The sequence below is a fragment of the Syngnathus scovelli genome, chromosome 11 (assembly GCF_024217435.2).
Source record: "Syngnathus scovelli strain Florida chromosome 11, RoL_Ssco_1.2, whole genome shotgun sequence".
In the NCBI taxonomy this organism is placed as follows: Eukaryota; Metazoa; Chordata; class Actinopteri; order Syngnathiformes; family Syngnathidae; genus Syngnathus; species Syngnathus scovelli.
Genome location: NC_090857.1, coordinates 13,424,632 through 13,553,917, shown reverse-complemented (window position 1 = coordinate 13,553,917; position 129,286 = coordinate 13,424,632). Strand labels below are relative to the sequence as shown.

General features: G+C 46.7%; 5 protein-coding genes and 1 long non-coding RNA gene across 10 annotated transcripts; 4 read left to right on the top strand and 2 right to left on the bottom strand.

Annotated features, from left to right (window-relative positions):
• Positions 1-19,713: 19,713 nt before the first annotated feature.
• Positions 19,714-23,492, top strand: oser1 (oxidative stress responsive serine-rich 1). 3 transcript variants are annotated; one of them, XM_049734364.2, is made up of 5 exons: positions 19,714-20,044; positions 21,416-21,572; positions 22,118-22,222; positions 22,308-22,394; positions 22,758-23,492. In XM_049734364.2, exons 3-5 carry the CDS (start codon positions 22,146-22,148, stop codon positions 23,410-23,412), a joined length of 819 nt encoding a protein of 272 aa, XP_049590321.1. In that variant the 5' UTR covers positions 19,714-20,044; positions 21,416-21,572; positions 22,118-22,145; the 3' UTR covers positions 23,413-23,492. The 3 variants fall into 3 exon arrangements, with proteins under 3 accessions (XP_049590321.1, XP_049590320.1, XP_049590319.1); XM_049734363.2 differs by lacking the exon at positions 21,416-21,572 and having other exon boundaries at positions 19,714-20,054; XM_049734362.2 differs by lacking the exon at positions 21,416-21,572 and having other exon boundaries at positions 19,715-20,044.
• An 866-nt stretch (positions 23,493-24,358) lies between these two features.
• sdc4 (syndecan 4) lies at positions 24,359-31,050 on the bottom strand. 2 transcript variants are annotated; one of them, XM_049734377.2, is made up of 5 exons: positions 30,709-31,050; positions 27,357-27,570; positions 27,251-27,288; positions 26,435-26,630; positions 24,359-26,027 (listed from the first exon to the last, which is right to left on the bottom strand). In XM_049734377.2, exons 1-5 carry the CDS (start codon positions 30,796-30,798, stop codon positions 25,876-25,878), a joined length of 690 nt encoding a protein of 229 aa, XP_049590334.1. In that variant the 5' UTR covers positions 30,799-31,050; the 3' UTR covers positions 24,359-25,875. The 2 variants fall into 2 exon arrangements, with proteins under 2 accessions (XP_049590334.1, XP_049590335.1); XM_049734378.2 differs by having other exon boundaries at positions 27,357-27,567; positions 30,709-31,045.
• A 14,962-nt stretch (positions 31,051-46,012) lies between these two features.
• Positions 46,013-86,963, top strand: LOC137840744 (uncharacterized). The gene is made up of 2 exons (XR_011087728.1): positions 46,013-50,177; positions 84,046-86,963. It is a non-coding gene; the product is annotated as an uncharacterized lncRNA (long non-coding RNA).
• On the top strand, positions 79,027-82,889 carry uqcc1 (ubiquinol-cytochrome c reductase complex assembly factor 1). Of its 2 annotated transcripts, XM_049734356.2 has the most exons (9): positions 79,028-79,248; positions 80,374-80,448; positions 80,845-80,952; positions 81,032-81,104; positions 81,170-81,227; positions 81,372-81,480; positions 81,873-81,950; positions 82,023-82,136; positions 82,618-82,889. In XM_049734356.2, the coding sequence occupies exons 1-9, from the start codon at positions 79,168-79,170 to the stop codon at positions 82,750-82,752; spliced, it is 831 nt and encodes a 276-aa protein (XP_049590313.1). In that variant the 5' UTR covers positions 79,028-79,167; the 3' UTR covers positions 82,753-82,889. The 2 variants fall into 2 exon arrangements, with proteins under 2 accessions (XP_049590314.1, XP_049590313.1); XM_049734357.2 differs by lacking the exon at positions 80,374-80,448 and having other exon boundaries at positions 79,027-79,248.
• A 35,826-nt stretch (positions 86,964-122,789) lies between the features above and the next one.
• Positions 122,790-125,675, top strand: LOC125977613 (dynein light chain roadblock-type 1). Its single transcript, XM_049734387.2, has 4 exons — positions 122,790-123,005; positions 125,072-125,147; positions 125,275-125,442; positions 125,507-125,675. The coding sequence occupies exons 1-4, from the start codon at positions 123,003-123,005 to the stop codon at positions 125,548-125,550; spliced, it is 291 nt and encodes a 96-aa protein (XP_049590344.1). The 5' UTR covers positions 122,790-123,002; the 3' UTR covers positions 125,551-125,675.
• Positions 125,676-126,156: 481 nt separating this feature from the next.
• eif6 (eukaryotic translation initiation factor 6) lies at positions 126,157-128,207 on the bottom strand. Its single transcript, XM_049734375.2, has 7 exons — positions 128,050-128,207; positions 127,619-127,744; positions 127,441-127,526; positions 127,188-127,363; positions 126,944-127,120; positions 126,694-126,878; positions 126,157-126,558 (listed from the first exon to the last, which is right to left on the bottom strand). The coding sequence occupies exons 2-7, from the start codon at positions 127,723-127,725 to the stop codon at positions 126,549-126,551; spliced, it is 741 nt and encodes a 246-aa protein (XP_049590332.1). The 5' UTR covers positions 127,726-127,744; positions 128,050-128,207; the 3' UTR covers positions 126,157-126,548.
• Positions 128,208-129,286: the final 1,079 nt, after the last annotated feature.

Here is a 129,286-nt window from a genome sequence, read left to right as displayed (position 1 = left end):
ATTCTTAGTTTAATCATGCTGCCAACCGTATCTTTTCTTTGTTAGGCAAACTATTTCCCTATGTGCAGAGCGTTCAGTAGTAATCAAAAACTGGCGTCTAGCATTAGTCAAAACATAAGATACAATCAAGTACTGAACGGTCAAGACGACTCTGGCTGTGTCCATGATTCAGAGAAAAAACATCAGGCATGCATTACACAGTTCCTTAAGGGTCATTAAGCTATTTAGGCAATATGTCAAAAGTCATTTGTTATTTCAAAGTGCTCAGAAACATATCAGATCATAAAGTTATAAAAACCTTTCTCATCACCACTTATCAAAAATGTCTAGTTATGTCTTCTTTATTGATTTGGTGTGTAGGTATAATTATATGCTTAAAATGTTTCTTTTATTTATTTAATATGTGAATATACTTGTCTGCTTATGTACTTTATTCAATGAGGTTTGAGCATATCTGTTTTTGTAGCGAGGCAGGACTTTTTGTATTTCGACCTCATTCCTTCACTTGCTATGTCCCAATCCACACACTGGCGCACCTAACAATTTTGCGAGTTCGTTCTGTCAAAGAGAAGACCAGTAGATCAATCAGACCAAATGTACCAATTGTTTATTCCTGACAAAGCACACTAATACAGGCCTGGGTCCCGGCCGGGTCCCTCACACTAAAACTCGTGCGTTTTTGTGACCACCAAAAGACGACACATTCTTGCCCAGTTTTGAAGAAACACAATATGAATATTAACGCATGCAAAACATTGTGAGATGATTGGTCGATGGCCATCTCCTCCCCGTGTCGGTGTTATCGCTGAGGTCAGGCGGTTGAGTTTTCCCCGCGAAGCCTGACCACCTGGACGTGATGTTGTTCTCATTTCTCACTGACCTTGAGGTGTTCTCGTCCGGTACTCCCTGTCTGGGCCTATTCTACAACACTTCAAAGAAAACAAGTTCATACAGTTTGCCTCCACATTCTTCGCCACCCACCAATCCACACGAGCACTCCAATACTAGATATTATATTAATATGATTATAAGTTTAACACAACCTTAAAAATATGTTTGCAAACTGCCCAAAGCACATTTCCCTTTAGTGGTCATTTATTTGCTTACTCTATCACCACTACAAATATAGCCGAACTTAGAACTGGTCCATTATCCAAATTACTGTAAGCAACTGTCAAAAACAAAAAGGTGTTACAAACAGAATACAAAACATGTAGACAAAAATGAATTCTCTGTATCTAAGACATGTAATACAACTTAAACAAATTAACAAAACGTGTGTGTGCACGTGGGCGTGTGTGTGTGTGCGCGCGTGTGCGTGTGGATGGGGGTATATACAAAGGATAAAAAAGTCCAATAGATAGAGTATCCCCCTTATTCCTGATGGCTCTCATGGGACAACAAATAGGTTCAAAATTTCTGGTAAAATGCTCGCAATACAATACAAATGTGTTTAGCATGTGTGGTGAATTCTCTTCGATGTTCTGCTGGTCTCCAAGATCAAACGGTGGATAGGTGGCTGGCTCAGGGAAGGAAAACTTCAGTGACACACAGCCGATTGGGGAAAATTTTATTCAACCGATGTCAGAATTAAAGTGTCTCTCTCTAGCCAAAAAAGAAGTCCCCCTGTCTTCTCCCGCCTTGAATATGTATATTTTCCTCATGTAGTATGCAATACCTGCATCTCACTGGTGTTCTCAACACTAGAACAGCGGCTGTTTCGATCTACCTCTCACAGCGGGGTGCGTCAATTGACGCTCCATCGATGCGACACGTTACCGTCGAACATCGCATGTTGCGCAAGTCATGTTATCGCGATCGTCTTGTTCGAGCGCACGCCCCGATAACGTAATTGTGTGAGGATATTGTAGCGGAGTGACGAGTGTGATTGTATCATAATATAGAGATGAAGAGAACAAAATCCAAGTCGCATCAGCCTTCAAAAGAAAGCAAGCAGGCTGAAGCGTCAGACGACCCGTGTACATTTTAGCATGGGCGATAATTAGAGGTATCAATGTTTTTTATTTATGTCATCGCTATCACACACGGGGCGATTATTAGATTATGGGCGATAATTAGAATAAATACAGTATATAGCAATGGCACAACCACGTAAGACAGTATTTGCCAATCTTGTCAAGCTGGCGTTTGGCGAAGATGACGTTTTGCTCCTAAAATACCCTCATATAACATTGGGAGCAGGTATCTGAAGTTGACATAAATTGAGATTGTTAGAATAGGTCTCAGTGCACTGGTTCGCACGTCCACCTCACAGTTAGAAGGGTGCGGATTTGATTCTACATCCGACCCTCCCTGTCTGGAGTTTGGATGTTCTCCCTGTGCCTGCACAGGTTCTCCTCAGGCACTCCGGTTTCCTCCCACATCCCAAAAACATGTATAGTAGGCTGATTGAGCACTCCAAATTGCCCGTAGATCTGAGTGCGAGTGCGGATGGTTGTTCATCTCTGTGTGCCCTGCGATTGGCTGGCAACCGGTTCAGGGTGTCCCCCGCCTACTGCTGGGATAGGCTCCAGCACGCCCACGACCCCCATGGGGACAAGTGGTACAGAAAATGGATGGATAGAATAGACCTCCTTAGCACATGTGATTAGCTAGGTAGCTTGAGCTATGCCGTTATATCACCGCGACCTTTCTCTTGCTTTTACTGGCTTTCCCTTCTCTATGACACAGAGAAGGGAAAGCCAGTAAAGCCAGTGGTCCCCAACCTTTTTTGCGCCACGGACCGGTTACGTGTCAGAAATATTTTCGCGGACCGGCCTTTATATAAATAATAATAAATAAATAATAAATAATACATTTATATAAATAAAAGATACATTTATAATAAGTATATAAATACAATGAAATAAAATGATATGACTGGCATAAAAACAATTATAAACGACATAAAAATAAAACTCACAATTATGTTGAATTAGTGGGAGCACTGAGCTTGTTTCTCAGAAATGAGCCGGTCCCATCTCATAATCGGAGACAATGACACCCGAAGTGGTTAAAGTTTGTCTTTTAATACAGGATGCTTGGTCTCCATGTGCCGAAGCAGTTTTGAAGGCTTCATTGCCTCGTTATCTAGCCTGTTGCCACATATTATGCAGATTGGGCTTGGCGCGTCAGAGTCACCTGTGGCGATAAATCCATATTTTAAGTAGGATTCCAGAAATTTTCTTTTAAATGCAGCTTTCCTTTTCTCGTAGTTGTAGCCTCTTCTTCTTCCGTCTCCTCATTGGGCTTTTTTCCCTTTCCGAAGAAGCAACTGCTCCACTATGTGTCTGTTGTCTTGGTTTCTGTCTGTGTGCTCGCCCCTCCCCTCCTGTGTGCCCATGATCAGTGTGATTATTCCCACCTGCCTCTCGTTACCTGTCATGTATAATAGTCCTGTCTGCCCCTCACTCCCTGTCGGATCATTGGTTGCTGTCGTGTCGTCTTCATGTCCTTTTGGTTCCTGTCGGTTTTAAGTATGTTTTGGTTGGGAAGTCATGTTGTTTTGTTAAGTCATGTCAGTTTACCGAGTCTGTATTTTGAGTTCCGCCAATAAACCTTGGTCCAAGCTGCACTTTGTCGTCCTGCTCCATGCTCCACCCGATCCTGACAGAATGATCCGACCACCAAAACGACCAGCGCTTGGACCCCCCTCCACCACCAGCTCCCGCTGCGACGCACGATCCACGTCTGAGCAGGTTCCAGCGCCATGGGCTCCACAGCTGCCGTCTATCTTGCTCCTGCGACACCGGAACCGCGGCCGCCACCAGACTTCACTCCAGCGACGCCGGACCCGCGGCCGCCATGAGACTCGCGGCCACCATCGGGCCTCACCCCGGCGTCACTGGACCCACGGCCGTCGTCGGACTTCTTGCCAGCAACGCCAGACCCGTGGTCGTCGCCGGACTTTGAGCCAGCTGCACCTTGCTCCACGCCCATTGCTGCGGCGCGTGATGGCTCCTGCCGTTACGCACAGCCACGCCTTCTGAAATGCCGCCGATCACGGTACGGACTTTCAGAGTTGCCGCCGATCGCGGTACAGACTTCCGGAGTCACCGCCAATTGCCGTACGGACTTCCAGAGTTGCCGCCGATCGCGGCACAGACTTCCAGAGTCGCCGCCAATTGCTGTACGGACTTCCAGAGTCGCCATCCGAGTACATTTTATGTTTGGGTTGACGCCCGAGTGCGGTTCATGTTTGTGTTGCCGCAGATTGCGGTTCATGTTAGGATTGCCGCCCGAGAGCGGTTCATGTTAGGGTTGCCGCCAGAATGCGGTTCATGTTAGGGTTGACGCCCGAGTGCGGTTCATGTTAGAGTACCCGCCAGAGTGCGGCTCGGTTCCCCAAGTCGCCGTCCGAGAGCGGTTCGGTTCCCCAAGTCGCCGCCCGAGCGCGGTTCGGTTCCCCAAGTCGCCGCCCGAGTGCGGTTCGGTTACCCAAGTCGCCGCCCGTGCGCGGTTCGGTTCCCCAAGTTGCCGCCCGAGCGGGGTTCTGTCTCCCAAGTCGCCGCCCGAGCGCGGTTCTGTCTCCCGAGTCGCCGCCCGAGTGCGGTTCTGTCTCCTGAGTCGCCGCCCGAGTGCGGTTCTGTTCCCCAGGTCGCCGCCCGTGTGCGGTTCGGTTTCCCAAGTCGCCGCCCGTGTGCGGTTCGGTTCTCCAAGTCGCCGCCCGAGTGCGGTTCGGTTCCCCAAGTCGCCGCCAGAGTGCGGTTCTGTCCCCCAAGTCGCTGCCAGAGTGCGGTTCTGTCCCCTAAGTCTCCGCCAGAGTGCGGTTCTGTCCCCTAAGTCGCCGCCCGAGCGCGGTTCTGTTTCCCGAAGTCGCCGCCCGAGTGCGGTTCTGTCCCCCAAGTCGCCGCCCGAGTGCGGTTCTGTCCCCCAAGTCGCCGCCCGAGTGCGGTTCTGTCCCCCAAGTCGCCGCCCGAGTGCGGTTCTGTTCCCCAAGTCGCCGCCCGAGTGCGGTTCGGTTCCCCAAGTCGCCGCCCGAGTGCGGTTCTGTCTCCTGAGTCGCCGCCCGAGTGCGGTTCTGTTCCCCAAGTCGCCGCCCGTGTGCGGTTCGGTTCCCCAAGTCGCCACCCGAGTGCGGTCCGGTTCCCCTAGTCGCCGCCCGAGTGCGGTTCGGTTCCCCTAGTTTTTTTTTTGGGACGTCGGGAGCCGTCCCTTGTGGGGGGGGTTCTGTCACGTCTCGTCCCCAACTGCTCCACTATGTGTCTGTTGTCTTGGTTTCTGTCTGTGTGCTCGCCCCTCCCCTCCTGTGTGCCCATGATCAGTGTGATTATTCCCACCTGCCTCTCGTTACCTGTCATGTATAAAAGTCCTGTCTGCCCCTCACTCCCTGTCGGATCATTGGTTGCTGTCGTGTCGTCTTCATGTCCTTTTGGTTCCTGTCGGTTTCAAGTATGTTTTGGTTGGGAAGTCATGTTGTTTTGTTAAGTCATGTCAGTTTACCGAGTCTGTATTTTGAGTTCCGCCAATAAACCTTGGTCCAAGCTGCACTTGGTCGTCCTGCTCCATGCTCCACCCGACCGTGACACTCTGTTTCTTGTTCATATTTGCTTGCTTCGTGGGCTTGACTGAGGTGGCATGTCACGTGACCGAGACGAGCGTCTTGACCTGAACCGACGGATGTAATTGGGAGAGAATTACAAATGGTTTTATATTTTTCAAAATAAATTTTTACTCATTTTTGCTAGCTTTGCGAGCTCGACTGGGGAAACATGTCACATGACCAGGACGAGCGTCTTGACCTAAATTAATTGATCATTAATTGGCGGCCCGGTACCAAGTGACCCACGGACCGGGGGTTGGGGACCCCTCCTCTATGACACTCTTTGCACATACGTAGGCGTTGAGCTCAGTTAAGACTACAAGGTCACACATTATCACACAGGCTAGGCAGAGTTGCCCCCTTGTAGGAGGGCAGGCAAGAGTAGTAAGAGACCGTCCCTTCTGCAATCTGGCAGAGAAGGCTTCACAGCAGTGTATCGATCTTTCTGGCATACATTAAATAGTTAAACTGGGAAAGCAGCCTTCTGGTAATTACTATTAGCATAGCAAGATTAAAGATAAAGAATTTGGACAAGATCTAACAAGATGTTCACGTGAACGTTGACGAATGATTGCAGTGACAGAAGTGTGGAACATGTCTTTATTCCATGACTGTCTGCCAACAAATGTAGCTAGATACAAGTCATCAAAGCAACAACTACAGCATGACATCACAAAGGACAAACACCCCACCCCACCCCTAACTGTCGGCCTGCTGGGTGAGAGGCCTGGTCCTGAGGTCCACCACAGCAGTTGTATGACATAGAGCGACATGAGGCGTGTTTACACAAAGCCTCAAAAATTCAAGCCAGGCACGTTGTTGCCGGCTCCTCCATCTATCACATCAGCTCACATTTACGAACGTGCGTGCGTACTATAGCCATAAAACGTGGATAAGCTCGCCATCCTTAGGCGTCTTGTGGAATCTCCGGTAGCCAAACAAACAACATGCAGACGTCCCACTGCAGAAACAGCTTTTATGCATGGGCGTAGATTTATATGGTGATGGTAGGTACATATCGCATCCAATGCAGTTGTTTTTATGAGAGGTTAAGAGATTTATTTGGAGCTATGACGATGACGACAGATGCCGCTATTTCATTGGCTGCAACAGAGTAATTTAGTCACATTTAGTAGTGCCGGTCAGGTACCCTCATGCAGAGGTTCATGTTGGTGCTCACAGTTGCAATGCATCTGAACTCATTTGTGGCCAAACGTAACCGGTCTTTGCCCTTTAGAAGTTGCTCCAACACTTGTACAGCAGTGAGCAGGATGAACTGGCATCAACTTTCGCCCTGCCCTGCCGCTGCAACGATAAAGCACTTTGAGGTAACGAAAGAAACACGAAGAATGCACAAACCGAACATCCATCCATCCACCCATCTTCTTTCGCTTATCCGGGGTCGGGTTGCGGGGCAGCAGCTTTAGGAGGGACCCCCAGACTTCCCTCTCCCCAGCCGCTTCATCCAGCTCATCCCGGGGGATCCCAAGGCGTTCCCAGGCCAGCTGAGAGACATAGTCTCTCCAGCGCGCCCCGGGTCGTCCCCGGGGTCTCCTACTGGTGGGACATGCCCGGAACACCTCCCCAGGGAGGCGTCCAGGAGGCATCCTGATGAGATGCCCGAGCCACCTCATCTGGCTCCTCTCAACGTGGTGGAGTAGCGACTCTATTCCGAGTCTCTCCCGGATGACCGAGCTTCTCACCCTATCTCTAAGGGAGAGCCCGGACATCCTCATTTCGGCCGCTTGTATCCGGGATCTCGTTCTTTCGGTCATGACCCATAGCTCGTGACCATAGGTGAGGGTAGGAGCGTAAATCGACTGGTAAATTGAGAGCTTTGCCTTTTGGCTCAGCTCTCTCTTTACCACGACGGACCGGTACAGAGTCTGCATTACTGCCGACGCTGCACCGATCCGCCTGTCAATGTCGCGCTCCATCCTCCCCTCACTCGTGAACAAGACCCCAAGATACTTGAACTCCTCCACTTGGGCCAGGATCTCATCCCCGATCCGGAGAGGGCATTCCACCCTTTTCCGACCGAGGACCATGGACTCGGATTTGGGGGTGCTGACCCTCATCCCGACCGCGTCACACTTGGTTGCGAACCGCTCCAGTGAGAGCTGGAGATCACAGTTTGAAGAAGCCAACAACACCACGTCGTCTGGAAAAAGCAGAGACGTGATGCTGAGGTCCCCAAACCGGACCCCCTCAACGCCTCGGCTGCACCTAGAAGTTCTGTCCATAAAAATTATGAACAGAATCGGTGACAAAAGGCAGCCTTGGCGGAGTCCAACCCTCACTGGGAACGAATCCGACTTACTGCCGGAAATGCGGACCAAACTCTGGCATTGGTGATACAGGGACCGTACCGCCCTTATCAGTTGGCTCGGCACCCTGTACTCCTGAAGCACCCTCCACAGAACCTCCCGAGGGACACGGTTGAACGCCTTCTCCAAGTCCACAAAACACATGTGGACTGGTTGGGCGAACTCCCATGCACCCTCGAGGATCCTGCTGAGGGTGTAGACCTGGTCCACTGTTCCACGGCCAGGACGAAAGCCACACTGCTCCTCCTGAATCCGAGGTTCGACCTCCCGACGGACCCTCCTCTCCAGCACCCCTGATTAGACCTTACCAGGGAGGCTGAGAGGTGTGATTCCCCTGTAATTAGAACACACCCTCCGGTCAGCCTTCTTAAAGAGGGGAACCACCACCACAGTCTGCCAATCCAGAGGCACTGTCCCCGATGTACACGCAATGTTGTAGAGGCGTGTCAGCCATGACAGCCCCGCAACATCCAGAGCCCTTAAGAACTCCGGGTGGATCTCATCCACCCCCAGGGCCTTGCCACCGAGGAGTTTTTTAACTACCTCAGTGACTTCGACCCCAGAGATTGGAGAGTCCGCCTCAGAGTCCCCAGGCCCTGCTTCCACAATGGAAGCCGTGTAGTTGGAATTGAGGAGGTCTTCGAAGTATTCTCCCCACCGACTCACGACGTCCCGAGTCGAGGTCAGCAGCACGCCATCCCCACAATAAACAGTGTTGACATTGCCCTGCTTCCCCCTCCGGAGTCGCCAGATGGTGGACCAGAATTTCCTCGAAGCCGTCCGAAAGTCATTCTCCATGGCCTCGCCAAATTCCTCCCACGCCCGGGTGTTTGCCTCAGCAACCGCTGAAGCCGTGTTCCGCTTGGCCATCTGGTACCTGTCAGCTGCCTCCGGAGTTCCGCAAGCTAGAACGGCCCCATAGGACTCCTTTTTCAGCTTGACAGTATCCCTTACCGCCGGTGTCCACCAGCGGGTTCGGGGATTGTCGCCACGACAGGCACCAACGACCTTACGGCCACAGCTCCGGTCGGCCGCCTCAACAACGGAGTCGCGGAACATGGTCCACTCGAACTCAATGTACCCCGCCTCCCCCGGGACGTGGGAAAAGCTCTGCCGGAGGTGGGAGTTGAAGCTCTTCCTGACAGGGGATTCTGCCAGACGTTCCCAGCAGACCCTCACAGAGCGTTTGGGTCTGCCAGGTCGGACCGGCATCTTCCCCCACCATCGGAGCCAACCCACCACCAGGTGGTCATCAGTTCCCTCTCTTCACCCGAGCAGCCGCAAATCCGATGACACGACTACAAAGTCGATCATCGAACTGCGGCCTAGGGTGTCCTGGTGCCAAGTGCACACATGGACACCCTTATGTTTGAACATGGTGTTCATTATAGAAAATCCGTGTCGAACACAGAAGTCCAATAATAGAACACCGCTCGGGTTCAGATTGGGGGGGCCGTTCCTCCCAATCACGCCCTTCCAGGTCTCACTGTCATTGCCCACGTGAGCATTGAAGTCACCCAGTAGAACAATGGAGTCCCCAGAAGGAACGCTCTCCAGCACTTCCTCCCGGGACCCTAAGAAGGGTGGGTACTCTGAGCTGCTGTTTGGTGCGTAGAAACAAACAACAGTCAGGACCCGTCCCCCCACCCGAAGGCGGAGGGAGGCTACCCTCTCGTTCACCGGGGTGAACCCCAATGTGCAGGCGCCCAGCTGGGGGGCAATAAGTATACCCACACCTGCTCGACGCCTCTCATCGTGGGCAACTCCAGAGTGGAAGAGAGTCCAGCCCCTCTCGAGAGGGCTAGTACCGGAACCTAAACTGTGTGTGGAGGCAAGTCCGACTATATCTAGTTGGAACTTTTCTGCCTCGCACACCAGTTTGGGCTCCTTTCCAGCCAGAGAGGTGACATTCCATGTCCCAAGAGCCAGCTTCTGCAGCCGGGGATCGGATCGCCAAGGTCCCTGCCTTTGGCCGCCGCCCAGCTCACAATGCACCCGACCCCTTTGGCCCCTCCCACAGGTGGTGAGCCCATGGAAAGGGAGACCCACGTTTCCTTTTCGGGCTGTGCCCGGCCGGGCCCCATGGGCGAAGGCCCGGCCACCAGACGCTCGCCTTCGAGCCCCACCTACAGGCCTGGCTCCAGAGGGGGGCCCCGGTGACCCGCGTCCGGGCGAGGGAAATCTGAGTCCATATATGTTTTTCTTCATAAGAGGCTTTTTGAGCCGTGCTTTGTCTGGCCCCTCACCAGGCATGAAGCCCCAGACAACATGGCTCCTAGGATCATTGGGACACGCAAACCACTCCACCACGGTAAAGTGACGACTCATGGAGGGGACAAACCGAACACTTACCATAAAAATGAAGTGTACATTTGTCACAGGATAAGTTATAAAAGGAAAGCTAAAGCCTTTGTTTTCTCAAAACCAGCTCAGTGGCCTAGTAGTAGAGTGTCCGCCCTGAGACTGGAAGGTTGTGGGTTCAAACCACAGCCGGGTCATACCAAAGACTATAAAAATGGGACCCATTGCCTCCCTGCTTGGCACTCAGCATTAAGGGTTGGAATTGGGGGGTTAGATCACCAAATGATTCCCGAGCGCGGCACCGCTGCTGCTCACTGCTCCCCTCTCCCCCAGGGGATGGATCAAAATCACATGGGGATGGGTTAAATACAGAGGACAAATTTCACCACACCCAGATGTGTGTGTGACGACGATCATTGGGACTTTAACTTTAAAATGAAGCAAGCATGCAACAAACACAGCAATAATAGAGACTTATTTTTTATGTAGTGCAAGATATTTTTTTATTTTTCATTATTTATTTATTTATTTATTTTGATCTTACCTGGAATGTTTTTCTCTTCACTGCATAAGAGGACAAAATGCAAAAATGTATACTGAATTTGGAAAAGTAATAATTAAAATGTTCTTAAATTCTTCTGTGGCGTATGAATGTGTCTGGTTGTGTATACACGTTATGTATAAAGTCAAAGTCCCAATGAGCGTCATCACACACACACATCTGGGTGTGGTGAAATTTGTCCTCTGCATTTAACCCATCCCCGTGTGATTTTGATCTATCGTGTTAGGGTTTTCCAGGTTATCTTTATCGTAGGATTATGTTGGAATGTAGACTATAATGATTAACCAATCTTGTCTTGCTCTCACAATGCAGTAAAATGAAGTGGTTGCTTCCTCTGCTTGAGTGACCAGCTGCAGAGGAAGCAATCAAAGTTGTTCTGTTTCCCACAACATCGTAAAACACCCCCTGCTCTGATCTTACCAGAGGCCGGGGGTTCACCAAACCTGTCAGCTCTCAACCCCCACTCTGTTTCTCTTAATAAATATGCCCTTGCAGGGTGGAGAGTTCAGACCTCCATTCGATCATCGCTGCACACACAGCGACGAATGGACTCTCCACCTGCAGGTGTCTAAAAGGACTTGCTTGTCTCCCGTGTGGTTCTTGCAAAATAAGTTGGAGTGAGCAAATCTCTAACATTTTGGTGCCGAAACCCGGGATCCCTCATACCCGCTATCTGGCTGACGAAGGAGGACGTGCTGCATTGTCGACAAGCCAGCGTCCATTAGGAGGACCTGGAGAAGAAAGTCCTGGGAAGAGAATTCTTCGCTGGGCCAGCATCTTAGGTCTGCCTTCGTCTGACAGAGGTGGATTGACGGGACCCGGCAGTGCAACGAACCAGGGGACAAGTAAGTTAAAGGCCTGAAGTTGTGTTGTGTTGTTAAACGCGTAACACGTAGAGGTGCACGGGAGCCAGCTTGGGTTCAAGTCCCAGTGGAATGAACAGGCTAAGAAAAGCAGAGCTTCTTTTTTGTTCATCGAAGAGGTGCGTAGACTCTTCTTTGTCTATTCTTCTGAGCTGAGGGATCTGGCTTGGGTTAGAGTCCCAGTGGAAGGAATGTGCTAAGAAACACGGAGCTTCTTTTTTGTTAATCAAAGAAGGGCGTAGATTTTTCTTTGTATGTTTTTCCAAGCCAAAGAATTGCTTGGGTTCAAGTCCCAGTGGAAGAAACGGGCTAAGAAAAACAGAGCTTCTTTTTCTTAATTGAAGAAGGGCGTAGATTTTTTCTTTTGTCCATTTTTCCAAAGCTGTTTGGGAGGGTTTTACACCCATCCCTGGATAGGCCTGAAAAAAAAAGCGCTGGAGTTTGTGTGATTGAGAGTGTGACTGGTAGGACAAATTGACTAAATAGCAGTTCTAGCGTTGATCCACGGCAATAAAACAGGCTAGTAATTTGTTGAAAGGTCAATTTAAACCTGCATTGAGGATCCTCAAAGAAATAAATAGTAATAATAATAATAATAATATTTTTGAGACAAAGAGATTGTAAAACCTAAAACTACTAGAATTAAGATGGGAAATAAAAACGGTAAATCTCTACCTCTTGACGGACATGAGAAGTACATGGCGAGTAGATTTCTTAATTGTATGCAATATATGCCGAAGTGGAAGAAAAAGTATGGAGTAGAAGGGAAGTTGAGAGTTGAAGTGTGGAAGATAGTAGTTGATGTTTTAGAAGAGAGTGTGGATAGAAAGAAAAATGGACTGAAAAAGAAAAGAAGAGAGAGAGAATTGGATTGTGCTAAAATGTGGTTGAAAGCTTCACAAGAAAGAAGAGAACAAATCCAAAAGACAAAAGATAGAACGTTGAAAAGTGATGAGGCATCTCATTCAATTGAGATTTGAAAATGAAAAAGAATTCTGGGTGCATAGTGTCATCCCATTCAATGATGCAGATGAGAGTGCTTATCAGCAACATCTTAAAATTGCGCTCCTCACTGGTTTCCCCCCTGACTTAGGCAATTGGGCGAGGAAACACTTGGTGGAAGCGGACACTGTTTGGTTTACAAAAAACATGCAGTGGCCCAGAGACGCTGACAAAGGGATTGAGAAAGGCAAAAGTTCTGATGTATTTCATCTAGATGATGATAATGATCTAAATGAAGATACAATGATCTTCTACCAAAGTTCCCAAAGGGGCAGAGGAAGAGTTAGATACCAACAACGTCGCAAGCCACCATTCAAATCAAAACCCCCATCAGATTCAGACAACTGTTGGAACTGTGGGAGACGAGGACACTTTGCACGAGAGTGTCGTTTTGCAAAACAATACCAATCAAAGGGCGGAGGAAGGAGCAGAGGAAAAGCCAAATTTTTAGCATGACAAGCTTCCTCCTCTTTGACTGCTTATGCTCATACAGAGAAAGAAAGAATAGATGCCCATATACGTTCAATTTTTGACATTCACACAATCATGCATAGGAGTCACAAGGCGACAGTTAACAAGACAATGACTGCAATAGGGGCCACCTACGACTGCACCGACATGAAAAAGTAGAAGTGAGAGAGCAGAGTATGGGATTATATGCTAAAACGTCTGTTGTCGTTCGTCTGAACTTTGTATGCCGTTTTGTGCATGTGTGCGTGCGGGTGTGTGTGTGTGTGTGTGTGTGTGTGTGTGTGTGTGTGTGTGTGTGTGTGCACACCCTGTGTGGGTGCGAGCGTGTGAGGAGAAAGAAGGCATGGGTAAGACAATCTCTTTTACACCAGGAGGCAATAAATGGGAACGCCCCTGTCATAAATAGTCTTTGGTCAAAGGGAATCATTAGGAAGTGTTCAAACTCTTCCCGCAAACACTCCTATTTGCCAGTTAAATGGGCACTACAATTGACTACGAGAGTTGCAAGCAACAGATGAAGAGCAGTCCTTGGCAGATTATATGATCAGGACGCTCAAACTGTGTCAAAGACAAATTTACTGCCGCCTGATCATTCCTCCTCACAGGTCGACAACCCCATCAATCCAGGAGACTGGGTCTACATCGAGGTCATCAAAAGAAGGAACTGGACCAGGCACGACGGGAGGGACCATTCCAAGTCTTGCTGACTACACATGTTGCATCCAAGGTAGCAGGACCCACAAATGCATTAACGACGACTGCTCTCCAGGAGGAAACTGGATGGGAGCTTTGGACATCACCGCTGTGTGCCAGGATGAGAGAGCCATTTTCAAGGTGTAAGGGCTCTACTACCGACATGGCTGCACCATCGGACGGGACCAACTTCATCCAGAAGTTCAGAAGCACTGCCTCACCTGCATCCTATGAGTGCACGTGCCTGTTCAGAACGGATCGTGGTTTTGTGGTCACCAGAATTGTCCGATGCTGCCTGTCAACTGGACACGAGTGTGTGCGCCAGTGTGTGTGACAGAACAAATATGCTTCGCAAGTGATGGATACAATGATGTACTGTTTCTGTGTTTTTCTTTTTGTTTTTCATTGATAGCATTCTGGCCGCCTAAGGCAGAGGGGCCGTGTAAGAATTTTCCTGCTAATAACATTTGGCCAGCGGGTTTTTCGCTCACACAATAAGTTTGATCTGGGGTGTTAAGGTGATGCCTCATCTTCACTGGAAAGTGTTGCTATCATTGTTTGTTGTCTTTATTTTTACTATTCTTCTTTCTTCATTATATATATATATATATATATATATATATATACACACTACCGTTCAAAAGTTTGGGGTCACCCAAACAATTTTGTGTTTTCCATGAAAAGTCACACTTATTCACCACCAAACGTTGTGAAATGAATAGAAAATAGAGTCAAGACATTGACAAGGTTGGAAATAATGATTTGTATTTGAAATAAGATTTTTTTTACATCAAACTTTGCTTTCGTCAAAGAATCCTCCATTTGCAGCAATTACGGCATTGCAGACCTTTGGCATTCTATCTGTTAATTATTTGAGGTAATCTGGAGAAATTGCACCCCACGCTTCCAGAAGCAGCTCCCACAAGTTGGATTGGTTGGATGGGCACTTCTTGCGTACCATACGGTCAAGCTGCTCCCACAACAGCTCAATGGGGTTCAGATCTGGAGCGTCACATTTGTGGGGTCAATTAAACGCTCAAAATGGCCAGAAAAAGAGAACTTTCATCTGAAACTCGACAGTCTATTCTTGTTCTTAGAAATGAAGGCCGTTCCATGCGAGAAATTGCTAAGAAATTGAAGATTTCCTACAACGGTGTGTACTACTCCCTTCAGAGGACAGCACAAACAGGCTCTAACCAAAGTCGAAAAAGAAGTGGGAGGCCGCGTTGCACAACTGAGCAAGAAGATAAGTACATTAGAGTCTCTAGTTTGAGAAACAGACGCCTCATAGGTCCCCAACTGGCATCTTCATTAACTAGTACCCGCAAAACACCAGTGTCAACATCTACAGTGAAGAGGCGGCTGCGGGATTCTGGGCTTCAGGGCAGAGTGGCAAAGAAAAAGCCATATCTGAGACTGGCCAACAAAAGAAAAAGATTAAGATGGGCAAAAGAACACAGACATTGGACAGAGGAAGACTGGAAAAAAGTGTTGTGGACGGATGAATCCAAGTTTGAGGTGTTTGGATCACAAAGAAGAACGTTTGTGAAACGCAGAACAAATGAAAAGATGCTGGAAAAATGCCTGACGCCATCTGTTAAGCATGGAGGAGGTAATGTGATGGTCTGGGGTTGCTTTGGTGCTGGTAAGGTGGGAGATTTGTACAGGGTAAAAGAGATTCTGAATCAGGAAGGCTATCACTCCATTTTGCAACGCCATGCCATAGCCAGTGGACAGCGTTTGATTGGAGCCAATTTCATCCTACAACAGGACAATGACCCCAAACACACCTCCAAATTGTGCGAGAACTATTTAGAGCAGAAGCAGGCAGCTGGTATTCTATTGGTAATGGAGTGGCCAGCGCAGTCACCAGATCTGAACCCCATTGAGCTGTTGTGGGAGCAGCTTGACCGTATGGTACGCAAGAAGTGCCCATCCAACCAATCCAACTTGTGGGAGCTGCTTCTGGAAGCGTGGGATGCAATTTCTCCAGATTACCTCAACAAATTAACAGCTAGAATGCCAAAGGTCTGCAATGCCGTAATTGCTGCAAATGGAGGATTCTTTGACAAAAGCAAAATTTGATGTAAAAAAAATCTTATTTCAAATACAAATCATTATTTCTAACCTTGTCAATGTCTTGACTCTATTTTCTATTCATTTCACAACGTTTGGTGGTGAATAAGTGTGACTTTTCATGGAAAACACAAAATTGTTTGGGTGACCCCAAACTTTTGAACGGTAGTGTATATATATATGTTTTTTCTTACTTGTCTTTGTGGTTTGGGGTGACAATCATATGATAAAACAGGAGGGAGATGTTAGGGTTTTCCAGGTTATCTTTATCGTAGGATTATGTTGGAATGTAGACTATAATGATTAACCAATCTTGTCTTGCTCTCACAATGCAGTAAAATGAAGTGGTTGCTTCCTCTGCTTGAGTGACCAGCTGCAGAGGAAGCAATCAAAGTTGTTCTGTTTCCCACAACATCGTAAAACACCCCCTGCTCTGATCTTACCAGAGGCCGGGGGTTCACCAAACCTGTCAGCTCTCAACCCCCACTCTGTTTCTCTTAATAAATATGCCCTTGCAGGGTGGAGAGTTCAGACCTCCATTCGATCATCGCTGCACACACAGCGACGAATGGACTCGCCACCTGCAGGTGTCTTAAAGGACTTGCTTGTCTCCCGTGTGGTTCTTGCAAAATAAGTTGGAGTGAGCAAATCTCTAACACATCGCCTGGGGGAGAGGGGAGCAGTGAGCAGCAGCGGTGCCGCGCTTGGGAATCATTTTGTGATCTAACCCCGCAATTCCAACCCTTAAAGGGCTAGAGACATCCCTTTTTTTTTTCAATTAGAACGGAATTTGATAGAATGTATAAAGTGAACACATTTGCCGCATTGGAAATTAAAAATGGACACCGATTACTAGGAATAAAGCTGAAATGAAATGCCAGTTTATCGATCGGGTCCTGCACGAAGCCAAACTGGTGGCGCCATTACTGTGACGTCACAAGTTGTACATCTGGATGTCAACAAACCCAAACAACATGGCAGATGATAGCGACAGCTCCGTTTCTAGCGGCAATATTAGCATCATTTTATCAGATTCAGAAACCTCTTTTGACGCAGAATATGATGAATCTAGCAGTTCACTTGGGCTGAGCTGAGCACATTTTCTGAATTGTGCCCCTCCCGTCACTCTGGTTAGGTTGGCATAGTAAAAAGTGCTCTTGGGGGCTTTAGAGTGCCGAGTTGATCTCAACACATAAAGGCATGACCACCTGCAACGTTTGGTTTAGGTTTTATAAGCATTTTTAATTTTATTGCTTAAATCGCATTTTCTCAACGAGCTGAGCACGTTTTCTGAATTGTGCCTCTCCCGTCACTGTGGTTAGGTTGGCATAGTAAAAAGAGTAGAGTGCCGAGTTGACCACTGCGCATGGAGAAATGAACATCTGCAGCGTTTGGTTTAGGTTTTAGGCGCATTTTTAATTTTATTTCTTAAATCGCATTTTTTCGACGAGCTGAGCACGTTTTCTGAATTGTGCCCCTCCCGTCACGCTTCGACATACTTTTCAAAGTCAAAGTCTCAAAGTCTCCTTTATTGTCAATTCCTCCGCATGTCAAGACACACAAAGAGATCAAAATTACGTTTCTCACTATCCCAGGGTGACAAGACAGAGTTCACAACGCACATACAAGTAAACAACACATGAAAATTAAAAGAAGATGATGAACAATAAGAGTGATAGCACGCTAGCCGCTCCCGATGCACAGCAGAGTCCGGAAAGATGACAGTCAACCAGGCCACTGTGAACACGAGCACACAGCAGGCACGCACTGTCCGGTTCGTGGATCCTATCAGGCGGGCACGCACTGTCCGGTTCGTGGATCCTATCAGGCGAACTCAACCCATCTTGTCGTCCCGCGAACGAACGTACGCCAGGATAATGGAAGGCACGGCTAGGCGAGCTGGGTTGGCCGCAAACCTGGCCCGACGTCTCCGCGCTGGCCCCTCTTCTCTTTTTGTTTACATTCACTGAAGCTAAACGCGTACAACTTGAGACGTCATGAGACGTCACTTCCAGCTGGCGGCTCGGTGCAGTCAAACTCGTCTGTGCGGCAAATTTAAATTATATTTTTCAGAGCAACAGCTTCCTTTTCGTTGTTTCGAGCGTCAATTTATATTTATAAGCCCATAAGCTAACTAAAACCGATTTATACATATACCGGTGTCTCTAGCCCTTTAATGTCGAGTGCCAAGCAGGGAGGCAATGGTTCCCATTTTTATAGTCTTTGGTATGAGCCGGCCGGTGTTTGAATCCACAACCTTCCAGTCTCAGGGCGGACACTACCACTAGCCCACTGAGCTGTATGATCAAGTTATGGGTTAGTAATTTGTAACCTACGCCCTTGCTTTTATGGCACGCGCATAGTCGTTCCCCCAGCTCATCTCGACTTAAAGTTCTCTTTGCTCTTGTCCGTGAAGAACCACGCCGACACTGCTGGGTACAAGTACGCACGCACCACAACCACAGGCAAGTTCCCGAAATCTTTGCCCGCTTTCTAATAACTTTCTTCTTCCGCTTTGTAACAACTTTCTTCGTTAACGTAATGACAACAATTACACACCTTTAATAAATCTCTTCATAGTAATGAAGGAATGAGGTCGAAATACAAAAAGTCCTGCCTCGCTACAAAAACAGATATGCTCAAACCTCATTGAATAAAGTACATAAGCAGACAAGTATATTCACATATTAAATAAATAAAAGAAACATTTTAAGCATATAATTATACCTACACACCAAATCAATAAAGAAGACATAACTAGACATTTTTGATAAGTGGTGATGAGAAAGGTTTTTATAACTTCATGATCTGATATATTTCTGAGGACTTTGAAATAACAAATGACTTTTGATATATTGTCTAAATAGCTTAATGACCCTTAAGGAACTGTGGAATGCATGCCTGATGTTTTTTCTCTGAATCATGGACACGGCCAGAGTCGTCTTGACCGTTCAGTACTTGATTGTATCTTATGTTTTGACTAATGCTAGATGCCAGTTTTTGATTACTACTGAACGCTCTGCACAGAGGGAAATAGTTTGCCTAACAAAGAAAAGATACGGTTGAATGAGGTACGACAGTGTATGTCCAAGATTGGAGAAGAATGCTCACAGGAAGGTCACGTGGAGATAAAACCAGCAGGTGCCAGAAGGAGCCACCTGAGAACTCGGCCAAAGATGATCGCCAAGGCCGAAAGACGGGAGGGAAGACAACAGCCCCCACCCGAGAACTCGGCCAAAGATGATCGCCAAGGCCGAGAGACGGGATGGAAGACAACAGCCCCCTCCACACACACACACACACCAACAGCCCCCCACCTACACACCGAATCGCCCATAACCAGCACCACTCCCATGGAAGCAGACTCTCCTTCGAACTTGCCCCACCCCGAAGACTCATCGCCCATCAATCCTGGCCCACAATGTGCTACTGAATATAAAACTGATCTAACAACCTTGGACTTTGCCTTTTCTGAATGGAGACTTTCCGCTCTTGAAGGGCCCAGCGCTGTATTGTACTTTCCTGAAAACAGAGCTTTTTGAACAAGAATTGTGATTGAACTCAACCAATCTGTCTAAGTCTAATTTCTGCTTCAGTGTCTTTGCATTTTCCTAAATCTGAAGAAATCAAACGAGCACGCAGTGAGTAAATTGGATAACAGGTGATTGGCAAAGGCTTTTGCCGTGAGGCGCAGATAACGCGCTCCCTAAATTGTGGACAGAATCCAACAGTAACATGGGACAAAGAAGAAGGATTATCATTTTGTTGTCACATTTCAGTAATGGCGAGCGTAACGCGTTGTAACTGCGTATGTGACAAAGATCGTGAAGCTTGAATTATGTCACGTGGTCGCTCGCGGCTGGTGACGTCAGCGTTCAGTTAGTTATGTGTGACATCAGCGGCACTGTTGCCTTGTACGAGCGCAGTCACGACAGGCGACACGGCTAGGGCCTACTTTTTGATCCTTTTTCTAATTATTGTTTTCTTCTTCGTTTTCTGCAGTTTTTTTTTTGTCGCATTCAATTGACGTCAGTGGACAAGCGACGCACTTTAGTGTCTTCACCGTGGAAGCACGGCACGAAGCGGCGTCGTTCGCCTCGCTAGCCGCGTCATCAGCCGAGCGTGAGTGACCGGGCGGCCGCCGTCCTCGGCGGCCTCTATGTGCGCTCTTCAGCCGCCCGGCACCGCGTGGACTTTGTGAAGAGGCGTAAGTCAGGGTTTGTTTTCTTCCTTGTCGCTCTTTCTGTAACCGATTAGCGGCTAACGTTAGCCAAGGCCAGGGGTCGGGAACCTTTTTGGCGGACAGAGCCATAAATGCCCATTAAAAAAAAAAAAAAAAAAATCCCGTGAGAGCCATACCATTTAAAAAATGATAGGCTAAATGCATGCGTTTTGATTAAGACCAACGATTTTTTGAGTGTACTAAGTGTACTGTATTATTTTTAATAACGTTTTTATATTGAAGCCTAGAAAAAAACCCTCACCATTAATGAGACTTCTGGGGCTGCATCGTTTTGCTGATGGCGTTGTAGTCCGGTTGATATGTGGTGAGGTTGAGGTTCATGCAGGCGTTGAGGTTCTCATCAGTCATAATGAACGATTCTTGCTGACAGAGGCATGTCTTTAATCCGTTTGAGTATATTTTCTTTATCCGTGAAGTCGTCAAAAAGTTCATTAGCCACATCAAGCATAAATGTTGAAATACTCGACAATTGCTAATGCGCCATCAAAACTAGCTGAATTAAAGTCACCTTGTCTGGTCCATACACGGAGTTGCTGCTGACTAGCTTGGACCTTCCTCTGGAGCTCTTAACACGCTTTCTTAATGCTGTCCCCAGCTGGGTATTTGGTTGCAAATGTAGCATGTCGTGTCTCAAAGTGGCGCTTGATATTGGAGCGTTTCATGGATGCAATTTTGTCATTGCATTTGTGGCACGTAACAGAGCCTCCTCTCTCCACAAATGCAAATTCTTCGGTCCACTCACTCTGAAATGTTCGGTAATCGTCTTTTTTTTTTTTCTCCACCATCTTTTTTGCTTGCCTGGCACACACCAGCTAGCTAGCTGAAATTTTAAATAAAGCGGATGGAATTTTACCTCTCACGACCCCGTAGGCATCGTATTGTCCAATGAAAATCGCGCGTTCTTTTGTCCGACCCGGCATCACCCTTCTATACACCAGAGGGCAGCTAGGATTGGTTGATATGAGGCAACCGTGAATTTCAGCGGTAGAAAACAAATGGAATGTATTGCTAACGTGATCATATTTTATGTTTCGAAAGCTAATTTACCATTCTGATTTCAGTAGGTCTATTTTTTACTTTGATAATAGAACAAAATTATTTATGACTTCAATTGTGTAAACAAATGTCAGATTTGTCCACGAGCCAGACACAGTCACCAAAAGAGCCATATCTGGCTCGCGAGCCATAGGTTCCCGACCCCTGGCCAAAGCGGTGGAAGTAGGCGGCAATTAGCAGGCATTTTGTTGTGCTTTTGTCGCTGTCTCCTTGTCCAAGACAAAACGAGTTGCATTTTTCAAGGTTGGCCACACAATCCAACGGCTGTCTTTCATGCAGAGCAGAGCTTTTGCAACCTTGCTCGTCGTCACAGAACCACGTGACGTCAGTGGCTCGTCAGTGCCAGTCCAGTGTACACAAGTGCCTTCGCTTCTGAAGCTGGGGCCACAGTCGTCCCAGTTGGACCTCAACCGAGCACCATATTGATCCAAAAGTGGCAAGTTAAAGCGGTGCATGAAAAAAGCCACCAGCAAAAGCGACCTTACCTCTTTTTAACTCAAACGCTTGACATCCATTTTGACGTATTCTTTTGCCATGTCTCTTGAAACGGTTTGGCAGAGATGACGGTTTCCCCACATGGACAGTGCAGCCTGTTCCGTGAGGTCGGTGTCTTTTGCTAATAAAACCTGGCAACATTTCGCCTTTTTAAGTGCCTCATGATGACACATCAAATCCTGCAAAGCAGCCAATTTCACAAATGGTGTCAACCGGTGGACAAAATTGGCGCGGAGCGTTGTTGGTATGGGAAATTGTAATAGTGTGCTCTGTCCACATCAGAAGTGGCAAAGCCAGGTCTGGAATGTCAGAAGCCCGCCACAGTTTGGCTTGATCCTCAGCAGGTGCTTCTTTTCACTGTCGGGCAACCGCGGCAGCGTTTTCACTTTCTGGGCCACCTCCGCTCGGTCCACACAGGGCTTTTTTCTATCCATGGAGGAGCGTGAGTCGAGTCCAAAAGAGGAGAGCTGTGTGTTTGTGTTTCAGCCAAGGGGGGGGCGCAGAGACCCTCGACATGGCTGCAGGTGGTCCGGAGCACAAGGAAGAAACCCTGCAGACGGCCTTTAAGAAGCTGCGAGTGGATGCCAACAAGTATGACGATTGAGCGCACACTGACCCGGTGTCTGGCCCTTTCTTACTTGTGTGTGTGTTTGTGTGTGTGTGTGTGCGCGCGCAGGGCGCTCGTGGCAGCCGGCGTGCCCGAATCTCCTCGAGTGGTGTCCGTGGCCAAACATGGTGGTGCGTCCAAGGACAACTGGCATGGGTGAGTGGAAGGCATTTGCAGTCACTTGCCACTGCGGAGGCTTTTTCATCCTGTGGACATCAAATCACCGCCTTGAATTGACACCACAAATTGGCCGCTCATTATACACCCGTATAGTGTGGGTCGTTTGAGCCCAATGGCCAGGTTCAGCAGGAACAAATTCTGATCAAATTAATTGTAGGATTAATCAAAAAAAAAAAAAAAATATATATATATATATATGTATATATTGATTGAACACAACTGATTATTTTTTAGGGCTTCTAACAAGGATGAGTGACAGCCAGAGCCTTTGATCGCTGATTGCGATTGGGACTTTGCCAAAGTGTTTTGGGTTGGCTGACGCACTTTTTGTCTCGTCAGCTGTGCAAGGAAAGCATCGCGGGGAGCCAGTAGGACGCCGCGGCGGCGGCGCTCCGAGTCACCCATTCTGCACCCCCCGAGATTCACCTACTCTGTCACAACGCCTGCGGGAGGCCTCAAACAACACACCAAGCTCGGCCCCACTTCCCCCGTCGGCTTCAGCGGGGCCGCCTCTCGACCCCCCAGTGCACCCATTCTCCCTTCTGAGCTTGCGGAGAAGGACCGGCACGGCTCAGGAAGTGCCCAGGAAAAGGACGACACCCATGCGTCCGACTTTGGACTTTTGTCCAAGCGGCGCGTCGACGGTGGCCTGTGCGCTTGCTTGCCTGCAGGCGACGGCCTGAAGGCTCGGAAGGAAGTGAGCGACGGCACCGCCCCGTGTCGCTGCACATCCGAAGCGGGTGCTTGGGCTGCTGTGCGTGCATACTCCTTCACGGGACTGCGTGACGTCATCTCGGATTGCGAGCGGCGCGGCGGAGCCCCGGCCCTCCGGAGCACCGACCCCACCCTCTCCCCGGCCTCCCCTCGCACGTGTTCTTCGCAGGCGCTGGTCTCGGTTGATGACGTCACCATGGAGGACCTGGCCGGTTATGTGGAGTTCTACCTCTACATCCCCAGGAAGATGTCGCACATGGCCGAGATGATGTACACATGAGTGTGAACCCGCGTGCCGACGTGACCTGTCTGATGATGTATGCACACTCATCCTGCTTCAATAAAGTTCAGCGTTTGGAAGTTGTTCTTTTTGAATAGGAAAATGACACCAAGAAACATTGACTTTGCCAGATGGCTCCTTAGAGACAAGCAATGCAGTGGTTGACAGTTAATCACATACATAGTCGTATGCAAAGGTTTGGGCACCTCTGATCATTTTCAAGATTTTCTTTTATAAATCATTGGTTGTTCGGATCAGCAATTTCAGTTAAATATATCATATAGCAGACAAAAAGTGATATTTGAAAAGTGAAATGAATATATGATTTACAGAAAGAGTGCAATCATTACCTAAACAAAAGTAGGCAGGTGTATAAATTTGGGCACCGCAACAGTAAAATGACATCAATATTTAGTAGATCCTCCTTTTGAAGAAATAACAGCCTCCAAACACTTGCTATAGCTTCCAATGAAAGTCTGGATTCTGATTGAAGGTATTTTTGACCATTCTTCTTGACAAAATATCTCCAGTTCAGTCAGGTTTGATGGTTTCTGAGCATGGACAGCCCGGTTTAAATCACACCACAGATTTTCAATAATATTCAGGTCTGGGGACTGAGATGGCCATTCCAAAATGTTGTACAGAGACCTCTTTGTTAACCACGAAAAGAATGGGCGCGCACACAAACTGCAACCCTTTCCCTCCAAGGTAACAGAATAGCATTTGAGGTAGCCTTTTTTTTTTAGGGGAGGGTAGTGCTAACTGTAGGCCTGCTGGGTGAGAGGCCTGCTACTGAGAAATGCCTACATTTCTTGCCATTTTAAAAGTGAGGTAAGGAAGGATGATACAATGTATATTGGCTGAAATTATATAAACAGCATATTTAGTTAAAACACCTCCAAAAGACAAAAGTGGTAGAAAGAATTTGTGTGCCAATCGGGACAACTTATTTTTTAGCATCAATTTTATTTTCACGGACAGGCAAACCCAACTGACCTTGCGTGCTAGCAAACGAACGCTAGACATGCGCGGTCGAATTTCAAAGACTAAAAACCCAACATAAATCGAAAATAAGAAAGTTGCAAGTTTTCCATCTATTAAGAAAAACTAGTCGTTTGGTTGAAATATTTGGTGGACATCACACACGCACATTCAGCTCGTAATAAAATAAAAATACTAGGTGAATGACGAAAAAGGTAACGCCTAACTTCATGCAGGCACAAATGAGGGACAAGGAAGTTGCGAGGCACAACGAGCCGCTGCCTCACATGTTCGCCCCTTACAAGCAAAATATCCCCAACAGTGAAGGGGCGAGATGAAATGTTCACTTGGCAGCTTTCCAGTTTTTGCTACGCTAACGAGCAATTACCGTATTTATTCTAATTATCGCCCAGGGCAATAATTAGAGAAGGTTTATGTCCAACAGGGGAGGTGGGCGATTATTAGCACTAACACTTTTTGTCCGATCGCCAAGGGGTACTGAAATGGGCGATAATATGTATATTTTCCGCATGTAGTATGCAATACCTGGATCTCAATGGTGTTCTTAACAGCTGTTTTGATCTACCTCTAACAGCGGGGTGCGTCAATTGACGCTCCATCGATGCGACACGTTACCGTCGCACATCACATGTTGCGCAAGTCATGTTATCGCGATCGTCTTGTTCGAGCGCACGCCCCGATAACGTAATTGTGTGAGGATATTGTAGCGGATTGACGAGTGTGATTGTATCATAATATAGAGATGAAGAGAACAAAATCCAAGTCGCATCAGCCTTCAAAAGAAAGCAAGCAGGCTGAAGCGCCAGACGACCCGTGTACATCGTAGCATGGGCGATAATTAGAGGTATCAATGTTTTTTATTTATGTCATCGCTAACACACACTGGGCGATTATTAAAATATGGGCGATAATTAGAATAAATAGGGTACCTCACATTTTCACTCCATGCACGCACTTCAATTTGTCCAATTACAAACCAGTAAAGAGAGACAGGGCGGTGATAAATCTTAAACTGAATCACATTCGGTAGGTTCCAATTTTTGCGATGCTAACAAGCATCGAGCTGCCCCTTCCCACAAACGCGGGTTGTTACGCAGCAGCGGTTGACCAAGCTGCTTGTTAACTACCTTGCCTTTAGCATTAGCATAGTGAACTTGTACCGTTGGCGGAACTGTGTAATCAGCAGCAGTCTAAAATTTGTTCCAAGTCAAATTGCTTTTCATTACAAAGTATGTGTAGTGTGTATACAAAGATAAAAATCTGTTTTTCTAAAAAGGTGGCAAGTGTAAAAAAAAAAAACTGATGACAATAAACTGGAATATTTGAAAGGAAGAAACGATATCATCGACCCAAAGGCTGTGTCGGCGATAAAAACAAAAAAAATTCAGCTGAGCGTCATGGCCCTGACGTTAACTTAGCGAGTGTGCAGCGAATAAATAAGGGACGAGGTGTGTCGAGGGGCTAGGCGTAGATCTCCGCGGTGGGGGCCTTGGTGTAGATGGGCTTCCTGGCCAGCTCGTAGCTTCCCTCGTCTTTCTTCTTCATGCGGTGAAGCAGCAGCACCACAAGCAAAACTGCTACTGTCAAGGCCACCCCACCGCTGCAGATTAGTGCTGCGAGCAAAAGCACAGACAAAACATCACTATTTGTCTTTCTAAAACTTATATTAGCACTTCCCAGTGGCTTATGTTCAGAACTGACTATTCTCCAGCCCATGCCAGAAGATAGCCTAATACCTCGGAACTGTATGGGTGTGAGGTGCAGGTAGGGCTGGGCGATATGTCTGAAAAGTATAGCAGCATAGAAATATTGGTGGATATTGATTGGAAACCAGGAGATATTTGAACAGATAATACTTAACCAATGAAAGTGTCAAAAAGTGGAGCATAAAGAGGAAATGCAGTTTTAAACAATGCTTTGTACGGCTGGCTGGCATTTTTTCTAAATACAAGCGTCTCACATCAGACAATATGGGGAACGGCGGCACATGAGAAAGCCACAATGCCGCCGCCCAGCTCACCTGCGAGGACCTCCATCCTGGTGAAGACGCCTTCAGCGGCGTGTGACATCAGCACGTTGGACGCAAGCCGGCTGCCCGGACGGGGACCGTTCTGCACCGAACGGATCTCATTGTCGTCCGGCGCAGTCTCTGGCTCTGGGTCGCGGAGGATGGCAGGGCCAGACGGCTCCGGAATCTCGTTGTCTGCCTCGGGACGCTGGCAAATGGCAAAAGGTCATGAGTCTAGGCAGCATCCCGATCTCTCAGCAATCCGAGCGATCGACCCAACAGACGCCAGCCTGAAGTCACCGCCGAAGAATGCTGGTCTCACTTTATTGGGGCTTTTCCTTCCAAATGTCAACATTACAAATGAGATGCGCTTCATTTGCCCAGCCGACTTGAGCACAGAGAGGCCCGAGGCGCGGCGGGCCAATCCCCCCCCGATGAAGCGTTCGCATTCGATTAAAGTTGGCCATTCTGAAGATTTGCATCATTGGAGACAACGGACGTGGGAAAAGCCCCCCATTGCCCTACGTGTCCCTTTTTCTGCATTCTCGACAACCCCGATGCGTTTCAAGATGGCATTTTCAGTTGCATTTTGGTTTGCTCAACACCGCCTTCAACAAATGTGCGCCGTTTGCTTTCAAAGTGCACATTTGCCTGGCGTTTTTTGCCTCCTGGTGGCCATGGAGTCAGTAAAACACCAACCAAAAAAGGAAAATGAGAAAAGAGAAACGATGTTGACTTTGGACATCCAAGGGGCTTCGAGACTGTTTCAAGCCGCCCCGATTCCGGCCCATGACAATTGCGCGCCTGGTCGCGGCACGGGCACCTTACCTCAGTGGGCGGAAACCAGTCACGTCCGCTCTTGCTCTCTGTGGACAAAAACATCGTTAGGATTGTGCTTGTAGCTTTGAGCGTGGCCGCCACAACGCGCACAAACCGTTGGCGTCGCCCGACCCCGACGCCTCATCCTCGTAGTCTTCATCTTCATCGTACAAGTCTTCGAAGTAGTCTTCATAGTAGTCTTCCTCCGTCTGGTCTTGGTCTTCCTGGTCGTTGTCTGTGAAGCCAAAGTCTTCTGACGACTCCCCCGGGTGGTTCTGGAGGCTCTCCACGGCTATAGGAGGCATCCACGTCTCCGTCTCCCTCGCCTGCTGGCACATGGGAATGTTGTCGGGCAGCGTTGCTTTCCATAATCAAATGCTTCAAGGACTTTGCTTAAGCCGATAAGAGCGTCGATGGGAGCCCTAGGAGAGTTTTGGAGGCTCTCTTGGCAATTCTGTCCAAGTACCGCTTTCCTTTGTGAACATGAATTTGGAGCTCTCGGGGAAAACGGACACTTTTTGTTGCCTTTGCTCCGACATCTGCGCTTCGTCCACATGAAACACGGATCGCCGAGGTTCTCCAGCGGCAACTGTGAATACGCTCGTCTTCACAAGCAGGGCAGCTCAATACCCTCGAAACGCGGTGCGCTCATTTTGGGGTGCCCCCGGATGGCAAACGTGCCCGGTGACAACGGAAGAGGCAGACAAGGTCTGGCGGTGAGGGCCTGTCTGGCCGCCAGCTATCTGCTACGGACACACGAATGCACATTTGCCAGATTGGTGACTTTGGCCTGCGCCACAAACGCAATTCAAAAACATCTGATTCCTGCGCAGATGTGATAAGAGCGACACCACAATGGAGAACGGGAACACCAAATTCGGCTTCGCCTTATTTCAGCCTGATTCCAGAAGTTTCCGGAACGTCGCCGTTCACACTGCTGTGACGAGGCAGTCGCAGGAAAAGTTTATCAGTCGGTCATGGAGGGCCCGGGAAGTCGCAAGTTGAGAATGATTGTCAATTTTTGTCTATGTGAAGCCCTTTGAGACTTTGTGATTTGGGGCTATACAAATAAACTTGACTTGACTTGACTGGCAACGAAATGGTGTCCGCGTTCCAGCCATGTGTGAGACAGACAGGGATCCATGTCCACTGAGAGCCTCAGTACGGGGTCCATTGAGACACTTTCAAGTGTGCAAAATCCTCCGAAGAGCTGCTGAGGTCACATTCCACACGGAAGGAACAAAAAGAGAGGAGGGAACTCAAAAGGAGGAAAGCACAAGGAAGAATGGCCCAGCAAAGAATGTGCTGCAACTCTTTAATCACCAGTGCTAAGCTAACTGGCTACCTGGAGTTGGGGGGTGGGGCGGGGGCCTCTTGGAGTATGGGTGTGGGTGGCATCCCGCTTGGCGTTTGGGGGTTAAGCTTAGGCTCCACTGCACTTCTCAACTTCTCAAAATTTGCAGTGCGTGTGCACACAGACAATATCTATCTAGTCCAGTGGTTCTTAACCTTTTTCCTTGTTCGCACCCCATTCAATTCACCAACCAGTTCTCGCACCCCTAACCCTAAATAATTATTATAATAATAATTGGTTTACTTTACAGCTATATGGCTTAATTAGCATTATCCCTAATGCCAATTAACACAATGACTTCTTGATTTCCAGAATTTTTCACTTTTTTCGGTTACCCGACCATTATCCCCGAAAAATTGTAAATTTACCCCTGGGTATCCTCGCACCCCCTAGGAAACATTCTCGCACCCCTAGGGGGTGCGAGCACCCCCGGTTAACTAGTGACTAGTCCAGGTATGGGCAAACTACGGCCCGCGGGCGACATCCGGCCCGCGGGACCGTTTAATCCGGCCCGCCAACCCTAAATAAATTGTATTATTAAACTTTTTTTTTTCGGTCATTTTGCCTGCAATGACTGCGTTTCCCCAGTAGATGGGGAACCACTCGCCTGCGCATTTACTACCGGAAGCCGTGTCAGACAGCTCGGTGCACACTCACAAGTGCGTGTACGTACTCAGTAGTACGGAAATGGCGCACTCTCGCTCTATTTGTAGCAGTGCCGAATTTAGAGTGTGGGCTGTGACGACAGCATTCTTGTAATTTGCGCGCCGAGTTTTCGGATACAGTTTTACGCTAAAGCCACCCACAAACCTTCCCCTGGAATCCTTCCATTAAAATGAGTCGCCCAAGGAAAAGCAAGGTGGACACTGAGTGCCGAGTGTTTAAAAAGAGTGGCCAATTTGGCTCGACGTACGCGACGTGACGTTCAGCCACATGAACATCAACATCAATTGAACACTGAAAATGAAGGGGAGGCTTTCAAGTTTGTTGTAAAAAAATGCATTTTGAATATGATCTGTACAAATAGCAGGGATTGAAACTAGTGACCATTCTCATTTTCAAACAATGCAGGATGCTCAAGGACATTGATGCACCACCTGTTTGTGACTAATCTTAACCTTTAAAGTTCTTAAGGCTTACTTTAAGGAAGTGTTTTCCGTTTCCTCACTTCTGTTACCAGGTGTTTGTGAGTTAAAACTCTGCTCTGATTTTCAGATACCCCTCACCGTGTTGCCGTTTTGATTACTTTATTTGGATGTATGCTTTCACCGATTCTTCAAGATGATATATTTGGTCAAAATGTTTGCCGTTTGATGTGATCTCATAAGATAAACATACATCTTTCATTAATCTGACCTGCAGGCACTGAAGTGATGGAGACTGTTATTCATAATAACAGTGTCATATTTTATGAGAATCACTGATAGCAGTTTTTTAAGGATGTTTTTTTTTTTATGCTGTTAATAAATGCATTTGTTTTCAAAAAACCTTTTTTGAATATCCATGCTTTACTACCTACTAAAGGCCAAAACCTTTTATGCAATGACCTTTACAGGTCGTTTATATTACTTCACACAAACACTACATCCATCTGCTCCTGGTTCGGCCCCCCCGGTCAAAATTTAGAACCCAATTCGGCCCGCAAGTCAAAAAGTTTGCCCACCCCTGGACTAGTCACTCAAACTCGCACGCATATTCGCTGCTTGATTTGAAGTTTGTCAAAGTTGACTTCTCAGACGCACGTCCACATTTTAACAAAGTATTGGGGGCTGACGTGACTTTGGGGCAAAAGTGAGTCGGAGACCTCCCAGGGACTCCTTACGGAATGATAGCATACACGCGCACGTCCAAACAACCAGCTCACAAACACAGTTAAAGTTGTTGAAAAGTCAAAGGGGGGCCGAGAAAAAGAGCCGCGGCGTTTGCTCGGTTCGCTCGTGAGTCGATGAGCTCTCGGGGTCGCCGTCAGCCGCAAGGAAGCTTGGCACCTGGCTTCGACCAGTAAACTTTGTTTTGCTTTTTCAACGTTCCCAGGCAAAGGGCGCGAGGGGGGAAACAAGTGCGGACAAAAGGCAAGAAACAAGAAGGCGCGCGGAGAGCGACCTTGACTTACCGACTCAGAGGCGACGCTCGAGAACCAAGTGGGGAAAAGGATCAAGAGGCCGAAAGCCAAAAGGTTGGCCGACGTTCCAAAAGGTGACATTTAGGATGCCTTTCAATTTTCTCAACGGCGAGCCAAAAAGGAAACAACGGTTGCGGGACCTCGACTCAGAGTCTCAGGCTTCAACTTTCTCCAAAGGGAACGCTTGTTCTTGTTGTTCTCTTTGTTCTTGTTGTTATTCTTCTTGTTCTTGTTGTTGTTGTCCTCTGTCAACTTTGACGGGCGACTTTTACCGACTCTGTTGTCTGATGCCTCGCGTATAGCTTGTGCCCTCGCGGCTCTCCGCCAATGAGCGGCCAACAAGCTGCTAACGTCACCGCCTTCATTTCCCGTAATTCTGTCATGTCAACCTTTTGGTCACGCCCTCTCCGCTAATTTCGACCTGCGATCCAGCTCCGGTCAGGCACCTGCGTGAAGCTGGCCCCACACCCCACGCAAAATTTAAGGAAAATAGTCTGTTTCGTTTGTGCTGGTTTGTGCCGTAAAAAAAAAAATTTTGTAAAGTAACGGATTTCTAGTTATAAAAGATTATTTTATAGGTCATCCAGAGTTCACCCAGCCCCCCATCTGCTCCAAATGAACCCAAAATGGTACCGTTCGTTTGTGCTGGTTTGTGCCGCAAAAACCTTCGTTTGTGCTGCTACGATTTCGTAGATATTACACATTTATTTTATAGCGATGACGTCACCCAGCCCCCCATTTTCCTCCAAAAGGACCCAAAATGGTACCGTTCGTTTGTGCTTCGTTTGTGCTGGTTTGTGCTGCAAAAGGTTTGTGTATTATACATTTAATTTATAGCGATGACGTCACTCAGCCCCCATTTAACTCCAAATGGACCCAAAATGGTACCGATTGTTTGTGCCGCAAAAGTTTGTGTATTATACATTTAATTTATAGCGATGACGTCACTCAGCCCCCATTTAACTCCAAATGGACCCAAAATGGTACCGATTGTTTGTGCGGCAAAAAATTTAGTTTGCGCTCAGTGAATCATTCAATTTCTCATTTATTTAATCTTAATTTATTTTCTAGAGATGTCAAATCCTTGATCCATAGATCGTTAATTAACCATTTGTTTGTGCCATTGACCTTGCTCGCACTTTCAAAGTCAAAGTCAAAGTCAGCTTTATTGTCAATTTCTCCACATGCCAAAGACACACAAAGAAACCGAAATTTCGTTCCCCCCTATCCCACGGTGACAAGACATGGCCCACAATAGACAATCAAGTAAACAAGTAAACAACAGCGTGCTGAATAAATAGTGAATAAATAACACAACAAATAAATAAATAAGAGGAGCAAAAAGGAGCAAGTGAGCGTACAGCAGACATTCCAGAAAATAGCGCAACAGTGCCGCACGCTACGCAGAAGAGGGTAGCGAGTTCAGGGTCCTAACAGCCTGGAGAAAGAAGCTGTTGGCGAGTCTGGTGGTGCGGGAGCGCAGGCTCCTGTACCTCTTCCCAGAGGGCAGAAGGCCAAACAAAGAGTGAGCCGGGTGACTCACATCTCTGGTAATCGAGGTTGCCTTGCGGGCGAGATGGGAGGTGTAAATGTCCTTCAGGGAGGGGAGCGAAGCACCAATAATCTTACTAGCCGTATTCACTATGCGCTGCAGGGCCTTCAAGTTCTGTTCAGTGCAGTTACCACCCCAGACAGCGATGCAACTGGTGAGGACGCTCTCAATGGTGCCGCGGTAGAATGATGCAGAGGACTGCCTGAGGAGCACATGCACGCCTGAGCTTCCACAGGAAGTACAGGCGGCGCTGAGCTTTCTTTGCCAGTGACGCGGTGTTTGCGGACCAGGAGAGGTCTTCACTGATGTGCACCCCCAGGAACTTGGTGAAGCTCACCCTCTCCACCACAGCACCGTTGATGATCAGCGGCAGGTGTTTTGTGTGACCCTTCCGGAAGTCAACAACGATTTCCTTGGTCTTGTTTACGTTCAGCAGGAGGTTGTTGTCCCTGCACCACGTGGTCAGAAGGTCAACTTCTGACCTGTACCGAGTCTCGTCGCCCTTCGTGATGAGACCCACCAGAGTCGTGTCGTCAGCAAACTTCACTATGCGGTTGTCGCTGTAGGTCGCAGTGCAGTCATGCGTCAGCGGGGTGAAGAGCAATAGACTGAGCACGCAGCCCTGGGGGGCCCCCGTGCTCAGCGTGATGCTGGCGGAGATTTTGTCGCCAACATGCACCACCTGAGGCCTCTGACAGAGGAAGTCCAGTAGCCAGTTGCAGAGGGAGGTACTGAGGCCCAGCTCGTTGAGTTTGCAGATGAGTCGCTGCGGCACAATGGTGTTGAAGGCAGAGCTGAGGTCCACAAACAGCAACCTCACATATGAGTCCTTTCTCTCCAGGTGGGTGAGGACCGAGTGGAGGGCAGAGCAGATTGCATCCTCAGAGGACCGTTTGGCACTGTACGCAAACTGGAAAGGGTCAATGGTGGGGGGGAGAACGGATTTGATGTGCTCCATGACTAGCCGCTCAAAGCACTTCATGATGATGGGCGTCAGTGCCACGGGGCGGTAGTCATTGAAGCAGGACGGTTTCTTCGGCACAGGAACGATGGTGGCAGCCAGAAGACGAGGACGCAATCATACCATCTCAGCACCGGGGAAGCAAAGAGAGAACTGGCAGTGAGCATTGAGTGGAAATGGCGGACAGCAAAAGTTATTGCCATACCAAAACCTGGCAAAGACCACAAACTGCCAGACAGCTATCGCCCAATCTCCCTCCTCAGCGTTCCTTTCAAAATTTTGGAACAACTACTTTTACAACGTATTTCGCCAGGAGTAGAGGAACTTCTTTGTGTGGATCAGGCAGGTTTCCGCAAGGACCGCAGCACAGGAGAACAAGTACTGGCCCTATCCACCTTCATCGAAAATGGTTTCGAGAGCAGACTGAAGACAGGGACCGTGTTCCTTGATCTCACAGCTGCCTATGATACTGTCTGGCACAAAGGCCTCCTACTCAAACTCACAAATGCGCTCCTTGCCTGGGCAACGGCAATAATACAAACTCTGCTGACAAACAGAAGGTTCAGAGTTCACCTCAGTCAGAACACGAGTGCATGGAGAAGGCAGACAAACGGGCTACCACAAGGCTCAGTCCTAGCTCCAACGTTGTTCAACCTCTACATAAATGACCTACCCACCACCAAATCCCGGAAATACATCTATGCAGATGACATCTGTCTGGCATTTCAAGCACCAGACTTCAACCAACTGGAACGGGTGCGCACAGAAGATCTTGTCAAACTGGACCAGTTCTGTAAAACCTGGCGCCTAAAGCCAAGCCCAGCGAAAACTCTTTCCAGCGTATTCCATCTCCATAACGCAGAAGCTGCCAGAGAACTAAACATCTACCTGGATGGACTCAAGCTGAAGCACGCCTCCAACCCAACCTACCTTGAAGTGACCCTTGACCGGACCCTATCTTTTAAGGAACACCTAAAGGGGATGGCAGCCAAAGTTAAATCAAGGAACAACCAGATCTGCAAACTCGCTGGTGTGAAATGGGAGGCAGCGGCGTCCACATTGCGCACCTCGGCACTGGCCCTTGCATATTCTGCAGCTGAATATTGTGCTCCTGTCTGGTCAAGGTCCCCCCACACTCACTATGTGGACACCCAGCTCAACACAACCCCATGAGGTCCATAACCGGGACTGTCCGCTCAACACCACTCCCCTGGCTTCCTGTCCTATCAAACATCCCCCCACACACATATCCAGCGAGAAGCAGCCACTCATAAGATGTTTCAAAAATCAAAGACCGATCTATACAGACATCTACAACCCACCCACTGTTCGACTCCCGTCCAGATGACCAATCTGGAAGAACACCCCACCAACCGATTTCACCATCCAGTTGGCTTGGAAAATGGAATGGGAGTCCAAGAAGGTCCCAAATAAACACTTGGTGCCAGAACCCAACCATCAGGTCCCTGGCACCAACTTCTCAAGAAGACAGTGGTCCACACTCAATCGTTTCAGGACTGGACATGACCCCTCCTTGGCCAGCCTTCACAAATGGGGCAGTAGCCCCACCCCACTGTATGTTTGTGGAGAGGAGCAAACCATGAAACACATCATAGAAGTTTGTCCTCTCCACAGACTTAAAGGAGGGTTAGTCACCCTCCATACAGCAGACCAGGAGGCAACTGCTTGGCTTAGGGACTTTGCATTCGCTAAATAAATAAATAACCATAATGTAGTGTTAGAGTGAGCACCACTCTTGCTACTAGGCTGGCAGAGACACTGATATTTCCCATTGCCTAGTCAGAGTGGGGATCTTATGGATTCCATTCTTCACCAACATTGAGACGCCCCGCCCTAAACGACGAGGTCCTTTTGTAGTCAGACTTCCCCCCACTCCGAAAATAGGGTACAGCACTCTCTGTAACGTCCAGTGGTTGAGGTGAAATTTCGCTGGGCCTTCCAGCAATGTTCAGTGCAGTGGGGGTAGCCAGCAAGACTTGGAATGGCCCCTCCCACCATGGCTGGCCCAGTTTGTCCTTTTTGATGACGTTTATGTCGTCCCAGTCTCCTGGCTTGGAGCAGTTGTTCACCTGTGGGGAAGAAAGATCAGGCAGCAGTAAATTTGCATTTGACACATCTTTCAGTTTGAGTGCTCTGATCATGCTATCTGCCAAGGACTGTTCTTCGTCTGTTTTTTGCAACTCTTGTAGTCAATTGTATTGCTTTGTTGAACTGAGCAAATAGGAGTGTTTGCGGGAAGAGTTTGAGCACTTCCTAATGATTCCTCCTAACCAAAGACCATTTATGACAGGGGCTATCCCATTTATTGCCTCATGGTTTAAAGGAGATTCTCTGATCTTGGTTGGATTTGTACTAGGGTAATGGACATTAAAAGTCCTACATCAGATGGGCACTTTGTCCACAGTTTTTCAGGAAGCCCAGCCAATTCCCCCTCCTCCTTTTCATTCAAACAAGTGTTGATTAGCCAGGGAAGCGCATAAGCGCGTGCCCTTAACACCTACACAACTTCCTCATAGCTTATGTAGTCACTTTTCAATCGTCTTCCCATTGCTTCAAGCAAAAGTTTGAAAAGTTTGAGAAAATATTAACTTAATGGTATGACGCCAAATGTATTTGAGAATCCATATGTCGTAAAGTGTTGTATTATTACTTTCATCTTTCATTATCTGTCCTACTACCGCCCTCCTTCTGAGGCTTGGCAACGCCCATGCCTCACACCTTGACAAACTTTTAGTGAGAATGTGTTCTTTACTACATATGATTCTATCATCATTTAATTTGACTTTGTCCAAAACGCTTCTCAATTTCCCAGTTCACACATCTTCTGCATGTGTTACTGGTTCTCCATTTTTTTCTCTAGTTAATTATCAATCCAAAAGCAAACTTTTTTTTGTCTTCTTAGCATTCAACTTACTCAAAATCACTCTTTCTTCAAAGTTGCTCTACTAATTTTCCATAGTAGTCGCCAACAACTTCAACCATTCAACCTGTATTTTCCTTTCATTCAGGTAATCATTCATCAATGCTCATTTGCATCTCACACACAGTCTCCAAAAAGGAGTCTTTCTATCACATTGGTCCCAATTTATCCAAGCACTCCACACAACATGCATATACCATTTTCAACTCAAGGTCCCTGAGAGAACAATCCACCAATCCCCAAAAAATTTAACACAAACAAAACTGCTGGCAAATTAATCTGAATTTTTTGTTCGTTTTTAAATTTAAAGAACTCAATCTCTCAGATTTAGCTCACATATAGAAGATTGTATAAACTTCCAACACAACCAATCAATTATTCCTACTAAATGTAGCATTGCAATGTCTCAAATTCACAATTTCGCCTCATCCAATTCCTGAAAGCATGTTCTGTCGTTTTTTTTTCTTTTTCCGAATTTCTCATGAGGGCTCCACACTAACATGCACTAGTGTGGATCAGTTTCTGCACGCAAACAGATTTCTCTCTTTTCCGCTCATTTATAGTTTTCAAAATTGTTTCTGTTTTGCGGTGCAATTTGGGTAGACCACAGTCTAGTAAATGTCTTTACACTAAAGGGTTAGCCAATTTCATCATTCTAACACATACGCACACACATGCACAGCTCTTGCGCACGAAAGGTAGGTCCCAGCACCAATGACTCGTCACAGGCTGGCCATTTCCTGCAGTCAATCATGAGCTGGTCCCTCCCACGCACGCGAGGACAGCACATTCTAATTTTGTATTTATCTTTTAGAAGCAATTTGCATTTCTTTACCACTTCATTTGCAAATTTTAACTTTAGTGTGCACACAATTTGATCTCTGGTAATTTGGTCATACAAACAGCATTGTCATACTTCTTATATGGACAGGAGCTCTGATAATCTAAAAAAAAAACAAACAAAAAAATTCTAATAATCTGACAATGACATGTTTTGCTGTCATATGGGCATTCTTTCTTTCTCTGTATGAGCATGAGCGGTCAAAGGGGAGGAAGCTTGTCATGCTGAAAATGTGACTTTTCCTCTGTCTCCTCCTCCGCTCTTTGATTGGTTTTGTTTTTTTCTAAAACACTCTTTTGACTAGTGTCCACATTTCCCTTAGTTCCAACAGTTGTCAGAATCTGATGGGGGTTTTGAATTGAATGGCGGCCTGCGGCCTTTTTGGTCTCTAACTCTTCCTCTGCCCCTTTGGGAACTTTGGAAGAAGACCGTTGTATCTTCATCTAGATCAGGCATGACAAACTCAGTTTGGCTCTGGGGCCGGATCCAGACTTTCTGTTCTCAGGTGGGCCGGATCAGTAAAAGAATGTCAAGTCCAAATATGTTGCTTTGTTTTTCAGTACTATGCTTTATCATTCAGCCTACATTTGTAGCCTACCCTACATATTATAATCACGGATGACAAGGAATCTTTTCTAAGCACAACACATTTTTTTCACAAACAATGAAAAAAAATGATTTCAAGTCAAAGTCTCAAAGTCAAAGTCTCCTTTATTGTCAATTCCTCCGCATGTCAAGACACACAAAGAGATCGAAATTACGTTTCTCACTATCCCAGGGTGACAAGACAGAGTTCACAACGCACATACAAGTAAACAACACAGGAAAAATAAAACAAGAAGATGAACAATAAGAGTGATAGCACGCTAGCCGCTCCCGATGCACAGCAGAGTCCGGAAAGATGACAGTCAACCAGGCCACTGTGAACACGAGCACACAGCAGGCACGCACTGTCCGGTTCGTGGATCCTATCAGGCGAACGCAACCCATCTTGTCGTCCCGCGAACGAACGTACGCCAGGAGAATGGAAGGCACGGCTGGCGAGCTGGGTTGGCCGCAAGCCTGGCCCGACGTCTCCGCGCTGGCCCCTCTTCCGCTGCTTCGCAGACCCGCTACCGACGCATCCCAACAATGCTCTAGGACGGAGCAGTCCGAGCTCACGACGCAGTCCAACCAGGGGAGGAAGAGCAAGCCAGTCCGGCGTCGCTCCATGGCGAAGCAGTCCGAGCGCCCTTAATCTCTCCGCACCAAAGTCCAGAACGCCATAAAACCCACTTCCGCCGATGTTGAGCAGAACATGCCCGCCGCACTAGTAGCACGACGTATCACACGAAACGAACATACACAAAACTGCCGGACAAACACTCAGTAAACACTCACAAAACACCGAACGGGACAGAGAGTTTGGTTTATTTGGTTCACTGGTTTATTTTAACAATGACGTGAATGCAGTTTTACACCTGAACCAACTCACCACACTTAACAAACTCAAGTGGGAGTTATGAAAAAAATATTCTCGCCTTAATTGTCGTACTGCTTTGAAATAAATAAAAAAAGAAATACAAAATAAAAGTTATAGCAGTGCATGCTTATACTACATCCGATCAAACTACTAGGCTGGGCCTACTGAAGCTGAGAATATACTGCACAATATTAACTGTCTTTAATATGAAACCAGATTAATCTTATTTTTAGTGATCTGTATTAATGAGTGCAAACAAAAAAGTATCAATATTGGGTGTCAAATCCTGAGTAGCAGCACATTTAACAATATCATTCGTGTTTATTTGTTAACCTTGAGCGCTGCTTTGTTTTATTATTGTTCATTACAGAGAAAACCTGTTCACAAAGATAAGTAGTCCCAAACATGGATAGAACGTTTGCAGCCATGGCTGTTAATTTGGGGTAACCTGGCACGAGATATTGATAAAACGTATCCGATCCCACGGACCCAAATTTATCCTTCATAGCGGAATCGCACTTGCAAGTCAATAAGCTCGAGTTGAATGTCAGCTGGCATATCAGAAGGCTTCACTGTAAATGGCGAGCGAAAAAAGCCAAATTTGTTCTCAAGTTCACTGAATACCTGAAACCTCTGCTCAAACTCTCGCAGAAAATCTGTTATGTTGTCTTTATATTTTTTCAAATCATTATCGCGACGGTCCGGTGCCTCCGGACGAACAGCTGTGAGACGAGAAATGCGCAGAGTAACTTCTGTGAGTAAATAATGCTCAGTCCATTTTTCCTTGAAAACTCCGCACTCCGTGTCCACTTTTCTTTTTTTTGACAGTGCCATTTTGGGAAGGGTGTGTTGACCGATAACTTGTGGTGAATTGTGAAGCAAGATTAACGGTTTGATTTTAGTACTAACTCGTGTCAATGCCGCTGGACGTGAGCTCTTTTACACATTTACTGCCCTCCCGTGGCCAGAGGGAGCACTTGGTTTGTATTTATTTAAAAAAAATCATAACTTTTGATAGAAATGAGCTAGAGACTCGCTTCTTTTTTTTGACATACTCAGAAATTTATGCCGGGCCGGATTAAATGATCCAATGGTCCGGATCCGGCCCGCGGGCCGTATGTTTGACATGCCTGATCTAGATCATTACCATTATCATCTAGATGAAATACATCAGAACTTTCGCCTTTTTTGATACTTGCAGCCACTTTTCACCTTTCTATCTTTTGTCTTTTGGATTTGTTTTCTCCTCTCTTGTGAAGCTTTCAACCACACTCTAGCACAACTCAATTCTCTCTCTTTTCTTTCCTTTCTCAATCCCTTTGTCTTCCTAGCCACACTCTCCTCCAAAAGTTCTACCACAACGTTCCACATTTCAACTTTCAACTTTCCTTGTACTCCATACTTTTTCTTCCACTTCGGCATTTATTGCATACAATTAAGAAATCGACTCGCCATGTACTTCTCATCTCATTCAAGAGCTAGAGATTTACCGTTTTTATTTCCCATCTTAATTTGGTATTTTAGGTTTATACAATTTTTTTTCTAATTTTTTCTTTTTTTCTTTGAGGATCCTCAATGCAGGTCTAAATTGATGTTTCAACAAACTACTAGCCTGTGTTATTGCCGTGGATCAATGCTAGAACTGTTTTTAGTCAATTTATCCTACCAGTCACACTCTCAACCACACAAGTTTCTTATCCCTGCCTACGCAAAGTCCTCTTTTAAAAAAAAAAGAGCTGCTTCTTCCGGAGAGGGGACTCTACAACACCCCTTCCTTCCCTGGGAACTAGAGACAACAGTCCTGTTACCCAGCCCTGCCAACGCGAAGTAGTATTCTTTAGAACAGTGGTTGTCAAATAAGTGTACATGGAGGTACTCTAGGGTGTACGTGAGATTTTACAAAAATATATACCGTAATTTTCACACCGGAGTATAAGTCGCACCAGCCATAAAATGCACAATACAGTGAAAAAACCCCATATATAAGTCGCACCGGAGTATAAGTCGCACTTTTGGGGCAAATGTATTTGTCAAAATCCAACACCAAGAACAGACATGAACCAGCATCAACAGGCTAAACGATGCGGTATGCTAACGTGACATATACACAAACGAGGAGCTGAGAACGGGCCTGAGTAACATTCAGAGTTATTCAAATAAGTATTACATAAATAACACGTTTATCAAACCATCTGTGTCACTCCAATTCATTAAATCCATCGATCGTCCTTTATGTAAACAATGCCGCGTATGCGCCACATATGCGCCGCTGACGTCGGACTCGTAAGTTGCATTTCTAATTATTCCACAGACCCATATAACGATATATAAAGTATATTTCAAATAACTATCATATAACAACAATATTATCAAACCATCTGTGTCACTCCTAATCATTAAATCCATCGATCAAATTTCCCGTCCTTTATGTCAACAACGCCGCGTGCGCGCCGCACAGCTCGAGTATACAACTATATTGTAGTGTTAACAAAGTACCAGGAAACACGTGGCTTTGGTAAATGGCTCCTTATTTAACAAAACAAGAGTTCAACGAGCCAACAACTACTGAACTGTAACGATAAAAACATATACAAGTTGCTACACGAAATAAAATATATCAAATAACTATAACATAAATATGTTTTTCAAACCTTGTGTCACTCCACATCATTAAATCCTTCAAACGTGGGGCCCTTCATCCCGTGATAGAATCCTTTATCCTTATGTAAACAACCACCGCGCTGCTGACGTCACTTGCAGGTCAAATGACAGTAATCCCTTGCTACATCACGGTTCGTTTATCGCGGTTTCACTACATCACGGATTTTTGAACTTTGAAAATTTGCGAAAAAATTCAGATATAAGTCGCTCCTGAGTATAAGTCGCCCCCCCACCCAAACTATGAGAAAAAAAACGCGACTTATAGCCCGAAAATTACGGTAAAACAGTTTGAGAACCACTGCTCCAGAAGAGCCACTTCATCCAGAGGGGGACTCTACAACACCCCCTTCTTCCACAAGACTTAAGGATCTTCTGTCCTGCCTATTTACTTGTAGTTTTCCCCGTGCACTTTTACCTTTTACGCGTTTCACAAGAACACAATCACACAACTTTAGGGCTTTAACTTACTTGTCCCCTGGTTCGTTGCACTGCCGGATCCCGTCAATCCACCTCTGTCAGACGAAGGCAGATCTAAGATGCTGGCCCAGCGAAGAATTTTCTTCCCAGGTCTTTCTTTTCCAGGTCCTCCTAATGGACGCTGGCTTGTCGACAATGCAGCACGTCGTCCTCCGTCAGGCAGATGGCGGGCATGAGAGAATCCGGGTCACGCCACCAAAATGTTAGAGTGGTGCTCACTCTAACTTATTTTGCAAGAACCATACGGGAGACAGTTGCTTCTACTTACAAACGTTTCTACTTACAAACCCGATCACGAAACCAATTAAATTTGTAAGTAGAGGTATCACTGTATGTGGTGAAAATCAATAAAAATAATTCAAATTCATTTACAATGACACGTTAACAATATGAATAATTTATGATGACAAAATCTGAGTAAACAATCTCAATTACAAAAATGAACGGCATCTATAATCCATCACACGAATGCTTCCTTCTAACATTTTGACCGCCTGGCTCCATATTAGGCGATATAGTTTGCGATACGAGCTAGCAAAACATCAACACATACGTGCAAGCCTTACAATTTTAAATACACACACCCAAGTGAGACTCGCACGAATCCGCATGCACAGGCGTGTACACGCTCTGAGCAATTGCCTTTGGGGTATTCCAAGAAGAGGTCCAACTTTTCACTTGATGCATGAGTCAGTCTCATTTGGGTTCCTGCGCGTTTCATTTTGACAGAAGAGCCGCCAACTTACTGCGGGATGGAAATTGCTACCGTAACATCACTTTCCGGTACAAACTTTCCATTTTCTTGTCCAAACACGGGCGGCGCTGCTCAGTGCTTATGAGTGGTTGTGTCCCAACCCAAAGGTTGGGGTTTCGATCCCCAGCCATTGTGGCCATGTCGAAGTGTCCATGGGCATTGATTGAACCCTCAGTTGCTCCGGATAGCATGTCATCAGTAGGTGAATGAGGAAGCAGTGTGAAGCGCTTTGAATGCCAAAGGTAGAAAAGCGCAATACAAGTACAACCTATAAATGGCAACAATTTTGTTTAAGGGAAAATAATATGGGGCAGCACGGTGTCGGACTGGTTGGCACGTCCACCTCACAGTTAGAAGGGTGCGGGTTCGATTCCACCTCCGGCCCTTCCTATGTGGAGTTTGCATGTTCTCCCCGTCCCGTGTGGGTTTTCTCCAGGCACTCCGGTTTCCTGCCATATCCCAAAAACATGTCAATTTGGATTGAGCACTCCAAATTGCCCCTAGGTGTGAGTGCGAAACAACCATTCGTACGGTTGTTTGTCTATGTTTGCCCTGCAATTGGCTGGTAACCAGTTCAGGGTGTCCCCCGCCTACTGCCCGATGACTGCTGGGATAGACTCCAGCACACCCGCGAATCCTGTGGGGACAAGCGGTATAGAAAATGGAAGGAAGGAAAATAATATGCCTTATATAATTTTACATTTTGCGCTTTCATTTTGAAGAGCAGAGCTCATTTTCTACTACTTCCTCTTTTGGCGACTCTAAACTATCTGATCATGTCTTAGTTTGCGACACGTTCTCCTTGCTTCAAAGTGCAAGGTACTTAGTGGTGAGTAGTGGGGAAGGAAACGCAGGTAGAATGCAGTCATTCCCAGGAACGAGGACAGTTGTGCCGGGCAGTTGGGCTCAGGCAGGCGCAGGATGGCATCAACATTGGAGTGCAGCGGTCAGACGGAAGCCCACGAACTCGATGGTGGACGCAGAAAAGATGCATTTCTCAGCATTCAACGTGAGGTTGTAGCGGGAGAGAACATCCAGCACCTTGGAAAGGCGGTCGCCGTGTAAGGCTGATGTCACTCCATGAACCATGATATCATCCAGGTACACAACCACGCCTGGAATGCCAGCGAAGATAGTGGCTATGATCTTCTGGAAACAGGTGGGAGTGGAGCTAAGTCCGAAAGGCATGCGCGTGTACCTGAAGACCCATATGGGCGTAAAAAAAGCGGTGAGGTTGCAACTCTCTGGGTGCAGGGGAACCTGCAGGTAGCCCTGGCGGAGATCAAGCTTTGAGAAGACCGCTGAGCTGTGAAACTTGGCTGAGAGCTCCTCTGTTGTGGGCAGCGCGTAGTTATCACCGCTTTGTTCACCTGCCTGAGATTGATGCAGAGACATAGGCCACCTGTCTTCTTCTGCGCCACCATACGGTTGGCGATCCACAGCGATGCGTCCACCCGCTCAATGATGCCTGGTCCAGGACAGGGGTGCCCAATACGTCGATCGCGATCGACCGGTCGATCGCCTGGCCACTACTGGTCGATCGCGTGACGTTAAAATGTTTTTCGTTTTTTTTCGCACTTGACGCGTGCGCAAACAACGGCGCTAACAACACAACACTAACACGCTAGCTCGCGAGTTCCCTCCAATTGTCAGAACCCTGTTTTTTCTCTTAAATTTAAGAAAGGGTATAAAAATGTGTGGGGCAGCTGGACATAGTAAAAAGATTAAAAAAAAAAAAATACCGTAATTGCCGGACTATAAGGCGCAACGGATTATAAACCGCACCGGATTATAAACCGCACCAGCTAAAATTCAGTTTTATTATATATATTAATATATTATATTATTATATATTATAATATTTCAGTTTTTTTCTTACATAAGCCTCACCGGACTATAAGCCACACGTGCACACGAGTTTTTTACAAAGAAAGACAGTACATAGAAAGCCTTTTTAACATTTTAATAACATACTTGAACATGTCTTTCTAAACATTGCCTGTGACGCAGCAGTAGTACCGCAGCAACGCGGAAGTCTGCACGCGAGTTATTAGCAAAGAAAGACTGGACACAGAAAGTTTTTTTAAAGCTTTAATAACATACCTTAACATTTCTTTCCAAACACTGCCTGTGACGCAGCAGTAATACCTCAGCAACACGGAAGTAACACAGCAAAGTCACTGAGACGCGGCGGTAACACAGCAGCAATACAGCAGCAACACGTTAGCACGGCACTAACGGGCTGGTTATAAAAAACATACCAGTAAAAGTAAAAAAAGAGCCGTCTTCATCTTCCTCCTGTTAGATATCCTTCGCCTCACACTTTCTCAATCTCTCTTTCGTCGTCGGTTTTATGCATTTCTTCGAGTGTGAAGAGGGTCTGTTCATGCTAATCTTATTCATGCACGAAGCGCTAAATTACATTAAACTAGCGAGCGACACGTATAGCTTAAAAGCGGTATCATATGCATTTCTTTTGTCCCCCATAATGACGGTTTGTGTATAAAAGTTTCCTGTCTTTGTGTGAATGCGGGTGTGTGCGTGATGCGCGAGACGATCAAAACACAAACTGGCACGTCTTCTTCGGCGCATTATCTCTTCTTCGTCTGTCTCGCTCTTGCTTCCTGCTAGAGCGCCCCCTGGAGACCGGAGGCCGAAAAAATCCATAAGTACGGTCCAGAGTAGACACAAGGTAATGTCAGCAACATCGACTGCCTTTGGCTTAAAAGCGGCATCATATGCATTTCTTTTGTCCCCCATGATGACGGTTTGTGTATAAAGGCTTCCTTTCAGTAATGTCCGTCTTGATCGCGTTCTGCGTGATGCGCAAAATGTAAACACAAACTAGCACGTCTTCTTCGGCGCATTATCTCTTCTTCGCCTGTCTCGCTCTTGCTTCCTGCTAGAGCGCCCCCTGGAGGCCGGAGGCTGTAAAAATCCATAAGTACGCCGCGCCGCCGGTTAAGGTTCAAAGTAACCTTCTGAATAAAATGCTCACATTCATTACAACTTGTTTTTGGTGAGCAAAATGTCAGAAGAATTGAATTTAAATGCTGATTGATTGGGTTTTAATACAATGCAGATGGTCCAAACAGCGCCACTGCTTTGTGTAATCTCTGAGTGACATGGCAGAGTAAGAGAAACGGTTTAGAGCACAGGTGTCAAACTCAAGGCCCGGGGGCCAGATACGGCCCGCCACATCATTCTATGAGGCCCGCGAAGACAAATTGTGCATCAAATTCGTGTGTCATTACTAGAATTGCAAATTGTCTTCACTTTTAATAATATATTTTTTTAAAAATATTTGACCAGTTTTTACTCGTCTGATTTGAAAACGAGTTATTGTCAGTTTGTTTTGTAGCTTTTACTGTATAGAATAGTGTTAAGAGTAAAAGTGATCAAGTCATCACAAAAATCACGCACCTGACTATAAGCCGCAGGGTCCAAAATTTTGGAAAAAAGTCGCGGCTTATAGTCCGGAAATTACGGTATCACATTCATAGGGAATGGGAGGAGAACTTTTGTTTCACGATAACATATATATATATATATATATATATATATATATATATATATATATATATATATATATATATATATATATATATATATAAAGAAAATGGACTGAAAGAACAAAGACAAGATGGACGCATTTGAGAATGGCGGACGGTCCAGCCCTGAATCATCATCATGAGAATCTAAGAGGAGAGACTGCTAAAGACTTGCACGAGTCACATGAAGTCAAACTGGACACATTGCTAAAGACTGCTGAAGCATTACAAAGTTGGTGGAGTGTGGGACAAAAGGGATGGAAGTGTGTTTGGGTGCTGGGGCAGACATAACTGAGGAGTTTTGATAAAAGAGGGAATAATAAGGCTGCTTATTGACACTGAAACAGGGATAAAAAACAAAATACATAGATATGGACAGTGAAGATGCACTGACAAATTATACGACAGCGTGATCAGAAACTTCGTAAAGTGGACATTGATCAATAGAAATTAAATAATTTGAGTCATAAATTTTTATATGTAACTTAGCATTTCGAAGACATAATTAATCTAACTGAAACAAATGAAATTTCATAATTGGACCAGTGAAAATTTGGATTCGGGCAACAGAAGGCTGAATTGCTAAACTTAATTGACCTTTATCAAAACAACTGAATTTAATTACACATCAACTGCGACTGATTTATAGGATGCATATTTCAGCTTGAAGGTGTGAGGGGCCATAAGAAAGTTGGAATTCTGGATAGTCAGCAAAATAGTAATACAGTAGGGCTTTAAATAACCAATACAATGACATGACCCTTGCGACAATTGATTTAAATGGCAATTTATGATAGGCACTTGGGGTTAGGATTAACAATCCATCCATCCATCCATTACTGGTGCGGCTTGTCCTTACGAGGGCCACGGATGATTAACAATAATAACTAGAATTATTCATTTCTGTAGAAAATTGGGTGTGAAAGCGAAGAGGCTGAATAAAAATTCGGGGAAAGCTACAAGATTGTTTAAATTTGGAACGTGTTGAAATGGCTAGAAAATTTATAAAAATATAAAAAGAATTTTGTAAAATTGGGCGTGAATTTTAAAGTTGAAAATTTGAAATTTTCCACAAGTGAGAAGTTTTGGAATAGGTAGGCATAAGATGAACAGTTAAAAAATTGAAATGGGTTGAGTCAGTGGAAAAAAAAAAAGAAAAAAGGAAAACTAGAAGAAATTCGAAGGGAAAAAATGAAATTTTGCAAAATTTTACCGCAATGTTGGAAGTGAGGATGTGAAATTTGAATTTGAATCTAGGAGGTTAAAAGTGTAATGGAGTAAATCAGATGAATTAGGTGGAAGTAGTTAAGATAAAAATAAAATAAAAGGAAGAATGCAGAAGAAGTTGAATAATAATAAAGTCAAGGCAATTCAAATGTATTTATATAGCCCACAAGCAAGTCTCAAAGGGCTCCAAATGTACAAAAATTGCCAATTTAAAATACAAGAACAATAAGTGTGAGGGCCACAATGATGATCATGACAGCAAAAATATTTCTAATTGGTTTTGATAGGTACAAAGGGGGAACATGGGAGAAGGTTTTCAAAATTTGTGATATAGCGTGACTCAATTATCAAGAGTAAGTATTTCTTTTTAATTCTAAGAATTGGCATTAACAAAAATGAGAACGATAATCCAAGGTGATAGTGTAAGTGGCAGGAGGAAGCTGTGTGTATTTTTAAACATTATTTCAGTATCATTATTTCTTAGGAGGGTCAGTAATGCTTGTGAGGAGATGAATGAAGGAACAGGGCAACAGTAAAAGGGAGTGCTCTAAAATTTTTTGGTTCTTTGCCAGAGGTAGTTATTTGGAGGGATGGATTTAAACTGAAAGCAAAATGGAACTGTTTAGTGGAAGAAATATGGGAAGGTGGAAATATTCAAGTTACAGCTCAACACAAAGTGTCAAATAGTCTAAGTGTGAGATGTGAGCAAACTAAATGGGGAGTTAAATCATGTTCCAGTATTATGCATATTGGCAAACGATGTGAGGACAGGAGACCATACAATTAGATATTAATTTTGGATTTAAAATAAAAAAGGGAAATTTTAATTGAGGAGAAAATTTTGCGTAGGGAGGGTTCTTTTTACAATTTAATATTGTATGTTTTATGTGTGTGTTGTGGGATGACAGTTTTTCTGTAATGCTGTATGAATGTCAAGTCTGTACTTGGGTTGGGGTTTGTCTATTGTGAATGGTTAACATGATTCAAGGTTGGGGTGGTGTGATCACAGCAGAGGATAACATTCCTCTCACCTGAAAAATATAGAGATACTACAGATTTGAAAAAGCAAGATTGATCAGGGCTCATTTTGGACTAAATATGGGTTTAGGATTACTCTGGGGCACCATTGACAACAAAAGACTTCAATGGAGAAGGCCCATTTCAAGATTGTGACCAGACATGACTATACCAGCATTGACAGTCAAGACTCTGAGCCAAGACAGTGTATGACAACTCTGGACTTATCTGACAGTGTGACGAAATGTATGTGACGGAATTTGTGATGACTTGCTTTGTTTTGATGTTTTACCTAATTGTATTGCAGCCTCTAACAGCAACCCAGGGAGCAGATTGTGCTTTATTTGTTAAACTTGCTTTACTTTGCAGGTTGTCAACTGCAGTCTTGGAGAATTTTGTGTCATGTCTGTGAACATGCATTAACAACTAACCCCTTACTTTTCATAAGGAGTTTGTAAATGTGATCGGTTTCATGACAGGCTCGGCAGGCTCCAATTTTCTATTTCATGCGTTTGACATGCGCCCGTGTGTGGATTATTATTTTTATCATTATGAATTTTATTTTTTGGTATTATGGATGTTTATTGTTCGGAGAGCTGCATGCACAGCTACAGGTGGGTGGTGGCTTTTGTTCATACAGCCATGTGAGATGCTGCCAGTCGAGTTTCAGGGACTGAGAATTGGTGATTCCAGGCTAGGATGGCATCTGGAGGTACGCCGATGTTAGGTTCAAAGTGCTAACTGAATATCTGAATAAGAGAAAAGGGTCAGCAGACAAAAAACAAGTGAGGCAGAATATTGAGTCTTTTCTCGCGAGGAGTGCAATCAGACTTACAGCAATCCGACTACACTAAAAATCTATTTTACACTCCTCGCTCTTTTTATTTGGAATGCCCTACCCACAGTGTGAGACGATTAGCCCTTAAGGGGGGGGGTAAGAGATTGTGGCTTCGTCTCGTAAGAAACAAAAAGTAACGCACAAAGTGTTGCGTGCAGATATGGCTATATCAGCAAAACAGTTTAAGCGATATTCTGAGAGATAAAAAGAGAAAGTGACGTTCTTTAAGGAAGATCAGAAGGTTCGTGACGCATTGTTTGACGTGTTGTTTTCACGATCTGTTCTGGTGGACGCTGAGCTGTCAGCAGCATCTTGTTTGACACAACCGTCATCTCGCCCCTGACCCAGCCGTAATCCTTCTGTTCTGTTGTACAAGATAAGAATAAGCAAGGCAAAGCAGCAAGCATACTGAACAGTAATATTGTGAATAAGTACTCATTAGAGAACGCATGATAACATATATATACAATTTTTCTAACAATTCCCCCCTGTTTATCATAAGTTCTCGGGGACTAACTTATCACCCATATGGCCACTTCAAAAGATTTTCAGCCAAGGGATCACATTTCGCAAGAACTAACTTACACTTGGGAGGAAATTGAGTCTTAATCGTCAAAGCCAGAGTCACGAAACAAATCGGACAGGTTTACCACAATGGATTCGCTGACAGAGTCGTCACTAGAGAAAGAACTCCCGTCGATCGAAAGGTCATCCCTTTGGAGTAACGGAAAAGTCTCAGCTGGTGGAGAGATAGCAGTTGTAATTAGCTTAATAATTAAGGATCGGAGACAAGGAATGCAGCAACATCCACACAGGGTTAAAATGGCAGAGAAAACGGCAATGGAGACCAGGACCGAGGAAACCAGGGTGCGGTACTTTCCGAACACGTTCAACCAGTCGGTCCAAACCTCCGTGTTCACCCCACTGTGTTCCTTCATCCTCCCATTCAAGGTCCTCAGACCCTCAAGGGCCCGGGACAGGCTTCCGTCGGCTGCAGTATTATTTGGAATAAATGTGCAACATTGCTCACCAAACATGGCGCAGACACCGCCCTCTTTTGAGAGTAGCATGTCAAGGGCCATTCGATTCTGGAAAGCCATGAGGGAAGTAGCGGCCAGTTGGGAGTGGACCGCCTTGAAACCCGCCTCGGTCCAATTTCCAAGCCTCTGCACGTTGTAGTGGATGTAGTTAATCCTGTCAACATTTTTGTTAAGAGTACACCACCAACACAGGGCGGATTCAAAACCAGCTGCTATCTGATTCACCAGCTTATACTCAGCCGGTACTCCTCTAGGAACACCAATGGCATCTATGTAAGTTGGATTAGCTGCGCCCTGCCATTCGGCGTTTCGCTTCGTTCTCGGCCAGTATTTGGGCACTACGGACTTAGCAACAGATGTTAGATCATAAGAGGACATTGGTATCAAATGAACAGGAAACAATAGGGTTACCAAAGCGCAAATTCCAGAGCTGTTTAAAGGTAACCTATCATAAAGTTTGTTACTATTACACCAAAACCAAATATCACTACGAGCAATGGGCAAAAAAGGGGCAGTGACATTGGTCATGGACTCACACCATGGAGTAGGTAGGGCGCCGAGCTTCTCACCAGTACCAGGTAATCTAATGCATGTAAAATTACCCTTAGCTACATCGGACGAAAAAAGGGGTTTATATTTTGTCATAGAGGCAACAGGGTAAACCTTATCCCATTTAAAACAATCATGAGTGGGTGAAATGGATGAGTTTAACATTAAAACAACAGCACACTTAGGAACTATATTTGCAGGTATGATTTTCAAAAGAGGTCTTGGACCCATACATGCAATGCAACTGGTGTTAGCCATTTTTGCGGCTTGCTCAGCCATAAGAAGCCAGTTGTTGGTTTGACCGCTTATTCCTGTGGAGGCTACAAAATAGCTGTCTATATCAGTGAGGGGCATACTTGTGATTTTTGCTCCTGCTGACAAGGTGTAATTATTTGTAACGGGACGGTCTACGATCGACATTGTTTTGTTAATGCAAATAGCAATAGGAAAGTGGGGATCAATTCCAGAGGACCAAGCCCACAGTTGAAAACCCCAACAAGAAGTGTTAAACAAAGTGGCATTTGGAGGACGAATTTGACCATCAGGGAGTGTAAGAGTCAAAAGGAGGCTTGTGCCCTGATTTTTCAAAGTTACTCGTTTAGCAAAGAACACAGCCTCTTCACTGGAACCAGAGGGCCAAAAATCTTGCGTTTGTGTGGTGACAAGGGTGCCCCAGTCGGTGCTAACTGGGTGACCAGTTAAATACCACCAATATCCGAGCCATTTATCCCCAGTAGTGGGGTGACCATTTCGAAAACCTTTCAAACTTTTCATTGGTAAAATAATAGAAGAAGATGTATTAGGAGCCACAGTAAACATTAATGAGTTATTGTAAGTCCAAGACAAAAGCCATGGTACGCAAGTTGGAACGCGGACGGTTTCTGGTGTACAAACAACATGATCGAAAGGGGATTTTGTGTTGCGCTTATGTCTAGCAATTTTTCCCCATGAGCCATATTGATTAGAATCAGTGTTGGTAGTTGCCTGAGAGAAGAATGTTCGAGGCTCATGGTACTCTATCCATACGAATAAAATAACCCCCGAAAAAAATATAATGGTAACACAAATCAGCAAAAGCAACCAAAAGCAAATGGTAGACTTTGCGCAGGCTACAGCCCGATTAAAGCACTCACCAAATGACTCTCTAATGCTCATGTTTTTGGATCTCCTCAGAGTCAACACCCTGAGCTTCGGGTTGGTGTCTTGGAAATTGGCTTCTGCTAGCTTTCGTGTCAACCCTGGATCTTGGCACCAGGATCAGGCACTATTACCAGACTTTGCTCACCTTCCGTACTTAGGTTGGGTCTGCGGAGATCACCTTTTTACAATGAGATAAATGAATCCATGTGTTGCGTTCGGCTATTTTCAAAGCATTAGGTGTCGTGAGTAGTACCAAAAAGGGACCTTCCCACTTGGGTGAATGCCAATTCTTCCTCTTGATACTCTTGATCAAAACCCAGTCTCCCGGTACCACTTTGGGGTCTTCCTGCGGAGAAATGGGTTCATCATCAGTGTTATTGGTTGGATTCTTTTAACGTTCCAACATTTTTCTCATGTAATCAGCTAATGTGGCTTCCTCGGGGATCTCCCATGTGTTCTTGAACTGAGGAAGCCTGTAAGGTCTTCCAAACATAGTTTCATAGGGAGTTAGCCCTGTTGTACTTGTAATATTTATGTACATTTTGACCAGGTCTAAGCACTGAGTCCATGGTCGTTTGGTTTCCTCCATACATTTCTTTAATCTGTTTTTTATAGTCGCGTTAGATCTCTCAACAAGGCCAGCTGATTGTGGATGATAAGAACAATGGTTCTTTAAATTTATGTGGAACATTCTCCCAATGTTATGCACTACTTGATTTACAAAGTGTGGACCATTGTCGCTGTAAATTTTTTCTGGAATACCGTACCTTGGAATGATGTCTTTGCATAAGGCTTTTGCCACTGTGAGTGCATCAGCATGTTTGGTAGGAAATGTTTCTACCCATTTAGAAAATGCGTCTATTATGACCAAACAATATTCTTTCCCTTCACATTTATGTAATTGAATATAATCCATATGTATTGTCTGAAACGGATACAATGGAGTCGGGTATTTCCCTCTCTGAGGTCTTAAATTGCCTTGTGGGTTGTGTTTAGCACAGATCAGACAGGCTCTGCAAAATTGTTGTGAGAAAGCTGCAAAGCTGTATGTTGTATAAATAGCTTCAACTTGTTTCACCATACCCCCCGTCGAGACATGGGTGACCCCATGACTCGAAATAGCAGCCCATTTGAACAAGTTACGAGGCAAGATAGGTTTGCCCAAAGGTCACACAAAAAGACCATCAGTGTTTTTAGTTGCACCCCGTTTTTCCCAAGAGAGTCGTTCCTGGGAGGGGCTCTGAGACTGCATGTCAAGCAACACATCAGGGGAGATGTGTGACATCGAATCATGATCAGTGAGAGACGAGAGGACATGGAGCAGGCCTTCTGCAGCGGCCTTAGCAGATTTGTCAGCAAAAGCATTACCAAGAGAAACAGGATCAGATCTTGCAGTGTGAGCAGCACATTTGCAAACAGCCACCTTTAAAGGTAGCTGGACAGCGTCCAAAAGTTGAGTTAGTAATGTGGAATGGGTGACGGGCTTCCCTGTAGAAGTTATCATGCCACGGTTGCTCCACTGCTGAGCAAAAACGTGCACTGTAGCAAAAGCATACTGACTATCAGTCCAGATAGTGACGGACTTGTTTGCAAACAATTTGCAGGCCCCAGTCAAAGCAATGAGCTCAGCGGCCTGTGCTGACATATAGGATGGCAGTTTAGCAGCCTCCAAGACTTCGTCGGCAGTAACAATGGCATACCCAGTAAGGGTCACTCCAGATTCATTTTTCTTAGAAGACCCATCAACAAAAACCACATCACCATCTGGCAGAGGCGTATCTTTCAAGTCAGGCCGAGCCTTTGCAATCTGTTGGGCAGCATCGACACAATCATGGAATTCACCGTCGTCAGGAAGGGGAATGAGAGTGGCAGGATTGAGTGTCGTGCATCTTTCAACGGTCAGGTGCGGCTGAGACAGTAACGTAGCCATGCAAGAAAGATGACGTGCAGGCGACAGAAAAGTCATATTAGTCTGTAGCAGAAGGGCCGAGACAGCATGAGGAACTTTCAGTGTTAAAGGATGAAACAACACAACACCAGCACTGCTCTCCACAGCCATGGAGGCCACCACCACGGCCCTCACGCATGGTGGGAGAGCACATACAACACTGTCCAGTTTAGAGGAATAAAAAGCAATAGGTCGCAACTTTGAGCCATGTGATTGGAGTAAAACAGAGGTCATGTAATGACCTTTGCAGTCAACAGTTTGGACAAATGCCTTATCATAGTTGGGTAAGGCTAGAGTGGAGCTGGATACCAAAGTCTGTTTGATCAACACAAAAGCCTCCTCAGCTTCAGGAGTCCATTTTAAGTGAGTGGACATTGAGATGTTTTCCACATACATCAATTTGGACAGAGGAGCAACAATTTGGGCATAATCAAGTATCCAGCTTCTACAATAACCTGTGAGACCCAAAAAAGACATCATTTGTTTCTTTGTGAGTGGCTTAGGAGCTTGCAAAATAGAGGCCTTTCTGCTCTCAACTATAGATCGACCTTGGGAACTTAGATTGTGGCCTAAATACTTAATTTCAGTGGACCACAGTTGAAGCTTGTCCTTGCTGACCTTGTGGCCTTCACTTGCCAAGTGATGCAGCACTGCAAGTGTGTCTTTCTGGCAAGAGGCAAAATCAGGAGATGCTATTAAAATGTCATCAACATAGAGCAAGATTTGACTTCCCATTGGCGGGACAAATTTAGCCATGCTGGCTGCCATCACCTGCGAGTAAATTGTCGGGCTTTCACAGTACCCTTGTGGTAACCTTGTAAAGGTGTACCTTGAGCCAGCATATGTAAATGCAAACCAAAACTGACTCTCTTCTGCAATAGGGACAGAGAAAAAAGCATTGCTAATGTCAATCACTGTAAAGATTTTCGCATCAGGTGTCAATGAATTCAACAAGGTATGCGGGTCAGGGACACAAGGTGCTCTCTGAATAACAGCATTGTTTACAGCTTGCAAGTCCTGCACCATTCTCCACCCCACAGAAGGGGGCGCCTTCTTTACAGGGAAAATTGGAGTATTGCAAGGAGAATCAGGGCAAGGAACAATGACACCTGCTTTTAGCAAATCAGAAATAACAGGTGCAATACCCTGTAAAGCATCAGGTTTTAAAGGATACTGCCTCACACAAGGGCGGTATTCAGTTCGAGGTCTTATGACAACAGGAAGCGCACCTTTCACTAAACCAACGTCAGAAGGACCCGTAGACCAAAGATGACTTGGGACCTCAGCGAGGATGTGCTCGTCATCAGACGTCAACACATAATCTCAAAATGAGGGTGTTTGCTCAACAGCAGGATCAGCGTGAATTCCACTAATGAATGACAAGTCTTGAGTCATATTTTGTTTGAAGAGCTTGGTGGAAGGACTATAAAAGGAGTCAGGATTAACCTGAGTCCAGTCAGAAGCTGCCAAGACCTCACCAGCCATAAATCCTAAACTTTGCCACGTTGCGGTGTGAGGCCTGTAGAGAGAGATGTGGAGCGGAGTGGGAGACACGTGTAACTTCTGCACAGCAGGGGGAGCCGTTTGTATGACTACACAAGCACGGCTCTCACCATCATGCAGAAGGAAAGATGTCGTCAAGGTGGCAGGTGTAGCAGCCTCAAGCATGTTCTCGTAGTTGTGATCAGGACCAGGCGTGTCTTTATGCCACATAGTTATGTGTAGTTCATTGGCTTCCATTGCCTGTTCAGGGCAGCGCAAAAGGGTGGCCACATGGGCCAAAAGAGGGGAACCAAATTCCATCACTTCTGCATCAGCCAAATCCAATGAATAAAAATAGTAGCAGTGAAATTGACCAAAAATCTGTAACTGGTGTCGCCTTTTGACAACAATTTGATCGTTAAGAGACACAAGGGAAAGCCCAAGGGCAGTGAGAGCATCTCTACCTAGCAAATTAATAGGGCAACCGGGCATCAGCAAAATGGGAATGCAACAACTTCCCCCTTCTGGGTCCCGTATCCAAACTGGTCGAGACTGGGGAACTGGGGTTGCCAGCCCATTTGCTGCTCTCACCCAAAAAGTTTTACCGCTTTTTTGCACATCTGGAGGTATGTCACGACATGTGGTCACACATGCCCCTGAGTCACACAAAAAAGTTATTGGAGTCCCGTTTACCATTAGAGTTATCACTGGCTTCTCAATATTGTTCATCAACAAATCTTGAATGTTCAAATCTACATCAACAGGGGGAGCTGTTGGCCAGGCAGTTGTTTCAACTGTAGTTTGACTGTCGGCTAGTCATAAGGGAGGTTTACTCTCGCCCTTGCCTGGGCAGTTTCTTGCTATATGGCCTTTTTTCCCACATGACCAGCAAATAGGAGGTTCAGCATTGTATCGTTTTGACTGACCTGAGGCGGGCTGGTCATTTGTTTTATAATTGGGAGAATCACGACTATACCCGCCGCTACCTTTGCCACGAAATTTGTTACGACCACGCCCCCCTAGGCGTGGTTCGAAGGTCTTATTTTGATAGAACATTTCAGACTGCTCTCCATTGACCAAAAAAATGGTGCCTGTTTTCCCTTTCTCTTTTGCTCTTTTTGAATTGACAACTTTTTCGGCGTGTATAGCATGATCAATGAACTGTGGCAAGGTAGATGTCGGGAAAGTGATCATATGTTTAGTGATCCAGTTTTGGATTGCTGGTCGCGAATTTGCATGTAGAGCATTTTTGAGTTGTTGGTCATAAACATCAGTTCCATGCTCCAAGCCACTATTGGCTTTGAACACTTTTTCTAGTCTGTGTCTAAAGTCTTCAAACAACTCATCTTCTTTTTGTTTGGTTCGGCCAATGTCTGTGTAATTTGCTCGACGTTCGAATTTTATTTTTATCCTGCCCAATAGTTGGTCAATTTCTGTTTGTAATGGCACCCCGTTACATTCCAATGGACGGCCCCGGGAATCAAAGGGATTCCAGGTGCCTTTAACGCTTGCCCAATGTTTGGTTAAAGATGCCATGAAAGCCTGTTGTACTTCATCGCCTCTCAAATTATAGGAAGCAATGAGTTGTTTCATGTCGATACAGTATTGATCAACATCTTCAGTGGGCATTGCTATGCCCTCAATTGCTGATTTTATATCAGCTTGGGTCCATGTTCTGTATACTAAAATGGTGGGTCCTCCGTCATCATGAGGATTGGCCACTTCAATCATCGGGTATGCGTCAGCCGAGGGACCCAACTTAGCACGGCTCCGCGTCAACATACCACGAGTAGAATCACTATACTCAGGAGGATGATCTGTGTTTGGTAATTTGGGGTACAGAGACGGAAAAATTGGTTCGCTTTGGCGTGCTGCAATCTCCGTCTTTATAATTTGATCATTTTTCTCATCCTCATTCATCGCATTGTCAGCCTCGGCCTTCAAGCGAGCCCGCCCTGACACTGTCTCATCATCTTCCTGCCTGTGCAACAGCAAGTTCTTTTTTATCTTTTCTTCGTCTTCCTTATCTTTCAATTTTCCTCTCATCTGCCCACATTTTCTCTTCTCAGCTTCCAATTCCCATTGTACTATTAGATAATATCCGTCTTTATTTTTCTTTACGCCACATTTAGCATCAATTGATTGCTTTAGGTTATTCAATGAATTTGTTTTCAGCTGACCATCAAATTTGTAATCGGTTATCCATTTGTCAAGATATTTTACATTTTCGGGGTCGACCTCTTCCATCAATTTCCAATCTTTGCATTTTAATTCATGTCTGGGTAGCGGCTTTTGTTTGCTATTTGATTTTCCCATGGTTTATTTTCTAAATTTCGGAGTTGGCAATTCGAATGGCACCTACAGTGTCCTAAAGCCAACTTTATTCACAGGACAGTGGTTAAATGTTCGATGTGTGGCGAGTCTCTTTTCACCTTCCCGGAGGAAGCAGAGAGTCCTTGCTTTCATCCACACAAAGCCACTGTTTGCAACCCTGTGTTGTTTACATAGAGGAGAGCTCAAATGAGGTCACTCTCAGTCAAACCATACACACACACACAATGCGCACTTTTATCGTCTCACAGGCAAGCAGGGGAGTCCACCCTCCCGTGGATTTTAACAAACTCTTTAACCTTCCTATTGTGTAAGAAAACTTATTTTGCCTTTTTCTTGAAGTAGATATAAAACCTATCTTTTCATGGATAAGGGAGCCAAACCAGCTAAACAAGAGTTAAGAAAAACACCACAGATGGCAGCAGAAAGCTAACACATTAGGAAGGTTAAGTTAGGAGGCCCCACGACACCTCAGTGGAATTTAACTGCTCCAAATTACCTGTACTTTTTAGAAAACAGAGGAGTCCGCCCTCCCGTGGAATTTAACTGACTTTTACGTCAGGGGACTCCACCATCCCCTGCAGAATTTAACTGTTTCTAATTGCACTTGATAGGGTCTAGAATTGTCAAGGTTTTAAGTGACCTCTTGTCACTGCACTTTCATTACTTTTAACAGAATCAAGATCCGTACTCACAGTCTGCTGGGCCTTCTCCTCGGATGATCTCGTCAACCACTCCGGCGTCCAGCCGACTGATCGAGTCAGCCCCGTGAAAAGGGTTTCCTCTATATGCCTTGGCCAAGGACTTGTCCTGGGTCGAAAAGTCAGCTGGAATCCCGAAATAGGTCTATTGAGATCCCGGACGAGCCCCCAAAAATCTGTTAGGTTCAAAGTGCTAACTGAATATCTGAATAAGAGAAAAGGGTCAGCAGACAAAAAACAAGTGAGGCAGAATATTGAGTCTTTTCTCGCGAGGAGTGCAATCAGACTTACAGCAATCCGACTACACTAAAAATCTATTTTACACTCCTCGCTCTTTTTATTTGGAATGCCCTACCCACAGTGTGAGACGATTAGCCCTTAAGGGGGGGGGAAAGAGATTGTGGCTTCGTCTCGTAAGAAACAAAAAGTAACGCACAAAGTGTTGCGTGCAGATATGGCTATATCAGCAAAACAGTTTAAGCGATATTCTGAGAGATAAAAAGAGAAAGTGACGTTCTTTAAGGAAGATCAGAAGGTTCGTGACGCATTGTTTGACGTGTTGTTTTCACGATCTGTTCTGGTGGACGCTGAGCTGTCAGCAGCATCTTGTTTGACACAACCGTCATCTCGCCCCTGACCCAGTCGTAATCCTTCTGTTCTGTTGTACAAGATAAGAATAAGCAAGGCAAAGCAGCAAGCATACTGAACAGTAATATTGTGAATAAGTACTCATTAGAGAACGCATGATAACATATATATACAATTTTTCTAACAGCCGAAGTCCAGCTGGCGATGGGTATGTCACCATGGACATTGTTATTTTTACTTTTTAACAATGTATCAAAAGGGGGAGGTAGAAAAACAAAACAAAAAAAAAAACAAAGGGGGGAATTGTGAGATTTTAAGTGTTTTCAGATTTGATGGTTTTTAAGTCTTCAACATGCTGGACGGAGGAGAAGAAGCAGCTCGGCAGAAATGAAGTCAATGGGAGACAACATCATGAGATGGAGCCAAAGCCTGGTAACAAGTGTGAAGAGTTTCAAAATAGCTTATAATAAACTGTAGACCTTCACAATATAGGATCAAATAGGTGGGAGAGTATTAAATGTAAAAAATTAGAACATAACATACAGACTCCAAACAAATTGGGAACAGGTGGATTATGAACGTTAAAGTTTGAATAACACATTATTCACGTGATTCATTTGCAGGATAAACAATGGAAGGGATTGATAAACTGAACAAATTTAAGATGATTGCGGAAGTATTATGTCGGAAACAAATAGATTCGACAAGTTTTTTCCCTATGAAATGGTGCCGTTTGGGTTTGAAGTACATAGTCGCTTCAAAGGAGGAAAAGCATGATTTAAGATACGTGATTGATCAATGAGAAGGCTATCCCTTGTACCAGGGGGGTCAAACTCATTTGTTCACGGGCCGCAGTGTAGTCATAGCTTCTTTCAGAGGACCGGTATGACTGTCATACCCAAATAAATGTGTGAGTACCTCATATTATATAGAGTAAAAGCTACAAAACAAACTGACAAGTAACTCGCTTTCAAATCAGACAAAAACTGGTCTAATATTTAAAAATCAAATATTATTAAAAGTGAAGACAATTTGCAATTCGAGTAATGACACGTGAATAAAAAGCACAATTTGTCTTCGCGGGCCGCATAAAATCATGTGGCGGGCTGCATCTGGCCCCCAGGCCTTGAGTTTGACACCTGTGCCTTATACAAAGGTAAAGTAGGATTAGAATTTGATAAAACAGATATGGACATCATCATATTCCATTAGAGTTCAAATTGCTTGCAATACAATTACAAATTAGTTAACACCTGTGTGATTGATTGATTGATTGAGTGGTTGATTGATTGATTGGTTGATTGATTGATTGGTTGGTTTATTGATTGATTGAGTGATTCATTGAGTGACTGACTGAAGGGCTGAGTGACCGAATGGGCAATCGTTCGATGTCTGTCTGTCTATATGTATGTACTATATATGTATGTATGTATTTCATTGTTTGTTTATGTATTTCTCTTTCACATTTTCTTTCTCATCTTCCACTTCATTCGGCTGCTCCTGTTAGGGGCCGCGACTGCAGAGCGATCGTTTCCATATGTTAGATAAATTGTATATATATGTTATCATGCGTTCCCTAATGAGTACTTATTAATAAGATTATTGCACAGAATGCTTGCTGTTTCGCCTTGCAGACGTCCACCAGAACACAACAAGTCATACGATGCTGTCTGGAGCTTCCTGACCTTCTACATCTCTGGGAATCCAAGAAAGCTGTTGATAGCTCAAACTATTTTGTTGATGTCTGCACATGGCATTTTGTCCTTGCACTCTTTTCGATTCTCATGACATCTTGTCTACGACTTCTTTTGTTTATAGAATCTCGTTTCTTTTCTCATGAGACAAAGCCCACGCTTCCCCCCACCTCAGGGGCTAGTCTCACATTGTGGGTAGGGCATTCCTAAATAAAAAGAGCGAGGAGTGTTAACGGACCTTTAGTGTATTTCGGGACTGCTGTAAGTCTGATTACACTCCTCGCGAGAAAAGACTCAACATTCTGCCTCACTGGTTTTGTCTGCTGATCCTTTTTCTGATTTTGAACCTAACAGATTTTTGGGGGCTCGTCCGGGATCTCAATAGACCTATTTCGGGATTCCAGCTGACTTTTCGACCCAGGACAAGTCCTTGGCCAAGGCATATAGAGGAAACCCTTTTCACGGGGCTGACTCGATCAGTCAGCTGGACACCGGAGTGGTTGACGAGATCATCCGAGGAGAAGGCCCAGCAGACTGTGAGTACGAATCTTGATTCTGTTGAAAGTAATGAAAGTGCAGTGACAAGAGGTCACTTAAAACCTTGACAATTCTAGACCCTATCAAGTGCAATTAGAAACAGTTAAATTCCGCTGGGATGATGGAGTCCCCTGACTTAGTCAGTTAAATTCCATGGGAGGGCGGACTCCTCTGTTTTCTAAAGAAGTACAGGTAATTTGGAGCAGTTAAATTCCGCTGAGGTGTCATGGGGCCTCCTAGTTAACCTTCCTAATGTGTTAGCTTTCTGCTGCCATCTGGGGTGTTTTTTCTTAACTCTTGTTTAGCTGGTTTGGCTTCTTTATCCATGAAAAGTTTTATATCTACTTTAAGAAAAAGGCAAAAATAAGTTTTTCTTACACAATAGAAAGGTTAAACAGTTTAGAGTTTGTTCAAATCCACGGGAGGGCGGGCTCCCCTGCTTGCCTGTGAGACGATAATGATGCGCATTGTGTGTGTGTGTGTGTATGTGTGTATGGTTTGACTGAGAGTGATCTCATTTGAGCTCTCCTTTATGTAAACAGTGGTTTTGTGAGAGCAGAGGAAAGGAGACTTACCACTCATTGAATATTTTACCACTGTCCGGTGAATAAAGTTGGCTTTAGGACATTGTAGGTGCCATTCGAATTGCCAACTCCGAAATTTAGAGAAATAAACCATGGGAAAATCAAATAGCAAACAAAAGCCGCTACCCCGACATGAATTGAAATGCAAGGGGTCGGCACCGACAATATAAAATATCTTATATATGGACAGAGGGGATTGCATTATGTGACGTGGCGGTGGCGAGGCTCTCCGCACTTCAGTTGCTCCCCCCACCCTTGTTATCAGCTGGGAAGATTGTCATGTCTATGTTGTGGGCCCGTGTGTTCGTTTCTGTGTATGTTTGTCTTTGTGTATCAGTTCGTTATAAAGGATGGAATTGCGTTAAATTGGTGCACGAAAGCGGTGTGCTAGACAATGGTTTATCAGATTTGCATTGTTAAATGTAAAAAAAATTAGAAATGATAGAATAAACTGAGGGTTGTGGTCAGAAACTCGTCCAACGAGGAGAGTGCCCAGCCCTCATAAAAATGTGAGAGTAAGAGAGGACATACATTGTAGAATTGGATAAAATTAAATTATTGATTGGTTATGACATAAGACTATACAAGGACACATGTAAGGACAAGTCAAAGATTTGAATCACTTAGAGTTAAAAACAACATTGCAAGGGGGGCACTTTTTATCAACAGAACACCAAGTAAAGTATTAAGTAGTGGGCATTCGTGATTGGGATTGAATTAAGGATAAAATTAGGTCAATGATTAGAAATCAATGGTGCTCTACACAAAAAGGCTTAAATTTTAATGGGGAAATATTTGGAGTACTGTGTTGGTCTACATAGGTCATGGGCCTAGTTTATTTGGTTTTGATTGTGGTTTGGGTTTATTTTGTTTATTGTTAAGGTGTTCCTTGTTATTCTCTTATCCCCTGCATTGCAATGTCTTCTTGATGCAGATAGGTTAACAGGCTGGGACTTTAGTGAGGAGATAATTTGTCGATTGATGGGGGTTAGTAATTGTCCAAATTCTAGTCACATGTTTTGAGGGACCACAGCAACAACATTATATTTAATTTCCAGGCCATTATTTAGTATGATATGACAGTGTCTAGCTAAGTAGACTGTTCTAAAAAAAAAAGAAATGTGAGAGTGAAGGAGGAGGTTTGATTTGTAATCTGACATTTGGGTCCCATTTTTGAAGAGCATAGATTGTTTTGTTTGTTTATTTTAAAGATATATTTAACAGTTTATCTCTGTGCAGTAAGGATATAGCAATTTTGCAAAACTTAAAATTAGAAATTAAAAAGCAAAATTACATTCTCATTTTCCCAGATGTGAGGGAAATTGAAAGATAAGGAAGACGAAGAAAAGATAAAAAAGAACTTGCTGTTGCACAGACAGGAAGATGATGACACAGTGTCAGCACGAGCTCGCTTAAGAACCGCAGCTGAGAATGTGATGAATGAAGATGAGAAAAATGATCAAATTACAAAGACAGATGTTGACAAAGCGAACCATCCTTTCCGTCTTTGTACCCCAAATTAAACAACTCATTGCTTCCTATAATTTGAGAGGTGATAAAGTACAACAGGTTTTCATGGCATCCTTAACCAAACTTTGGGCAAGCGTTGAAGGCACCTGGAGTCCTTTTGATCTCCAGGGCCGTCCATTGGAATATAACGGGGTGCCATTACAAATACAAATTGACCAACTATTGCAGGATAAAAATAAAATTTCAACGTAGATCAAATTACACAGACATTGGCCGGACTAAACAAAAACAAGATAAGTTGTTTGAAGACTTTAGACACAGACCAGAAAGAGTGTTCAACTGATGTCTATGATCAACAACTCAAAAATGCTCTACATGCAAATTTACGACCAGTATTATGTGGACAACGAATAAATTCGACAATTTTTTTTCCCTATAAAATGGTGCCGTTTGGGTTTGAAGTACATAGTCGCTTCAAAGGAGGAGAAACATGATTTAAGATACGCGATTGATCAATGAGAAGGCCCTTGTGCCAGGGGTGTCAAACTCATTTGTTCGCGGGCGGCGGTTTAGTCATGGCTTCTTTTGGAGGGCCAGTATGACTGTCATACCCGAGTAGATGTGTGAGCGCCTCATATTGTGGGGGCTGCGGAACAAGCTGACGAGTACCTCGCTTTCAAATCAGACAAGTAAAAACTGGTCTAATATTTAAAATTTAACATATTACTAAAAGTGAAGATAATTTGCGATTCGAGTGATGGCACATGTATATGAAGCACAATTTGACACCTGTGCCTTATACAAAAGTAAAGTTGGATTGGAATTTGATGAAACGGATATGGACATCCACATATTCCATTAGAGTTTAAATTGCTTGCAATGTAATTGCGATTTAATTAACATCTGTGTGATTGATTGATTGATTGATTGATTGATTGAGTGAGTGAGTGAGTGAGTGAGTGAGTGAGTGAGTGAGTGAGTGAGTGAGTGAGTGAGTGAGTGAGTGAGTGAGTGAGTGAGTGACTTTTCTGTCGCCTGCACGTCATCTTTCCTGCATGGCTACGTTGCTGTCTCAGCTGCATCTGACCGTTGAAAGATGCACGACACTCATTCCTGCCACTCTCATTCCCCTTCCTGACGACGGCGAATTCCGTGATTGTGTCGAAGCTGCCCAACAGATTCCAAAGGCTCGGCCTGATTTGGAAGATACGCCTCTGCCAGATGGTCATGTGGTTTTTGTTGATGGGTCTTCTAAGAAAAATGAATCTGGTGTGACCCTTACTGGGTATGCCATTGTTACTGCCGACGTGGTTTTGGAGGCTGCTAAACTGGCATTCAATATGTCTGCTCAGGCCGCTGAGCTCATTGCTTTGACTGGGGCCTGCAAATTGTTTGCAAATAAATCCGTCACTATCTGGACTGATAGTCAGTATGCTTTTGCTACAGTGCACGTTTTTGCTCAGCAGTGGAGCAACCGTGGCATGATAACTTCTGCAGGGAAGCCCGTCACCCATTCCACATTACTGACTCAACTTTTGGACGCTGTCCAGCTGCCTTTGAAGATAGCGGTTTGCAAGTGTGCTGCTCACACTGCGAGCTCTGATCTCTGTGATGCTTTTGCTGACAAATCCGCTAAGGCGGCTGCAGAGGGCCTACTCCATGTCCTCTCGTCTCTCACAGCTCATGATTCGATGTCACACATCTCCCCTGATGTGTTGCTTGACATGCAGTCTCAGAGCCCCTCCCAGGAACGGCTCTCTTGGGAAAAACGGGGTGCAACTAAAAACACTGTTGGTCTTTTTGTGTGACCTTTGGGCAAACCTGTCTTGCCTCGTGACTTGTTCAAGTGGGCTGCTATTTGGAGTCATGGGGTCACCCATGTCTCGACGGGGGGTATGGTGAAACAAGTTGAAGCTATTTATACAACATACGGCTTTGCAGCTTTTTCACAACAATTTTGCAGAGCGTGTTTGATCTGTGCTAAACATAACCCACAAGGCAATTTAGGACCTCAGAGAGGGAACTTCCCGACTCCGTTGTATCCGTTTCAGACAATACATATGGATTATATCCAATTACATAAATGTGAAGGGAAAGAATATTGTTTGGTCATAATAGACGCATTTTCTAAATGGGTAGAAACATTTCCTACCAAACATGCTGATGCACTCACGGTGGCAAAGGTCTTATGCAAAGACATCATTCCAAGATACGGTATTCCAGAAAAAATTTACAGCGACAATGGTCCACATTTTGTAAATCAGATAGTGCATAACATTGGGAGAATGTTCCACATAAAGAACCATTGTTCCTATCGTCCACAATCAGTTGTTGAGAGATCTAACGCGACTATAAAAAACAGATTAAAGAAATGTATGGAAGAAACCAAACGACCATGGACTCAGTGCTTAGACCTGGTCAAAATGTACATAAATATTACAAGTACAACAGGGCTAACTCCCTATGAAACTATGTTTGGAAGACCTTACAGGCTTCCTCAGTTCAAGAACACATGGGAGATCCCCGAGAAAGCCACGTTAGCTGATTACATGAGAAAAATGTTGGAACGTCAAAAGAATCTAACCAATAACACTGATGGTGAACCCATTTCCCCGCAGGAAGACCCCAAAGTGGTACCGGGAGACTGGGTTTTGATCAAGAGTATCAAGAGGAAGAATTGGCATTCACCCAAGTGGGAAGGTCCCTTTTTGGTACTACTCACGACACCTATTGCTTTGAAAATAGCCGAACGCAACACGTGGATTCATTTATCTCATTGTAAAAAGGTGATCTCTGCAGACCCAACCTAAGTACGGAAGGTGAGCAAAGTCTGGTAATAGTGCCTGATCCTGGTGCCAAGATCCAGGGTTGACACGAAAGCTAGCAGAAGCCAATTTCCAAGACACCAACCCGAAGCTCAGGGTGCTGACTCTGAGGAGATCCAAAACATGAGCATTAGAGAGTCATTTGGTGAGTGCTTTAATCGGGCTGTAGCCTGCGCAAAGTCTACCATGTGCTTTTGGTTGCTTTTTCTGGTTTGTGTTACCATTATATTTTTTTCGGGGGTTATTTTATTTGTATGGATAGAGTACCATGAGCCTCGAACATTCTTTTCTCAGGCAGCTACCAACGCTAATTCTAATCGATATGGCTCATGGGGAAAAAATTGCTAGACATAAGCGCGACACTAAATCCCCTTTTGATCAGGTTGTTTGTATTCCAGGAACCGTCTGCGTTCCAACTTGCGTACCATGGCTTTTGTCTTGGACTTACAATAAGTCATTAATGTTTACTGTGGCTCCTAATACATCTTCTTCTATTATTTTACCTATGAAAAGTTTGAAAGGTTTCAAAATGGTCACCCCGCTCTCTGGTTCCAGTGAAGAGGCTGTGTTCTTTGCTAAACGAGTGACTTTGAAAAATCAGGGCAAAAGCCTCCTTTTGACTCTTACACTCCCTGATGGTCAAATTCGTCCTCCAAATGCCACCTTGTTTAACACTTCTTGTTGGGGTTTTCAACTGTGGGCTTGGTCCTCTGGAATTGATCCTCGCTTTCCTATTGCTATTTGCCTTAATAAGACAATGTCGGTCGCAGACCGTCCCGTTACAAATAATTACACCCTGTCAGCAGGAGCAAAAATCACAAGTATGCTCCTCACTGATGTAGACAGCTATTTTGTGGCCTCCACAGGGATAAGCGGTCAAACCAACAACTGGCTTCTTATGGCTGAGCAGGCCGCAAGGATGACTAACACCAGTTGCATTGCATACATGGGTCCAAGACCTCTTTTGAAAATCATACCTGCAAATATAGTTCCTAAGTGTGCTGTTGCTTTAATGTTAAACTTATTCATTTCACCCACTCATGATTGTTTTAAATGGGATAAGGTTTACCCTGTTGCCTCTATGACAAAAGCTAAACCCCTTTTTTCGTCTGATGTAGCTAAGGGTAATTTTACATGCATTAGATTACCTGGTACCGGTGAGAAGCTCGGCGCCCTACCTACTCCATGGTGTGGGTCCATGGCCAATGTCACTGCCCCTTTTTTGCCCATTGCTCGTAGTGATATTTGGTTTTGGTGTAATAGTAACAAACTTTATGACAGGTTACCTTTCAACAGCTCTGGAATTTGCGCTTTGGTAACCCTATTGCTACCTGTTCATTTGATACCAATGTCCTCTTATGATCTGACATCTTTTGCTAAGTCCGTAGTGCCCGTATTCTGGCCGAGAACGAAACGAAACGCCGAATGGCGGGGCACAGCTAATCCAACCTACATCGACGCCATTGGTGTTCCTAGAGGAGTACCGGATGAGTATAAGCTGGTGAATCAGATAGCAGCTGGTTTTGAATCCGCCCTGTGTTGGTGGTGTACTATTAACAAAAATGTTAACAGGATTAACTACGTCCATTACAACGTGCAGAGGCTTGGAAACTGGTCCGAGGCGGGTTTCAAGGCGGTCCACTCCCGACTGGCCGCTACTTCCCTCATGGCTTTCCAGAATCGAATGGCCCTTGACATGCTACTCTCAAAAGAGGGCGGTGTCTGCGCCATGTTCGGTGAGCAATGTTGCACGTTTATTCCAAATAATACTGCAGCCGGCGGAAGCCTGTCCCAGGCCCTTGAGGGCCTGCGGACCTTGAACGGGAAGATGAAGGAACACGGTGGGGTGAACACAGAGGTTTGGACCGACTGGTTGAACGTGTTCGGAAAGTACCGCACCCTGGTTTCCTCTGCCCTGGTCTCCATTGCCGTTTTCTCTGCCATTTTGACCTTGTGTGGATGTTGTTGGGTCCCTTGTCTCCGATCCCTAATTAACAGGCTAATTACAACTGCTATCTCTCCACCAGCTGAGACTTTCCCGTTGCTCCAAAGGGATGACCTTTCGATCGACGGGGGTTCCTTCTCTAGTGACGACCCCGTCGGCGATTCTATTGTGGTAAACCTGTCCGGTTTGTTTCCTGAACCTGGCTTTGCCGATTATGACTCAGTTTCCTCCCGGGTGTAAGTTAGTTCTTGCGAAATGTGATCCCTTGGCTGAAAATCTTTTTGAAGTGGCCATATGGGTGATGTGTTGGTCTCCGGGAACTTATGATAAACAGGGGGGAATTGTTAGATAAATTGTATATATATGTTATCATGCGTTCCCTAATGAGTACTTATTAATAAGATTATTGCACAGAATGCTTGCTGTTTCGCCTTGCAGACGTCCACCAGAACACAACAAGTCATACGATGCTGTCTGGAGCTTCCTGACCTTCTACATCTCTGGGAATCCAAGAAAGCTGTTGATAGCTCAAACTATTTTGTTGATGTCTGCACATGGCATTTTGTCCTTGCACTCTTTTCGATTCTCATGACATCTTGTCTACGACTTCTTTTGTTTATAGAATCTCGTTTCTTTTCTCATGAGACAAAGCCCACGCTTCCCCCCACCTCAGGGGCTAGTCTCACATTGTGGGTAGGGCATTCCTAAATAAAAAGAGCGAGGAGTGTTAACGGACCTTTAGTGTATTTCGGGACTGCTGTAAGTCTAATTACACTCCTCGCGAGAAAAGACTCAACATTCTGCCTCACTGGTTTTGTCTGCTGATCCTTTTTCTGATTTTGAACCTAACACCATATCTTTCTGTACCACCAACCATCTGCATGTCCTATCTTTGTCTCTGCCACACTCTCCATTATTTTGGCCAATAGATTTCCAAGCCTCGCTTCTAACATTCTTTCCGATAACTTCATGCTTTGCTTAATCAACATAACAACGCCTCTGTAACTACTATAGTTCTGCGCATCACCGTAGTCTGAAATAAGGAATAGAAGTTAACACCTTTCCGGGGAACTTCACGCTTTTTAAAAAATCTCCCCTGCCATCTCTCCTTGATAGTTCCATGCTGTCACTGGAATGTCGTCTAGGCCAATTGCCTTTCCACTCTCCATCTTTTACAAATGTCTGGGTATGAATTTTATCTATATTTATTTTTCTCACTCGTTGGCGGCTCCACAGAGGGACCCTGGTGGCATCAACGATTTTGGTGACCTCAGTTAAACTGAGGTCAACAGAGGGAGTGAAGGAATGAGGTCGAAATACAAAAAGTCCTGCCTCGCTACAAAAACAGATATGCTCAAACCTCATTGAATAAAGTACATAAGCATATATATATGATATATAATAATATATATATATAATAATTATATATATATATATATATATATAAAAAAAAACTTTTCCTCACCCCCCGTGGGTGGTCTCTTTTTCCCTTCAAGCTCGGGTCCTCTACCAGAGGCCTGGGAGCTTGAGGGTTCTACGCAGTATCTTTGCTGTTCCTAGTACTGCACTTTTCTGGACTGAGATGTCAGATGTTTTTCCTGGGATCTGTTTCAGCCACTCCTCCAGTTTGGGGGTTACTGCCCCTAGTGCTCCAATGACCACAGGTACCACTGAAGTCTTAACTCTCCAGGTCTTCTCCAGCTCTTCTCTGAGCCCTTGATATTTCTCAAGTTTCTCATGTTCCTTTTTCCTAATGTTACCATCATTTGGGATGGCTATGTCAACCACAACGGCTTTCCTCTGCTCTTTGTCCACCACCACAATGTCCGGTTGGTTCGCCATTACCATTCTGTCTGTCTGGATCTGGAAGTCCCAGAGGATCTTGGCTTGGTCATTCTCTACCACCTTTGGAGGTGTTTCCCACTTGGATCTTGGGACTTCCAGTCCATACTCTGCACAGATGTTCCTGTACACTATTCCAGCTACTTGGTTATGGCGCTCCATGTATGCTTTACCTGCCAGCATCTTACACCCTGCAGTTATGTGCTGGATTGTCTCAGGACCTTCTTTGCACAATCTACACCTGGGGTCTTGTCTGGTGTGGTAGATTTGGGCCTCTATTGCTCTGGTGCTCAAGGCCTGTTCTTGTGCAGCCAGGATCAGTGCCTCTGTGCTGTCCTTCAGACCAGCTCTTTCTAGCCATTGGTAGGATTTCTGGATATCAGCTACTTCAGCTATGTTTCGGTGGTACATTCCATGTAGGGGCTTGTCCTCCCATGATGGTCCCTCCAGCACCTCATCTTCCTTTGATGCCCATTGTCTGAGACATTCACTGAGCACGTCACCCGTTGGGGCCTTATCCCTGATGTACTTATGGATCTTGGATGTTTCATCTTGGATCGTGGCTCTCACGCTCGCCAGTCCTCGGCCTCCTTCTTTACGGCTAGTGTACAGTCTCAGGGTGCTGGACTTGGGATGGAACCCTCCATGCATGGTTAGGAGCTTCCGTGTCTTGATATCTGTGGTCTGTATATCTTCCTTTGGCCACCGTATGATTCCTGCAGGGTACCTGATTACTGGTAGGGCGTAGCTGTTAATGGCTAGGGACTTGTTCTTGCCATTGAGCTGACTTCTTAGGACTTGCCTTACTCGATGGAGGTATTTGGCTGTGGCTGCTTTCCTTGTTTCCTCGTCAAGGTTGCCATTTGCCTGTGGAATTCCAAGGTATTTGTAGCTGTCCTCAATGTCTGCTATTGTTCCTTCTGGGAGTGAGACCCCCTCTGTGTGGATTACCTTTCCTCTTTTAGTCACCATGCGGCCACATTTCTCAAGTCCGAATGACATTCCGATGTCAGAGCTGTAGATCCTGGTAGTGTGGATCAGGGAGTCAATGTCCCGCTCGTTCTTAGCGTACAGCTTTATGTCATCCATGTAGAGGAGGTGGCTGATGGTGGCCCCATTCCTGAGTTGGTATCCATAGCCCGTCTTGTTGATTATTTGGCTGAGGGGGTTCAGTCCTATACAGAACAGCATTGGGGACAGAGCGTCTCCTTGGTATATACCACATTTGATGGTCACGTGTGCAAGTGGCTTGCCATTGGCTTCAAGTGTGGTTTTCCACTGTTTCATCGAGTTGGCGATGAAGGTTCTCAGAGTCCCATTGATGTTGTACAGCCTCAAGCATTCAGTGATCCAAGTATGTGGCATTGAGTCATATGCTTTCTTGTAATCAATCCAGGCAGTGCTCAGGTTGGTACGTCTAGTTCTGCAGTCTTGGGTGACTGTTCTATCCACCAGGAGTTGATGTTTTGCTCCTCTGGTATTTTTACCAATCCCTTTCTGAGCAGTGCTCATGTATTGATCCATGTGCCTGCTGATCTTATCTGATATTATGCCCGACATCAGCTTCCATGTTGTGGAGAGGCAGGTGATTGGCCGGTAGTTGGATGGGACTGTACCCTTTGATGGATCCTTCTGGATCAGGATCGTACGCCCTTGGGTTAGCCATCCAGGGTGAGTCCCATCCCTTAGCAGCTGGTTCATTTGTGCTGCCAGGCGCTCATGGAGAGTTGTAAGTTTCTTGAGCCAGTAGCTGTGGATCATGTCAGGGCCTGGTGCTGTCCAGTTTTTCATTCCTGAGACTCTTCTCTGGATGTCTGCCACTGTGATGGTTACTGGGTTCTGTTCAGGGAGCTTGCTGTGGTCCTTTCTCAGAGCCACCAGCCACTGTGCATCCTTCTTATGTGATGCCTCCCGCTCCCATATATCCTTCCAGTACTGTTCAGTTTCCAGCCTTGGTGGGTCTGCTCTGCTATTATTCCCCTGCCACTGAGCGTACACTTTCGCTGGTTGTGTTGTGAACAACCTGTTTATTCGTCTGGCTTCATTCTCTCTTGTGTACCTCTTTAGGCGGCTGGCCAAGGCTTGGAGTCTTTGTTTGGCAGTTTCGAGTGCTTCAGGTATGGGCATATGGCTGTATTTCTTGGGAACTTGCTTTTTCATTGCACCTTTCTGGGCCTCTGTCATTTCGCTCACTTCTCTCCGTGCTATCTTGATTTTGGCCTCCAGCCTTCTCTTCCATGGTGGGCACTGTTGTGGTCGCATATGGTCATTCTTCTTGTAGCCAAGCATTTCTAGGATCACTGCTGCTGAGGTGTATATCAGCTCATTGGTTTCAGTGATGGTAGCCGTAGGAATTGTTGTCAATGCTGCATTCACATCTTCTAGGAGACTTTCTGAGGGTACTTCACTTAGCCTCTGCAGTGTGTATCTAGGTTCCCGAGCATTCATTCTCACCGTGATCTTGTTCTTCAGGTCAGTTGCTGCCTCGTTCAGCTTGATTGTGCTTATTGGGGTTTCGTACCACACCCCTGGGCTTTTACATGGATTTAACTCGTCTCTGACCTGGTGCTCTGGTTGGCCTTCGCTATGGCATTTGTGTTGTATCTCATCAATCTCGAGGTGTGATAGCAGGTGCCGTTTATGGATATTGGAACATTGAGCTACTAGTTGCTTGGCCGATAGTGTTGACTGTGGGTATTGAAGTTGCCATTGTTCCCGCATTCTCCGCATGTAACCCCTCTCGCTCGGGTTGCTGGAGTAGTAGCATTCCAACAGATCCTTATTCTCGCATCTCGCCCATTTGTGTCTTGTTCCAGTAGCCCATTTTTCATCAGGGTGCTCTGGTTCCCCAGCACCTGACGCAGACCTTGTTTGTCCGGGCGACGTCTGAGCCGGCATGTCTTTCGTTTCTTGTACTCTCATTATCTCTGAGGTAGGCGGTATCGTTAAGGGTCTTGCCTAAGGACCCACACTGACTGTTGGTAAGGTAATCGCTCATTGCTCATATTGTGCCCCTGCCGGGAATCGAACCCGGGTCTTCCGTTTGTAAGTCATGTCACTTACTGATTGAGCTAGTCAGCCGTATATATATACATATATATATATATATAATTATTATTTTAGCGGGTAGAACATATATATATATATATGTACATATATATATATATATATATATATATATATATATATATATATATATATATATATATATATATATAAAATTATTCTTCTAGCGGGTAGATCTTTGTGACTTGGTCATTTCAAAAGTAGCTCGCGAGCTGAAAATGTTTGGGCACCCCTGGTCCAGGAGTTTCTGCAACTTGGCCGTGACACCATTGCGCAGGGCGAGGGGCAGGCGGCGTAGAGGCTGGATGACTGAAGTCACAGCTGGATCCAGGAGCAGCTGGTGGTCAAAGGCAGTGAGTCAGCCCAGCCGGGTGAACAGTGACTGACATCTGCAAAAGCAATGCCATTATATACATTAGTTTTGAATTCACATATGAATTGTAACTGCATACGGCATAACCTGTCACGCCCGTGCCACAGCACGCTCGGCCTGCACTTCGCTCGGCCACACCCCTTTCGTTACCGTAATGTCTGTCACCTGCTTCCTCTTGTTACCCTGTGTATTTAAGCCCTGCCCGTGTGTTTCTCCCTGTCGGTGTCTACTGTTGTGTCCATTCCTGTTCGTGCCCAGTGCTCCTGTTCTTGTCATCTGGTTTTCCCTCGGTCTGTCTGAAGGCTCACGGTCAGAATTTTAACCTTGTCCAAGGGGACTTCATGTCGGTCAGTCTGTCTGTTTTGCTGGCCGTGAGTCTCCCTCCCGTCTGTGTCGTCGGTTCCCCACCTGCCTCCCTTCCAACTCCTTTTCCCTGCAATAAATCCTGGTTCAAGCTGCATTTGGTCGCCCTGGCTCAACTCCGATCCTGACAGAAGACACCGACCATCACAGCGACCAGCGCTTGGACCAACCGTTGCCGGCTCCCGCAACTGCTGCATGGTCGCCAAGGGGATGAGTTCAAGCGACGCAAGATGCACGGTTGCCCCCCCCCAAAACAGATCTGACAGCGCGGATGTTGCGGCCGCCACTTGTTCCGGCGGCGCGGATCCAGCGGCTGTCACCGTCGGCCTTCAACGGTGCATGACGCACGGCCGCCCCCCGACCCAGTCCCGACGGCGCGGATGCTGCGGCCGCCACCAGTTCCGGCGGCGCGGATCCAGCGGCCGTCACCCAGTCGGCTTCAACGGCGCATGACGCACGGCCGCCCCCCGATCCAGTCCCGATGGCGCGGATGCTGCGGCCGCCACCAGTTCCGGCGGCGTGGATTCAGCGGCCGTCGCCCAGTCGGCCTTCGGCGGTGTGACGTGCGGCCACCTCCCCATTTCCTCCCGGCCCTTGTTGGACAGTCTTGGATTTTTTCTTTTTTGGGACGTCGGGAGCCGTCCCTTGTGGGGGGGGGGGGGGGGGGGGGGTACTGTCACGCCCGTGCCACAGCACGCTCGGCCTGCACTTCGCTCGGCCACACCCCTTTCGTTACCGTAATGTCTGTCACCTGCTTCCTCTTGTTACCCTGTGTATTTAAGCCCTGCCCGTGTGTTTCTCCCTGTCGGTGTCTACTGTTGTGTCCATTCCTGTTCGTGCCCAGTGTTCCTGTTCTTGTCATCTGGTTTTCCCTCGGTCTGTCTGAAGGCTCACGGTCAGAATTTTAACCTTGTCCAAGGGGACTTCATGTCGGTCAGTCTGTCTGTTTTGCTGGCCGTGAGTCTCCCTCCCGTCTGTGTCGTCGGTTCCCCACCTGCCTCCCTTCCAACTCCTTTTCCCTGCAATAAATCCTGGGTCAAGCTGCATTTGGTTGCCCTGGCTCAACTCCGATCCTGACATAACCTCTTGTAAAAAATAACATTTGCTTTTTAAACGTAGGCTAATCATATAGTTATAAACTTTCAAAAAGATTGGTTTCACTTGAGATTTTGTTTACTTAAGAAAACCACTACATACACTGCATCGACATTAAACAAACCTTTTGGAATTTGAAGCAAAATTTCTTTTGCTACCATTAACGTCTAGCGACCATTAACATTTGTGTCAGAAGCTCTTCTCCTCAAAATTATTAAAACTAAAACAACTAGTCACGTAGCAAATTATGGGAAAACGGAGTACTAGCTAGCAGGCAAGCTACAACTTAAGTCCAAGCTTGAAATCGATTGATAATGAAATGGACAAACGTTGCAGGACAAAACAACAACTCTTACCGAAAAAAACTCGAGGACTAACCCTCATAGCATCCTTCCTTGGTGTCTTTCAGGAGGGATTTTGTCTATAAGAAGCAACAGTCATCGACTGAAACTCCAACAAACACGGCACGCAGGACAACTTTACTTACTCTGCACACTTCTTCTTCTTGTTTTGTTTTGTTTTGTTTTACGGGGGCACACAATTTATGCACGTTGTTGACTCAAAACGGGATGTTACTTTTACTCTCAAATTGATCTCCATCCATGCGTTTTGTTTACAATTTAAAACGAAGCAATGCAACATTTCTACATTGTTCATACAACTTACAGCTGGTTTAGGGTTCAATATTTTATATTTGATGGATTTAATTTTGGCGTCTATATTAGGTCTATGGAACAGCCTAATATAGACCTTTATATCAAGTTACAGAAATAACCACACTTCACACGGATCAATTGTTGCTTAAAACAAAGCAACACAACTTCTCTACATTATTTAAACAATTTTTTTAAATATTTTCATATTTGATGGATTTAATTTTGTCATCTATTGTAGGTTATTCCATAGACCTAATATCTACGTCTAGTTTAGGTTATTCCATAGACCTAATATAGATGTCTATATTAGGTTACAGAAATAACCACACTTCACACAGACGGTTGTTCAAAACAAAGCAATACAACTTCTGTACATTATTTATACAACTTACAGCTGGTTTATGGTTTAATATTTCATATTTGATGGATTTAATTTTGTCATCTATTCTAGGTTGTTCCATAGACCCAATAATATATATATCAGGTTACAGAAATAATCACACTTCACACGGACGGATCAATGGTTGTTAAATGCTTATCTGGGGTCGGGTTGCGGGGGCAGCAACTTTAGGAGGGACTCCCAGACTTCCCTCTCCCCAGCCACTTTGTCCAGCTCATCCCGGGGGATCCCAAGGCGTTACCAGGCCAGCTGAGAGACATAGCCTCTCCAGCGCATCCTGGGTCGTCCCCGGGGTCTCCTGCCGGTGGGACATGCCCGGAACACCTCCCCCGGGAGGCGTCCAGGAGGCATCCTCATGAGATGCCCGAGCCACCTCATCTGGCTCCTCTCAACGTGGAGGAGCAGCGGCTCTACTCTGAGTCTCTCCCGGATGACCGAGCTTCTCACCCTATCTCTAAGGGAGAGCCCGGGCACCCTGCGGAGGAAACTCATTTCGGGCGCTTGTATCCGGGATCTCGTTCTTTTCTGTCACGACCCATAGCTCGTGACCATAGGTGAGGGTAGGAGCGTAGACCGACCGATAAATTGAAAGCTTTGCCTTTTGGCTCAGCTCTCTTTTCACCATGACGGACCGGTACAGAGTCTGCATTACAGCTGACGATGCACCGTCAATCTCACACTCCGTCCTGCCCTCGCTCGTGAACAAGACTCCAAGATACTTGAACTCCTCCACTTGGGGGAGGATCTCATCCCCGATCCGGCAAAGGCATTCCACCCTTTTCCGACCGAGGACCATGGACTCGGATTTAGAGGTGCTGACCCTCATCCCGTCCGCTTCACATGTGGTTGCGAACTGCTCCAGTGAGAGCCAACAGCACCACGTCATCTGCAAAAAGCAGAGATGCAATGCGGAGGTCCCTAAACCGGACACCCTCAACACCTCGGCTGCGCCTAGAAATTCTGTCCATAAAAGTTATGAACAGAATCGGTGACAAAGGGCAGCCTTGGCGGACTCAAACCCACACTGGGAACAAATTATCCCACCACCGGGCATCAATAAATGCTCAATCAATCAATCAATCAATCAATCAATCAATCAATCAATCAATCAATCAATCAATCAATCAATCAATCAATCAATCAATCAATCAATTAATCAATCAATCAATCAATCAATCACACCCTTCCAGGTCTCACTGTCATTGTCCACGTCAGCATTGAAGTCACCCAGCAGAACAATTGAGTCCCCTGAAAGAGCGCTCTCCAGCATTTCTTCCAAGGACTCCAAAAAGAGTGGGTACTCTGAGCTGCCGTTTGGTGTATAGACACAAACAATAGTCAGGAACCGTCCCCCGACTCGAAGGCGGAGGGAGGCTACCCTCTTGTTCACCGGGGCGAACCCCAATGTGCAGGCACCCAGCCTGCTCAATGCCTCTCACCGTGGGCAACTCCAGAGTGGAAGAGAGTCCAGCCCCTCTCAATAGGGCTTGTACCAGAGCCCAAACTGTGTGTGGAGGCAAGTCCGACTATGTCTAGTCTGAACTTTTCTGCCTCGCACACCAGCTCGAGCTCCTTTCCAGCCAGAGAGGTGACATTCCATGTCCCAAGAGCCAGCTTCTGCAGTCAGGGATCGAACCGCCAAGGTCCCCTCCTTTGACCACCGTCCAGCTCACTTTGTACCCAACCCCTTTGGCCCCTCCCACAGGTGGTGAGCTAATGGGAAGGAGGACCAAAGTCTTCTTTTCGGGCTGTGCCCGGCCGGGCCCCGTGGGCAAAGGCCTGGGCACCAGACGCTCACCTTCGAGCCCCAGCTCCAGGCCTGCCTCCAGAGGGGTGCCCCGGTGACCCGCGTCCAGGCGAGGGAAAACGAAGTCCATTTATTTTTGTCATCATAAGGGGTTTTTGTGAGCCTTGCTTTGTCTGGCCCCTCACCTATGACCCTTTTGCCATGGGTTACCCTACCAGGGGCATGAAGCCCCAGACAACATGGCTCCTAGCAGTGACGTGCGGTGAGGTTCATGACTGGGGAGGCACTGAGACGGCACACACACCATAGTACACCAGTGAGTATAGGCGGGACAGACAGCAGGTCAAGCACTCAAACGTGTGTACACATTCCAATTTCATTGACAATACAGTAAATGAAGTGTTAGGTTACGGATTTTAGTTATTGATCTGACTCCAAATTGCGATCAACACTTAACACATAAATTGCTATGTCCTAATCCACACACTGGCGCACCTAACAATTTTGCGAGTTCGTTCTGTCAAAGAGAAGACCAGTAGATCAATCAGACCAAATTTACCAATTGTTTATTCCTGACAAAGCGCACTAATACAAGCCTGGGTCCCGGGTCCCTCACACTAAAACTCGTGCGTTTTTGTGACCACCAAAAGACGACACATTCTTCCGGGTTGCCCAGTTTTAAAGAAACACAATATGAATATTAAAGCATGCAAAATATTGTGAGATGATTGGTCGATGGCCATCTCCGCCCCATGTCGGTGTTATCGCTGAGGTCAGGTGGTTGGATTTCCCCGCGAAGCCCGCCAATCCACACGAGCACTCCAATACTAGATATTAATATGATTATAAGTTTAACAGAACCTTAAAATATGTTTGCAAACTCCCGAAAGCACATTTCCCTTTAGAAGACACAAAGTTTGTGTTTTCGCCCCAGCCCCCAACCCTCTGAGGAGATGGTTAGATGACACCCAAACTGACCATGGCTGTCTGGTTTTCCCGCAGACCAATCAGGATGAGGGAACTGCAGCGGATTACCCCCCTTGAAGGACAATCGAGGGCACCTCCTGCAGCTCTTCAGGTTGAATTGGACATCCACTTTTTCTTTGGATTGTTTTATATTATGTGTTCTATGTGCCCTCTCTGCATCCATTGCAGCCTGGTCATCCTGGAAGGGGGATCCTCCCATCTGTGGCTCCTTCTCAAATTTTCTCATTTTTCCTCCAGTAGGAGTTTTTTTAGTTTTTCCTTGCCCTCCTGGGAGTTTAAGATAAGGGGATGTTCGAGAATAATTCTTAATTGTTTGTATATATGAAGCCCTTTGAGACTTTCCTGTGATTTAGGGCTATATAAATAAACTTGACTTGGCTTGACTACTAATGGGCGAATCAAACCTGTGGTATCGATACACTGATACTCTTTTTAGAATAGGCCTCTTTGGCACAGGTGATTCGCTCAGTATCTTGAGCTATGACGAAATTAAAAAAAGCATTGCAAAGAGAAAATAAGCTGCTGAAAGCAAAGAAAGAGCGAATGGGGGAAAAAAGAAGGAAATATAGTAAAGGTAAAAAAAAAGAGTGGAACGTAAAGAAAGAAGGTAAAGGAAGAAGAAAATTAAGTCAGGCGGACACTTCTATTGGTGATGTGGACTTTTGTTGCCGATCGGACGCAATTGCTAGCGGACACTCGACTGGTTGAGTTGACATTGACTACACCGTCGCAGGCCGGTAGAGACGCTGAGCAGTTTGTAGCCTTCGAAGGTTCGGTTTGCCTCTACTGGGGCTTCTTGCGGGTCATGTGGTCCCTGTGGCTCGCGTCCCGGCGGCCGCTACAGTCTGCCGCCAGAACCGTCGGAACCGACCTCCTGTCCCACAAGGTGAGCCTAGCTGAGCTTCGCTTCTCCACGTAACGCGCGGCTGGAACTTTTATCGCCACGATTCCCTTGATTTTCCATCAAAGGAATCCGGGTCAGGTCGTTGCCACAATTGGCGTCAACGCGGGTGTAATTGAAATAATCAGAGATGTTGAAGTGGGGCAGTGGCACTATGTAGCTCAGTATAAAAGATGTAGACGTTCATGCGCGTCGAATTTCAAAGGTCAGTCCGCTCATATCCAAGACGACTCCACTAACACAAATATTGTTTTCCTAGGACAAAGGTTCACAAAGTGACGACCCCTGAAACGCTGTGAAAATGCGGCATCCCTGACCCGTTTTGTTGTTGCTAGAAATCAATTTCAAGCTCTCGTAAATGACTTCATCTTTATTCTCTTCTCAGAAAACAGTTTTCATTTAAAAGCGTACTAAACTTTGATCTCGGCAACAATGTGCCCCCCGCCACGCCTCAGTTACTGTAGTTAAGTAATTCTGGCCACTATTCGAAACAATAGGTAACCAAAAATCATGATTCGAAAACTACTTTGAATATTGAATCCGAAAACAATATAATACAAAAACGTTAAGTCATATTTTATGAATGTAGTAATAAACAGCAAAAAAGGGGAAGAAATCTAATTTGTGCCATGATTGGGGCAAAAGCAGGTAGTGTTGCAGATGAACAAAACACTTCGTAGCTTGTGAGCTGTTCCAAGGAGAAGTCGGGTCCTCGTTTCAGTGCTCCAGACGCAATTTGACGAGTCGCAATGAAGCAGCGAAACGCAACCATTTGAATGTCGCTTCTTCGCCGGCTACTGAAAAGAACATCGCAATGCCGTCACGGCGCACAGGTTCCTGAGTGCTTAGGTACCGTGATGTCATCTTCGGTTGGTGGCAAAAAGATGGCTGAGAAAGGGGTGCATTTGGCTGCTTCACTCCAATGCGAGAGCGTTCAAATCACAAATTTACCTGATTGGTGGGGGTCGCCAGGCATGCTTTTGTCCTTTGACTTGACTTCACGTCGATGACGTCAGCAATGTCAAACGCGAGCTGCTGTCGTGCCAGGTCGGAGTCTCGTCACAAGTCTCCTCCTTTATGTATGTGCATGTCACTCCGGTTTGCCGACAGGCAGCGTCCATCAGCAGGCCTCGTGTGGTCCCCCTGATGACGACGCAACGGCGCCCGGTGTACCTGAGCGCACAGGTATCGTCATCACAAGCATGCATGTGTTGAATGGCGGCAGGAAAGTTGGGACGCCATTTCAGATGGCAAACAGAGGTGCTCGCTAGGTGGTGGCTGCATTTCATCCGCTTCTGGAAGCACAACAGTGTGACAGGTTGCTGCCGTGTGCTGCCCGACTGGCTCGCGTGCTTCAATTTGTTGCGATTGGCAGCCAATGCTTGCGTGTCTGCTCTGTGTGTGTGTTCAAATGAGATTCAGTCAAAAGTGAACAATGCAATTGTCACAGGGCAATCATCAGAAACAGTGAGTGCGAGCATGCTGGCCAGGTCCCAGTCCCAAAATGGATAGCTGGGCAAAAAATAAATCCAGTAACGATATCAATGTGAAAAAAAGTTGCCTTGTGTGTGCGCGTGTCAGACGTGCAGCGTGAAGGAGACGTTGGCACCCAGTCGGGAGGAAGTGGGCGGCTTCACCAAGCTGATTGAGGCCATGGGCTTCACAGGACCCCTCAAGTACAACAAATGGGTGAGTGAGTGTGTGTGTGGGGGTACCCGCTGTGGTCGACCAAGGCGAGATGTCGTCATGTCCTTTGTGTTGTGTGCAGAAAATCAAGATTGCGGCCTTGCGCATGTACACGTGCTGCGTGGAGAGGGTCAACTACGACGATTTCTTGGACAGTGCGTACAAAGCGCCGCTGCGCTCATTGACGTGAGCCGCACTAAGGCTGACGCTTTTGTCTCAGGGTGCTTGCTGCCCGACACACTCAACTCCTGGTTCCTGGTGGCGCAGCTGCATGTGTGGTGAGGCAGCCACTTGTGTCACAAACAGTCGACATGTCAACGCAGCCATCTATGCTTGTGCACGCGTGTCACAAGCTAGCGATGTACAGCGACGTCTTCAAGTGCTCATTTTGACGGAGAGACCACATCCTTGCTTCCTGGCAGGATGTGTCTGGTGCGGATGCGTCAGGAGGGCCGGGCGGGCAAGTACATGTGTCGCTACGTGGTCCACTCCATGTGGGAGGACGTGGAGCAGCGCAGCAAGATCATGGGGGTGAGTGAGCGACGACAGCTGTTGAAGGCCACAGTCGTCCACGCTGCCTCGAATGTTTTGCAACGGTCTTGTGCGTCACAGCCCCATACCTCAGTTGGCGACGTCATCTAATGCCACTGCAATTTGTTTTCGTCGGCACAAGTGCAAAGTCGATGGGAAGGCATCAAGGACATCCCATAATATTAGAACAAGGCACAAGAATGCTGCGATATGGCGTTCAACTTTTTTGTTTTCTTTTCCCTTTGCTGAAAGGGCAAATGACAAGTTCTGCTCATTGCTGTTTGTTCCTCCTGTGGGGGTTTTTGTTCTCTTCCCAAACACGCTTTTAAACTATTTTTTTGACAGATTAATATAAAATATATAGCAAGGTGATGCTGATGTTTGTATGGCAGATTGACGCCATTCATCGTAAGGAAGCCCTCAAAGCCATGACTGAGACCTTCTACGCCGCTTTGTTTGGATACGATGAGGTTGGTTGGACACGCAGAGTGGCTGGCTGGCTGTGCGTGCGCTTGGGTATTCACATTGGTACATGTGCGCAGGGCATCCTGTCCGACGACAGCATCCTTGCCGCCGCTCTGTGGAGAAATTTGTTCAACTGTCAGTGTGAGGACTCTGCCCAGCTGGAGCTCATGGTGGAGTATGTGCGCAAGCAGGTGTGTCATTTAGCCGTTGCGTCATTTCACAGGCTTGTTTCAGTCAACTTGCAGACGTTTTCATCCAACTCTCCGCCATCTTGCCGATGCTTACGCAAGCAGTGTTCTCAGATTTTTCTAAATAGTGATGCAAATGGCACTCAATGCCATTCATCGTCTGTGAATCAAACTTCACAGTGGTGACAGAATTATTTTCCTTCTTAAAGGTTTTTTTTTTGTTTTGTTTTTAATGAAGCAGATGCACAACCGTGTTTCAAGACTGGCAGTGGGCAAGGCCATTGGCCAGGGCAACATTATTTCTGAAGCGCATTTCATACAAAGGTGCTTGTAGGTCATAAGTAAGTGTGTTGACGTTGAAGCGTGCAGCTTGGCGAGTCTTGCATTCGTTCAATTTACCTTAAACCGTAATCTCCCTAATCCTCGCTGTGTCAGCTTGACATACGGCACCGAGGCTAACCCAGTGAGCGTGCTTGTTTTTCAGATGCAGTTCATTGACTCTCTGGACGGCGAAGACTTGCTTCTGACTGGAGAAGTCAAGTGGCGCCCCCTGCTGGAGGAGAATGCTCAGAGCATCCTGAAAGCGTCCACGCCCACATACAATGATGCCGGACTGTGACTTCCTGTCTGACAGAAACAAAAGAAACATCAACACTTGTTTGTTTTCACGCTGTAGACAAGCTTCTGTGTTTACGCCCTCGAACTTACGGAAGTGATGTCATTGCTCCTATGTCTAATGCAGCCAACTTGTTTTGACCCAGTGGCCCTGAGGATTTTTTTCAACGTTTTGGCTGATGCTTTCTGAAGTGCGTGTGTGTGCGTGAGTCTAGTGAAAAAGTTCTATCAATGACAGTGCCCTGTCTACTTCCGCATTCTGCAAATATTATGCAATTTATCCTCGCCATGTGAATGGCAAAGACAACCATCACATAGCTTTGGAAACTAAACATCGGCAATGCCCCTCTTTTGAATCACGTTACTGCTGTCAGTACAAAACCTCATAGGCTGGCAAATTCCATATTGTTCCTCATATGTATAGTATTGCTCAGTCCAAAAGTGTTGTGTTAAGTTTGGGGGCGTCCTTCATTCGGTTCTTTTGTCTTGAACGCTCACTATGCTAATAGTAAATACCCGAAGCCTGCATTTACTCTCAATTGAAGTATTTCAGGGATGCCAGAAAGATTGAGACACGGCTGTGGAGCCGCCTCTGCTGGGTTGCAGAAGAAGGTCCAACCCCACCTCCAGGATTACTACTCTTTATAGTATAAAGAGATTCAAGAATTTGTATTTGCCATGTTTGAGTGTGCCAAACAAGAAATTTGACTTCGATACATCACAGCCTCTGTTCAACATTTCGGTGACTAACAACACTCAGGATGTGTGAAAAACGACAAATATTCTCAAACATCCCCTGATCTTAAACTCCCAGGAGGGCAAGGAAAAACTCAAAACTCCAACTAGGGTTAATGAGAAACCTTGAGAAGAGACTACAGATGGGAGGCTCTCTCTTCCAGAATGACCAGGCTGCAATGGATGCAGAGAGGACACAGTACAAATAGTGTAGACAATTAAAAAAAGGTGTGTGGAGAGCAGGATGTTATTGCACAGCAATGAGTGGTGTGAGTTCATCAGAGCGACAGCCTGGGGGAAGAAGCTGTCTCTGTGTCTGCTGGTTTTGGCGTACAGAGCTCTATAATGCTGTCTGGAGGGGAGTAGTTCGAACAGACTGCAAGCTGGGTGAGAAGGGTCTGTAGAGATGGTACTTACACGTTTCCTGGTCCTGGACAGGTACAAGTCTTGGATAGATGGGAGGTTGATTCCAATTATCTTTTCCTCAGTCCTGATTGTCCGTTGTAGTCTGTGCTTGTCTTGTTTGGATGCTGATCCAAACCAGACAGCGATGGAGGTGCAGAGTGTTAGAGATTTGCTCACTCCAACTTATTTTGCAAGAACCAAACAGAAGACAAGCAAGTTCTTTTAGACACCTGCAGGTGGAGAGTCCATTCGTCGCTGTCTGAACAGCGATTATCGAATGAAGTCTAAAAGTCTCCTCCCTGCAAGGGCATATTTATTAGGAGGAACAGAGTGGGGGTGGGAGTGGACAGGTTTGGTGAACCCCCGGCCTCTGATAAGATCAGAGCAGGGGGTGTTTTACACTATTGTGGGAAACAGAACAACTTTGATTGCTTCCCCTGCAGCTGGTCAATCAAGCAGAGGAAGCAACCACTTCATCTTACTCTGCATTGTGAGGGCCAGACGTGATTGATTTAATCATTACATTGTGAGGGCAAGACATGATTGATTTAATCATTACAGTCTACATTCCAACATAATCATAGGATCAAACTAACCTGAAAACCCTAACACAGAGGACAGACTGGATGATGGCAGTTTAGAAGGTCTTCAGCAGCTCCCACGGCAGGTTGAACTTCTTGAGCTGTCTCAGGAAGTACAGCCTTTGCTGGGCCTTCTTCCGGACAGAGTCTATGTGGCTGGTCCATTTCAGGTTCCGAGAGATTGTGGTTCCCGGGAACTTGAAGGTGTCTGTGGAGAGAATATTACTGCGGATAGTGAGGGGTGAAAGTGGTGAAGGGTATCCAACGATCACAAATATAAATGTGCAATGTTTTTAAATCACATATTTAAAAATGTAAAAATATACATAGAGTATTAAAAAATGGGGGCTATTTAATAGAACAAAACTACTAAGTTACAATATAAATGTATACATGTTTTATGTAGGACATATCAAACAAAACAACCAGCTCGGCGAAACACAAGGGGGAAACAATATAAACCTCACTCTCTTGTGGGCTTTTGATAGCCCCCTTTGCTACTCAGCGCTGGAGCCCGTTTTAATTTTAAAGCCATTGGGGTCTTTGTTTCATCATCCGTGGCCTCTGTGCGTGTCGCCAACAGCTTCTACAAAGATGAACTCGATGTACATCAGGCGCCACCCATTGCAGACCTTGGGATTATTCTGTTAAAGACATATGAATATGGGAAAAAAAAACATGACTACCTGTAAAATAGTTTTACCTTGACGCATCATTTCGAACATGACGCAATCGCACAGGAACGAGCAGACAGTTTTTTTTTTTTATTTACCAGCGCTATCAGAGCAGTCTTCCTGAGGGCCCTCTGCACGAGTCGCACGTTCAATATGCGTGCTGCATATTGAACGTTGTCATTGTCATTTGTGTAGAGACTACAACAGAAAAAAAAATTCAACATTGAACGCAGCCACCACATCGTAAGCCTTCGCTGTTGTCTTATTTTAATCTACAGTACAGATGTCAAACTAATCATACTGTTGGATTTTGTCCACAATTTAGGGAGCGCGTTATCTGCGCCTCACGGCAAAAGCCATTGCCAATCACCTGTTATCCAATTTACTCACTGCGTGCTCGTTTGATTTCTTCAGATTTAGGAAAATGCTAAGACACTGAAGCAGAAATTAGACTTACACAGGTTGGTTGAGTTCAATCACAATTCTTGTTCAAAAAGCTCTGTCTTCAGGAAAGTATAATACAGCGCTGGGCCTTTCAAGAGCGGAAAGTCTCCATTCAGAAAAGGCATCATTCAACGTTTTTTGGTCAGCTTATATTCAGTTGCACATGCCAGTGTGGGCCGAGTTTGATGGGTGATGAGTCTTTGGGGCGGGGCAAGTTCGCAGGAGAGTCTGATTCCATGGGAGTGGGTGCTGGTTCGGTGAGAGCTGGTTCCGTGGGGTTGGGTGCTGATTATGGGCGATTCGATGTGTGGGGGCTGTTGTTTTCCTTTCCGTCTTTCAGCCTTGATAATCATCTTTGGCTGGGCTCTCTCCCTCTGGCACCTGCTGGTTTTATCTCCAAGTGACCTTCCTGTAAACATTCTCCTCCATTCCTGACATACACTGTCTCACCTAATTCTTTCATCATTCTTTCAATTTTGTCATTTTGTACGAAATTATGTGAGCTTTTGGCTGTGACATCATTAATCTATTACTGTTCCCTGACTATGCAAAGTTTGTTCTTTTGATCTCCATGTACTTGCTTACGTCATCATATTCTTAGTTTAATCATGCTTTCAACCATATCTTTTCTTTGTTAGGCAAAATATTTCCCTCTGTCCAGAACGTTCAGTAGTAATCAGTAGCATTAGTCAAAACATAAGATACAATCAAGTATTACTATTTTTAGACGACTTTGGCAGTGTCCGTGATTTAGAAAACATCAGGCATGCATTACACAGTTCCTTAAGGGTCATTAAGCTATTTAGGCAATATATCAAAAGACATTTGTTATTTCAAAGTGCTCAGAAATATATATCAGGTCATGAAGTTATAAAAACCTTTCTCATTACCACTTATCAAAAATGTCTACTTATGTCTTCTTTATTGATTGGGTTGTAGGTATAATTATATGCTTAAAATGTTTTTTTTATTTATTTAATATGTGAATATGCTTGTCTGCTTATGTACTTTATTTAATGAGGTTTGAGCATATCTGTTTTTGTAGCTAGGCAGGACTTTTTGAATTTCGACCTCATTCCTTCAAATGTTAGAAGCGAGGCTTGGAAATCTCTACTGGCCAAAATAATGGAGAGTGTGGCAGAGATGAAGATGTTGCAGGACATGCAGATGGTTGGTGTGACAGAACAGAAAGATTTGGAAACGATTGCTCTGCTGTCACGCCCCTAACAGGAGCCGTTGTTACCAGGCTTTGGCCACATTTCACGATGTTGTCTCCCATTCACTTCATTTCTGCCGAGCTGCTTCTTCTCCTCCGTCTAGCATGTTGAAGACTTAAAAACCATCAAATCTGAAAACAATTAAAATCTCACAATTCCCCCTTTGTTTTTTTTTTGTTTTTTTTCCCTCCCCCTTTTGACACATTCTAAAAAATGTGCCACTATGGTTAAAAAGTAAAAATAACAATGCCCATGGTAACATACCCATCGCCAGCTGGACTTCGGTGTACCTCCAGATGCCATCCTGGCTTAGAATAACCAATTCTCAGTCCCTGAAACTCGACTGGCAGCATCTCACATGGCTGTATGAACAAAAGCCATCACCCTCCTGTAGCTGTGCATGCAGCTCTCCGCACAATAAACATTCATAATACCCAAAAATAAAAATAAAATTCATAATGATAAACAAAAAAATAATCCACACTCGGGCGCATGTCAAACGTATGAAATTGAAAACTAGTTACTTCCGAGCCTGTCCTGAAAACGATCACATTTCTAAACTCATTATGAAAAGTAAGGGGTTAGTAACTAACCGTTAGTTGTTAATGCATGTTCACAGACATGACACAAAATTCTCCAAGACTGCAGTTGACAACCTGCTAAGTAAACACGAGTTTAACAAATAAAGCACAATCTGCTCCCTGGGTTGCTGTTAGAGGCTGCAATACAATTCGGTAAAACATCAAAACAAAGCAAGTCATCACAAATTCCGTCACATACATTTCGTCACATTGTCAGGTAAGTCCAGAGTTGTTGTCATACACTGTCTTGGCTCAGAGTCTTGATTGTCAATGCTGGTATAGTCACGTCTGGTCATAATCGTGAAATGGGCCTTCTCCATTGAAGTCTTTTGTTGTCAATGGTGTCCCAGAGTAATCCTAAACCCATATTTAGTCCAAAATGAGCCCTGCTCAATCTTGCTTTTTCAAATCTGTAGTATCTTTATATTTTTCAGGTGAGAGGAATGTTATCCTCTGCTGTGATCACATCACCCCAACCTTGAATCATGTTAACCATTCACAATACACTAACACCACACCACAAGCACAGACTTGACATTCATACACCATTACAGACAAACTGTCATCCCACAACACACAGACAAAAACATACATTATTAAATTGTAAAAGGAACCCTCCCTACGCAAAACTTTCTCCTCAATTAAAAGTTCCCTTTTTTTTATTTTAAATCCAAAATAAATATCTAATTGTCTGGTCTCCTGTCCTCTCCTTGTTTGCCAATATGCATAATGCTGGAACATGATTTAACTCCCCATTTGGTTTGCTCATATCTCACACTATTTGACACTTTGTGTTGAGCTGAAACTTCAATATTGCCTCCTTCCCATATTTCTTCCACTAAACAGTTCCATTTCGCTTTCAGTTTAAATTCATCCCTCCAAATAACTACCTCTGGCAAAGAACCAAAAAATTTATAGAGCACTCCCTTTTACTGTTACCTTGTTCTTTCATTTTTCTCCTCACAAGCATTACTGACCCTCCTAAAAATAATGGTACTAAAAATAATGTTTAAATAAAACAATATACACAGCTTCCTCCTGCCACTTACACTATCACCTTGAAGAGTATCGTTCTCATTTTTGTTGATGCCAATTCTTGGAAAGAAATGCTTACTCTTGATAATGGAGTCACGCTATATCACAAATTTTGAAAACCTTCTTCCATGTTCCACCTTTGTACCTATCAAAACCAATTACAAATATTTTTGCTGTCATGATCATCATTGTGGCCCTCACACTTATTGTTCTTGTATTATAAATTGGCAATTTTTGTACATTTGAAGCCCTTTGATTCAACTTCTTCTGCATTCTTCTTCCTTTTATTTATTTTTATCTTAACTACTTCCACATAATTCATCTGATTTACTCCATTACACTTTTAACCTCCTAGATTCAAATTCAAATTTCACATCCTCACTTCCATAATTGCGGTAAAATTTTGCAAAATTTCATTTTTTCCCTTCTAATTTCTTCTAGTTTTCCTTTTTTCTTCTTTTTTTCCCCACTGACTCCCATTTCAATTTTTTAACTGTTCATCTTATGCCTACCTATTCCATAACTTCCCACTTGTGGAAAATTTCGAATTTTCAACTTTAGAATTCACGCCCAATTTTACGAAATTCTTTCTATATTTTTATCAATTTTCTGACCAATTCAACACGTTCCAAATTTAAACATAATCTTGCAGCATTCCCCAAATTTTTATTCAGCCTCTTCGCCTTCACACGCAATTTCTACAGAAATTAATAATTCTAGTTATTATTGTTAATCCTCCGTGGCCCTCGTAAAGACAAGCCGCACCAGTAATGGATGGATGGATGGATTGTTAATCCTAACCCCAAATGCCTATCATAAATTGCCATTTAAATCAATTCTCGCAATGGTCATGTCTATGTATTTGTTATTTAAAGCCCTACTGTATTATTTTTTAATTAAATAGTGCCCTGTATTACTATTTTGCTGACTATCCAGAATTCCAACTTTCTTATGGACCCTCACCCCTTCAGGCTCAAATATGTCACGTGCTGGTGCCACCTGCGACAAGACCACGCCCCCCTGTCAGTGGCATCACCGTCACCTGCCACGGGTTCATGGACAGCGCTATATCAGCGCCGCCAGCGCAGACCCGAGTGTCAGTCTGTCCCTTGATGCTGCTTCGCTCATCAGTCCCTGAGATACTGACTCGCTTGACTATTAGAAACCCCGCAGAATCGTTTGTCCTCTCCAGCCCGATCGCCGCTCCAATACAATAAAGTCTGTCGCTACGCACTTACTTGGCTGTATTGTCCGATCCTTAACAGTACAGACTGACCAACGCTATGCAGCCAGCGAACGACGAGACGACATTGAGCCGACCGGAGCGAGCCGAGACCGCCATCAGCAGCCTGTCCGCCGACATCCGGCACCTGATCGAGGTTGGTCAGCAACAACAGCTACAGCAGCAGGAGATGGCCCAAGCCCTCCAGAGACTGTCAGTGGCTGCGTCCCCGGCTGTCACGGCACCCCCGCACCGCCCGTCTGCCGAGGCCAGGAGGCTCGTGGACGTCCCGGAGCCCCGCCTCGGCAACATCGAGAAGTTCAACGGCGATCCCAAGCACGTGAGGGCATTCGTGACCAACTGTCGCATAATGTTCAGCCTCCAGCCCGTCACATTTGCGTCAGAATCAGCCAAGGTCGGGTTCGTCCTAACCCACCTCACGGGCGAGGCGCGGCTGTGGGGTCTGGCCGAATATGAAAGGATGGCCCCGGCTTGCGATTCCTTCGACGCCTTCGCGGAGGAATTGCTCTGCCTGTTCGACCTGGGATCCGCCGCCGAAGACGCCGCCGAGGAACTGGCGACGCTGCGTCAAGGTAGCCGATCGGTCGCGGAGTACGCCCTTAAGTTCCAGACGTTGGCCGGCAGCAGCGGATGGAACACGCCGGCGCTCGTTAGCACATTCCTAAACGGCCTCGCTGAGTATATGAAAGATGAACTGGTTTCTCACGATCGCCCGCGAACCCTGAAGGGCGCGATGGACTTGGCGGCCCGAGTAGACCGGCGGATCCAGACGCGGCGGCGCGATCGGGAGAGGAGGTCCCCGCGGAACCCGCGTGGTCACATTCCTCCGTCTGCTGGGGACCCGTCAACCACACCACCCGCCGAGCCCATGGATCTGGGAGGGGCTCGGGTTCCCTCGGAGGAGTACCGTCGACGCCTCTCACTGGGCTTGTGTTTTTACTGTGGGGAAGGGGGTCATCGGGTGGCGGGGTGCCCGTTAAAAGGCCGAAGCTCATGCGGCGTCGGGGGATCCACGTGAGCTCGACCAGCACCGGCTCTCCCAGTCCCAGCACGCTCACGCTACAGGCACGTGTCCAGCTTGCGGCGGGCGACCAGAACGTGGCGGCCTTGGTGGATTCCGGCACGGAGGGGAACATCATGGACATTAGCCTGGCGCGTCAGTGGGGTGTCGGCTTCCCCCCTCTGAGCCCGTCCATTCCCGCGCGTGCCATTGATGGCCGTCTGATTGGCGAGGTGGCTTTCGTGACGGAACCGGTTAAGGTACTGCTCTCCGGCAATCACCACGAGACCATCCAGTTTTTTCTTCTTTCCCTCCCAGGACAGGAGCTCATACTGGGGCACCCTTGGTTGCGGCAGCACAACCCGATGCTGGGAGGTGGGGGTTGTTCGGCAGTGGAGCGAACGCTGCCATCGAGTGTGCCTGAAGGCGGCCACCAGCCCACTCGGCAGAGCCCCGCCCAGGTACAGTCCCGACATCTCCAATGTCCCAGCATTTTATCACGAACTCAAGGAGGTTTTTAGTAAAGCCAGGGCCGCTTCTCTTCCTCCACACCGGTCCTACGATTGCGCCATCGACCTGTTGCCCGGCACCTTCCCTCCCAAGGGACGCGTCTACTCCCTGTCCGCTCCTGAGCGCCGGGCTATGGAGGAATACATCCGGGAGTCCTTGGCAGCCGGTATCATACGGCCGTCCTCTTCACCTGCAGGAGCGGGGTTTTTCTTCGTGAAGAAGAAGGAGGGCACGCTCCGCCCGTGTATCGACTATCGGGGAATAAACGAGATCACTGTAAAGAACCGATACCCTCTGCCTCTTCTTTCTTCCGCCTTTGAGAGCCTTCAGGGTGCCACCATCTTCACAAAGCTGGATCTTCGCAACGCCTACCACCTGATCCGCATCCGGGAGGGAGACGAGTGGAAGACGGCTTTCAACACCCCGAGTGGACACTACGAGTACTTGGTGGTTCCGTTTGGGCTCACCAACGCCCCAGCGGTTTTCCAGTCCCTGATAAACGACGTGTTACGAGACATGCTGGACAAATTCGTGTTCGTTTATTTGGCCGACATCCTCATCTTCTCCCGCTCGCTCCCTGAGCACATCAAGCATGTTCGGGCGGTGCTGCGACGCCTCCTAGAGAATTCGCTCTACGTGAAGGCAGAGAAGTGCGAGTTCCACGCCTCCTCTGTCAAATTCCTCGGCTACGTGGTGCGTGAGGGATCCATCGAAATGGACCCTGGGAAGGTAGAAGCGGTCACGTCATGGCCTGTTCCCGAGACACGCAAGCGGCTGCAACAATTCTTAGGATTCGCGAACTTTTATCACCGTTTTATCCGTGGATACAGCACGGCGGCCGCGCCCCTCACCGCCCTTACCAGCCCCGCCTCCCCGTACAAATGGACAGAACGGGCGGAACAGGCATTTCAGGAGCTTAAGAGGAGGTTCACATCCGCTCCCATCCTCAGAGTTCCCGATCCCGACAGACAGTTCGTGGTCGAAGTGGACGCCTCGAACATGGGTGTCGGGGCGGTGTTGTCTCAACGTAGCCGCCAAGACGATCGTCTCCACCCGTGCGCCTTCTTTTCCCGCCGTTTGTCAGCCTCAGAACGGAACTATGACATCGGTAATCGGGAGCTCCTCGCCGTCAAGTTGGCCTTGGAGGAGTGGCGGCATTGGCTGGAGGGCGGCACCACTCCGTTCATCGTCTGGACCGACCACCGCAACTTGGAGTATCTGCGATCGGCCAAGAGGCTGAACGCAAGACAAGCACGGTGGGCTCTGTTCTTTGACCGGTTTGAGTTCTCTCTTTCCTATAGACCGGGTTCCCGTAACGCGAAGGCGGACGCCCTGTCGCGTTTGTTTCCTGGGGGGGAGGAGGGACAGGGTCCGCCTCCCACTATCCTCCCGAGCTCGGTTCGGGTGGCGGCTCTTACATGGGAGATCGAACGCCAAGTGGAAGCCGCATCACGCGATCAACCCGGCCCCAGCAACTGCCCGGAGGGTCGCCTGTTCGTCCCTGAAGGTCTGCGGTCGTCCGTGCTGCAATAGGCGCACGACTCACGCCTGGCCTGTCATCCCGGCGCGGCACGCACGAGGTACGTGGTGGCACAGCGTTTCTGGTGGCCCACCTGGCAAGTGGACACCAGTGATTACGTCAGAGCCTGCTCAATTTGTAACCGCTACAAGACGTCTACTCGTCCTCCGGCCGGGCTGCTTCAACCCTTGCCGGTCCCCCAGCGTCCCTGGTCTCACCTGTCGATCGACTTTGTCACGAGCCTCCCCCCCTCAGAGGGAAACACGGTGGTCCTCACGGTGGTGGACCGTTTTAGCAAGATGACGCATTTCATCCCTCTGCCTAAGCTCCCATCTGCGAAGCAGACTGCGTCCATTATGGTGCGGGAGGTGTTTCGCCACCACGGTCTCCCACAAGACATCGTGTCAGACCGAGGACCTCAATTCGCTTCCACCTTCTGGACGGAGTTCTGCCGACTCCTCGGCGCCACGGCCAGCCTCTCCTCGGGGTTTCACCCTCAGTCCAACGGTCAAGCGGAGCGCCTAAACCAGGAACTGGGCAGGTCTCTCCGATGCATGGCCGCCGGGGACCAGCGCGGGTGGGTCCAACAGCTTCCCTGGGTAGAGTACGCTCACAATTCCCTCCCCAGCTCGGCTACGGGACTTTCGCCTTTCCACTGCGTCTTCGGGTACCATCCACCCTTGTTCGCCCACCAGGAGCGTGGTGCGGCGTGCCCGTCGGCCCAGGCTTGTGTCCGCCGTTGTCATCGCGCCTGGGCGAGGGGCCGGGTCACTCTTCTCCGCTCTGTTTCAGGCTACGCCCGCCAGGCGAACAAGCACCGGACACCGGCTCCAGAGTACAGAGTGGGGCAGCGTGTGTGGCTTGTTAGAGTTGTGCACACTCCAACTTATTTTGCAAGAACCAAACAGGAGACAAGTAAGTCCTCTTAAGCACCTGCAGGTGGAGAGTCCATTCGTCGCTGTCTGAACAGCGATGATCGAATGAAGTATAACTCAGGCCTCTTGCAGGAGCATTTTTATTGAGAGAAACAGAGTGGGGGTATGGGTAGGCTGGCTAAAGCCCTTGTCCTCTAGTCTAAACATGTCAGGGGATGTTTTACGACCTTGTGATAAGGAGGACAAGGTAAGGTATTTATTACCTGTTGCATTCCAACATAATCCTACGATAAAGATAACCTGGAAAACCCTAACATCTCCCTCCTGTTTTATCATATGATTATGCTACCCCAAACAACAAAGACAAGTAAGAAAAAAACACATATATATGTATAATGAAGAAAGAAGAATAGGAAAAATAAAAACAACAAACAACGATAGCAACACTTTCCAGTGAAGATGAGGCATTACCTTAATACCCCAGATCAAACTTATTGTGTAAGCGAAAAACCTGCTGGCCAGATGTTATTAGCAGGAAAATTCTTACACGGCCCCTGTGCCACAGGCGACCAGAATGCTATCAATAAAAAATAAAAAGAAAAACACAGAAACAGTACATCATTGTATCCATCACTTGCGAAGCATTTTCGATGGTCAAATCATCAAGTTTCTGTAAAACATGCCCAACAGAACAGCATCTACGCAATCCACGCTCCATTATCGTCATCACATCCGTCATGTCTAAGAAGTTTGTATATGTGCTCGTGTTTTCGTCAGCTGATGATGTTCTAGTCTGTAGGTGAAGTCTGTCACACACACTGGCGCACACACGTGTCCAGTTGGCAGGCAGCATCGGACAACTCCTGTGACCACAAAACCACGATCCGTTCTGAACAGGCACGTGCACCCATAGGATGCAGGTGAGGCAGTGCCTCTGAACTTCTGGATGAAGTAGGTCCCGTCCGGTGGTGCAGCCATGTTGGTAGTAGAGCCCTTACACCTTGAAAACGGCTCTCTCATCCTGGCACACAGCGGTGATGTCCAAAGCTCCCATCCAGTTTCCTCCTGGAGAGCAGTCGTCGTTAATGCATTTGTGGGTCCTGCAACCTTGGATGCAACATGTGTAGTCAGCAAGACTTGGAATGGTCCCTCCCGTCGTGGCTGGCCCAGTTCTTTCTTTTGATGACCTCGATGTAGACCCAGTCTCCTGGATTGATGGGGTTGTCGACCTGTGAGGAGGAAAGATCAGGCGGCAGTAAATTTGTCTTTGACACACTTTGAGCGTCCTGATCATATAATCTGCCAAGGACTGCTCTTCATCTGTTGCTTGCAACTCTCGTAGTCAATTGTAGTGCCCATTTAACTGGTAAATAGGAGTGTTTGCGGGAAGAGTTTGAACACCTCCTAATGATTCCCTTTAACCAAAAACTATTTATGGTCCCATTTATTGCCTCCTGGTTTAAAAGAGATTGTCTTATCCATGCCTTCTTTCTCCTCACACGCTCGCACCCACACAGGGTGTGAACACACACACACACACACGCACACACACACACACACACACACACACACACACACACACACACACACACACACACACACACACACACACACACACACACACACACACACACACACCAAATCCAAAGGGATTCTAATCCATCTCTCATGTAGCTTCTCTTGATAGAATCTCCTATTGGTAACTGTATAGCAGACGTTTTAGCATATAATCCCATACTCTGCTCTCTCACTTCTACTTTTTCATGTCGGTGCAGTCGTAGGTGGCCCCTATTGCAGTCATTGTCTTGTTAACTCCTTGTGACTCCTATGCATGATTGTGTGAATGTCAAAAATGGAATGTACCTAACTTTCTGACCATCCAACCTCCACTGTGGTGCAAAAAAAAACTTACTATTGTATTGAGTAGGTACATTGAGCAACCTAGCTTCCTCCTGACTGCCAAATGTCCTGTTCTAAAATTTATATAACTCGACCTCTACGTCTTAAGCTTGATGAGCCAAAATATAAGATCTTGCTCTTGTTTCCTACCGTTTTGGCCTATTTGTTTTATCCAAATCCGTTCAATCTCTGATTATAATGCTTTTCTCTGTAGCCCTACGTATTTTTCAAATTTTTATTTATTTATTTATCAAATCTCCTCAGTTCTGTCAAACTCAGTGCACAATGAACCTCCCTTCCACTTTGAACCAAGCTTCACCAAATTTGGTAACGCCGTAGCAAGGAGTGCGATTTGGTCGTCGGACACTCCAAGTCCATATCTTTTTGCTGCACTTCACCCTCTCAAGTTGGTTTTCTTTTGTTGTTGCTTCAGAGCGACCCCATCCATCACTCTTGAATGAGTCCATTGTTCAAATGAGTCAATTTTCATCATTGTGAGTTCCTCCACTTTTCACTGTCTTTTCCGTCCCCGAGGATGTTGTATTTCCTCCGGAGTGTACTTGTCCTCCTCCAAGCACAACAGCAGTCTTTTCTTGTCCTTCGCCAAAGGTCAAAGGTGCTTCAGAGCCAGGCACCATTTTGTGGTTGTTCACGGCTGCAGGCGAAGTCTCGGATTGGGTTTCAGGGACTCTGACACTGAGAATGACAGGCTGGGACATCAAACTTGTAAGACTATTTCCAAATGTAGCTGCTTCCATCAATTTGCTGGTAACGTTTGTTTACCAAACTTCAAATTCTTCTAATAACAGCGGTCTCGTTTTTATATCGTAAATCCTGCAACTCATCCTATTTTTGAGCTACATTTTATCTATAGTTCCAATTTAATCAGACAGTATGTTGTCTTCAGTATCATTATTGAAAATCAACTCATCGAGGTCTGCTTTCCACATCAAGCCCTGATCTGTATGTCTTGACCTCTCACATGTTATTGTCATGCTTGCTCAAAAATGTGACTTAGAGTATGGTGCTGTGAATTCTCAATCTCCCCAATGAAATTGGATCCCACCTCGTAGTTCTTATCGTTCTCATGTTCCTGTTAGCCTACAATTGTCCAAATCAAAAATGTTTTCTTTTAACTGTCTTTCTTTTGAACCTCTAAATCTCTCGTGTTGCTAACCTATCTACACCAGAACAAAAAATTTACCACAATATAACACCAAATGTATTCGAAAATTCATTGTCATAAAGTGTTGTATTATTACTATCTTCCACTATCTGTCCTACTCACTCCCCCCTTTTTGAGGCTTGGCAACGCCCATGCCTCACACCTTGACAAACTTTTTGGGAGAATGCGTTCTTTACTACATACGATTCCATCATCATTTAATTTGACTTTCTTTCCAAAACGCTTCTCAATTTCTCAGTTCACACATCTTCTACATGTGTTACTGGTTCTCCAGTTTTTTTTTTCTAGTTAATTATCAATCCAAAAGCTACGTGTTTCTTTCTAACATTCAACCTGCTCAAAATCACTCTTTCATCAAAGTCGCTCTACTAATTTTCTATAGTAGTCGCCAACGACTTCAACCATTCAACCTGTAATTTCTTTTCATTCAGGCTATCATTTATCAATGTTCATTTGCATCTCACACACAGTCTCCAAAAAGGAGTCTTTCTATCACATTGGTTCCAATTCATCCAAGCTCACCACACAACATTCATATATCATTTTCAACTCAGGTTTCCTGGTAGAATAATCCACCAATTCAAAAGAAAACTTAACTAAAACAAACAATTGGCAAATTAATCTGAATTTTTTCTTTGTTTTTAAATTTGAAGAACTCAATCTCTCAGATTTAGCTTGCATTTAGAATTTTGTATAATCTTATAACACAACCAATCAATTATTCCTATTAAATGTAGCATTGCAAAATCTTAAATTCACAATTTAGCTTCTTCCAATTCTTGAAAGCATGTTCTGTAGTTTTTTTTCTTCGAATTTCTCATGTGGGCTCGACACTTTACATGCACTAGTGTGGATTAGTTTCTGCTCGTAAACAGACTTCTCTCTTTTTCCTCTCATTTTTATCTTTCAAAATCATTTCTGTTCTGCGGTGCAAATTGGATAGACCACAGTCTAGCAATTTTTTTTTATACTAAAACTTTAGCCAATGTTCATCATTTTAACATATACGCACACACATGCACAGCTCTCGCATGCAAAAGGTAGGTCTCAGCAACAATGATTCGTCACAGGCTGGCCATTTCCTGTGGTCGATCATGAGCTGGTCCCTCCCATGCACACGAGGACAGCACATTCTAATTTTATTTATTTATCTTCTAGAAGCAAGTTGCATTCCTTTACCACTTGATTTGCATATTTTAACTTCAGTGTAACACAATTTGAGCTCTAGTCATTTGTAATTTGGGCATACAAACAGCATTGTCATACTTCTTGGATGGACAGGACTTCTAATAATCTAAAAAAAAATCTAATAATCTGACAATGACATGTTTTGCTGTCATATGGGCATCTATTCTTTCTTTCTCTGTATGAGCATAAGCGGTCAAAGAGGAGGAAGCTTGTCATGCTAAAAATTTGGCTTTTCCTCTGCTCCTTCCCCCACCCTTTGATTGATATTGTTTTGCAAAACGACACTCTCGTGCGAAGTGTCCTCGTCTCCCACATGTTAGGTTACGGATTCTAGTTATTGATCTGACTCCAAATTGCGATCAACACTTAACACATAAATTGCTATGTCCTAATCCACACACTGGCGCACCTAACAATTTTGCGAGTTCGTTCTGTCAAAGAGAAGACCAGTAGATCAATCAGACCAAATTTACCAATTATTTATTCCTGACAAAGCGCACTAATACAGGCCTGGGTCCCGGGTCCCTCACACTAAAACTCGTGCGTTTTTGTGACCACCAAAAGACGACACATTCTTCCGGGTTGCCCAGTTTTAAAGAAACACAATATGAATATTAAAGCATGCAAAATATTGTGAGATGATTGGTGGATGGCCATCTCCTCCCCGTGTCGGTGCTATCGCGGAGGTCAGGTGGTTGGAATTTCCCGCGAAGTCCGAGACACATAGACATGCTGTTGTTCTCATTCCCGACCTTGAGATTATCTCGTCCGGTACTCCCTGTCTGGGCCTATACACAACACTTCCAAGAAAACAAGTTCATGCAGTTTTCCTGCACATTCCTCGCCCCCCACCAATCCACACGTGCACTCTAATACTAGATATTAATATGATTATAAGTTTAACACAACCTTAAAAAATATGTTTGCAAACTGCCGAAAGCACATTTTCCTTTATTCCCTCTCATGACCTCATTTATGAGGTCATCACCCGTTACCCTAGCAAACAGCTACCAGCGCGCTGTCGATCCTTCCTTCCCCCCGCTGCTCATGTTGAGTCACCAGGGCATATTGGCCCATCGGTGGCAACGGGCCAGTGAGTGACCTAATACATGGAATACAACAACAATCGCATAAAATCATAATTGTAATAAAAATAGCTACAGCAACAAGCACAGACATGATGAGGACTTTCCAGCTTCCGAACATTTTCATCCAATCAGACCAAATATCGGTGTGTACGCCTGAATGATCTTTCATCTTTTTGTTCAGTGTCCTTAGTCCTTCCAACGCCCTGGTCAGTCGGCCTCCTGGTGCCGTGTTGTTTGGGATGAAAGTACAACATGCATCACCAAACATTCCACACACACCATGTTCCTTAGCCAATAGCATGTCCAACGCAATTCTATTTTGGAACGCCATTAACGACGTTGCAGCCAATTGTTCATGAACTGCGGCAAATGATTCAGCTGTATAATTACCCAGTCGTTGGACATTGTAATGAACGTAATTAATACGGTCTACATTTTTATTGGGGGTGATCCATCGGAAGATACTTTCGAATCCCGAGGACACTTGATTAACGAGTTTATATTTATCTGGCACACCCCGGGGCACTCCTATAGTGTCAATATATGTTGGATCGTCGTCGTTCAACCACGGGGCAAAATGTCTCTTTTGGCTCGCTTCAGGAGCCCCGCCAGTGGGGACTCCAGGTTCCAATTGAGATTCTGTATTTCAATGGGGACAACCACCACAGGCATTATCAACGACACAAGGGCACAGATACCTGATGCATCCTCTGCTCCTTCCATCATTGCTGTCATGCGGTCGCGTTTATTTTTCTGGGTTTCTGTCTCGTCGATGTCGTAATTTTACTTCCGGTTTTATTTTGTCGTCCCTTCCGTTTCAGTTTGTGTTTCCTTCCTCGGTGTTGGTTGTCTTGTCTTCCCTGATCCCGATTGTGTGCACCTGTGTAATTGACAATAATGGTCAGCACCTGTGTCCACGCCCTTTTGTGTGTATTTAGTCCGTGTCTTCCCCTTGTCCTGTGCCAGTGTGTCTTGCCTCGTCCCGACCACCAGCGATTCCTTGATGTCCGAGTTCTCAGTAAGACCCCTCCTCTTTGTCTCGCCACCGAGCGACGCTTTTGTTTGTGCCTGGATTCCCATAGCCCTTTTGTCTCGCCTCAGTGCGACGCCTTTTGTTTGTACATTTTGCCGCGTGTTTTCCCTCGTAAGAGGCGTTTTGATTTGTACTTTTAGCCTTTTTTCTCGCCTCAGTGCGACGCCTTCTGTTTGTACTTTTTGCCACGCGTTTTCCCTCGCAAGAGGCGTTTTGATTTGTACTTTTGATCAGTGTGCTTGCTGGAATAAATCCAAGAAAGAAACGACTCTGCATCCGAGTCCTTCGCCTTGTTCCCTGCCTGACAGTACACACTGGCCAGACATGGACTCGGCAGAGTCGGAGCACCTGTGCGCCGCAGTGCGCTCCCATGCCTCACTGCTCGCCCAGCACCAGAGGGAAGTGGGCGACTTGGGAGAAGAGATCCGAGGACTCGCTAAGAATCAAGAAGATTTCAGAGGAGCGGTCGCCACCCAAGTAGCAAAGCTGGGTCAGCAAATGCAGGAAGTGCTCTCGCTCTTAAACGCGGGACCAGCAGCGACCTCCAGTACACCCGTCGCTTCCCCCGTTACTCCCCTTGCAATAGCTCCCATGACTGGCGGTGCCAGACTGGCTCCTCCAGAGCGCTACTCCGGAGAACCCGGCCTTAGCCGGGCCTTTATTACAGAATGCGAGATGCATTTTGAGAGTTCCCCAGCAGATTTCCCCACCGAGCGCTCCAAGGTGGCCTACATGGTATCATACCTGACGGGAAGGGCCCGCACGTGGGCCACCGCGGAATGGGCCAGGGATTCCATCTCCTGTCGCTCTCTCCCCGCTTTCATCCAGGCCCTGCGAACGGTGTTCGATCCAATCTCCGCTGACCGAGACAAGGCTCGCCAACTCTGTCAGATAGTCCAGGGACAAGACACCGTCGGAGACTACGCCATCCGGTTCCGCACGCTGGCCGCGGTGTGCGGTTGGAACGCGGCGGCACTATATGACATCTTCCTCCGGGGCCTGTCTGGATCCATACAGGATCAGCTAATCCCCTTAGACCTTCCCACCGACCTCGACGCCCTCATCGCTCTGGCTATCCGCACTGACAACCGGCTGCAAGAGTGGAGGAAGCACCGAAGCAGCAACGCCCCCGCCTTTGTCCCAGAAGCCGGCCCTGACGTTCACCACTCCAGGCTGTACGGGGATCGGCAGCGCCAGGAGCCAGAACCGATGCAGTTGGGCAGAGCTAAGTTAACAGAGGAGGAGAAGTTACGGCGGCGCCGAGAGGGAAGATGCTACTACTGCGGCGAGCTCGGACACCTCCTTCTCTCCTGTCCAGTGAGGAGGACCCTGAAGGTAAGCGCCTTCTCTGCGGCTCTGTCCCCGGGGCGAGTGCTCCCCAAGGGCAGGATTACACAGTTGGGAAGAGAAATAGAACTCGAAGTATTAATAGACTCAGGAGCGGACGAAAGCTTGATAGACTGGGCATTTGCTCGCCGGTGGGGGGTAAAGACTGAGCTACTGAACACTCCCGTGAAAGCTAAGGCACTCAATGGACAGGCACTCTTTGAGATAACCCACATAACAGAACCAGTCTCGCTGTCAATTGGTCCCCACCAGGAGAACATACGGCTACATGTCGTGACCTCTCCAATGAACCCTCTCATTCTCGGGTATCCATGGCTTCAACGCCACAACCCCGCTATAGACTGGGGATCAGGGGAAATAACGGGATGGGGGTCCGACTGTCATGATTCCTGTATCAAGTCTAACCCGCGCCCTGTGCCTCCTGCTCCAGACGCGCCAACCCCAGACTTAACCGGGGTCCCTGCGTGTTACCACCGATGGGCCGAGGTATTCAGCAAGGCCAAGGCTACCTCTCTGCCTCCCCACCGTCCGTATGATTGCGCCATTGACCTCCTGCCGGGTTCAACTATACCCAAGGGGAGGCTTTATTCTCTTTCGGGACCTGAGAAGCAAACCTTGAATGAATATATAGACTCCTCCCTGCAAGCAGGACTGATTCGACCATCGTCGTCGCCTGCGGGGGCGGGGTTCTTTTTCGTGGGCAAGAAGCACGGCACCCTACGTCCCTGCATTGATTATAGTCCCCTCAATCAGATCACCATCAAGAATCGGTATCCGCTCCCACTGATGTCGACCGTGTTCGACCAATTACAGCAAGCCCGGGTGTTCACAAAGTTAGATCTGCGCAACGCCTACCATCTGGTGCGCATCCGGGAAGGGGACGAATGGAAGACAGGGTTCAACACCCATCGAGGACATTTTGAATACCTCGTCATGCCATTTGGCCTCACCAATGCTCCCGCGGTGTTTCAGGCCATGATAAACGATGTTTTGAGAGACTGTTTGGACCGGTTTGTGTACGTATATTTGGACGATATTTTGATTTATTCCCCAGATCTGAAGACCCATAGGGTTCACGTCGAGACGGTGTTGCAACGACTCCTTGAACACCAACTATACGTAAAGGCCGAGAAAAGTGAATTCCACAAGAGCACCGTTTCTTTTCTCGGCTTCATCGTAGCCCCGGGCAAGGTTGAGATGGACCCGGCGAAAGTAAGCGCGGTAACGGAATGGCCTACCCCTGACTCACGCAGGAAGGTGCAGCAATTCCTGGGCTTTGCCAATTTTTATCGGCGGTTCATCAAGGGCTTCAGTGCCACAGCGGCTCCCTTGCACGCGCTCACGTCTCCTAAGGTTCCCTTCCACTGGTCGGCGGAGGCGGAGGCGGCCTTCCAGGAGCTAAAGAACCGCTTCAGCACCGCTCCCATCCTCACGCTTCCTGATCCGTCGCGGCAGTTTGTGGTGGAGGTGGACGCCTCCAATCAAGGAGTAGGTGCCATCCTTTCACAGAGAGCCAAGAGCGACAACAAGCTCCATCCGTGCGCGTTCCTGTCTCGACGGCTGACGCCCGCCGAACAGAATTATGATGTGGGGGATCGCGAACTGTTGGCAGTAAAGCTGGCATTGGAAGAATGGAGACATTGGTTAGAGGGAGCACAGCAGCCTTTTTTGGTCTGGACAGACCATAAAAATTTAGAATACATAAAGTCAGCTAAGAGACTGAATTCACGCCAAGCCCGCTGGTCACTTTTTTTCAATCGTTTTAACTTCACTCTGTCCTACAGACCGGGAACCAAGAACACCAAGCCTGACGCCCTCTCCCGTGTTTTCAACTCGGATCCAGAAATTAAGAAACCCGAAACCATCCTGCCTCCTCATTGCCTGGTTAGAGCAGTGACCTGGCCTATCGAAGGCCGGGTACAGCGGGCCAATGGTAACAAGCCACCCCCTAGTGGTTGCCCTGAGAACCGACTATTTGTCCCTGCTCAATTACGATCCCAAGTCATCCATTGGGCTCACACCTCCAGACTCTCCTGCCATCCGGGCATGCGCCGAACGCTGTTTGTCATCCAGCAGCGATTCTGGTGGCCCTCCATGAGGGCAGACGTCAATGAATACGTTGCAGCCTGCCCCGTCTGCGCCCGGAATAAGAACTCCCACGGCGCCCGTATGGGGTTGCTGCATCCCCTACCCATTCCTTCGCGCCCATGGGCAGAGATATCCATGGACTTTGTCACCGGGCTTCCGGCCTCGCATGGGCGAACCACCATACTCACAGTGGTGGACAGATTCTCAAAGATGGCTCACTTTATCGCCTTGCCCAAGCTCCCATCCGCTAAACGAACGGCCACCGTGATGATGGACCACATATTCCGGGTTCATGGGTTCCCGAAAGACATTGTTTCCGATAGAGGGCCCCAATTCGTATCCAGGTTTTGGCGGGAGTTTTGCAGGCTCATAGGGGCAACCGTGAGTCTCACGTCAGGCTATCACCCGGAGGCAAACGGGCAGACGGAACGTATTAACCAGCAGTTGGAGACAAGTCTCCGCTGCCTGGTCTCCCAGAACCCCTCCTCGTGGAGCAAGAACCTCTCCTGGGTGGAGTATGCCCACAACTCCCTGCCCACCACGGCTACAGGTATGTCCCCCTTCAAGTGTGTGTATGGCTACCAGCCCCCTGTCTTCCCTGACAGTGAGCCGGAGGTGACGGTGTCTTCAGCCCACGCCTTGGTGCGCCGCTGTCGTCGCGTCTGGTCGGCGGCTCGGGCCACGCTGGTCCGACAGGGGGACCGGGTCAAGCGGATGGCTGACCGGAGGAGACGTCCGGCGCCCGTGTACCAGCGAGGTCAACGTGTCTGGCTATCCGCCAAGGATCTTCCCCACCGGGGGGACTCCAGGAAACTGGCGTCTCGCTTCGTGGGTCCGTTCCCCATCGCCAAGGTCGTGCACCCGGCCGCGGTGCGTCTCCGCTTGCCCAGGTCCCTTGCAGTCCACCCCACCTTTCACGTTGGGAAGGTCAAGCCGGTGGTGGACAGTCCGTTGGTGCCAGATCCTGCGCCCCCTCCGCCTCCGCGGACTGTGGGAGGTGGGACGGCCTACACCGTTAAAGAACTATTGGATGTGCGCAGAAGAGGCCGGGGTTGGCAGTACCTGGTGGACTGGGAGGGTTATGGGCCGGAGGAGCGGCAATGGGTGCCGCCTAGTTATATTTTGGACCCGGGACTTTTTGAGGACTTTTATGCGGCTCACCCTGGGGCTCCTGGGCCGTCTGGGATCCGGCCCTAGGGGGGGGGTTCTGTCATGCGGTCGCGTTTATTTTTCCGGGTTTCTGTCTCGTCGATGTCGTAATTTTACTTCCGGTTTTATTTTGTCGTCCCTTCCGTTTCAGTTTGTGTTTCCTTCCTCGGTGTTGGTTGTCTTGTCTTCCCTGATCCCGATTGTGTGCACCTGTGTAATTGACAATAATGGTCAGCACCTGTGTCCACGCCCTTTTGTGTGTATTTAGTCCGTGTCTTCCCCTTGTCCTGTGCCAGTGTGTCTTGCCTCGTCCCGACCACCAGCGATTCCTTGATGTCCGAGTTCTCAGTAAGACCCCTCCTCTTTGTCTCGCCACCGAGCGACGCTTTTGTTTGTGCCTGGATTCCCATAGCCCTTTTGTCTCGCCTCAGTGCGACGCCTTTTGTTTGTACTTTTTGCCGCGTGTTTTCCCTCGTAAGAGGCGTTTTGATTTGTACTTTTAGCCTTTTTTTCTCGCCTCAGTGCGACGCCTTCTGTTTGTACTTTTTGCCACGCGTTTTCCCTCGCAAGAGGCGTTTTGATTTGTACTTTTGATCAGTGTGCTTGCTGGAATAAATCCAAGAAAGAAACGACTCTGCATCCGAGTCCTTCGCCTTGTTCCCTGCCTGACAATTGCTGGGTGAATCCTGGCATGTCCTGTTAAAGCTTGAAAGCAAGTGAATTTGGAAAAAAAACTTTGTATATCACAATTACAAATTGAAACCTACTCACCCATTTCTATTTTACCACTCCCCCCCTTTGACACATTCACCCAATGTGTCATTACGTATCAAAAGGAACCTGCAAAGCGTCCCCTCTCATCACCACACTCATTGTAGCCAGGCCCGCGGAACCTCTAGTTACCATCTGGGCCCCGGGACCATCACCACAAGTCCTTGAAACTTGACTGTCCACCACACACACTCGGCAACACAAACAAAAATCATCGCACTCCTGTCAGTGAGCTTATAGCCCGGCTGACAGCGGACATTTGTACACACAAAAACAGACATCAAGTATCAAAATTAAAACAGTCATAAAATGAATCCTGGCGCCCGCGGATCATGTCCTGAAAACCACGTCATCAACAAGTTCATCATAAAAACCAAAAGGGCAAGGGTTAACATATTCTTGTAAATCCAACACAAACTTTCCACGAATGCAATCGACAACCTGCAAGAATGAAAACAAGTTACGCAAGCAACGCGCAATCCGCTCCTTGGCTGGTGGCTGATGCTGCTGCAAAAAAATCAAGTCACACAGAAAAACAAAGCAGAGTGTGCTATTGTCGCAAACACGTTCAAGCGTCAAACAATTGGTCACTGTCCACCTAGTCCGTCACCCCGTCGGGTGAGCTCAAAGTCGTCACACGTCAAATCGTCCAAAGTCTTGCTGTTCAATACTAGTTCTGTCTTGTCTGACCATATCACTGAAATGGGCCTTCTCCATCACACCGTTTTGTTGTCGATGGTGCCCCTGATTTGATCATTGAGCCATGGTTCCGGTCAGAACTCATCACTTACCAGTTCCAGACCCTCCAGTCTGTACCACCCCTTCAGGTGAGAGGAATTTTATCCTCAATTGCAAACACATCACCCCAACTTCAGACCTCTCTGGCCAATCATACTGCGCACACACAGTCATAGATGATCACATGCGCACACACCCATCCACACACTCGCAGACACACACATCCGTCTCTATCACTCAGCTCTCCTCCCACACTAAGCAAAGTTAGTATGTTAGTGTGCAGGCAAATATTGACTCCTAATAGTAACTCTTCACATTTGGACATACTTGTCAACATGACCTATTGTAAAATCTCCAATTCAATTTTCCATAAACTCGCCCATCAGATTCATCGCAAATTGTCATATATGTCTATCTGGGGGGGGACGACTGTGGGACCAACGTGTCAGGGGAGCCTCCATAACCTCAGATTGCTCCTACAAACTCGATCTCTATTAATTATCCTAATTAAATTCAATAAAGATGGGTCCGACTATTCCCTCTGGATTTTTACATCATCATTTGGCTCTCCCCCTTTTTCCTGTTGTCTAGCTCAAATATGTTTCTCAGTCTGCTTCTCTTTATTGCCCCTCTTGGCGAGTCTAACTCGCCCCTTTTTCTCTTCCTAAAAATCCTGCCTGTCACACCATCCAGCCCCTCTCCCTAGAATGGGCAGTTTTTAATGTAATTTACGTCATTGCTGTCCAGATCTTCTATCCTCAATCTCCCTTGCTGTCAATCCCTGTTAAAATGCCAAAATGCCCCTGTTCCTCTTGACCGAATCCAATTTAGTCCAAATGTCCTATTCTAAAATGTATCTAACTCGACTTCTACTTCTTAAGCCTGAGGAGCCAAAATATCAGATCTCGCTCTTGTTTCTTACCGTTTTAGCCTATTTGTTTTATCCAACTCTGTTCAATCTCTGACTATGATGCTTTTCTCTGTAGCTCTACGCATTATTCAATTTTTATCAAATCTCCTCAGTTCTGTCAAACTCAGTGCACAATGAAGCTCCTGTCCACCTTGACCCAAGCTCCACCCAGTTTGGTAACGCCACAGCAAGGAGTGCGATTTGGCCGTCGGACACTTCCAACACCCCTGCGTCCCAGAGGCCACACAGAGTGTCTTCCATGCCTTGGTCCGCCTCTTTCGGCCAACGATATTGAGGCCGTTTGATAGGCTGCGTCTCATCCATTTGGAGATCAATAGGGGCCACCGAATGACAAAACCCGACATCAAATGGACCCTGGGACCACAGTGTGTCGGGCAAGGCCGCCAGCATTACTTCAGCGTCCTCATGATCAGTTAACTCCCTACCGTGTGTGCGGGACACCATCATCTCCTCCAGCAATCCTGTGTCTGCCATGGGTTGTTTAATTTGGTATGCATTCTGAGACTCAGACCAGTACAAATTAGGAATGTGAGTTTTCCGCCAATCAGTCTGTTGCAACAACTGCTTGACCATTGAGCCCAATTGTCTGGCCTCGTGTCCTGGGGCAAGAGCCAGCGAAATGTGTGGCACCCCTTTCTCTGTCATTTTGAACCACTGCATTTGTTCATATGTCAATTCAGTTGCCGCTGCGACTCCCTCTTTACCAATCAAAATGCACGATGAAGTTAAATCCCACATGTGCCCTTCAATTTCTTCAAACAAATCCCGATATACATCATCACTTTTTCGGTCATAATATAGAGTGCAATGCAAAGGATCAACAGGTGGGTGGTATGGCGCCAGTGAGCAGATCCAGGCTTCCACAGTAGGTAGGTCGAGAACACACCGCCACCAGCAGGGGTCTCTGGCTCCAGCCTGGCCCAGTAGATGGTTGCAGTTTCTGCTTCTGCCGGTAGGGGCGCCATCAGCCACTGACCATGTTGTTGTAGCTGCTGTGAGCACTGGATGCTGACGCCATCTGGAAATTGAATAATCACTCCCTCTGGCCCACACAGAATTCTGGCTTGAACGGCTGACAGCAAGTCCCTTCCCATCAAATTGATTGGAGTGTCTGTGGAATGGATGTATTTGTACCACAGTCTACACCCTGTCCGGGTGATCACAGTTTCAAGTGGTTTGGTAAAAGGCAGAGTACGTGGTTGTCCCGAGAAGCCGACTAAAGTTGTTGTTTTCTTTGACAGTGAGGATACAGGAAGGGCAGTGTTTATTGATGAATAAGTTGCTCCTGTGTCCACCAGCATCTTCACAGGTTTTCCTTCCACTGTCACATGAAGCATTGGCTCCGCCGGGCCACTGCTTTCCTGGCTCCCCGGGCAGCCCTATTCAAATTGTCCACAGCAGAGATCATCATGTTGGTAGTACTGACCTCCGTGTGTTTGTGGGCGGGTGGCTCCGCGCGGTCGATACTGTGGGCATTCTTTTGCACAGTGGTCGGTTTCGCCGCAGATGAAACATGCGTTGGGCGAATGGGGTTTGTATGCTGCCCTCCCCGGGTAAGCAGGTGCACTCCCTCCCCGGCCTCTGTATCCGCCCCGGAACTGGCCCCTTCCGCGCCCCACTACCTGAAGAGCCTGTGACATTTGCATTTCCTTTTTCTGTGATTTAGACTGTTTAGCTTCACCATGCATTTTTGCCAACTGTAATTTCAACAACTGTTTAGATAATGCGTCTGTCTCGTTTTCAACTTTAGCTTGTGACTCAGTGAACATTCTGCAGTGATGCAAAAGATGACGTTTAAATCGTTCTTCGGCACAAACCAGAATGTCAGGATCTGACATTAGCTGCTTCTTCACATCTGGCGGAAGTCCATCCAGCAGCGCCGTTCGGAAGAGCACCTCTGCCTCGTGCGTGAGAGCCGGATGGCGACCTGTGGTTTCAATCCAACTCTCCACACATGTTACATAATGCTGTACAGGTGACATTTTCACATCATAAGAAAACATAGTGGGGGCCAGATCGGTGGGTTGTGGGAAAGTCAATTTAATGTTTTCAAACAGGGGCGCTGCTACTTGTGGCAAGGGCACCTCCCTCCCCAGTCTCGCTGTGCCTGCTGCTTCCTCAATTGCCTGCAGTTGCACCAGGGAGCATGCTCCTGCCAACATCTGGCGCATGTCACCGAGTGTACAGCTCTGCCCACTCATAAGAGCCAAAAATTTGTTCAGCCACACCTTGCCTCCTCTGTGAAGTGGGGGCATATTTTCCATCATCATGGTCACATCACGGAGCACCATGGGCTCGTAGTGTTGACCGCCCGATGTGGTCACCAGCGGACACATCAATTCATTTTTCTGCACCTCGGCCTGTGTCATCTGTCCCTGACCACTCCGCAAATTATATTTTCTCCGTGTCTCTCTCTCTCTCTCTCTCTCTCTCTCTGTTGACCATTTTAACATCTGCACTTCCTGTCTACGCTGCTCATCGGCTTGATCAATTTTCTTTTTTAGCTCCTCATTCTCGGCAGTAAGTCTATGCCAGCTTTCTCCTTTTGTCACATTGGACGGTTGAGGGCTCGGACCGGGGGTGGAGGTTTCCACGCGGGATGTGTCCACGCGGGATGTGTCCCCCTCCCGGGCCCGTCGCCTCTCTTTATTTACTGCTTGTTCAATCAACTGTACAATACTCTGATCCGCCCTTTCGCCTTCGCCCTCGACATCCACTACCATCCTACCACCCAACGTCACCACCGGAGCCATTACTCCGGGGTCGCCGTACGGCGGCGGTCCAACATAGCTCACTCCGAGTTTCGGGGCACTCGGGTGTGTCACATCATGCAAAGATGGATAAATGCCCTTGTATTCATTTCTTTCCTTGTCTATTTTCACCGCTTTCTCTACCCTTCTTTCTCATGCTCTTGTTAGCCTGCAATTGTCCAAATCAAAAATGTTTTTTTCTTTTAACTGTCTTTCTTTCGAACCTCTAAATCGCTCGTGTTGCTAACCTAACCTAACCTTAAAGAAAGGACAAACAGATTACTCCCAATAGCTCCTCATTATTTACGAGTTAGCCCCCCTATCTTGAACATTCTCTGATCCATGCCGTCTTCCTCCTCACACGCCTAACCCACACAGGGTGTGCACATAAACGCACACACCGAGCGCGCACACAACCGCTCAATCTCACTGCTTCAAACATTCACTGAGAAACTCACACTGTCCCTGCCCCGCCCGGGCTATAGCACCCACCGTGCGAGAGGGTCGCAGCATCAATGTTGACTGGTTACAGGCTGGCCATTTCCTGCAACAATCATGATGCCGGCCCACCGCCCGCACGAGCATAGCACAGGCCCACGCGCACAGCCCAGACCCGCGACTACGCGCGAGTGCAGGCTCGCCCATCAGTCTCAACCTCTCAAAGGGCAGGCCAACTTTGCTGTTGCGCCCTTCATCATGCTCACATTCGACATCTTTCAATGTCTTCTACACAACATTTGTTGTCTCTTATTCTCATCCTATCAAGCCACCGTTCTAGTAACTTTCTGTCACACACCTTATTTTCTCTACTGCCACACCTTGCTCATCTTAGTTTCTCTAACCAACTTAACTTAAACACACCATTCTTCCATAGAACACACATCACTCACACACACTCATATACACACCCACTCATGAGGATCCTCTGCGCGCACACACACTCTCTCCCCCCAATTTGGTTCATTTTGGATGTTTTAGCGGTCTGATCTCTCACAGGAGGAACTGTTACCACCGGATATTTTTTGAGGAGGCCTCACTTCCCCTCGGGGATCTCTTTATTAACCCCAGCTATTTGAATACGATCGTCACCGCACCCTTGTCCGCCACGACGAAGCACTAGGTCCCTGACCTATCCTTAGTACGCGTAAGTCCCTGACTTTACCGTACACGTTACACACGTAAGTTCCAAACTTATTCACCGTATGTATCTTAACTTCATGCACACCTTATTTGATCTGAACGACAGTCTCCTCTTAAATTTCCTCTTTCAATTTGCAGCATTTCGACTTATAGTAACAGGTATTCTGCTTACCTTATCGGTGATGAGCTCAGGGTTTAGGAGACGTCGTACCAGCTCAACGTTGTGCGCTTATTCCAAACGGTTCGCCGACCGGGAGACAGTGTCCCTGACACTGTCCGGTGTCTTGGCTAAAGACCACGAGTTGTCAATTACCCTTCTCTTGACATCACGTCCGCGGTCACCAAGAAATTGTTAGGTTACGGATTCTAGTTATTGATCAGACTCCAAATTGCGATCAACACTTAACACATAAATTGCTATGTCCTAATCCACACACTGGCGCACCTAACAATTTTGCGAGTTCGTTCTGTCAAAGAGAAGACCAGTAGATCAATCAGACCAAATTTACCAATTATTTATTCCTGACAAAGCGCACTAATACAGGCCTGGGTCCCGGGTCCCTCACACTAAAACTCGTGCGTTTTTGTGACCACCAAAAGACGACACATTCTTCCGGGTTGCCCAGTTTTAAAGAAACACAATATGAATATTAAAGCATGCAAAATATTGTGAGATGATTGGTGGATGGCCATCTCCTCCCCGTGTCGGTGCTATCGCGGAGGTCAGGTGGTTGGAATTTCCCACGAAGTCCGAGACACATAGACGTGCTGTTGTTCTCATTCCCGACCTTGAGATTATCTCGTCCGGTACTCCCTGTCTGGGCCTATACACAACACTTCCAAGAAAACAAGTTCATGCAGTTTTCCTGCACATTCCTCGCCCCCCACCAATCCACACGTGCACTCTAATACTAGATATTAATATGATTATAATACAACCTTAAAAAATATGTTTGCAAACTGCCGAAAGCACATTTTCCTTTACACAGTTCCAACAGTTGTCAGAATCTCGTGGGGGTTTTGAATTATATGGCGGCCTGCGACCTTGTTGGCCTCTACCTCTTCCTCTGCCTTGCTGGGACCCTTGGAAGAAGACTGTTGTATCTTCATCTAGTTCTTCATCATCATTATCTAGATGAAATACATCAGAACTTTTGCCTTTTTTGATCACTTTTTCAGCATGTCTGTCCCATTGCATAGTTGTTGTCACACTTGCAACATCCACTTCCACCAAATGTTTCCTCACCCAGTTGCCTATTTCAGGGCGGAAATTAGTGAGGAGCGCATTTTTAAGCTGTTGTTGATAAGCACTCTCAGCTGTATCATTGAATGGGATGCCACTATGCACCCTGAATTCTTTTTCAAATCTCAATTGAATGGCGGCCTCATTACTTTTCAACTTTCTATCTTTTGTCTCTTGGATTTGTTCTCTTCTTTCTTGTGAAGCTTTCAACCACATTTTAGCACAATCCAATTCACTCTCTTTTCTTTTCTTTTTCAGTCCATTTTTCTTTCTATCCACACTCTCTTCTAAAACATCAACTACTATCTTCCACACTTCAACTCTCAACTTCCCTTCTACTCCATACTTTTTCTTCCACTTCGGCATATATTGCATACAATTAAGAAATCTACTCGCCATGTACTTCTCATCTCCGTCAAGAGGTAGAGATTTACCGTTTTTATTTCCCATCTTAATTCTAGTAGTTTTAGGTTTTACAATCTCTTTGTCTCAAAATTATTATTATTATTATTATTATTACTATTATTACTTATTTATTTCTTTGAGGATCCTCAATGCAGGTTTAAATTGACCTTTCAACAAATTACTAGCCTGTATTATTGCCGTGGATCAATGCTAGAACTGCTTTTTTTGTCAATTTATCCTACCAGTCACACTCTCAACCACACAAACTCAAGCGCTTTTTATTTTTAGGCCTATTCAGAATGGGTATAAAACCCTTCCAAACAGCTTAGAAAAACGGACAAAAAAAGAATCTACGCCCTTCTTCAATTAGGAAAAATAATCTCTTTTTTTTCTTAGCCCGTTTCTTCCACTGGGACTAGAATCCCAACTGTTTCATGGCTTGGAAAAACCAAAGCCGTATTCTCATAGCTCGGACAAACCAAAGCCGTATCTCATCTCATAGCCCGGACAAACCAAAGCCGTATTCTCATAGCTCGGACAAACCAAAGCCGTATCTTTAGCGCTTTAACTTACTTGTCCCCTGGTTCGTTGCACCGCCGGATCCCGTCAATCCACCTCTGTCAGACGAAGGCAGACCTAAGATGCTGGCCCAGCAAAGAATTCTCTTCCCAGGACTTTCTTTTCCAGGTCCTTCTAATGGACGCTGGCTTGTCGACAATGCAGCACGTCCTCCTTTGCCGGTCAGATGGTGGGTATGAGGATCCCGGGTTTCGGCACCAAAATGTTAGAGTTGTGCACACTCCAACTTATTTTGCAAGAACCAAACAGGAGACAAGTAAGTCCTCTTAAGCACCTGCAGGTGGAGAGTCCATTCGTCGCTGTCTGAACAGCGATGATCGAATGAAGTCTAACTCAGGCCTCTTGCAGGAGCATTTTTATTGAGAGAAACAGAGTGGGGGTATGTGTAGGCTGGCTAAAGCCCTTGTCCTCTAGTCTAAACATGTCAGGGGATGTTTTACGACCTTGTGATAAGGAGGACAAGGTAAGGTATTTATTACCTGTTGCATTCCAACATAATCCTACGATAAAGATAACCTGGAAAACCCTAACATGGCTCTCGACGCGGGATTTGCCGCTGCGAGCAGGATCCCGCAAACTGGCGCCCTACTTTGTTGGACCGTTCCCTATTCAGAAGGTGATTGGCCCGGCCGCAGTCCGTCTTCTCCTTCCAGAGTCCATGAAGGTTCACCCCACGTTCCACGTGTCCCGTGTGCGGCCCATCCATGAGAGCGCGTTGGCGCCGGCGCCCGTTCCGCCGCCCCAGCTCGTTGATGGGGGCCCGGCTTACGCTGTCCGCTCCCTGCTCCGATCGCGGCGGCGCGGTCGGGGCCTCCAATACCTCGTGGATTGGGAGGGTTATGACGACGCGCACTGCTCCTGGGTTCCGAGCCGCTGGATACTCGACCGTTCGCTCATCACGGAGTTCCATCGCTGCCATCCGGACCAACCGGGTCCTCGGCGCGGGCGCCCGAGGAGGGACGAGGGGAGGTCTTGCCCGCCGGTGCCGGGGTCTTCTGCTCCCGCGTCCGTCGATCCTGCGTCTGGTGAGGTGTCGGACGTTTCGGCGGTGTGCTGACCCCCCCCCCCCCACCTGGTCGCCCGGGGAATTGCCTTCCTTTTTTGTTTTTTTTTTGTTTTTGGTTCCTGGGGACGTCGAGAGCCGTCCCTTGTGGGGTGGTTCTGTCACGTGCTGGTGCCACCGGCGACAGGACCACGCCCCCCTGTCAATGGAATCGCCGTCACCTGCCACGGGCTCATGGACAGCGCTATATCAGCGCCGCCAGCGCAGACCTGAGTGTCAGTCTGTCCCTTGATGCTGCTTCGCTCATCAGTCCCGAAGATACTGACTCGCTTGACTATTTGGAACCCCCGCAGAATCGTTTGTCCTCTCCAGCCCGATCGCCGCTCCAGCGCCAGCTGTTCCCATCATCCCCTTCTCCAATAAAGTCCGTCGCTACACACTTGGCTGTACTGTCCGTTCCCTTACAGCTGCCCTTAGTGTATTTTTTATGGTGCATCTTATAAAAGCAACACGCGTCGACTGAGCAGAAAACTTGCTGCGGACAGTTTTACTTCGACTTCTTGTTTTTTTTTTACGGTGGCATACAATTTATGCACTTGTTTGTCCCCAGCGTTTCGAACGGAGCAATACAACATTGCAATCCCATCTAATTACAGCTGCATGGTTTAGGGTTTGATATTTCATATTTGATGGATTAATTCTGGCATCTATGGAATAACTTAATATAGACTTCTATATCAGGTTACAGAAATAATCACACTTCACAGGGATCATTGGTTGTTTAAAACAAAGCAATACATCTTATGTACATTATTTATACAATTTATAGCTGGTTTAAGGTTTAATATTTCATATTTGATGGTGGGGACAAGCGGTATAGAAAATGGATGGGTGGATTTAATTGTGGCCTCAGGTTACAGAAATAACCACACTTCACACGGATAAATGGTTGTTTAAAACAAAGCAATACAACTTCTGTAGATTATTAATACAATTTACAGCTGGTTTAGGGTTTAATATTTCGTATTTGATGGATTTAATTTTTGTTCATCTATCTGTGCCCTGCGATTGGCTGGCAACCTGTTCAGGGTGTCCCCCCGCCTACTGCCCGATGACTGCTGTGATAGGCTCCAGCCCACCGGCGACCCCCGTGGGGACAAGCAATGTGGAAAATGGATGGATAGATTTAATTTTGTCGTCTATTTTAGGTTATTCCATAGCCCTAATACCAGGTTAAAGAAATAACCACACTTCACACGGATAAATGGTTGTTTAAAACAAAGCATCACAACTGTACATTATTTATACAATTTACAGAATGGTTTTGGGTTTAATATTTTATATTCCATCCATCCATCCATCCATCCATCCATCCATCCATCCATCCATCCATCCATCCATCCATCCATCTTCTTCCGCTTATCCGGGGTCGGGTCGCGGGGGCAGCAGCTTTAGGAGGGACTCCCAGACTTCCCTCTCCCCAGCCATTTCATCCAGCTCATCCCAGGGTATCCCAAGACGTTCCCAGGCCAGCTGAGAGACATAGTCTCACTAGCGCAGACATTGGCAAACTACGGCCCGTGGGCCACATCCGGCCCATGGGGCCGTTTAATCCGTCCCGCCAAACCTGAATAAATTGTATTATTAATTTTTTGGGGGGGTCATTTCCCCTGCAATTACTATGTTTCCCCAGTAGATGGGGAAGCGCCTGCCCGCGCATTTACTCCCGGGAGCCGTGTCAGGGTGTTTTCACACTTGGTCCCTTTCAGCCCTCTAACTCAGATCGATGATTCAGCATTTTTTGTGCATATGTGAACACGCCAACCGTACTCAGACCCCTTTAAAACGAACCGTACTGAGACCACCTCAGGAGGTGGTCTCAGTACGATTCGCTAAAGAGTCAACGGTACTGTTCACCTAATCTGTGCATTGTGAACACAAAGCGCACTGGGTTCACTTCGCCTTTTTGCACTGTATTGTAACCTCCTTGGCTTGGCGTAGATTGGTCACGTGACTGCAGGCGCAAAAACAGAACTGTAGAGAACAGAGAATCCCAAGTATGGCAGCAGCAAGTCGTGGTCGTGACCGTGGTTCTAATAAACGTAGAGAAGCATGTGCCGTTCAAAGTTCTGCCACGGCACCTGGACGCGCCATAGTTTGGGGAGAAGACGAAATGGAATGTCTTTTTGAAATTTGGAACGACGACAGCATTAAATCACAACCATCTACGACCCACCGTAATGCGAAAGTATTTCAAGAATTTTCTGAGAGAATGAAAGCAGCCGGTTTTGATAGAACTTCTATACAATGCAGAATAAAAGTGAAAAAACTAAAGTATTTAGCTACTCGAGATAAAATGCGAAGAAGTAGGGAGTCAGGGGATATCAAAAACTACCCAGAATGTGAGAGCTCTAGAGCAGTGTTTCCCAACATTTTTTCATTCACGGCACACCTTTTCATTGGAAAAAAATCTCGCGGCACACTGCCAACAAAAATATGTTAATCTCCTATATTAAAATCAGTTATATTACAATGAAAGACGTAAAGTCCTATTCTTATATATGTATGGAGAGTCGAATAATTTAATAGAAATAAATACTAAATATTCTCTAAATTGTATTCCTTTTTTTAAATAAAAGTGACAGTTTTTTAAAAAGGTTTTAGACGGTGTAAGAAATAAACTAAAGTGATTGTGATTAAAATAAAAGAATCAACGTGATTTTGTTTACTGTTTTAGACTAGGTCTATAAATATTGCAACAATAAGAACAAAGTCACTTTTAAAGACGCTCTGCTGTTCTGACAGCAGCTGAGTGGCTATCACAGTCGAGGTGTCTCGATTTGACTGTTTATTTTATGTATGTGAAAAATAACCAATCCAGGTTTTCCGGTTGAACAGCATGCTCTGATTTCCATTGGACCACAAACGCACCACAACCGTCATAGTGTCTGTCACTGTTAGCAAAAGCACAGAGCAACACACACATAAACTGAATATGTGCCGATGATACAATCAGACCGACACAATATGAAATCTCAAGATTCTCCAATTCTCCACGCATGCACGATTAGCAAGTGGCTCACCAGCCCTTGCGCGAACTGACCAGTGGTTTGGCGATCCTGTTTACAATGCGCTCCGTAATTCATATTGGACAATCCCACGGCACAGCTAAACGTCTCTCACAGCACACCAGTGTGCCGCGGCACAGTGGTTGGGAAACTGCTCTAGAGGACCTAGTGTGAACAGAAAGAGGACTGAGGCCCCATCAAGGCTGAACTGAACCACAAAGAGAACTCGGTCCTCTTTGAAATACACTCACAATGTGAACACAAAAAGAACTGAGTTTGTTTCCTCTTGGTCCACTTAAAGAGGCCTGACTTTGGTTCTTTTAAAAGGGTCCAGGTGTGAAAACACCCTCAGAAGGCTCGGTGCACACTCACAAGTGCGTGTGCGTACTCAGGAGTACGGACGCGGCGCACTCCGCGCTCTGTTTCATCTATCAGTGCCGATTTTCGAGTGTAGGCTGTGACGTCAGTATTCTCGTAATTCGCGCGCTGAGCTTTCAGATACAGTTTTACGCTAATGCCACCCACAAACCTTCACTTGGAATCCTTCCATTAAAATGAGTGGCCCGAAGAAAAGAAAGGTGGACACTGAGTGCCGAATGTTAAAAAAGAGTGGACAATTTGGCTCGACCTACGTATGTGAGAAGACGTTCAGCCACATGAACAACAAAGCCCGTCACAGATCTAGGTTAACGGACCGACACCTCGGCTCTATCCTAAAAATTACCACAACAAGTTTTACTCCAGACTATGATGCACTAGCAAAAAAGCGAAACCAACAATACTATTGATTTCTTTATTACTTTATTTAGATGTATTCTTTCACTGATTCTTCAAGATGATGTATTTGGTCAGAATGTTTGCCGTTGGATGTGATTTCGCCTCATTAGAAAAACATATTTCATAAATCTGACCTGCAGGCGGTGAAGTGATGGAAAATGTTATTCATCATAACAGTGTCGTATTTAATAAGAATCACTAATAGTAGTTTTTTGGTGAAATATTTTTTTAATGCTGTTAATAAATGCATTTGTTTTCAAAAAGTTTTTTTTTTAATATCCATGCTTTAGTATCTACTAAAAGTAAAAACATTTTATGCAATGACCTTTACATGTCATTTATATTACTTCACACAAACACTACATCCATCTGCTCCTGGTTCGGCCCCCCGGTCAAAATTTAGAACCCAATTCGGCCCGCAAGTCAAAATGTTTGCCAACCCCTGCTCTAGCGTGTCCTGGGTCATCCCCGGGGTCTCCTACCGATGGGACATGCCCGGAACACCTCCCGAGGGAGGCGTCCAGGAGGCATCCTGATGAGATGCCCGAGCCACCTCATGTGGCTCCTCTCAACGTGGAGGAGTAGCGACTCTACTCCGAGTCTCTCCTGGATGACCGAGCTTCTCACCCTATCGCTAAGGGAGAGCCCGGACATCCTGCGGAGAAAACTCATTTCGGCCGCTTGTTCTTGTTCTTTTGGTCACGACCCATAGCTCGTGACCATAGGTGAGGGTAGGAGCGTAAATCGACCGGTAAATTGAGAGCTTTGCCTTTTGGCTCAGCTCTCTCTTTACCACGACGGACCGGTACAGAGTCCGCATTACTGCCAACGCTGCACCGATCCGCCTGTCGATCTCGCGCTCCACCCTCCCCTCACTCGTGAACAAGACCCCAAAATACTTGAACTCCTCCACTTGGGCCAGGATCTCATCCCCGATCCGGAGAGGGCATTCCACCCTTTTCCGACCGAGGACCATGGACTCGGATTTGGGGGTGCTGACCCTCATCCCGACCGCGTCACACTTGGTTGCGAACCGCTCCAGTGAGAGCTGGAGATCACAGTTTGAAGAAGCCAACAGCACCACGTCGTCTGCAAAAAGCAGAGACCCGAGGCTGAGGTCCCCAAACCGGACCCCCTCAATGCCTCGGCTGCGCCTAGAAATTCTGCCCATAAAAATTATGAACAGAATCGGTGACAAAGGGCAGCCTTGGCGGAGTCCAACCCTCACTGGGAATGAATCCGACTTACTGCCGGAAACGCGGACCAAACTCTGGCATCGGTGATACAGGGACCGAACCGTCCTTATTGGTTGGCTCGGCACCCCGTACTCCTGAAGCACCCTCCGCAGAACCTCCCGAGGGACACGGTCGAACGCCTTCTCCAAGTCCACAAAACACATGTGGACTGTTTGGGCGAACTCCCATGCACCCTCGAAGATCCTGCCGAGGGTGTAGAGCTGGTCTACTGTTCCACGGCCAGGACGAAAGCCACACTGCTCCACCTGAATCCAAGGTTCGACCTCCCGACGGACCCTCCTCTCAAGCACCCCTGAATAGACCTTACCAGGGAGGCTGAGGAGTGTGATTCCCCTGTAATTAGAACACATCCTCCGGTACCCCTTCTTAAAGAGGGGAACCACCACCCCAGTCTGCTAATCCAGAGGCACTGTCCCTGATGTCCACGCAATGTTGTAGAGGCGTGTCAGCCATGACAGCCCCACAACATTCAGAGCCCTTAAGAACTCCGGGCGGATCTCATCCACCCCCCGGGGCCTTGTAGGTGGAATTGAGGAGGTCTTCGAAGTATTCTCCCGACCGACTCATGACGTCCCGAGTCGAGGTCAGCAGCACGCCATCCCCACTGTAAACAATGTTGACGTTGCACTGCTTCCCCCTCCTGAGACGCCGGATGCTGGAACAGAATTTCCTCGAAGCCGTCCGGAAGTCATTCTCCATGGCCTCGCCAAACTCCTCCCACGCCCGGGTGTTTGCCTCAGCAACCGCTGAAGCTGCGTTCCGCTTGGCCATCTGGTACCTGTCAGCTGCCTCCGGAGTCCCGCAGGCCAAAATGGCCCAATAGGACTCCTTCTTCAGCTTGACGGCATCCCTTACCGCCGGTGTACACCAGCAGGTTCGGGGATTGTCGCCACGACAGGCACCAACGACCTTACGGCCACAGCTCCGGTCGGCCGCCTCAACAATGGAGGCGCGGAACATGGTCCACTCGGACTCAATGTCCCCCGCCTCCACCGGGATGTGGGAAAAGCTCTGCCGGAGGTGGGAGTTGAAGCTCTTCCTGACAGGGGATTTTGCCAGACGTTCCCAGCAAACCGTCACAGAGTGTTTGGGTCTGCCAGGTCGGACCGGCATCTTCCCCCACCATCGGAGCCAACCCACCACCAGGTGGTGATCAGTTGACAGCTCCGCCCCTCTCTTTGCCCGAGTGTCCAAAATATGCGGCCGCAAATCCGATGACACGACTACAAAGTCGATCATTGAACTGCAGCCTAGGGTGTCCTGGTGCCAAGTGCACACATGGACACCCTTATGCTTGAACATGGTGTTCATTATAGAAAATCCGTGTCGAGCACAGAAGTCCAATAATAGAACACCGCTTGGGTTCAGATCGGGGGGGCCGTTCCTCCCAATCACGCCCTTCTAGGTCTCACCTTCATTGCCCACGTGAGCATTGAAGTCACCCAGTAGAACGATGGAGTCCCCAGAAGGAGCGCTCTCCAGCACTTCCTCCAGGGACTCCAACAAGGGTGGGTACTGCATAGACACAAACAACAATCAGGACCCGTCCCCCCACCCGAAGGCGGAGGGAGGCTACCCTCTCGTTCACCGGGGTGAACCCCAATGTGCAGGCGACCAGCTGGGGGGCAATAAGTATACCCACACCTGCTCAATGCCTCTCACCGTGAGCAACTCCAGGGTGGAAGAGAGTCCAGCCCCTCTCGAGAGGGCTTGTACCGGAACCCAAACTGTGTGTGGAGGCAAGTCCGACTATGTCTAGTCGGAACTTTTCTGCCTCGCACACCAGCTCGGGTTCCTTTCCAGCCAGAGAGGTGACATTCTATGTCCCGAGAGCCAGCTTCTGCAGCCAGCTTCAGACCGCCAAGGTCCCTGCCTTTGGCCGCCGCCCAGCTTACACTGCACCCGACCCCTTTGGCCCCTCCCACAGGTGGTGAGCCCATGGGAAGGGGGACCCGCGTTCCTTTTCATTTAGATGTACGTTTGGTTCATAGATTGTAGTTTATCAGACCTGTTTTTTTTTTAAGGGTTACATACAGTTAGAAGTAGTTGCATAAAAGTTATCCCATATTTACTCAATGTTTGTTTAAGGAACTGCATACCAGTTACCTCACGTTTGCTTAATGTGTGTTGAAGTGTTTAGGACAAGTTACTTATTATTATTGTGTTAATTTACCAAGTAGATAAAGTTAGCAAAGGTCTAGTTGCATTTGTTCCACAGCAAAGCGGCAATCAACGTGCTTCAAGGTATTTGATCACAGTCGAGGACGAGTCAGCCAACTGTGAGGGAAGACGGCTGAGGACGGCCTCTGCGGGGGGTCACGAGCCAACAACAAAGTGCTAATTCACACCACACTACATTCTTTTGCTAATCAGCGTTGCTACAGACACAATCCCCCCCTCCCTTAGTGTAGCAACGCCTCTGTAACCAGGGCAACCATAACATTAAAAAGAGGGGCACGTGGAGTAAGGACTCAGAACTGATGGAGGTTGTAACTGAGATTGCTTTCTCTATCGTTCTCCTCTCGAGTAAACCTGTTCTGGTTGTCTTCTCCTCTTCATTCCAGTGAGTGATTTAATGTCTAATCGTATTTAGACCCAACAATCAGGTTTGTTCAGGCCTCCTCAGTGGAGGCTCTGTCGAACCCCTGAGACCGACCGACTCACCGAACCCCTAGGGTTCGATCGAACCCAGGTTAAGAACCACTGTTTTACACGGATCAATGTTTATTTAAAACATGGTTGTTTTGGGTTTAATATAATCATATTTGATGGATTTAATTTTGTCTTTAATTTTAGGTTTTTCCATAGACCTAAATCAGGTCACAGAAATAACCACACTTCACACGGATCAACGGATGGTTGTTTAAAACAAAGCAACACGACTTCTGTACATTATGTATACAACTTACAGAATGGTTTTGGGTTTAATATTTCATTTGATGATTTATTTTTGTTGTCTATTATAGGTCTATGTGTAGACCTAAAATAGACGTCTATCTTAGGTTATTCTATAGACCCAAAATAGACGTCTAAATTATGTGTAGACCTAAAATAGACGTCTAAATTAAGTCTACATATAGACCTAATATAGGCCGATAAGGTCACAGAAATAACCACACTTCATCCGGATCAATGGTCGTTTTAAAAAAAGCAATTTTGTAGTTATTTATACAACCTACAGCTGGTTTATAATGTAGACGTCTATTTTACGTCTATATAATGACCTAATTTACACGTCTATTTTACGTCTATATATAGACCTAATTTAGACGTCTATTTTAGGTCTATAAAATAACCTAAAATAGACGTCTATATCAGGTTACAGAAATAACCAATTCACATGTACGAATCAATATCCTCGTTAAACACAAATCCAAACAACTTACAGTTGGTTCAGACTTAAAATTTCGAAATATGATCATATTTGATGTTTTTAATTTAGACGTCTATTTTAGGTCTATACCGAGACCAATTTTAGATGTCTAAATTAGGTCTCTACATAGAGCAGACGTCTAATAGATGTCTATGGCTGACAGGGTTGTTACGTGTGACGTATTTGTTTCGGTAATGCAGTGGGTTTTCTGTCGCGTCAGTGACATTATTGTGTTAGCTCGACTGATGTGGAAACAATGAACACGAGACGTGCTCCATTTCTGGCCACTAGGGGGGAACACGTCGCCGTACAAGACTGCGAAAGACGAAAAAAGAAGACGAAGAAGTTCAACCCGAAAATTTGTTGTCCGTTCGTCCAATTGTCACTCGAATCTTGTGGACCCTTTGTAGCTAAACCCTCGAAATGGTGAGAAATGATGATTCTGCTCTCTTGCATTTCATGCTTTCAGTTGGTGTTTGTATGTTGATGCCACCAGGGCCGTGAGTGTACTGCGCCCCGAGGGACGTGTTTTGTTTGTTGCGGCTCGGGCCTTGTCACGTTAGCCTGCGTTTCCTTCTCTCTGTCCGCCTCAAATGCTCGTTGCTTGTATCGTGGAAGCTACCGGCAGGCTGCTGAACACAGGTGTTGTGCTCGATTTGGTTCCCCCGTGAGATTTTGTCCCCCTGCCGCGGAAGCGCGCACGCCTTGTTTGGAAAGCGAAAAACCCGTCGTACGGCGTCAGCACTATGTTGTTTTCAATAAAAACATGAAGAATTCACGTTTGCGTCAGTCAATTTTAATTTTTATAAAGGATTACTCTCATTTGATGTCTTTAAATTCATCCGCGTTCTGCCATTTAAGCGGGGTGCATTCAAAGACCAGTCATACAGACGGAACACTCACTCACTTCATCAAAAAGCAACGATATAATTACGTGAGCTCTTTGCATAAACCTCGATGCAAAGAAACTCCTCCTTTTGGGTACCGTTACATGCTACAAGGAGTATATATTACAAATGAGACTTTATTCTTAATTGTGATCATCATTCATCCATCCATTTTATTACTCAGGTATTTTCAAAGCAAATTAATATTGTTGCATTTATTAATTTGCTTTAAAATGACAGCGCAATATAATTAAAAGCTGACACTCTAGCAATGTCAAACGTGTTCATTTAAGAAAAAGCCACACGTTTTGTGATCAAATCTTTCATAACGAGAATGATTTGAGTGAATTGATTTGAATGAATAATTGAAGAAATTTCAGTTCTGAAGTGTGGCAAATTTGAACAGGTTCCCTCATTCCTAGCCCAAGTTACAGGGGGGGAACATATCCTCACGGGTGCCCCGTGAGGATATGTTCCCCCCCCCCTTATTTTGAGAACGGTGAGTCCTAGACTCTTCCTGGGGGTCTGCTCAGGTAGTGTGGCAAATTTGAACACCCGTGAGGATATGTTCCCCCCCCCCCCCCCTTATTTTGAGAACGGTGAGTCCTAGACTCCAACTGTTTTTTTTCTGTCTTCCTGGGGGTCTGCTCAGGTAGTGTGGCAAATTTGAACAGGTTCCCTCATTCCTAGCCCAAATTATAGGGGGGAACATATCCAAATTGACTGACGCAAACGTGAATTCTTCATGTTTTTATTGAAAACAACATAGTGCTGACGCCGTACGACGCCGTACGGCATCGGTTTTTCGCTTTCCAAACAAGGCGTGCGCGCTTCCGCGGCAGGGGGAACAAAATCTCAGGGGGGAACCAAATCGAGCACAACACCGGCACATACGAAGTGGCCCGTTTGAAGCGGCAAAGCGGAGGCACGTCACGTGACTCCAAGCTGCTTGTGGTGGTTGTTCCGCATCGTTAGTTGGCAACGTCGGAGAGGTACACTTGCCTGTCTTGTGTGCCGAAATCGTGAGTTCGATTCACGTGTTCGTGTGCACGCGTGCGTGAGTGTGTGAGAGACACGCACACACATAAAATGCCATACCCGCTCCGATGTCAATACCCGCTCCGATGTCAATACCCGCTTGATGTCAATACCCCTTTGTCCTCGATTCTCGAAAGATCCCGTGTCAATGAACACTGTAGCAGATTGTGATTTTCCTGTGATTTTGACTGATCTTGCCTGTGGTCAGGTTAGTCGATAAAATTTAATAAGTCTGTTTCAGTAAGTACGGTTCAAGTATGGCCAAGCACCCATACTAATTTGTCAAAGTCAAAGTCAGCTTTATTGTCAATTTCTCCACATGCCAAAGACACACAAAGAAACCGAAATTTCGTTCCCCCCTATCCCACGGTGACAAGACATGGCTCACAACAGACAAACAAGTAAACAAGTATAACAGAAGAAACTGCGACGGCGGAAGCTAAAGGCCAAAGGTAGCATAGGAAGAACGCGATGCAGCAGGAGGGCTAACCGAAATGTTGACATAGGAAAGAAAGGTAACGCGGCTGAAATGTTGTTTGGACTCAGTGTTTACCTGTTGTTGTACAGGCTGAAGTGGAGGAGACCCTCAAGAGAATTTTGGGCCAGAAAGGAGTTCAGGGCCTCATCATTGTCAACTCGGACGGTAAGACAAAAACAACCATGTGACCGCGTTTTCCTAAATCACGAGGACAAGATCTCTTGATTGGGGAAAACGCTGTCGCCACGAGAATAGCATAGCATACCATAGCATGCCAGTGTGTTTGCGCCAGGGATTCCCATACGCTCCACGCTGGACAACACGAGCACGGTGCACTACGCTGGCCTGATCCACCAGCTGGTCTTGAAGGCGCGCAGCACTATCCGTGACATCGACCCCCTCAACGACCTCACCTTTCTGCGACTGCGATCCAAGAAGAACGAGATCATGATTGCGCCAGGTGGGTCTGCGATTTCGCACCTGACGCCGCCAACGCTCACGCGCCTCCCATTTGTTTTGTGCAGATAAGGACTACTTCATGATCGTCATTCAGAAGCCGTCAGACTGAAGACGGACGACGTTCCTATCTTTAGCATCCCAAAGAAAATACTGTGAACTTTCTTTGGTTGGCTTTTCTTTGGTTGCCACCTTGTCGTCAGCGTCAATGTTTTCAATAAATGTTGGTCAAAAATACTGAGCCTCTCATTGGCCAACAATTCCGAGCATGTCCCCCACGTACGTATCGTTCGCCAGCGACTGAAACGCCTTGTTAGGGTTCTGTACTGTTGTTCAATGCTAAGGCAGGCTTGACAAAAGGATCTGAACATGACTCGTGTATTTAACCCCGCCGCCTTCCCATGCTCCTGTCTCCTGTTTAGGCCAGGGGTGGGCAATTCTGGTCGTTTTTTTTTTTTCCATGTCACCCTGTTGCAACACACTTGATTCAAATGGTCAGATAATTAGCAAGGTCTGCAGAAGCTGGATAACAATCCTGATCATTTTAATAAGGTGTGTTACAGCAGGCAGACCTATAAAATATGCAGGACACCGGCCCTCGAGGACCGGAATTGCCCACCCCTGGTTTAGGCTTTTAAAATTGTTCAAGTCTGCAAAGCAAAAGATAAAAAGTGGCCTGTTTTGCGATGGAATTATGCGTTAATAATTTTGCTTCAAACACAGTTGAAAAGTTGTCTTTTTATTGCCATCAACTTTGAAGCTGACTAACAGCCTTGGAGGACGTCGGCACTGTCATTGGGAAAGAGAAAGGAAAGTGATAATCTGCCCGTCTGTGCCTTTGTTTGAGTGAGCTCAAACAAAATGCGTTTCTTAAGCGTATAACTGAAGGCCGTGATGTCACGACAGCATGTGAGCTCCTTGCCGACGGCTTTTGACGTGCCCGCCAAATGTTGCGCAGCCAACCGGAGCAATCGTTGTCGAATGGGGTGGGCGAATGGGGCAGAAGCCTTGCGGTGAGATGAGGCCACCATCTCGTTCAAGTGTCCCTTGATGACACGCCCCCAAAACCCCCCAAAGTCCAAAATGTGACGTGGCATGTGACTGCTGCTCTTACGCCATGCTGAAAACGCACACAAAGTTGAAGTCGTTGAAGTGCACGCGTGTGACAGAGGTTGTGTGTTTAATAGTGTTGAGAGCGGCGGCGCGGGCAACTTTGGCTCGTGCAGGTAGCATGAGAGCGAGGAGCGTGCGCGACCTGTCAATGAGCGAGTCCCTCATGGCGGCGGTGATGGCGGAGGGCCGCACGTTGTCGCCCAGCCCGAAGACGCTCTCGATCACGGACATCTCGGTGCTGGTGGTGTCCAGTCCGCAGAACGCCGACCAGTCGTTGACCACCATTCCCGCCGCAATCACCTCGCTGCCCCGGTTCACCGTGCCCGTCTGTGTTGCAAAGGCGCACGTCAGAGGCTGCTAATTTCAAGCGACCGTGAGCGGCTGGCACGCACCACCAGGGGGACCTGCAGAAGCGAGGACAGCTCATCCTGGTCCTCGATGGAGGTCTTGGGATGCACCAGGCCGCCCCGGTTGCTGAAGGCGCAGTAGGAGCCCACCAAAACCTGATCGGCCACAGTATGGCGGAACACCTCCACCTTCAGTGTGTCGCACAGAACCTCCTCTGTCTCCTGGGGGGAAAAGGGGGAGCCTGTCAGCCTGTGCAGTCAAGGCGTGCGTGCATGCATGAAGTCTGACCCTGTCCAGATCCGGATGGACGAGCGCCACGTAGTCGTTACATGCGATGACGTTGCCGAGCGCCGAAAGACGCTCTTCCACTCTCTGGATGCTGACCGAGGCAGGAAGACAGTTGCGGATGTGCTGCAGTTCCTGGTCTGTCGTGTTGTTAGGGACCAGCAGGCCGTGACGGTTCCCTGGAGACGCCGACGTACCCCGTCACATCTCCAGCTGGCGGAGTGACGGAACACGGCAGGAGAAGCCCGTGACTCACCCACACACATGCGTCCGATAATGCGGCATCCCGCGATGGAAGCGTGGACCACCGGGATACTCTCGGATAACTCGCCTTCGAACACGCTGAGGCAGAACACAAAGCGCATCGGTGACGTCACTCGGTCAGGCCAAAAACCAGCCCCACGGAAACGCGGCGACGTCACCGATGCGCACACCTGTAAAAGTTTTCCGCTCCGCCGATAGCCACCAGGCAGTACGTGTTGGTGAGTTTGGCGAAGCAGCCGATCTCGTTGTTCTTCTCGAAGGATGCTCGAACGGCCATCGCGTTGCAAAGAGCTTGACTGACACACACACGCACGCACACATACACACTCACACACACACACACACACACACACACACACACACACACACACACACACACACACACACACACATAGCGACTATTTAGCGGACGTCGCAAAGAGCCTGTCTGACACACACGAACACAATCCGAAAATTTAGCGGAAGCCGATGTTAGCACGGCAACTAGCAAGCTAGCTCACGAATGGATTTGTTGAACGCAGGGACGTCACGCATTAACTAAAGCGGGCGCGCGGGTTCCTGGCAGCCGTGTCGTGTCATGAAACTGTAACAAGAGAAGTACCTGCGGGACAAAATTGGTCTCTCAAATTTTCGTACAACGTGCGCGTGTTTTCCGTGGTCTCGCGTGCTCACTTCCGCTCCACTTGTACGTGATGGCGTCACTACGCTGACCCCTGTACGTCATGACGTAAACGCCGCTGTCCATGGATCTTAGTGATGTACCATTCCATTTCTTTTAAGTGAGCTTGTTGAGTTTGTAGCTTCGTAGTTCATTTCCCTTGAGACACAACACGACACGATGGTGGCGTTTGGTATTTCCCACTTTATTGTTCCTCACACACTTTCATTCCACCTGCGCTTTTTGGCGCGCTTCCTTATGTACACTTCCTACTTTCCGTTGCCGCAAACAAGGTAAAATCCAACGTACAGTGTCCACAGTACATAAGTGAAAACGTCACTGCAGTAAACACAAAATACGGCATAAGACACAGAACTAATAATAATAATATATATAATAGGGCGGCTGGGTAGCACGTCCGCCTCACAGTTAGGGGGGTGGGGGTTCGATTCCAACTCCGGCCCTCCCAGTGTGGGGCTTGCATGTTCTCCCCGTGTCCGCGTGGGTTTTCTCCGGGCACTCCGGTTTGCTCCCACATCCCCAAAACATGCTTTGTAGTCCAATTGAGCACTCCAAATTATCCCTAGGTGTGAGTGCAAGTGCAAATGGTTGTTCGTCTCTGTGTGCCCCGCCTACTGCCCGATGACGGCTGGGATAGGCTCCAGCACGCCCGCGACCCCTGTGGGGACAAAGCGGTACATATATGATAATAATATAATGACCACAAATAACTCAACACCCCCCTTGTTCTCATCATCCCAAAACCGTGTATGGTTTTTGCTGCTTCGCTGGTCTCCAAAAAACACTCGGTGATCGGTGGCTGTTTCCCGACGAATAAGCACTTCAGAGACCCACGGCTGATTGGGAAAAGATTTTATTCAACCAATGTCAGAGTGAAGTCTTTCCAAAAAGTTGAGTGGCCCCAGGCATGGATGTAAAAAGCCCCCCAACCCCTGTCAGGCCCGTATCTTTTATAGCTGGCAAGGAGCAGATGTCATGGCTTTGTGCACCAGCTGCGGTTTTCAATCTACTAGTTTACTTCAGTCCTAAAAAGGAGATCTTGATCAGCGCTGTTGGTGATGGACGACAACAGCCACTTTACCTTATTATAGGATTGCACACATTGCTGAAACTGAATTCTCCCTGACCAGCAAATATAGAATAGAATCGTGTCACTGAC

What these genes read in the sequence shown, in the direction of transcription:
- sdc4 (XM_049734377.2), bottom strand. Translation starts at nt 30,798, where the DNA reads ATGTCACCTTTTGGAACGTCGGCCAACCTTTTGGCTTTCGGCCTCTTG. An exon ending in CGAGCGTCGCCTCTGAGTCG is followed by an intron (nt 27,571 to 30,708) that starts GTAAGTCAAGGT and finishes CCCATGTGCCAG; the next exon opens with CAGGCGAGGGAGACGGAGAC. An exon ending in ACTGGTTTCCGCCCACTGAG is followed by an intron (nt 26,631 to 27,250) that starts GTAAGGTGCCCG and finishes GCCATTTGCCAG; the next exon opens with CGTCCCGAGGCAGACAACGA.
- LOC125977613 (XM_049734387.2), top strand. An exon ending in CATCATTGTCAACTCGGACG is followed by an intron (nt 125,148 to 125,274) that starts GTAAGACAAAAA and finishes TGTTTGCGCCAG; the next exon opens with GGATTCCCATACGCTCCACG. An exon ending in CGAGATCATGATTGCGCCAG is followed by an intron (nt 125,443 to 125,506) that starts GTGGGTCTGCGA and finishes TGTTTTGTGCAG; the next exon opens with ATAAGGACTACTTCATGATC.
- eif6 (XM_049734375.2), bottom strand. Translation starts at nt 127,725, where the DNA reads ATGGCCGTTCGAGCATCCTTCGAGAAGAACAACGAGATCGGCTGCTTC. An exon ending in GGAGCGGAAAACTTTTACAG is followed by an intron (nt 127,527 to 127,618) that starts GTGTGCGCATCG and finishes GTTCTGCCTCAG; the next exon opens with CGTGTTCGAAGGCGAGTTAT. An exon ending in TTCTGCAGGTCCCCCTGGTG is followed by an intron (nt 126,879 to 126,943) that starts GTGCGTGCCAGC and finishes TTTGCAACACAG; the next exon opens with ACGGGCACGGTGAACCGGGG.
- uqcc1 (XM_049734356.2), top strand. Translation starts at nt 79,168, where the DNA reads ATGTGGTCCCTGTGGCTCGCGTCCCGGCGGCCGCTACAGTCTGCCGCC. An exon ending in CCCTCAAGTACAACAAATGG is followed by an intron (nt 80,953 to 81,031) that starts GTGAGTGAGTGT and finishes TGTTGTGTGCAG; the next exon opens with AAAATCAAGATTGCGGCCTT. An exon ending in CTTTGTTTGGATACGATGAG is followed by an intron (nt 81,951 to 82,022) that starts GTTGGTTGGACA and finishes ACATGTGCGCAG; the next exon opens with GGCATCCTGTCCGACGACAG.
- oser1 (XM_049734364.2), top strand. Translation starts at nt 22,146, where the DNA reads ATGGCTGCAGGTGGTCCGGAGCACAAGGAAGAAACCCTGCAGACGGCC. An exon ending in CTGCGAGTGGATGCCAACAA is followed by an intron (nt 22,223 to 22,307) that starts GTATGACGATTG and finishes GTGCGCGCGCAG; the next exon opens with GGCGCTCGTGGCAGCCGGCG. An exon ending in TCCAAGGACAACTGGCATGG is followed by an intron (nt 22,395 to 22,757) that starts GTGAGTGGAAGG and finishes TTGTCTCGTCAG; the next exon opens with CTGTGCAAGGAAAGCATCGC.